At 45.0% G+C, this 125,578-nt stretch overlaps 1 protein-coding gene and 2 pseudogenes across 6 annotated transcripts; 2 read left to right on the top strand and 1 right to left on the bottom strand.

The window, feature by feature from the left end:
- Positions 1–25,702: 25,702 nt before the first annotated feature.
- Positions 25,703–93,654, bottom strand: LOC100942755 (core histone macro-H2A.1). Of its 6 annotated transcripts, none has more exons than XM_003782177.2 (9): positions 93,357–93,654; positions 83,557–83,761; positions 59,562–59,668; positions 58,940–59,137; positions 50,475–50,585; positions 43,543–43,642; positions 37,010–37,099; positions 34,416–34,590; positions 25,703–26,451 (listed from the first exon to the last, which is right to left on the bottom strand). In XM_003782177.2, the coding sequence occupies exons 2-9, from the start codon at positions 83,726–83,728 to the stop codon at positions 26,286–26,288; spliced, it is 1,119 nt and encodes a 372-aa protein (XP_003782225.1). In that variant the 5' UTR covers positions 83,729–83,761; positions 93,357–93,654; the 3' UTR covers positions 25,703–26,285. The 6 variants fall into 6 exon arrangements, with proteins under 6 accessions (XP_003782225.1, XP_003782226.1, XP_012663914.1 ...); XM_003782178.2 differs by lacking the exon at positions 43,543–43,642 and adding an exon at positions 41,723–41,813; XM_012808460.1 differs by having other exon boundaries at positions 50,475–50,582.
- On the top strand, positions 35,667–35,751 carry LOC111727233 (annotated as a pseudogene).
- On the top strand, positions 71,731–72,871 carry LOC100943284 (annotated as a pseudogene).
- Positions 93,655–125,578: the final 31,924 nt, after the last annotated feature.

Raw genomic sequence — 125,578 nt, 5'->3', positions numbered from 1 at the left:
CTGGGCTGGGGATTTGAACCCGCCACCTTAGGTGTACGTGGCTGGCGCCCTAGCCGGTTGAGCTACAGGCACCGAGCCTCAATTCTGAGTTCTAATAAAAGTTTCCGGCTGGGGGTGTTCCCCTGTATTTAGGACACAGGTTGATTCATTTAATTTCTAGCAGGGTGGGGTCAGGGGTGGCTGGTATTCTCGCTTGTGAAATGGAGTTGAAGAGGCTCAGATAGGGTAGGTGATGTCCTGGAGCCACACAGGTGAGTGAGTGGCAGGCAGTGTGGACTACTTGAGTGTTCATGGGGTGGACTGCTCTCTGCTGGTCTTACCTCTACTTGTCACAGGCTGGGCTGTGACCAGTTCATCCATCCTCTCTCCACCTGCCCTCCCCAAGCACATGAACTACAGAATGTTCCAGCCACACTTCCTTGCATCCACCCCTTGTGGGGACTGGCAGATTGTGGCCAGGATGGCTCTTCTATTCTTGACTTCATGGTCTCTATGTGTGACCAGCAGCTTTGCCCTTTCTTTGGGCATCATGCTCTTTCTGAAAGGCTATCAATGCCGGCCCCTGGGTGAAGCCTTACTTTGTTTCTTGTTAGTTCCCAAGCTTGACAGTTCAGATAAAAACAGAAGAGAATAATTTCCTTTGGTTACGACGCTGGCTGGCAGGTGTATGTGGCTTATAGAGCATGTCTGCTCCTATGGTGGTGCTGAAGACTGCTTTGCTGAGGATGTTGGCTGGTCATCTGGAACAGCAGCCAGGGCCTGTGGTGAGCCAACCGCAGCTGTGCGAACACCCAGGGGCAGAAAATGTGAGCGTGGGTAAGAGCTCAGGCCTCAGTGCAAACACACTGGTGCTGGCTCCAGACTCTGCTGCTTTCTGCTTGTGTGACCTTGAGCAGGTTGCTGCTGCTCAGTGCTTATGAAGTAGGGGTGATCAGGAGGATGATAGTCTCAGCGTGTGGCATGTGTAGGCTGAATGGGACCCTGGGTCATGGGAAGCACTCCTACATGGTGGAAGTGGTTGGGGTGTTATTACTAGTGCCCTGGTGGAAGCCCTATGCCCTGACCTCGCAGGACAGGTTCCTCTACTAGGTGGGCCCCGCGCCTGCCCAGAGCCCCTTCTGCACAGGAGACACATGGAGATTGTGTTAAAGCCTCGGCGTCCGTTGTTCAATCAATCAGGCTAATCTGCCTGCCCCTCGATAAGGGGAGGGATCAGGTTTCAGGGAGATTTTCCCTGGATTACTTCTAGTAGCCGCTCAGTCTAGACAGGCCTCTCAGTTACAGGGGTGCAGACAAAGGCGAGAAATGGGAATGCCCAGCCACGAGGCAGCCCAGATCCCCTCTGGACACCTCCTCTCCCTCCCTCCCTCCTCCTCCCTCCTCTCTCCTGACCGGGCGCCCTGGTCATTGCAGGCGAGGGGCCTGAGCCACCCTCGTGTCTCAGGCTGTACACCAGTGGTAGCGTGAGCAGCTGGCATCTGTGAGCGCTCACCCCGGCCAGACGCAATAGGGAATGTGGCATGCTTCGCCCTGCTCAGGTCCTGTGGTGCCCCATGGGGAATCTACTCTTGTGCCCATTTTAAGGATGAGGACAGTTAGGCACAGGATGGTGAAGCCCCACAGCTGGAAAGTGGCGGAACTGGGACTTGCACTGAGCCCTGTCCCTGGCACTGAGGGCACAGGCAGGGAGGGGTATGCCAACATTCTCATCTCTGGAGTCAGGGTCGGGGGAGATATGTGTGGCTCTTCAGAACACCTCTCTTGAAGCCTTGTCCCCTGTGGCCTGCCTACATACCTCAGTTCTGGGGTCTCAGCCTGGCTTTACTACTTCCTTATTACCTAACCTAGGTAAGTCACCTCTGGACATCAGTGTGCTCATCTGTCACATGGGCATGGTATTTGCCCTGTCTGGGAATAAAAGTACTGCGTAAAGCACTGGAGAGAACATGCATGAAAAAATGGCTGGGGGCTTGGAGGCTGGAGGGTTCGAACATGGCCCAGGTCTGCTAAACAGTAACAACAACAAAATATAGCCAGGCATTGTGGTGGGCACCTGTAGTCCCCGCTACTTAGGAGGCTGAGGCAAGAGAATCGCTTAGGCCCAAGGGTTTGAGGTTGCTGTGAGCTGTGACGCCCCTGCACTCTACTGAGGGTGACATAGCAACACTCTGACTCAAAAAAAAAAAAGCCTTGGAAACTGTGAAGTGCTGTGCCAGTGCCAGCCCCCAACATGCTGTCTGCCAGAGTTGGCAGTGTAGGAATGAATATGAATAACCCTCCTTTTAAAACAGAACTGGTAAGTCTCATCTACTCACTTCTGCACATCCCTTACTCCCCCACCTCTGGGGCATGGTGGGGAGCAGCCCAGGGAGCCAGGTGCTCTCAGTGGTCTCACCCTAAGGCCATAAGAGCTAGGGAGCTACAGCTATGGCCCCTCTCTCCAGTGTCTCTGCAAAATGAGCAGGACTATGTCCTGGACCTCCCTGGCATCTTGGGGACAGGCAGGTGTGGCCCTTCCCAGTCACATACTGCTGTGTCCAGTCGGGCTGTCCGTGGGGCAGGGCCTGGAATGCAGGGCTTGCCCTTTTCAGGCTTTTGGCACCAAGCCTAGACAAGAGCCCTGAGAAAGCATCCTGGAATGTAAACTGTGGTCGTGTATCTGTGTGCACGTGAGAGAGAGATGGGACAGAGACAGACAGACAAGCAGGGATCTTCATTTCCTGACTCAGCTGCTGAGGTTTAAAACAGGGGCTAATATAATTCCACAGGACTTCTGGTTCTTTGCGTCTTCCTCCAGGCCCTCTGATGAGGCTGAAGACTTGGCTCAGGAGAATGAAGTGGTGTTCATTTAATGGATTAACTTTTCCCAGAGCAGCAAACCCCCAAACCATAAGAGAACAAAAAATGGTAACAGCAAAACTGGCAATTCAGTGAGCCCCTGAGGCACTGCTCTTCTGTACAAATGGCTTCTACCTCCCAGGTAATTTCAAGGGCTTCAAATCAGAAAGTAACCTGGGGGGGGGGGGCAGAGGCTGTGTGGAGACAGCCTTGGTGGCTAAAACAGTTCTGCACACCCCTTCCCTTGTATTATACAGAGGTCCAATCTCTACACTGTACTTTTCAGATCTGAGGGAGCATAGGAAGGATTTCTGGGGGGAGTCTATATGGCAAGGCACACAGGAGAGGTGAGGGGCTCATAGAGTTTTGAGTCTCAGTGACTTGAGTCTGAGGCCTGGACCCATCATCTGCCAGCTTAAGCAAGTTAGTTAACCTCTCTGAGCCTCTGTTTACTCATCTGTGAAGTGGGGAGAATGACAGGACTGAAGGCCATTGTGAAGATTTGTCTGAGACTGTAGGCGTGATAGGCTCTGCGAGGGAGGGTTTGTCTGGGGAGCTGGGCATGGGAGCTTGTTGGCAGTGTTGTGAATCTGCTGACGAGGCCTTCACTGTGGGCTCTGTGGGTGTTCGACTTGCCCCATATAGTTGGCTTTGGGTGCTTTGACTCATTTCCATTTTGACAAATGCATTACAAATGCCACTGGGCTCCGAACAAATGCCAATTGAACCTAAGCGTGGCTTACTCTTTGTGATGGAGAGCCCTGAATTTCTACTAGGCCATGCATGGCTGCTTCCAACAAGATGAGCAGAATTGTAATAAAATCAGCACATGTTCATGGACATTGGCAGTGTCATTAGCATCTGTGGGTTTGATGAACCCTAATCTTTTCCATGTTCAGTGAGCAAATGATGTCAGTGAAAGGGGAGAGAATCATGCCATGGGTGGGAACAGTGATGTTCATTGAAGAAGAGGAAGTAGAAACAGCTTTTCCACCTCTTTCCTGTAGAGCCTTGAGTGAATCGCTTGGCAACTCTGGGCCTCAGTTTCCTCAATCTGTCAAATGGGACAACTTTTATTTATCAATTTGAAGATCCCAGGAAAGCATCAACTGAAAAGATGTCCAGTATAAAATTTTATTTCATTGCATATGGACAATCACTGGCAACAGATGATTTATATAATTCTATAGTTAAATTTTAGGTTTTTGAAATTTATGAGTGATTTGGAAAATATGCCAACTAAGACGACTGTTTATATTTCTAGGAACCCAGACCCTGTGGTTTTTGCTATTAATTATACATCCTTTTATCTTTTTAAATAGAACAGAATAGACAAAATTTAACCTATCTTCTTGACCTGACCATTAAGAACATTATCAATAATTGATAGCTATCAGAGGCCAAGTATGACAATCTGCTTCCACTGTATTATCTTATTTAATCCTCATCATAAATCTAGGAGGCAGATTCTGTGATTATTAATGCTATTTTATTGTGAGGAAACTGACACTCAGAGAAGTGAGACAATTTGCCCAAAGTCATATAGCTAAAAAAAAAAAAAGGTGGGGTCGGAGTTTGTACTCCTGAAATCTGTTGTCCTCCAGTATTGCCAATGAGTCAATAACATACACATGTGTTTACCCTTTCTTCCCTTCCTCTCTCTTCTCTTTTCTTCTTTTTTCAATAATTTAATTGAAAAGCCATCGGGATGTGAATGAAAAGCTTGGTACATCTTCTCCCCCAAACCAATGATAAAACTGATGAAATTGTCAAAAACACATTTCAGGGCTCTAGAAACTGATCAAGATCATCCATTTTTGGTAAGAATGTAAAATGTACAACCTTTCTGAAAAACAGTTTGGTTGTTTCTTAAAAAGTTAAACTTACTATCCAATATCCACTTTTACGTATCTACCTGTATTGCTTTTCTATCATTGCTGTTAACAGTGTACTACACATTTAGTGGTTTAAAACAACACAAATTTATTATCTTACAGTTTTGGAGGGAGGTTAAAGTCCAACGAGGTCTCACTGGGCTGCAACCGAGGTGTCAGCAGGGCTGCGCTTCTTTCTCGAGGCTTATGGCCTTCTGTTTTATCTTCAAAGCCAGCAACAGTGGGCCAAGGCCTTCTCACATCGTTTCACTCTGACCTCCTCTTCTGCCTCTTCCATTTTTAAGAACCCCTGTGATTACACTGAGTCTAATCCAGGTTATCTTGCTTTCTTAAGGTCAGATGATTAGCAAACTTCATTCCATTTGCAACCTTAATTCCCCTTTGCTGTGTAATATATTCACAGATTCTGGGGATTAGGACATGGACATAATATAAATAATCCAGGATAATCTTACTTTCTTTAAGTCAGCTGTTTAGCTATCTGGACATCTCTGGGAGCCTGATATTCTGACTACCACGCTACTTAAGATAAATGAAAATATGTGACTATGTAAAGATTTGTACATAAATGTTCATAGCAGCACTATCCGTAATAGCCCCCAACTTGCAGCAATCCAAATGTCCATTAATTGGCAAATGGATAAACAAACTATGACATATCCATGAAATGAAATATGGCATGGCCATACAAATAAAGGAACTACTGACCCATGTTACAACACAGATGAACTTCAAAAACATTATGCTGAGTGAAATATGTCATATGTGAAAAAGATTTAGTTCCCTTTACATGGAATTTATAGAAAGGGCAGATGTGAGGAGAAGGAAAGCAGATCGGGGTCACCAGGGGATGGGAATTAGCTGCAAATGGACACAGGCATTTGTCGGAGATGATAGAGGTGTTCTAAAACTGAATTGTGGTGAAGGTTACACCAATCTGTAAATGTACTTAAAAATCACTGAATCATACCCTTAAAGTGGGTTAATTTTATGGTAAATAATCGATAATTCACGGGAGCTATTTTCCAAAGAAAATCCCGACAGGGAAGCGTTCCTGGCAGAGATTCAAAGCCATATGAAGAAGGTGGCTGAGCGAGGCGGCAGCCTGGTGGGTTTGGAGGGTTTGGTTCCACACACAGGGATTGACCAGGTTGGGGTAACAGAGGCTAGTTTTCTCTGTTGGAAAGGGTAGTTACAGATATGGAAAGGAGAAGCTAGAATGAGTCCATGTGAATGGAGGTATTGGTGTAAACTCACGGTTTTCCATACAGATAAGTATAGAAGGGCAGCGCCCATGGCTCAAAGGAGCAGGGCACCAGCCCCATATACTGGAGGTGGTGGGTTCAAACTCGGCCCCAGCCAAAAACTGCAAAAAAAAAAAAGTATAGAAATAAGCATTGTTGTAAATGTGCGATGTATACACACAATTGTATGTTACTTAACCATAGGGAGACATTCTGAGAAATGCTTTCTTAGGCAATTTCATCTTTGTACAAACATCAAAGAGTGTACTTACACAAACCTAGAGGGTCTAGCACACTAAGGCTATATGGTATAGCCTGTACAACCTGATACTGTACTGAACACTGTAGGCAATTGTAATGCAATGTTAAGTCTTTATCTATCTAAACATAGGAAAAGTATAATAAATATGTGGCATCATAATCTGATGGGACCACCATCATATGTGTGGTCCATTTTTTTTTTCCTGGCTAGGATTTTTATTTTTAAATTTTCAATTGAAGAATAAAATTTAGGCATGATTTGTTTGAAAATTTGAGTAGAAATGGTCCTATTCATAGATTTTTTTAATTAAATTATAGCTGTGTACATTAATGCAGTCATGGGGTACAGTGTGCTGGTTTTATATACAATTTGAATACTTTCATCAAACTGGTTAACATAGCCTTCATGGCATCCTATTAGTTATTGTGTTAAGACATTTATATTCTACATTTAGAAAGATTCACATGTACCCTTGTAAGATGAACCATCGGTGTGGTCCCACCAAACACCCTCCACCCATCCTCCCCCCTCCCCTCCCCTCCCTCTCCCCTTTCCCCATATTTTTGGGCTATAATTGGGTTATAGCTTTCATATGAAAGCTATAAATTAGTTTCATATTAGGGCTCAGTACATTGAATACTTTTTCTTCCATTCTTTTTTTTTTTTTTTTTGCAGGTTTTTGGCCATGGCTGGGCTTGAACCCACCACCTCTGGCATATGGGGCCAGTGCCTTACTCCTTTGAGCCATAGAGCCATCCCTTTCTTCCATTCTTGAGATACTTTGCTAAGAAGAATATGTCCATCTCAGGGTGGGCAAGGGACTTGAAGAGAAACTTCTCTGAAGAAGACAGGCGCATGGCTTGCAGACATATGAAAAAATGCTCATTATCCTTAATCATGAGAGAAATGCAAATCAAAACTACTTTGAGATATCATCTAACTCCAGTAAGATTAGCCCACAACACAAAAGCCCAAAACCAGAGATGCTGGCGTGGATGTGGAGAAAAGGGAACGCTTCTACACCGCTGGTGGGAATGCAAACTAATACATTCCTTTTGGAAAGATGTTTGGAGAACACTTAGAGAACTAAAAATAGACCTGCCATTTGATCCGACAATTCCTCTACTAGGTATATACCCAGAAGACCAAAAATCACATTATAGCAAAGATATTTGTACCAGAATGCTTATTGCAACCCAATTCATAATTGCTGAGTCATGGAAGAAGCCCAAGTGCCTGTCGACCCACGAATGGATCAATAAATTGTGGTATATGTACACTACGGAATATGATGCAGCCTTAAAGAAAGATGGAGACTTTACCTCCTTCATGTTTATGTGGTCCATTTTGACCAAAACATCATTATTCAACATAAGACCATACATACATACATATAGACAGGCACAGAAATATTTCTGAGGTCTCTCTACTGGAAGGGCCTGGAAACAATGATACTGATGTATCAAATAGTGTGGCTGCTTGCTCAGGTAATGTTTTCTAGTACCCGCTTCCTCTGAAGGGACCAGAACTCCTGGGAGAAATGGCTGATTCCAGGGCTGGAGCAGGAAAAGTGCAAATAAGCCTGGAGCATCTCATCCTGCCAAAAAGTAAGGAAGTGTTGGGAGAAGGGTGCAGACATGTCAAAAGGGCATGGAAACCGCTTGAAGGGGCCCAATCCGAGGCATTTGAGCAGCAAAAAGTATAAGGATGGTAATGGATTAAAACCCATTACATAGCAACCCATGAGCTCACAGTGGTATAAATAAATGAGTGTGGAAGAGGGGAAAGCTCCTTGCCATAGTCAAATCTCGGCGTTTAGTGTGGAAGGAATGATGAGGTTAGAAAGATCTCTATTTGGCAGTCATTTCACTAATGATTGACTCGGGAAAACGTAATATGATTGTTGCAAGCTAAAACAAACACACACACACACACATATACATGCTATGATGTGCCAGGCTCTGTTCTGAGATGCAACTCAGAGCTTCAACTATATAGCAGTGTTTATCTCTGCCATAAATGGTGGCAGGCCACATTTTTAAGTTTCTTTTCATCTGGTTTGGCGGTTCTGCCGTGTCTTCGTTCTTGTGTCTTTGCTCTGGGTTAGTAGCTATCACCTGCTGCTGCTGTCAGTGTCCCACCTGCAAGTAGTCCTGCCTCACCTTTGAGCTCTCTGCTCCTGTCTGCACGGGCTGGGATGCCACACCAACAAACTTGCTCGGGGCAGGATCTCTGCTCTGTAAGAGGAGGAATGAGCTGTCTGGGCATAAAAGTTATGACAACTCTTTTGGCTGTTCAAAGACCTTGTGGCCTATTTATTAGCTCCTAAAACATTCTGAAGAGGTAAGATGGCCCAAGAGTTGGATTGCGTGTTATAAATTGACCGCATTTGGCTTGGGGGGGGGGGGACATCCAGTTTCTTTTCTTAGAGAAGTTTCTTCCACATTAAATTCAGTGGGTTAATGTGAATATTAGTACCCTGTGCCCAACGCAGCAACCCAGAGGCTAGTTGCCATGTGTTATTGGATTGGCCAAGTCCCTAGACAGCCATGTATCCAGGGAGGCCATCCAGGGAGACACAAACCAGATGATTCTTCTAATGAAAATAAGCAAACCCTTGCTTGTTACTGACGAGGAATTGCCACAGCAATGCTTTGGGCCGGTGGCTTCTGCTCAGGAACAAACCCAGTTTCTTCATTTGCCAGCCCACACATTCCACTTGCCTCTTCATTTGCATGTTGGCTGGCCCCCTGATAACCTTTCAGGGCCTGGGGGGAAGGTAGCTGTGGGAATAGATTCCCCAGACAGCTGCTGTCTGTGGAGACTACATTACCAGTGACACCTCTGGGTTTAGGGGATATGGGACATACAGATGGCTCCGGGTTCTGGGAAGCTCTCCCAGGAAGTTTGGTGCACCACTTAGAAATCATCTTGGAGCTGGAGATTTGGTTTCTGGGCTTATTTTGATGTGCTATTTATGTTGGCCACTCTCCTCAGAGTACCCTCGGCCAGCCAGGGAAGAAGAGGGAGATTATGCTGCTGTGGCCACTTTGAGAGGGTCATTCCGAGACAGAGGAGAGGCTGGCTGGGGACTTTTCTGATAAGTTCAGGCACATCCGTTCTTGACAGGGCTTGGTTTTGGTTTGGGCTGAGTGCTGTCTTGGGAATAGTGGTGGGGCTGTACAGTGCCAGGACAGGCCCCAGAAGCCAGCCTGCCTTGTTAGGAGGCAATTTCTTCTAAGGCACAGCCGTCATGTGCCAAGGAGGGTGTGCTTGTGTGGCCCGTGAACCAGGGCCTTTAGGCTTCTCCTTGCTGCCCTGGGTCCTGTCACACGGCCTCAGGAAGCACCTGCTCTCTGTGCCCACCTGCACTGGGCCCAGGAACATTCAGCCCTCCGTGATGGGAAACACAGGCTGAGAGTGGGTGCCCTGGCCTCAAGTCTCATGTCTGTCAAGAAAACAACATAAGCAGACATTTCCCTTTCTCCCTCTTTGAACCTAATGTCCTCAACTATTATTGAGGGGGGTAAATTAGAGATCCTCCAAGTTTTCCTCCAGATGACATGATCCCCAGAAAGCAACTTTCCTGGTAACTCTTCTCAACAGAGGAGATAAGTGGCTGTCCCCCAAGTAAACCCCAAAAGCAGCAAGCTCATGTGGGGCAGAGGGTACATTGCACCCCACCAGCAACTGTTAAGGTCTTCTCTTTGGCTCTATTTTTTTTTCTTTTTTTGAGACAGAGTCTTACTTTGCCATCTGGGCTGGAGGCAGTGACATAATTATAGCCCACTATAGCTTTAAACTCCTGGGCTCAAGTGATTCTCCTGCCTGAGCCCTCTAGGTAGCTGAGATTTCAGGTGTGCCTAGCCAATTTTATTTTCTTCTTAGAGACAAGTAATATTATTCACAACCAAAACCATTAAGTTTTATGTTTTCATCAAAATGGATTTCTTCTCTTTTGGGCTTACATGGTAGGAAATGTTCTTACACTTTTTCCTAGTCATTTTACTGTTTTTAAATCTTTTAGAAGCTTCAAATGCAATTTGTATATGTAGTTTCTTCTACATATTAGGCAGATAGGAATGAAGTAATAAAAGTGATGATTTTTTTTCCATTTCCTCTATATCCCCCCTAAGAGATATTGGGCATAAAGAATAAAGTTGGTTTCCACTTCCAGTTTTTAATTTTGTAGAGATGGGTCTCTCTGTGTTGCACAGGCTGGTCTCAAACTTCTGGGCTCAAGTGACCCTCCTGCCTTGGCCTCCCAGAGTGCGGGGATTATAGGTATGAGCCATGATACTTGGCCTTGTCTTAGAACTGTACAGTTTCACTATAATGTGTCTAAGTGTGACTTCCTTTTGTATATCCTAGTTGGGATTTGCTGGGCTTCTTAAATCTGAGTTAACACCTTTAACCAATTGTGGAAAAGTTTCTACCATTACCTCTTTAAGTACTTCTTCTCTCCCATTCTATTCTCTTCAGGAAATTTGATGAGATACATAATAAACTTCTGTGGTCTAGCTTCCATTCAACTTTTGAGAGAAATACAACAAAAGCAGTTATGTTTTGCTCACAGATCTATAGGTAGGCTCTGGTGGCTCCAATCCATGGGCCTGTCCTTCCAGGACTCAGGCTGAAGGGGCAGTGGTTACCTGGGTGCATTCTCAGGTCTAATCCCCGCCCCCTTCAGTTCAGACGGCACGGTGGCTTCAGGAACCTGGAATTGAGGGGCAGTGGAGTGGCTTCACATGTCTTCTCGAGAAGGACCTTTCCAGGGGTCAGCACTCACCCCACACATTTTCCAGAAGGTGTGGTCAGGCACTGCTAATCGAGTACAGGGTACCTCAAAATGCAAATGAAAGCTGTTTCTAGTAGAGACTATGCAATGGGTATATACAGTGCGGCAGGCCCTGTGCAAAATCTTATGATTTAAAAATAAAACAAGAAGCGCTACCACTCACCATACTGAAAGACTGACTGTCCCCCACTGCTCTGCTATCCTCCCTCCTCACTGAGGCCACAGGGGATCCGTAACACCCCCGTTCCTGGCTGAGGAAACTGTATCCCAGAGAGCTCAAGTCCAGTGCCCCTGGCGACACAGTAAACAGTGGCAGGTGTAGGAGTGGGACCCGGTGTGTGAGCTTCCAGCGTGTGCTGCCCATCAGCACACTGTGTGCTCGGGTGGGGAGTTAGGGCACACAGCACTGATTCAAGGGGCTGCCCTCGCTGCCACAGTGGGAGCCCCTCTATGGCTCTGTACCACCCATAGGTCACCCCTAGATGAATTTGCAGCATCAAGAATGGACTCAAAAAACAAACTGGAGCCCACGTTTGAGCTTTTTCAAGTGGGTGCTGGTAAAGATTGGAGTGGGCACAGCTGCCTGGCCTGGGGAGACAAGGGGGTAAGTGGTGAAGACCCCCGGTCCTGATCCCTGCCTGGCCACAGAAGAGGGGCTCTGTGCTCCCATGTCTGGCAGGTCCCTTTACAGGCACATTCATCCTTGGTGGGTGACGCTGGGTGACTAGGCACTTTGTTTGGAAAACAGTGTGTCATCTGGAGTTTCTCCCCTCTGAGAGCAGAGCACATAGATCCCATTAACCCTTCCCCACCTGGTAACAACAGTTTGTCTTTCTCTCTTGCTGAGAGAAAGCGTGAGGAGCACTTATGCCCCAGGTCTATGAGGACATTGTTGTAGGTAGAATAACGCCCCAAAGGTGTCCACATCCTAAACCTCAGAACCTGCACATATGGCCCCTTACATGGCAAGGACTTTGCAGATAGGATTAAGTTAAGGATTTTGACATGAGGCGATTATCCTGGACTATCCAGCTGGGCCCAATGTTATCACATTGGCAGGACTATCAGAATCAGAGAAGGAGATAGGATGGTGGAGCAGAGGTCGGGGGTGGGCTGGGGAGGGATTTGAAGATATTACACAGCTGGCTTTGAGGATGGTGAAAGGGCCATGAGCTGAGCCTCTGCGGGCTGGAAAAGACAAGGAAGCATCCTGTCCCCTACAGCCCCAGAAGGAGCACAGCCCTGCTGGCATCTTGATTTTTAATATGATGAGACCCACTTTGGACTTCTGACCTCTAGAATGATGAGATGATTATTGCCCTTTGAAGCCACTGATTTTGTGGAAATTTGTTACAGCAGCAGCAGGGAACTAATACAGATGCCAAGACCTGAGGTTCGGCTGAATGAGGTAATGCGTGGAGCGCCCGCATGGCCCGGAGCTCTGCCTCCCTCTGTTCCCACCACAGGCAGTGTCTTCCCTGCCATGCTCCTGTGTCTCAGCATTCATTTCCTTTGGGATTACATCTGATAGCAGATTAGGAGCAAGTGGAGGGACACTGGTCACTAGGGGGCAAACTTTGCCTCACTGATACGGGAGGGGGCCTCTTCTTTCCCATGGAGTCAGGATGGTGAGCTTTGAAGCAAGAATTTCTCTCCACTCAACTGCATTTCTGGAACAGCGTCTCACCCATGGCTCTAGAGAGCCTAGATTCCTAGCAGGGTGGATGCCAGCCAAAAGTGGGTTCTGAGGAACATCCAGAAATAACGAGGAATAGTCACTCCTCTTTCATGCTTGTGTCGAAACCCAGGACAGCAGTGAGATCTGTGCGCTTTTCTCAGAAATACCTTTTGGCTGCGGTGTACTCAGACAGTGAGCACTAAACCAACATCTTTGTCTGTGACTTCAGTAGGAGAATGCATGATTGGCAGCCGACTCTGTCCAGAGGAGCCCTGGGGCTGCGGTGATGGACAAGGGAGGGATGGCTAGGGACAGTCTGCTTCAGACTTTTGCTTTCTTAGAGGTCTCAAGAGCCTTCCTTGCTCATAGTGGGCCTCCTTCGGAACCTAAGTGCTCCTCACATCCCAGGCTTTTGAGCAAACTTAGAAAAACAAATCAACTCCTTAACCAAAGAGGAATTCAGTACAGACAATTGCCGCGGGATTTGGGCATTTCAAGGCATTTATAAAAAAGAGTGAGGCAAAGACAGAAAGACTTGCCTCCTGGTGCTGACTGGGGACTGGTTTTTAAGTCCCTCTGCACCCTGGGCCTGGGTTTCCCCACCTGCTACCCAAATGTTCTTCATGGACCCGTTCGTTTCTGATTTGTATTATACAATTGGCTGATTCCAGGCTGGAACATCATCCCAGTCATAGCTTTATATTTTAATGCTGAGGAGTTCTTCATCCATTCAGAAACAAGGAGAAGGTATTTCATGAGTGACCTCAAAAAAGTCTCCTAGAAAGTAAGAATTTCACAAAGGTGATTATCAGACAATCTTCAGAATTTGCAAAGAGATCCCAATTTCCCAGATAATTTCAGTATAGGAGGTGGCAGATGGTTCTGTGGGTTGGGGAGTGATGAAGCAGCCTTGACCTCTGCCTGGAGTACCTCCCTGCCTCCCCCTCCCTGGGTGCACAGCCATTCAGAAAACCTCCCGGTGGCCTGTCCTCTCAGGATCTGTGTCCCACTATCTGGTCATGGAGTAAGGGTTTAGTTTTATACAGCAGATAACAAATTGGTCCCATGTACTAGACTGCTCCTGTAAGCACTGAAAACATACTATCACCCCTACTACCCCACCACTGCCCACCCCAAATAAGAAGCAACACTTAAACATGATACTGAAATTAAAATAATTGCCTTATAGATTTGATGATCGCAAAGTTCTAGGTAAGTTTATTGACCCAAGCCTTTCTCACTTACTTGGGGGCCTGTTCTGCTCTCAATCCTGGAGTGTTTTTGCACTTTATCATTTGAGTTTGTTGGCTTTAGAGTCTGAAAGAATTGGGATCCACACCCAGTTTTTTGTCTCTTTCTTCCCATGTAAACTTGGGTAAGTCATTTAACCTTCTAAGCCTGAATTCCCTAATTTCCCCCAAAGGGATAATGGCCTTCTCCTTGTAGACTTTTTAGAGCTTAGCTGCCATTTACTGAGTACTTACTATATTCTGAGCACATTTGTGTATCTGCCCCTAACTCTTTGCAACAACCTCATGGTAGTTGTATGTGTGTGTGGAAGTGTTCCCATTTCATAGGTAAGTTATAGACTCAGAGACGCTAAGTGATAGACCCAAGATCACAGTTAGTAAGTGGCAGAGTTGGGACTTCAACCCAGAAACTGACTCTATTGTCCCTTTTCTGAACCACTGGGCTAACGCCCACCAAGTGCCCAGTCAGGCCCGATCAGTGTGGTGCTGCTGGCATCACTAATCTGTGCCTGGAGTACTCAGCACGAACGAGCTGTGTGCAGATGTCGATGAACCAAAGGCTGGGGAGTGTGTTGGTGCTCAGGCATAAGACTGATTCCATTACATTGGTGGGATGGTAGGCAGGCAGATGGCATCTGGAGGATGGTTCTAGGGCAAGGTAGGGCAGGGGAATGTCCTCTCAGGTGCCCTGGTGGGCTCTTCCTCTTCCTCCTGGGCAGGCAGGTCCTTCTGGAGTTTAAGCCTAGATCCTGGATCCTGGAGGCAGGCATGGGGTTGCTTAGCTTTAAGGGGTAAGTTCAAAGCAAAAAGGAAGCTCTCTTAAAAATGAAGGGTAGCATGAATGTTGGGGCCAAAGGAGGATGGTTGAGAATTCCTAGTAAAATTTTACAGCTTCCGCGTTTCCCCTCCTTCTAAATCTTCCTATGAAAATCATGCATCTGGGAGGCCGTCTCGGCTGAGTGAGGACGGGAGCCACCCATTAGCCCCACCAAGGGGGGCATTTTCTGGCTTCATTAGTGGCCTCCCATGGCCCAGGTGGATGGACAGCCTGCAACGCGGTGGCCATGCTCCAACCCATGGGTGAGAAGCGGCTGCCACAGATGCCCACTGGAGCCTGATGGTACTGATACTGCCCTGGCCCTGCTAGACTGCAAGTGGGCAGAGGAAGCTCAGCTCTTGTCCCTTTAATGCATATTGACTTAGTAGAGTGCAAACATGTTAAAAGTTCACTTTCTCCTTTATAGGAGTCTATAAAAAGGCTCTTAAACTGGAGCCCTAGGGCTTCAGCGAGACAAATGTAGGATCAGGCACTAGGGGTGCAGAGCGTCCCTCTGCCTTCGGCAGGGAGGTGTGAGCCCAGTTAAGATGCTGCTTCAGCCTGGAGACTTGGAGCCTGGGCTCGGCCAGCATGACCTCAGCAGACTCATGCCAGCGGACAGAGAGCTCTGGATGTGGGCTGGCCTCAGGCCGGCAGCTGGTTTCTGGTGAGTCCCTGTTGGGGGCTGGCTGACCTGTGATACCCTCTTGGGTCTGCAAGTGAGAGAGTTCCTTTTGCCCAAGAATATTTCCTGGGGGCTTTTGGGGTGCCTGAGGTTCTGGTTTCTAAATAAGCAGGTGTCTGTGGGGAAAGAAATGTCGTGGTCCAGTACTCCGGCCAAGTGAGCTCAGAAGTAATCCTGCCTGGGATGACCCATGGGTTGAGGGAGAGGATGGTGGGCCCAGGATGGGGAGCAGGGTACCTGGAATTATAGCTCTGGTGTCCTTGTTTGGCCTCTGGAGTCACAGAGCCCACAGTATGCTTTGCCTATGTCCTTTAATGGACAGCTGAGTGAGAGGTGATGAGCCTTGTGGGTGACCCCCAGGAGGTAGTTTGCAGGCTTTGGGAAACTGCATTTCCTTGCTAAGCCTCAGTTTCCATGTCTGTCAAGTTGGGGTGAGGTCCCTGCTCTGCCTGCCAGGCTGTCAGGGTTGTCAGGAGAATACAGTGAATTTAGAGATGGCGAGATAGGTGTTTTGTGGCCCAGAGGGACCAGCTCTGTAGAAAGCTGCTTGAGACCAGTACCTATGTTGAGACTGATGCCTAACACTCATTAGTTCAATGCACAGTGAATGAGTGGCTGCGTGAATGAGGTTGCAGGGGCTCATTCTCAGTGCCTTGCCATGGTCACCCTGTCTTGCTCTCTGTGCCTGGTGTGTGCCATACCCTGGCTTTGAGCAGGACCCTGTAGGCTGCTGCTGCTCACAGGTGCATGCACCAGGGTGTCCACCTGACACCTGCTAGCTGTTTTAGCTCTGCTGACTTTACCTCCAGGGAGCTGTGGCCCAGTAGGGGTTTGGCAGTACAGCTGAGGCCTCAGTCTATTTCTCCTGCTGTGGTATCTGACCCCAGGGGAGTTCCTCTGGGAACTGGGGGTGGCTGATGGGGCCAGGACAGCTCCATTGGCCAGGAGTGGCCCCTCACAGGCCTGTCCATGGCATGTAATTTCATACCAAGGAACTGGGTGGCTCTCAGCCTGGGCTCTGACTTATTTGAAATTTTCTGAGAGGAGAAGGTATTCAAAGCTAAATGAGAGGCCAGAAGAGACACACAGATACCTTTTGCAAAGGACAGTAACCCCTGTGCATGTAAATCTATTCAAAATACAGGAAAGGTGGGATAGGTTCTGCACCTGAGAGGTCGGCTGGTGTGAAGTCCGAGCTGGTTTTGCTACACTTCCTTAAATGTTACCAATGGCAAAGTATTTGTGAGGAATTAGATGCAGTGCTGAATATCAGGCAGGAGATGCTGACTATCCCAGGTACTATGTCTGGGACACAGAAATGTTCAATACAAAGGTTTTGCTGTTTCTGCCATCACAATTCTCTTTGTCTTTATCATTATCAGTAGCCTAAAAGCATTTGCTTATGGGAAAGTAATGGCTGTGGGTTTTGCCCCATACACGGAATCAAATGGTTTGGAACGCTTGGGGTGTCACTCTGAAGGGCTCCATGGACTCAGGGTTCTAGAACAGATCACTCAGCACAATTTTCTGCAGTGCTGGAGATGTTCTATAACCACGGCTGTCCAGTGTGGTAGCCATTAGCCACACGTGGGCACCAAGGTGTTAAAACGTAGCTAGTGTGCATGCAGAACTAAAGTCTTAATTTTATTTTAATTAGTCTAGCTATATGTGACTAGTGTTTACTGTATTGGACACTGCAGTGTTCCTTTTAAATTAGACATTGCCCCGCTCCTCTCTAAGCCATGATAGCACCACGTGGAGATGCCTCCAGCACCCTTAGCCGCTCGCAGTGATGGGACTGTATGGTGCAGGGCATTGCTAGCTGCCTGGAGACGAGCTGGCTGCTCTCACACACCACAGCCAGCATTTGGATTTTACCTCTGATGGGTACGTGGTCTCCACCTCCCATGGGAGTAAAAGTGGTAGAGATAGTTCCTATTTAAGCAGTACTTATGACTGACACTGTGCTGTCACCTCTATTTTACAAGGAAACCGTGCCCTAAAGAGGTGAGGTGACTTGCCCCAGGACCACATGGTGGCAGCCAACTCTTCCTGCCCTGGCAGATACTCAGACCACAGAAAAAAGGACCAGCCAGGTTTCCCACTGGGGAGAGCTAGGCCACGGAGGCTGAAGGTCACAGGGGAGGGAGGGAGTGGTGCTTTCCCCACCTTGCTTTTCTCTCTGCCCATCCTCCTCCACAGGGCTTGCCCAGTTATGAGACACCTGCCCCTCTGTCCTGTCCTCTGCTTGTGGCACTGCCCTTGTGGTGGGGTGGTCAGGGCAGTGAGTAGCTGTGGGAATAGGACCTCAGGGATGGAAAGACCTGCCCAAGATCTCACAGGGAATTGGCCAATCCCTGGAACAGGCTTTCTGACTCAGAGCCCACTTCTCTGTCACTCACGTCTTCTGGCCCTGCTTTGGCTTCCTGTGGCCACTTGCTGAGTGGACAGGCCACGCCCATGGGACACATCCCGGTGAACTGGATTGAAGAAGTGCTGTCCTCAGAAGCTGGGCAGGGCCCAGAGTGGGGTGGTCCTGCCCAGAGGGGCGGGGTGGGCTGGTGGGGGGCTGACAGGCCTTAATAGGCACATTGTCCCCTTGCTGCCGAGAGCGCCGCCCGGCCACTTCCTCACACGCGACGTGCTGGATGAGCTCATGTCTGAGGCTGTGGGCGGCACGGGCGGCCGGGCCGGCTGCAGGGAGGCCCGCCGGCCGGCGAAGCCTGCACGGGCTGGGGCTGGCGGAGTCGTGAAGCGGAACCTTGTAATGAGCGACGCCGGCTGGATTTATGGGGCTGTGCACGTGCGCCTGGCCTTCCTGCGAGGGCCTCCGCATGGGAACAAAAACAAGTCCTGGCCCGAGCACGGCGCGACTGAGTCTTAACAAGAGCCCACTAATTACTGGAAGGCCCCGGCCAGGACCCCAACCTGGGGAGGAGCGGAGCTTGGGGCCGCTTCCTGTGTCAGTTGGGCTCTGCCGGGATCCCCTCTCTCAGCCGGGGCGGCCCAGGAGGAGGCACAAACGCTCCGGGTCTGAGGCCTGTAGACCTTGGCCCCCTACTCAGGAGCCCTGTGGCCTTGGACAAGGTGCTTATAAATCCTCACCTCTCTTTGTCTGTAAAATGGGACGATGTTGCAATGCCAGTGGGAGGTAGTGAACCAGAGCAAGCAGGAGTCAACTGAGGGGTTACTTATGCTTGGTTGTGTCCTGGTTCTGCCTGGGGCCTGCTGTGTGGCCTGGCAGGTCCCTTCACAGCTCTAGTTCCAAGCTCCCTCCCTAGAAAGCAGCACTGCGAGGTTCACTTTGCAGGGTGGTTAGGCTATGATGAAGTGATGGTGCAGACTCCTCAGCCTACGCAGTACTCACACTGCTGCCCCTTCTCAGTGCAGATCACGTCCCTTGTGCTGTCACTGTTGCTCTTGAGCCTGACAGAGGTGGCAAGAGCCTCTGAGTCACATGAAGGGATGGTTCAGCCTCTGAGCTGTGGTGGTCTGGGTAGCAGAGGGCTGGGCACACATCCTGTCAGGCATGAGGGGACTCCCAGGGCCGCTCTGCCTGAGCTTGTGGTCCCAGGCCTCTCTTCTGGTGTGGGAGCCTAACAGCACTCGGACCTAGGCTGTGGCCTAAGCTGGCAGCAGGACCACATCCTTCTGTCCCAGGCTGTGAGAAGGTGCTTCACTTAAGCTTGTGTGCAGGGTCATCAAGACATGCTGCCAGTGACTCAAAAAGGACATGTGCCCTGTGGCCCATCCCCTGGCCTGAAAAATATGTCCACCCAAGCTAACTGGTACAGAAGCAAGGGCTGTGTGCTGCCATAAGTCACAGGTCTCTCCTGCAATCATTTCCCACTGTTTTCCCCATTTATTGCTACCATGGCTTTAGCATCTATACAGAAAAGTCCCATGTCCACTCTCTTTCCAAGTCAGGAGCCAGAGCCTAGTGCCAACATCAGACCCTACTCTGAAGCCACTGTGTGGTCATGTGAAATGAGAGGTCCAGTGTGATAGGTTACCCCTGGCTGCCACCTGGTCTGATGTCTACAGGGTGAGAGTGTCAGGAATGTCCTTAGGGATAAGGCATGAGGGGAGAACAAGCTCCCCTCACATCCCCTCTGCCTGCTGCCTGGCCTTTGAGTTCTGGCAGTGATCCATACAACCAAGAGAGAGGCCCCACCTTACTCAGGCCCTCTGGGCCAGGCACAGCAGGTGCAAGGGTCCTGTCCTTGCCACCTTGGAGGGTGGGGCCTCCTTTGCTCACTCACCATTTTATCCCCAGTGCCTGCTCCAGGGCTTGGTCTAGAGGGCTTGAGGAAGTTGTGTATGAATAGTGCTCAGAGTCTGGTGAGGAAGATGGCTGCAGTGGGCACAGTGCTAAAGCTGGTGTGTGTGCAGGTACAAGGTGCTCTGATAGAGGGCACCTGCTCAGATGGCATAGTCAGGAAAGGCTTCCTGGAGGAGGCAGAGGGACCATCAAAGAGCAGAGGCTTGCAAAGTTGAGCAATAAGTGTGGACAGTGGTATGTTCTGGCGAGGAGCTGGCATACGCAAAGTCCTGAAAGCAAACTTTGGGTGGTGTATAGCATATGTCCTGGTGGGGAGAGTGCAGGGCAGAGCGAGGCTGGAGAGGTGGCCGTTTCTTCTCCATTCCCGGGCAGCTTCTGCACTTTGGTGCCCCAGCTTCCTTAGCTATGAAATGGAGACACTGACACTACTACAGAGTGTGGGGAGGAGTTAACCGCAGTGTGTGTGTGTCTTGTGTGGGGTGAGCATGATGTGGTGATGGTTTGGGGTGCTGCCCTTTGAGAAGCCCTGAGTGAGTGGGGAAGCATGTGAGGAGGCACAGTAGAGTTCAAGTGGGGGGATTCCCTGCAAGGAGGTGTCACTCAGGTGTAACCTTAACGGAATTGTCCACATCCTCCCAATTATTTGGGTTTGCTCATGGTTACATTCAGTCCGTGACCGTGGATGAATAGTACATATAATAGTACATAATAAGCACTTTGAACTCAGAGAAAGTTCCTTACAGCTAGCCCAGCACTCTTGAGCTGGCGTTTCCCTTTAGAGGATGTGGCCATGGGGCCAAGTATATCTTCTCCCAGGGAGGCCTCCTCAGGGTGGGAACCCGTAGCCAGGACTTGCACGGGACCAAGGAGGAGCTGCTGGGTTTCAGTTATGCACTCGTCCTGGCTCTGCACCGTTTGACTGACAGCTCATTACCCTGCTGCCATTTTTGGGCAGTGGAATTTAATCTCCCAGATGGGAAGCAAATCAATTTGCCCATCCGCCGCAGCTGAGCCTACTTGAACTCAACTCTAATTTATTCTGTTAAGCTTAGGAAGCCTTGTTGTTTCCAGGTACAGAAATATCAGGTTTCCCAGCCAGTCTGGTCAGGGAGCAGACGTGCCAAGAGGGTCATGCCTGGGGCCTGACCTAAGTGAGCAGTGGTGGTCAGCAGGGGATGTGCCATCGGCCTGTGTTGGAGGAAGCTGGGGCTCTCACCCAGCACTAGGCTCATGGACGGAAAGGTTGTGCTTGGGAATGTGGGATGGCATGACACCAGGTGTGACCCGGTCCTGTCAGGATGAGTAGTGGCCTGCCCCAGGACTCAGAACACGAAGAGACTCCTACCAGCAAGGCAAATTAGATCCCTGCTTACGTGTGTTCTAGGGCTGAGTTCTTCTGCACAGTGATCATCACTCTGATTGGGAGAGTGTTGTTCTGGGACTTTGAAGTTTTGGCCATCCCTAAAGTGCAGTTATAAACCTGAAGCCAAAGTGATCCTTTAACCTGTGACACTGGGACTATTTTGCTCCTCTGTCCAGCAGGGCAGTCAGGGAGCTTCTTTGCTGGGGAACATACATGCCTTCTGGGTGTGGGTCACTGCGGTACGTGGCTGTGGAGTTCACCAACAGAGTAGGGGGGATCCCAGGTGTCCTGTTCTAAATTATCCAAGGGAGCTTTCAGCAGATCTGCAGATAGTTCCAGTTGTTGCATAGGCAAAACAGGCCTAGGAGAGCTCTGGAGGAGAAATTATGCTTTGTGGGAGACAGAGTTCTGGGTGCTTTCTGCTCAAGTTCAGAGGACATTTGCCTGCCCCTCAATTCTGCACTCTGCCAACACAGAGTGCTCTGGAATCATGTTATGTGTATGTGAGTGTGTATGTGTGTGTGGGGGAGGGGTGGAGGTCCCTGGGGGTGGGGTGGTGGTGGTGAGCAGCAAAGTGCTTCTTCTGGAACTCTTCTCTAAGACGCTCTCATTCCCTCAGTTTGACAAAGCAGTGAGCTGGGCTGGTTTCCAGAGGTCAGGGAAAGGCCAATCTATTTACACACCTTTGTGGAGGAGCTCAGAGGGCGGGGATGGGGGCCCGGGGATTAATGAGCACTGTTATTGCCTTGCCTGTCAGGAGGCTTATGTGATGTTGTTTTGATATCAGGGCCCCCAGAAGCAAACACAACAGGCTAGGTTATAGACACTAGAAAAACCAAAGAAAGGTGGCCTCACCCCTTGCCATTGAGCAGTTCCCTTTCTTCTTAGCCAGGAATGGGCTCCAGGACCCCCTCCCCACCCCAGCATTTTCAGGTGGACCTCTCAAAGGTGGCACTGAGACCAGCTCTCAGGATGACATTGGCCAGGGGCACTCAGCAGCAAAAATGATACATCACAGTTGCTAGTGAATAAATTAGTCAAGCCACCCCACAGGACAAGTTGGGGTGAGTGACAGGGTGGTCTGCATGACAAACGATGGGCCAGCCAGGGCGTCCACCTCCTGAGGAAGCCTGGCCATGGACAGCTGTGGAACCAGGGATTGGGAGGGGGAGGACCTCAGGTAAGAAAGGGAAGTTACTGCCCATGTCTGTTTTTTTTTTTTTTTTCTCTGCCTTAGTGTAAGCCAGCTTCTCGGTTAGGGCTAGGTGGAATTAGGACCAAATACACATGACCCTGAATGGGAAGGAGGGATTCTGCCACACAAACAAATCCCTGGATGAACAACTCCAAAAGCTGGGGGTGGGGTCTGGGGAGCAGAGGCCGGGGCTGGAGTGGCTGTAGGGATGGGGGAGTGTAGACCTGAGGTTCCCAACAGAGAGGCTAAGGGAACAACTTATGTTCTACCTTGCCACTTGTCACCCATCGCCTTTCCTTCTTAGCCTAGGAGATTGAGACCTTTCCTGCTAAGTCCTAGGTTGCTACTCCAAGAAGCCCTCCCTGAGCCCTGTGAGCCAGCGAGCCCAGCTACCTGCTCTGAGCTGCTGGCTGTTCAGCTGGTACTTCTCCTGGTCCCCCACTTGCTGGACAGCAGCACTGCCTCGGTTGCCTGTGTAGGAGGCCCCTAATTTGAGACCCCATTCATAGAAAGCACTCAGTAAGTCTGTGCTGACCACTAGCTTAAATACATGTTGCTGTTCATCTGTCATCCAGCAGGATTGGTCCCTGACCCCAGGGCCAGTGAATAAGCAAGAAGCCCTAATTGAAGAACAAAATACTGGGTTGGATACCAAAGCCAAATCCAGTGCCAGGGTGTTGAGAAGAGATTTGGATATAGAGTCAGATAGAGCTGCTTCCAAATCCCAGCTCCTTCCCCAAGGTCATTTCTGTGTGACCTTGGGGAACATATGTCACTTATGCCATCATTTCCTCATTTGTAAACTAGGGATATACTATCTACCTCGTAGGTCACCATGAGAAACAAATGATGTATGCAGAGTACATGTGCGCCACACACACACACACACACACACACAGTAGTTATTCCTGTCAGTTTAGTCCAGTTGGAAGCACAGTGCTGTCAGATCTCAGCTGTCACTTAAAGGGGCCATGGAGGAGCACTGAGCAAACAGTCTCCATTATGCAGGGCAGATTTCAGCTGAGGAGGGCAAGAACTATTCTTCAGGAACAAATGGGAGTGGGTATTGTCTGCCCAGTGCCACTGTCAGGTCACAGGGTTCCCTGGCCCTAAGGCAGAGGTGCAGGTGGGGGCACTTGGGCACAGTGACAGCAATGTGAGGTGGCTTGCTCCCTGCCACTCACTGTGCACCTGCCTCTGACACAGCCCATGATGGGGTAGGGTTAGGTGGGGGGAGTAGCACTTATCTCTCTAGAACAGCTGTTCTCAACCTGTGGGTTGTGACCCACAGGAACTGTATTAAAGGGCTGCAGCAATTAGGAAGGTTGAGAACCACTGCTCTAAAACCTGCAGGATTTTTTTTCCCTCACAAAATTATCTTTACTTGTAAATGTATACTTGTCTTTTGAGTAGAGGCATGTGTTCATTTCAACAGGTTCCTTATAGTTGCACCAATTTGTTTAAAGTAAGGAGCTTCCACACACTCCAGACATGAGGCTGATGTCAGAGAACAATTTTGGATCCCAGTTTTAAAAATGTACTGGGTGGTTTCAGAGCTGATGGGAATCCCAGGCACTTGGTTAGATCTTTCCCTCAGTTTTGTTGAAAAGAATTTCTTCAATGTGCCCACATTGCAGTGGCATGATACACTTTGGATTATTCAAAGTTTAGGAACATTTAGGGGATTATGGTGAATAATTCATGCAAACCCTGACAAATGCAATTTATTCTTTTGTGCAATCACAAGGGCAGAAATCCACCCTTTCTTTAGTTACTTCCCAATCCTTCTAGTGACATCTAGTGGAGAATCTTTGAAAAATAAGCATTTGCTTCTGTGAGGTTCCTCCAAGGTTAAGGAAATTCAATTTACCAAGGAGCTATTTCACCCTCAGTTCCATCTATGTCTATCTGTTTCATTCTCCAAGTTAGGAACACCAGTAAGGCCAAATGGACCCTCTTTTGTTGCTGATCTGAGCATGCTTAGCAGGGCCTCTGTATTGTGGTCAGCAGCTCTGTGCTTGCTTATTAGCTGTGTGATCACCTCTCAGCCTCAGTGCTCTGGGCTATAAAAGCTATCTAATAGGACCTGCCCTATGGGGTTACTAGAAGGACCAAATGAAATGGTGCCCATAAAGGACCAGCAGCTAGCAGGAGCCTCTCTCTTCCCATTACCTTCCCTGTACGCTGCAGGTTCCCCTGGAGAAACAATGCTCCTGGGCGGATGCTGCAGTGTGGCTTCTCCAGGTAAACAGTGTGCTAGTATCTATGAAGTATCACTTTAAGATGCATCTTCTTTAATGCTAAGCTTTTTCTTTCCCTTCCTCTCCTCCCTCTCCTAGCCTCTCTCTGCCTCTCCCTACTCCCATTTTTCAAATTCTAAGAAAGAAATGGAATACATAACCTAGATCCAGCAGAGGTCTTGGAAAAAGAAATTTAGAAGACTTAACAGCATTTGCTTATATTCAGAAGAAATTTGGAAAAATCATCTTTCAGATTTGAGTTACAAGTAGATGGCTTTTCATTGAAAAGCTGGCTGTGTGATGGTTTAGGGCCCTCTGCTTTGTCTTCATAAGCCATAGCTTGGAAAGGAAAAAGGATCCTTTATGGTCACCCATGATGCACAGTGTACTACATATTGCTTCCTGGTTAAAACAGTCTGCTTTAGAAGACTAATTTTTAAAGAGATGGAAGGTGTCTTCTGTGCACTTCAGGGAAATTTAGATTAAGGTGTATGTGCCCTTTGAAGCAAAATGTGTCCCTGTTTTGTATTTTTAGCTACCCTGGCTTGGCTAGAACTTCCTATATAATCTACATCCCTAACACCCTGGGCAGTAAGGGGGCATGTAAGAGTTGGCAGCACATCTCAGGGCCTGATGGTGGCAGCTTGCCCTTGCGAAGCTCTTGGCACCCTTCTGTCAGGGGTTCTGTCCTGAAGGGATGGTTGACCTAACACAACTCTAATAAAGTCTTTTGCAGTTTTACCTAGTAAGTGGCCCAGAGTACCCAGGCCCAGCCATGAGCCAGACTGTCAGGAGGGGACAATGGTAGGAAAGAGCTGGGCTCAGAATCTGAAGCCTTGGGCTCTGGACCAGCCTGCCACTCGCCACCTGCATGGCTTTAGGTACATTCTCATCCTCATCTGTGAAATGGGGATAACACCCCAGCCCAACGGAGTGGGGAGGGGGTGGTCACAAGATTGAAAGGACAGACTTTATGAGAATTCTCTTTACAAACCACTGGGAGAAAGCAGATGGCCCCACCTATCCGCCCAGGCTGCAATGGCTGCTGCGCAGTTCTAGGGCGGGCTGCCTTGTCTCCCACAACTTGTCACTAGAGAAGCCAACTCAGGACCCACAACTCACAGAGATGATAACTTGAAACACGCCAGTCTCAACAACAGTTTAACATTTTACTAAATCAATTCACACAAATTCCAAATTGCAAATATAATTAAGGACAACAACTTCTGCTTTATCTTTTAAATCTTTCATTTTCAAATCCATCAAGACAAAAAGTAAACAAAAATTAGGTCTGTTGCAAATTCATGATTTTTCTTCTGAGAAAACAAAGAACATTAGAGTAAAAAGAACGCCACTGGGTGTACAATAAAGCACCACGACACATGGTTACAAACTGGGGCTTCCTGGCTTCTGTGACAAGTAAAAGACTGTTCTCTCCACTGCTGTGCGTCAATCAGGATTTCATTAAAATAAAACTATAAAATCTCCTAGGTTACACTAAGTCAGACATGGTCTGGAACACAGTGCTTAACAACAGTAATGCCAACTATCAGTGCTAACGTAAAAACATTTTAGAAGGTCAAAAACAATTAAACTGGAAACCAAAACCTTATTTTCCCTAGATGAGCAAAATTGAAAATGAAAGGGTTCCTGCCTCCCAGGAGTGAAGGGGATTTTTTTTTTTTCTTTCCAATTGGAGGCAGGGGACACGCGTGGCCTGGCTCTCTAGTTCTTCAGCCTAGTTGGCATCCAGCTTGGCCATTTCCTGCACGTAGATGCCTATACTCTCACTGTCAAAAAGCACAAAGTACACCGTTTTGATTGAAGAGGACATTGTGGACACAAAGTAGCTGGAGATGGCCTTCAGGATCAGCTGAGCTGCCGTCTGCTTCGGAAAACCATTCCTGCAGGAGAGAAGACAGGCGCTCAGTACCAGGACGCCCACAGTGGCCACCTCTCTCACCATGTGCCTCATATTGGGTCACCGTGTCCACTGAGCCCTGTGGCTGCTTGTACACCAGTGTAAGAAAGCCCAATGTCAAGAGATGGGGGGACAGACAACTGGGTAGAGAGCCGTGGCCCACCCGCTGTGCTTTTTAGAAAAGAAAAGGTATCTGGGAATTTTTCTGAAAGGCAACCAGCAAGCAGATAGGACAGGTGTGTGTAAAGCCCCCAAGTGCAGCATGAACACTTGCATTTCTTTCTTTCTTTTTTTTTTCTAGCTGGGGATTCATTGAGGGTACAAGAAACCAGGTTACACTGATTGCATTTGTTAGGTATAGTCCCTCTTACAATTGTGCCTTGCCCCCAAAAGGTGTGTCACATACCAAGACCCCACCCCTCTCCCTCCTTCCCTCTCTCTGCTCTTCCTTTTCCCTCTGCATTTCTTTTTTTCCCATCATCCCTGCAACTAGCACAGAACTTAAGCCACAACCGGGACTCTCATGCTCCAGTGGGTATTAGCCCCAGAGGATGACTGCAAATTCTGAGGAAGGCACTGACCTCTGTCCTCACATGCAGAAAGGTCATGCCCTTCACACTGGTCTTTAGCTTTCATGGGTACATTCCCTGCCTGGGAATCTACCCTTGCAACATGCACCAGCTTATGCCACACCAAAGGCCAGGGAGTTGAGAGCCGCGGGGATTAGGGAAGAACTCTGGGCATAAGGAGCCCAGTGGTTGGCTCCTTAACTCAGTGATATCAAGTCTCCAAGCCAAATGTGTTGAATTCTTATACATTTCTGTTTAAAGTTAAATGTCATATGGCTGTTTCTGGAAGCAGGGACTCATAACTTAAATAGGAGTCTGAAATCCTGGCCAGGAAGACTGGTACTTGCTGCTGTGTCTGGTGTGAGGCTGCTTAGGCCATACTGCATGTGGTAGCTTGCTGGGCTAGTGGAAATAACCTGGGCAGGGAGCAGGTGGTCCTAGATTTGAATTCCTTACTCTATTACAGCTAAAGATACTGAGGGGTTAGAGTTTGGGGCTGGCTCTCATGGGGGTATCTTTGTTCACTGGCATGTCCAGTTGTCAATCTGCTTGAGCCCATGGAAGATTTTCAAAAGTGTAGGGTGGGAATTTTTTTATAACACTTGAAGCTTCACTCACTGTGTGTCTGTGTGTATTGTACCACCTGGCTGGTCCAATGGAGAGCCACATGCCAGCCACCGTTGTTGGTGCTCAGAGCATCATATCCATAGGAGAAAACCATTCTTGTGACTTACTTTTGATCAAACATGGCTTCACCTAGCTTGATTATGGTGATCAAGTGACTTCTGGGTGTCTTAGGAATGGAGCTCATTCTTACAGGATAAAGGTGTCACTCTAGGCTGTATGCCCAGCCTATGGAGAGTGAGGTGCTACCCAGGGTCCAGGTTCCTTAACATAACAGGCCCACAGCAGGGCAGCCAGCCCACAGAGCATGTTGAGAACACTTCAGAGCCCCAGGGGTATTCTGGCCAGGAGGGTGTTGTCAGAAATGCAGTTTCCCCCCAGGAGACCATGGGGGCTCTAGACCAATAGGTGAACCAGGAGAGAGAGTGGTAGGGACAGGGAGAAAGAAGGCTCTGCTGGAAGTAGGCAGGCTGCTCCCAGGCACCAATGCCATTTGCAGAGCTGAGAACTCAGCCTACAGCTGGCACAGGAGTCAAAGGTCACAGAGAATAGGTTATTTGGAAGACACATGCTAGGAATTGCTTGAGGTGGTAAACTTGATCTTCATTTTTGGGAGGCATCTTCCCAGTGCGTCAGGCTGCTTCAAGCTATGGACTGGGCTCCCAGGCCCTGCTGCAGCCTAAATGGGGGGGGGGGGGCAAAGGAACTCCAAAGGCTTCTGGGGCAAGCAGAGCTCAGTCTATGGAAGTGACTTGGAACAATATGGGTTGAGAAGGGCTGTGAGGAGTAGCTGTCGTCATGTGAAGCCCAAGACCATGCCCCACCAGCTCCCTCCAAAGGAGGGTGCCTGTCTCAGCCTTACCCCCAAACAGGTGAGCTGGGCTGCAGTGAGGACAGTCTGTCATGTGGCCTGTTGGCCACAGCCCAAGTTGTACTGTCTTTACCCTGGGGGCAGGATGTCTGTAGCTGCTCTAATCCTATGATGCAGCTGGTTCGGCCAGGCCACAGCATCCCTGATAATTAGGGATGTCCAGCCTAAACTGAGTGAGATGTGGCCTAATGCAGACTTATATATAGTGCATCGCCCTGGCCTATGCCCTGCTGACTAGGAGGCTCCACAGGGTCTCCCTGGACCACCAAAAGTTTGCCCATCACTCCTGCCTAGGACCAATGCTTTCTGATAGATACCCCACCCCCATGGCTTTCTATGGCTCTGCCTTAGACCTTGAAAAAGGGTGACTGTCAGTGAGGGAACCATGTCCTATAACTCCAGCAGTTCTCAAACTTTGTAGTCTGCATCAGAATCACGGAAGGCTTGTCAAAATACAGATTGCTGGGCTCCACTCAGAGTTTCTGATTCAGTCAGTAGGACTAGAGACCACACTTTGAGAACCTCTCTTATAGATGTAGCCAGCATGGACTTCATAATCTGAGCTGTTGGTGTGGGCCTGAGTAGGGATCAAAGGTTTTAGACCTACAGTGACCACATTATCATACCCTCCCATTAGTACAGAGTGGGCTGTTCTGCCAGAATGTGCCTTGCTGGTGGGTGAGCACGACTCTGGATTTGTTCCCAGAAAAACCCTTTGTTGACAAACCCACCTCTCTGTCCTAGGGAGCTACAGCCTAGAAGGGGGAGGTTCCACCATGGGGCTCTGGCTGCTCTGGACCATGCAGGCTTCCAGGAAGGAATGGTGAAGGTAATGGCTTTATGTTTACAAGTGGTGTCTCAAAATGTTGTCTAGTTGTCAAAGTTAGAATGTCACAAAATGGTGAAAGTAAGCAGATACTCTTGTAAGAGGGCTTTACACACAGTCCTGCACTATGGATGGAAGTGGCTGCAGCACGTGCATGGTCTAAGGTGGGCCAGTCCCAGGCTCTCTGAGGTAGAGAAGCAGAGTGGGTAACAGCTCAGGATTTCCAGGAACCACAAAGGATTTGAGACTTGACTCTTGCTCTGTCCTTAGTTTCTCCACCCAGTGAAATGGGGCAATGATAGCATTGGACAAAATACACTTTAAGCACCAGGTCATGGCACAGAGCTCTCAACCAAGAGTAGCTGTCCATAAAGCGGGTGGCTTAAAGGCTTGTATTGTGGAAAACTGCCTCCCTCGGCCCAGACCTCATGCTACTTTTGACTGGGTGACTGCAGTTGTCATTGCAGTTATACTGTGCTAACAATGTTGGCCTCAAGCCCCAGAGAGCTGCTTTCCAATCTGTAATGCCCAGTCCTCATGGAGGGCTGCTGGCCCATGGTTGTCAGCATGCATAGCAGGAGCCACACCAGTGCTGATGGTTTTCAGGAGCACTGCTTGCCTGCTGGCCATCTCATTCATCTGGCTTCTCGGCTGGGTGGCCTCACTTGCTGGTTGCATAACCATGGCCCCTAGAGATAGCCACTTCTGCCTGGCCCAGTCTCTGTGCCTTCCACCACCATCTGAGGCCTACTGCCTCTGTGACAGTCACTCTGCCTGGCAGCTGCACTGTCTGCCTTTCTGATAAGACCAGAGCCATAGAGCAAGAGGGGTTGAGGGCTTCTGTGTTAGAGTCAGATTTGGGTTTGAATTCCAGCTGTCTTTGGGCTTTAGCTTCTTCCAGGTTGTGCGTGGTGGTGGGGGTGACAGGGTTGCTGCTGTATCAGCCCTCAGGCCCCACACTCTGACAGATGGATGCATGTGTTTCCACTACTGCCCACCCCTTTGGGTTTGTTCATGGCATGTGCCTGATATACCTCTGGGGCCACCTGTTTCCCACCCCATAGGACTGGCATTTTGGCCACTCTTTCCATCTTGGGTTTTCTCTTGAAGTCACTCCAGCAGGACTGTACACCATCTCTGTCTGGGTGAGCCTGCTAGACTGTGGCTGGGGGCACATGTATTAGAGGTTTATCCCACCATCCCCTCTGGATGTGCAGGGGTTCTGGGGTTATAAGGACCATATCCCAGCAGAGGGTGAAGTTCCTCCAGCTCTGCTGAGCCCTCTCATCCCCATTGCTCTCAGGATGGGACAGGCATGCAAGGAATCCAGGCTCTGAGGGCTCATTAGGGGCCCTTGAGATTCACAAAGGGACAGGCTGTATCTAGGGATGAAGAAAGTCCAGGCTGCGAGCTTGTCACTGCTATCTGGGGAGAAGTAAGGGTAGATTACAGGTAGACTCAGTCCACCAGTCTAAAGGTCTTGGCTGCTATGAGGCAGGTGGGGCTGTGTCTTGGAAGCTTGAGTGATGCAGGGAAAACATCAGTGTGTGGATCTTCTGCCAGGCTTGGATCCCTCCCCTTGCCCTGTGTTGCTCCTGGGCCTTTGAGAAATTGCCTGTCTGAAGTTGCTGCAGCCAGAGGCCACTTGATTCAAAAGCTCAGGCCCTCAGGATCCTGAGCTAAGAGCAATGGTGTGCCGACTATGCGGAAGGGGTGCCGAAGGGCTGCTTTCTCCCCTGCAGCAGAGGGGCCAGGGTAGATGGCCGCTGCATTTCTCTGCTGAGGCCATTGTCTAGAGTGTGGGGAGCCTATGTCTCTGGAGGTCAGAGACTTCCAAGGTGGTGTTTTCAAGGTTCCCTGGAATGTTTATGCACACAGAGGGAGCAGAGATCTGTCTGAACAGTGGAGGTAAGGTTCTATGTGCCTAACATAAGCTCTGAAGGCAAGGCCGCTGATCAAGTTCTGGCTCTACCAAGTACAGTAGAACCTCCCCCATACTACCAAGTACAGTAGAACCTCCCCCATAGTATACCAAAGGGACATGCACCACATGGCAGTTCCTTATGTTGACCAGTCCTTTGTCAACTTATAGAGGTTCTACTGTACAAGCTGTGTGGCAGAGGAGTTACTAATGGTGCAGTGTTCTCTCTTAGGGCTTCTGTGAGATAATGCAGAGAAAGGGTTTAGCACAATGCCTGGAGCTCAACAATGGTAGCTTGAAAAAAATAAACTAGCTTTCCTTTTAAGCTCATAAATCTAAGCAAAGTTTAATCAAAGCCCCAAACTAGCTATTCCCTGTGTACTGCCCTCTGGAGAGGGGTCACTCCCTAATGTCAAACAGAGCCGAGAGAGTGAGGGTATCTATAAATACTGTGACGAGACTGGCCAAGGACAGAATGCCCAGATCCTAGGAGTAGTTTTCCAGGGGTAGGGTCACACAGTGAGGGCTCCAGCCGGGCTGATGAGCACCACCATATAGACAGGCTGGTGGACATTCTCCATCCAGCCTACACCACTGGGCTGCAGCTGAGAGAAAGTGATCCTATGGCACTTTACCAACGTTTGCATTTTTATTATTTTAATTCCAACATGACTTTCATGCTGGAGACACTGGATGCCACAAACAAGCTGTTTTATTTCCCCTCCTAAAACCCACTGTGATTTACTGGCCGGCTCTGGTGTAATCCCATTTTTTACTCATGAAAGAGAGGGCAGCTGTTTACACAGCTCTGAGGGGTGAGGTCTGCCTGACAGATGTGCCTGGGTAGCCATGCACATGTGCTGCCTTCGGCATTTCACCCCCTTAAAAGCTTTCAATTGATTATTTTTTTAAACTTTTTCCTCCATGAAAAATGTAAATAAGTTTGTAATAACAGATGCTGTTTTAGAGGAATTACTTTTATGCTTCAATTAAAAATTTCCCAATAGTCATATGAAAGGGTGTGAAATTATTACCTCCAATAAAGTCTCCTATTGCTTCCCTCTTCGGAAGCACCTTTCATCAGAGTAGATCAAAGTGCATCCGAAGTACTAATTAACTGAGCCTCGGAGCCATCTGTGAGGAAAAGGGCAGTCCTTACAGCCTTGCTTGCTGATAAGGCAGGCCAGGGACAGAGAGGCTGCTTCATTTACAAAAGGTCACACAGCAGAGTGCCAAAGAATAGACCTTTTATAAGAAAGCAGGAGAAACAGGTACTATGGCTACTTAAATTCTGATCCAAAACCACTTTGTGATTGGCCTTGGCATCTAAAAATCTCCATAGCTACAGGAAAAATTGAGCCTGCTGGGTGCATGTTGATCACCAGGTGAAGCCTGCTTACCTTTGTAGGTCCTCTTAGAGCCAACTGATGTTCTATGTATGTTAGCATTCAATGTGCATTTAAACAGTGTTAACTTTTAGAATGGCATTCCACATATGCTCTTTGCCAGAGACTAGAATGAAGTATATCAGCTGAAAATGTCGATGACGCTCTAAAACACCACGGATGTGATCCAGAATCTGTACTGTGGGGATGTGGTAGTTTTAGTAGGCCAGAGAAAACAGCCAGCTTGAACAGGACTGAGGGACCCCACTCATAGCACCCCGGTCCATGACTCCAGACCTGCCCTAAGCTTACTGAATAGGGAGGGCTTGCTGGAGAAATGCGCATTTCTTGATGGAGGTGGACAGCGACAGAGGACAAAGTTCAGGCATAATCAGAGGTCTTTTCCCACAGTCAGGTCTTCTGGTGGGTCCTGCCAGCCACACATGACAGCTTTGGGGTATGGTGACAGTGCCTATCCGTAAGTCCTTTTGCTAGGAAGCCACCATCATTTGAGGTGTGAGACCTTGGCGATGGCAGCATTCAGGGGGCAGAATTACAAGGCCTAAGCTGACAGTGGAAAAACCCATTCTCTATCCTCCTTGTGAGTCTGGAAGGGAAGTACTTTGGAGAGAGCAGCTTTCTATAAATATAAGGCATGGTTCTGAGGACTGTTGTGGGGTCAAGGGCCATCTGTGATGCTGCAGAGTCCTGCCTTCCTTGTGATGGGCAGAAATGCCGGAAAGCTCACGAGTTGGGATGGGAAGCCCTAGGAGTGTCCAAACCAAGCCACCTGTCTGCAGAGAATCTCATCGTGTAGCCCCTTTTGGGCCCCAGATGCTAACAGCTGTAGCCTCTGAAGGCCAGTTTGCCTTTGCTTCAGTGGCTAATCCAGATCCTGAACCTTCTAGAAGTCTCTAACTCTGTCCCTAGGGAGGAACCTGGTGATGAGGTGGGTGGGCAGTGGAGCACAGTCTTGGGGCAGTACCCACAGTACTCTGCCTTCTAAGGGTTCTCTTAATTTCCAGAGCAACACTGAGATAACTCAGATGGTTAACGGCCAAGTCAAACTTGACTGCAGGCCTAATCCCTACAGTGCTGCTCCAATGGACAGGAAACTGCTGGGTTATTACAGGAATTTGGAGGAGCCTGAGGTTGAGACCTACCTGCACCATCAGCTGTCAGAGGACTCTACACCTCTGGTGGTGGTCTTAGGGTCAATTGTGCTACTCCCGAAGACCTTGGTGACTCTACCTGGTGATATTTCAGGGATGGGAAATGGGACAGGGCCTAGCCCTGTCTCATTATTACACCAGTAGGGTCACCTACGGCAGCATGCAGGTTTTGGGGAGATGAAGGATGCCCAAAGAATTCTGTGGTCTGGGATAAAACTGTAACACAGTTATAGGCTTATTCTGGGGTGGCCATGTTCTTCATCAGTATTTTTGCATCCTCAACATATTCTCTACCCATCTAAGTCTTAATGCTCTTCAAAATGCATTGAGGGATCATCTGTGGTCCCAGGACATCACTTTCTGGGATGACATCTGTCACAACTGATGTTTTATATCGGCCTTGGGCCTCACTGTCTCTTGCACCGCCCTTTACCATTGTTTAATGTTTGTATTCTTCCTTATGGCTGAGGCCATTGCTTGTAGGCAGCCATAGGTAGCCTTACAGAGTGATAGCTCCACAATTATGATCCATGTACATAAACAGCCATGACGAACACGATGATAAGTGCATGCCCTTACCTGCCACTGCCAATGGATGGAAATGCGATGGATTTCAGCTTCTTATCATCGGCCAGGGCCAAACAATTTTTCACTGTCTTTTCCAGAAGTTCCTCACACTTGTCCGCACCCCAGACTGGGCTATTACAGTGGATCACAAACTTGGCGGGCAGGCCATGGCCAGCACTGACAGCAGCTGGAGGGAACAAGACAGAACAGCTCCATTCCTCAGCAAAGCACATGTCACAAAAGGCCAAACACACCCACACCTGCTACAGCACACCTTCCTGGGCCTGTGTCCAAGGAGGAACACAGCTTCCTGCTGTGCTATGATTCAAATGTAACCTTATGTGGAAACTGTTCCTTATCCAGGGGGACAGCCAGGCCAAACGTCAATGAAACTTTAACCAGGACTGTAGTGAGCTCTCTTTCTGCCCTCAAGAAGCAGGCAAGGTGACCCCAGAGGCAGAGCCTTACCACATAATGTGACTGAATATGTCAGAATGTTTATGGCATCACAGTTATTGCCTTTTTGGGGTCTCCAACCCCCTTTCCTCAAGTGGATTTGTGCACAAATAACAATGAAGTTATCTCCGACTCTCCCAGATGCAATTCAGGATGAACCTATTAGGGAAAGCAACCCCTTTAAGTGAGCACCTAAGCAGGCTGGCCAGCCATCTTCTCCCTGCAAGGATGGTCTCACTGTGTGGCTGATACTGTTTACCATGGCAGAAAGACTCTGGTTCTTTAGGGTAAAACTCTTCCCTTTTCCAGCTATGTGCTGCCACAGAGGATCTGCCTTTCCTTTTTCAAATATGACATCATGGCTCAGATTTGCCACATACCAGGGAATGGATGCACATGCCCCACATTTCCCAGAGCAGGTTCCAGAATCCCTGTCCGTAAGATGCTCTGCAGTGAAGAAGGTTCTGGACTGCAGGTTTAGTGGGTGCTGCATGCTGTACTTCTCCACAGAAGCACATTCAAGTTGCCACACCACTGCTGCAGTAAGACACACAAACCTTTTTGTTTGGCAGAGTATTTCTGAAATTCACTTTTTAAGGAACATGTATCAACACTGTCCCAGTGATATGGGCTGTTAAATTAGTGTCACTAGTAGATGTTGGAGGAGGAGTAACTCATGGATCATGTTTTGGATATGGTAGAAGTAGCTCTGAACCAAGAGTCACAGGATCTGAGCTGGGGCTCTGCTTAGTGACTGTTTGAGAACTCTAGGCTGAAGCAGTGATCGATAGAAACCCAAGATTAGAGACCCTTTTGTAGTTCATAAGCATGATGATTGGGTTTTCACGCTCATGTGTGAAACCTTGTTATGACATTGGCACACTGCCTGACATGGAAAAGAAACCTGAGACTGGGGAGTTGAATCCATTGGTTTGTCCATGAGAAGTTATTACTAAACTATGTGTGGAAAAAGACTGGAAAGAAATGTGTTAACAGTGATTATCTGTGGGCAGGAGAACAGGGGTATGTTTTACTCTACACTTTTAAATATCTTAGAACATTTTCTAAAATAGTTCTTAAGAAAAAAACATGTTATTAAAACAAGCAAAAATGTTAAATTTAATGGGTTGCATTAGTTGTGGCTCAGGTTCCCCAAACAGAGTTTGGTGGGACCAGACCACCTCCCATGTGGCTCCATGCTGAGGGTCACCAAGGGGCTGAGGCTGGGGCACTGATGGGAAAAAACCTGTGGGCTGGTCAAACAGGTGCTGGGGAAAGGCCTGCTATATTGGCTGGGTAGTCAATGCAGTGTGTGTGTGTGCCCTCTTTATACGCCCTCTTTATACAATGTGGGAGAACTTATTAGTGCCCTGCCTGTCATGCCCTTGCAGGAAAAACTGAAGTGGAGAATGGAGGTCAAAGACAGGTCAGCAAAGGGAACTGCTACTGGGCTGAGGCTCATGTCTACCTCCCACTAATCAATCAGTGGTAATTACTGATATACACATGTAGTTAAGACTTATTTTTAAAAGAGAAACAGGATTTGAAAGACAGAATGGGGACCAGGGACCATGTAGTAGGAAGAGAAAACCAGAGCTCCAAGTGAGGGGGGTTGGGCTCCTCCTACTGCTCAGACTCCCCAGTCCTCACTGCTTGCAGCAGCAAGAAGTACCCTAACTCCAGATCTGAGCAATAATTCTCCTCACATTAGACTCCAAGTTGTAGTCTTCTACTCAAACCAGAAAAGGTGTAATTGGCAAATGAGAAATGTATAGTTTTATGTTTCCCATTAAAAACGCAGATGGCTGAAGATTTTTAATTTGCATTGCTCACCAGCAGTTTTGCAGGTGGTTTAGTATCACTGTAATTCTCAGCTCTTAGATTTGTTAAACTCAGTTTATGTAATTCCTTAAAATCTGAGGTCTAGACATCAAAATAAAGTAATAAAATCACAAAGGTGATTTTCATGACTCTTGAGCGCCCCTGACATGTTATAAAACCCTAAGTCATACTACAGGCATCCCCGTGCCTCTATCTTGGGGATGCATATGCACTGCTCTCCAACTCTGAATTCTAAACTGTCCCATGGAATGGTTTCCCTAATCCTGCACCGCCATACCCATATAAGCACAGTGGCTTCCCCACCTCACCTCCAGCTACTTCCAAGGGCCCATTTTTTTTCCGGAGTTCCAGAACAGCTTCCACAAACTCCTTGCCACCTTTCTTCTCCAGCGTGTTTCCTAGACAAGACAGGGAGCAGTCAGATTGCCATTCTGCATCTCTAGCACACAGACACTTAGCATGTCAGGTGATTACATATGATCTGACCAGCTAAATTTCCATAAGGCTGCAAAATAGGAACTAGGCCCTGGCTGAGTCAGTAGAGTGAGATTTAGAAGGGCCATTGTCCACCCCAGCACCGCTGCTTCACCTGTCTTCACTGCCCCTCCTTTGGCTCTGGCTCAGGGTGACCCTGGATGTGCCAGAGATGTGAAGAAGACAGGAGACACCTGTTCTTTGCAAACACAGCTGTCTTGCATGCTTTTTGTTGGCGTGAGAAACCAGCTGGTACTTGCTTCCAAGGCGAATTGCCTGCCCTGGGTTTTCTTCTCTGGGGAGAACCCCCAAATAAGGAGGTTTTAGAAGAAGCATACCATGCTCCCTCCTGAAGCCAGCTCTCTCCTCTTGGCAGCAGGCCCAGAAGAAGTGTCTGTATTTGGCCCCCTTTGGACCAGTACTATTACCATGCTTAGTTCCTATTTTGCAGCTTTGGGGTCATATGCAAATAGAAAAAAATGGCCTCAGACAGTTTTGTCTTAAGAATACTAATGATTCAGAATCATTTTAGGTAAAGGAGGGCAACATCAGAAACAGAGCTTAAAGATTAACTTGTAGTCTATAAAAACTTGGGAAGAAAGATGTCTAACTGCCCAGGATCAGATCTTTAAAAAATCCAATGGCAGGCAAAGCACTGTGTTTTCCCAAATTAGGGTACTTGCCAAGTGATCGATTCCTGCTACGCAAGCCAAGCTCCCAAACAAGATCACCAGCACCTATAAGGATTTTTGGTTAAATCTCATGTGGGATAGCAAGCATGTGTGATAGTATCATCCTAATGTGGCCAAAATAGGGTCTGATTCTTCCTTAAGCTCTGATTCTTCAGTTTTGTACATTTTAAAGTACTTTTCCTCACAACAAAATAAAATACTCCCCTTAAGATTCACCATTTGTCTTGGAAAATTCAAGATGCACCTAGCACAATTCTGATCAGGATAGTCAGGGTGTATTAGAATGCACTAGCCCAAATTCTCTTTGGATTCACCCTGTAACGACTAGGACTGATTAAAACCTGCCTCATTCACAGGTCTGTTTTGCAGGGGTGAACTAACCCCAGGAAGTGTCTGGAAGGAAAAGTAAACAGCCTGGGCATTGTCCCAAATAAGAGATAACCAGGGCTAAAGGCAGGGACTGGGCCTGTAACCACCCATTTCAGGAAGGCTTGGGTATGTGAATCAATGTGATGAGCAGCCTGTCTCACAGGGGGATCCTGGGCTGTCTGCAAGCCAGGCTTTCAAAGTAATACAAACTTAGAATCCCTGAGGTGGGACCCTGTGTCACTCCACAAGCTCAGACTGCCCTCTGCCTTTTACCTGTAGCACAAACTATAAATGGCAGAGGATGCAGAGTTTCACTTTTAGCAACATTCACCTGTTGCCATTGCATGTTTCTGAGAGAGACGGCAGCTGAGTGAGCCAAGTACTAGAGAGAGCAGGCTTGGAGTCTTGGAGCCCAACTCCCCCACCAAAAAATGGATACAACCCAGTGAGGGAGGCCACAGTAGAGATTCGCCTGAAATATCTATGCAGCTGAGAAAAAGGAATCTGGATTCTGAATCAGCTAGATTCTATACACTTCCACCCCTACAGCCCTGGTCTAGCCTTTCCTCTAAACCCATTCTCAAGTTTCAGGGGGAGAAACAAACATGCCAGAGGCTGGACTAGTTATTCAGGTTCTCATCCTTTGTCAAATTAACTCCTTGATGAGAACTTGGAAATTTGGAAGGTAAAATAAAAATACTGTATTAATTAAGACTACAAACTCCTTTCTAAAATATTAAATATTTAAGAAAATGGGCTGATTTATAATAAAAGGTGTTTTATCTTAGGAAGAGTGTTTAGTTTAAAATTTTTTACTTTTAATTAAATGTTCCTTTAATTAGAAGTGAAACTTGCAAGTTAAAAATACACTTAATGCATTTCCCAAACTTAAAAACTGAACCCTAGATTGCAGGCAATCAACCCAGTCAGGACTTGACTCCTACACACACATATGTATGCACATGTTCATGTAGACACACGTGTACTTTTTAACAAGAAACAGGCCCATTTTCAACCATATTGTCAACACTCTTAATGTAAGACTCTTGCTTTTCAGGCTTAACTTCAGGGTTAATCATAAAGCAATTGGCTTACTTGCCCCCCAGCATAAACATGTGTTACTCCCATGAGAACAAGAACATTATTTCATGCTTAGAAAGCAGGCATAAGTATCAGTGTTCAAAACAGCCTAAGCGAAAATTTAGGCTTGGACAAATGTCAGGCTAAGCCTGTGGTCTATTTCACTGTTAGAAAGAACTTTTGATGGGTAAAAGTTAATCACTGGGGCTAAGCATTCCTGCACTCGGATTCCTTCTTCCAGCAGTCTCAGGACTCAGGAATTCACACCAAATATGAGAAATGGAGTGATTACTAGCTTCCTCTTTTCCCCTCTCTCACATCAAAGTGGGAGCTGGAATCAATTGAGCCCATGTAGGAAACTGGTTTATCATTGTTTGCAATTGTAAAAGACATCTGGGGTCAGTACTGGTTTGGACTGGTCCACTGGGCAGAAAAGCACTGAGGGGCTTCGGAAGACTGAGTTCTGGACTGGCACAGTCTCTGCTCCTTGGCCAGTTGTGGTGTCTGGACCTGCTGAGATTTTTTTCCCAGCTGTGATAGGATCAGTAAGTGATGTGTGGTGTTGGCCAAGCTCTGGGGCCCAGGCTCCTTACTCAGCATGGAGGCTAATAACCCCTGCCATATAGCTTGTGGCAAGCAGGGCAGAAGAAAAGCATTAGCACCACCCTTATTCCAACAGCAACAGTACCATTCACCATTCAGGTGGGACTGGGCTCTGCTGGGTAGCACAGCTGTTTCTGCAGGCTACCCCCTGGTTGCAGCTCTGCCTCACAGCCTCCAGCTCTACAGCCTGGTGTGTCTAATTTTGCTGAGCAGGAGAACTTTCAAGGGCTTAGGCAGGTGGGCCAACTTCCTTCTCTCCTCTGACCTGGGAGAGATACTTCTGCCCAGGAAGTTTCATAATTTTCATTTCGCCAAATATCCTGGATGGCAGGATGGACCCAGGCCTTAGTTACTCCCAGCTAATAAAAAGACGAGCCGTTAGCTCTTCTTTATTTTTTCTCTAAATGAGAATTTCCCTCCCAGCCAGTTTTCATTTGGTTAAAAAGGGAAGCATCTTTCTCTTAAGCTGCCTGACTTAGGAGCTCTTAAACTCCTCCAAATTCTTGTGAAAGGGGAGTTTATTTTAATTGCCTACAGCCTGATTTCATTTTGGCCCAGCAGACTTGGCGAACCCTGACTTTCCATCCAGTTTGTCTTTCCATCCATGTCCAAAATCCAAAATGCCCAGGAGGGTAATTAGTACAAATCACAGTGGCTAGGGAGGACTGAGCAGCAGTCTTTGTTGGTGATGCTAACCAGGTACAGACTGTGAGCTATCACACATCCAGTGTCTAGGCCCCTTGTGAAAATCCTAATCCCTCATCCTACAAGATGAATTCATGGTATGCTTACTGGGAATGTAACCATCACATCTCCTGTGAAAATGGCATATACACATGAGAATGAGACCATACAGTAGGCACCAAACATGAGTTGGGCCTCTCAAAATAAGGTGCTTTGCTCACATTTTATGTAACTATCATTTTATAGATAGGAACACCAAGGCATTGAGGAATTAAGTGACTTGCCCAGGACCCATAGCCAGTAAATGGTAAGGCTAGAATTCAAGTTCTCCTACCTAGCTCCAAAGCTCTTCTTTCTTCTAAGACACATAGGTGTCTCCCCACTGGATAAGGAGGTGTACTCAGTGTACTCTTAGAGCAGAACATGTCTGATACTCATGCTGCAAAGCCACAGCCTTGGCCACTCAGCACATCAGGGCTCAATCACCAGTGCCTTGGCAGCTGCCAGGGGAGAGCATGGTGCCTTTTGGGTCTAGGATAGTGTTACTCAAGAGTGGCCTAAGGACACCACATCAGAATGAGGTGATTTTCATGCACCTCGGGCTGAGAACCCTGAGTGTGGGAGAGCATCTGCAAAGGGTTCCCATGTGTACCTGAGGCTTTAAGGCCATTTTCAGGAACAAGTGTGCTTCTGACAGGAGACAGATGTGTATGTATATGGGGAGACCTATGTGAAAGCATTTGTGTCTGTTCTTCAGAGGACACAAAAGTGGTTTTGGGTGCCACTCGGCCCACCTGACTATCATCCCTGCAGCTGAAGGCACCTGTGAGCCCAGTCTTCAACGAAGCTGTGCCTTATGAAGCAAGAAGTGAAGAAATGATGCTACTGAACCAGTTTCCAAACCAGAAGTTCCCATCTGTGAGCTGCATAGCACAGCCTGCCTGACAGCTAGCTTTATTTCTTGGGTTTACAACCCAGGGACAGGAGACCTCGGGAAGGTCAGGACAGCTGGAAGTGTGAAATGAATGCAGCCCTGCATAGCTGTCAAAGGATCAAGCTGTCTGCGGCGGCCGACTGACCATGCACACACACACTCGGCAGCACCCGGCTAGGCATTACCTACTTCACCACCGATGTAGAAGTCAGTGTTTGTCGGGTGAACGACAGCATCACTGTCGATCGAGGCAATGTCAGCCTGTACAACTTGCAACTATAACAGGTAAACAAATGTATATCAACTGTGTTGGACCGAGACCCACGCACAGGCACATTTACTAATGCCCCAATGGCAGGGCTGGCCTACCTGGTCGATTCCAACATATGAGCCAAAGGGGCAACCAGTCCACGCAGTGTGCGCACATGTGGATGGGGGTGAGGACCGGAGGAGGAGGAGGAGGAGGAGGAGGAATATCAAATGTGACATGTTTAAATTAAACATTTGAATGACAAGTCCAAAAAAAGAAAAACACACATGAGATCATTTCCAAAGGTTAAAAGAAATAACAAAACGAATGCCCCGTTTCACTTTGCAAAAGCCTATAAATCTGGCATCCCACTGAGAAGGCTACTAAAACATGGCATCTGTTTAAAAAAAAAAAAGTGGACGATCAGGCCAACCAAAACAACAAGTTTCTCCATTTTTTCTGCAGCAACTTGTAGGCTTTGATTTTTATACTTGTGACATTCACCATTTGGTCTGCCTTCAAGAGATATCTCTTGAAAACCCAGAAAACAGTATACAGATATACGTAGAAGATTGCTTTCATCATTCCCATTAATGTGTGGAAATATTTTTCCAGGCCTATTTCTTACCCTAGTCAATCTTAAATTTTTATGTTTTTTAATACAAAATGTACTTTGGATAGCACCCTTGTTTTTTCTAGCTTATAGCCTTTTTTTTTTTTAAAGAGTGTTATCTATACAAGGCAAGTGACATGCTCAAGTAGGACATTCTTGAGTCCCAGTCCCCTTGTCTTCAGCCCACTGTTGTCAGTTTGTGTGGGACAGACCTGGGCTCTGGAATGAGCATCTCTTACGATAAATCTGCCATCTTTCAAAATCAGCCTAAATTGGGTGCTAAAGGCACACAAAGTATGCTGTGGTCAGATAAGGGAAAAGGCTGCTTTGGTGGGTACCTGCATAGCCTATTTCCCCTGGCAAGGCTCTATACCTAAGAGAACAGGAACCTTTATCATACCCTGGGGTGACAGTTCCTCATATGCAAAGATAAAGCCAGAGAGGTAGGACCCTTGAGGGGTACCTCTCAGTTTGCCCTGAACTATCCTACCCTCCTCAGCAGGCAGACACCATGGCTCTGGGACAATTTTCCTCCTTAAGAACTTGAGTAGACAGTGATATTGCCCTTCTGTTTAATATCATCTGCTAGCCAAATAATTCATGAAAGTGGCCATATACTGTTTTCAGTTCTAGAAAAAGTTGAAGCAGGGACATTAGAGATAAATCTGGGGACACCAAATTGCTTATGCAATAAAGACAACTTAATGGCATACTGAGGTGACTCATTTTCCTTTTTATGCTTTGAGTGTCATTTCTAATTAAGGCTTAAATGGAGAAACTATCATTTTGTAGTTACCTGAGATTTTTTCTGTTCTAAAAAATAACCAACAAAAACAAAAACAAAACACGTGTTTAAAAATCCCCCCCAAGTAACCAGCAGTCAGTTTGATCATTATGGAAGAGAATTTAGATGGCAATATATTTGTAATTGAGGAGAAAAAGTAGCCAATCACGCTTGGTGAAACCTACCCGGCCATTGCCATGTGGAACGGCTTAGAGTAAATAGATATGCAATGCTACACTCAATCTTAGGTTTGGGAATTTGGTTTGCCCATTCTAAAGTTTAAGACGAAAAGCCTAAATTCTGGGTTCCATAACTTTTCATCTGACAGCTGGTGATGCCGAACCCCATCCCCAATTACCTAGGTCATCTTTAAGGTCAATGTCAGCATTGGTAGGATTGATTATGGCCTCCACCTCAAAGCCGGCTAAATTACTGATTTCACTGTGAATAAGGTTCAGCTGAAAAGAAAAGCATGGGGTGGGAAATAACAGGAGAGCCGGGAAATCTCAGAGAAAGGAGCCTTGGGATACAGGTGAAGGGCAGTGGACACTCCAAGTGCACTGGGCACAAAGAGAGAGAGGGAGTTGCTGGCTATAATGCATCCACTTCAAACGTAAGTCTCAATGCTGCCCAGGATGCCAGAAGGAAGCAAACCAGGCTCAATGTACAGAACCAGTGAATGGTGCGTGGGGCAAAAAGGAAGTACAGCCATAGTGTGCTGGAAGTGGGTGGGGGGTAGTAATCAGTTTTCCTTTAGGAAAAGGAAACTGTGATCTGGGGCACAGAGTGAAGCAGCTGTCAGGACCCAGAGTCAGAGTACTCACTGATGTGGAAGGGAGTTTGCATATGTGACTGTCCTCATCTCTGAGTGTCAGGGTGAAATAGAAGTCCTACCTGACTTGGGTAAACCCCTAAGGTAGCTCTGCCACTGTCCTCCAAGTGACTATAGGTATTTAAGGCTGTCCTTATCATCATGACTTCCGGCTGGCTCCCCTGCCCTGTTCAGGGGTTTCTAGGAGCAAGAATAGTCTAAGTTACATGGCCATTAATCATGTAATGAAGTTCTAGTGAAACCCAGGGAAATTAAAACAGTTCTCTAGCAAGACAATGTATCTTTTAAACGGTTTTCACATTGTTGGCCAGAGATCCAACAGGTGACTTATCCAGAATTTTCCCTGAGTTTTATGTGTATCCACCAACTTGGTCTTTCTGAAAAGCCACGGAAATGTCCTCCCTCCCCACTGTTACTCTGTTGCCATGGCAACCATGAGTATCTGACTGTGAGAGAAATCCTGAACTCTAGATTCTGCCGTCAGAAGGGCAAAATTACTTGCCCTAGGACTGCTGTTCTGGATCCTACTCTCCCTCTCCTTTTCTCTAGGTACCAGTGCCTGCAGTAAAGCTTGCTCTCACATGCATGCACTGCTCACTCCAAGGAGGTGCTCATTTTTCGGTGACATGAATTCTTAACAGTGGCAGCAAACTGCAATGCCTAAGTAGCCCCCAGAGGAGCTGGTGCCCAAGGCCAACTATGATCTAGGTCAGGTAAGTGGCTGTGGCCCATAGGGCCCAGCAAGGCAGGAGCCTTTTTCTAGGAACTCATTTGGGATAGTGCTGTGCTCAGACACTTGGCAGAGAAGTGCCTGGCAACTGAGCCCCAAGTCGCTAAATTTCCGGGGCCAAAAATTGTGTTGCAAACAAAACCAAACAAGAAACCTGACACTCTAGAAGTGTCAGAAAGATAAACTCATTTTTGATTCCCAGAAGCTGACAGATTCTGAAAAAGGGACCTGCTTTAGACTAACTGGCATCTATAAGAATCCTTTTATGTTTAAGAACAATATATGTTCAATCCTTAAAATTTATGCTATTTTTTCCCAATTGCATAGATGCTGCTGGTTTTATATTCAGATATGCCTCATTGGAAAATTAACTGTTTTCATGGGCTCTGTGTAATTCAACTAACCAGGAAGACCCCAGGGGCCTAACTCTGACTCTGTCCTGGGGAACACTGCCTCCTGTGTCTTGGGGAATGGAACTACCTGGGGAAACTGGCCTTCTTGAAGTGAGGGAGCACTTGCAAAGAGAACTGAAGTTCCCTGAAAAGTTCTGAGGGACTCACTGCCTTTCCTTCTGACCAGAGGCAGCACTCCCCCACCCCACTTGGAAGCACAGACTAGGCTACCCCAGGGAGCCACTAGTACTCAGCATTGAGAATTTCCAGCCAACCAAGTGCCATTTCACTCTGGATGAGGGTAGAATTACGGTTTTCCAACTATGTTCTGCTGTGTGCCCAGGGCTCAGTAGAAGTCCTCAGGGTATGGGGCTGAGCCACAAAATAGCTTTGCTGCTATAAAGTATGTACAAATGTATATTTTTAAAGAGTCTTCTAAACAGGGATATATTGGTGGGGGTAACAGGGAAGGGAGAAGACAAATTACTTCAGGCACTTTGGAAAGACAAATGGGTGAGCCACTTGGCTTGGGAAGGCTGGGCCAGTAGGCAGTAGCCAACAGTGAGATGACCATGAACAAGACGACACAAGCCTGCCCATGAACACAGCATTCAAATGCACATGTATTCCAAATATATGCACATGTCTAGAAAGGATCTTGCTGCCCAGTCAGTCCCGTGAATAGGCATGGGTGGGCCAAGACAGATGCCCGGGCCAAGGAGGTCCCAGGGTCCCTTCCCACTAGCCAGGATCAAATTCAACTGGGCTGCTTAACCAAAGGGGCACATGACCAACATCTGAGGCACATGGAGAGGGTGGTAACTTGTAGGCTGGGAAATCAGAGTTCAGGGAAACTGAAAATTCCCAAGATTAATGTGATTTGCCAGGAGAGATGAGGATTGTTGATAGTTTCAGACTTTGAATAAGGTGATTATTTGTCTCATAATTGGGAAAGATGAAAAACTAAGTTTTATACCATAGCACAGGGAACTTAAAGCAGCTGTGAAGCTGTCACTGGAGAAAGTGACCACAGGTACTGCTGTTACAAAGCAGGTGGGAGGGGTCCCTCTTAGCCCTGGAGTTGGGAGAAAAAACTTGGCCATGTGACATTCCAAGATTCCTTCCACTGCTAGGGGATCTGATGCTCCTAATCTTGGCTGGCTCTGCAGGAGCTAATCTCATATCCACTGTACCCAAGTCTCCCCTATTGTGGTTATATCCACATGAGCTCTGTGATCTGCTCGTGGTGTGAGCACATTAGAGGATAAGCCCCTTGGAGGCACTGCCTCCTGAGTGCTACACAATGCTTAAGACAGTACCAGGGTTTCTGTGGGCACATCAAGTTGGAACTGAACGTCAAACATCCTCAGACAAAACTGAGATGAAAGAAACCTCCCCACTTCTCCTAAGGCAAAGTTAATGGAAATGCCAAAGCTCAGGAACTGGCCTGGCTTGGATCTTAGAGGGCTCAGAATGAGCCTGACCTCGGCTGGATGAGAGGCCAACACCTGCCACTTAGGACAGGGCAAGAAGTAGTCTGTTGATAGGGAAGAAGCTGGCGGCACGGAGCTTCTAAATAGACATGCAGATTGCATGCAGATCTATAGGCAATATTTCCTGTAGTCTATTTCCTATGGTTACAGGAAATAGGATGATTCATTCTGTTTTTTAATATAATGATTAGAAATTTACTTTGGGGAAACAAAAGTGATTTGTTAAAAACAGCAACTGACATGTTGAATCTAGTCTGTAACTATCAAATTTTGGTTTCTTATTCTCTTTTAGTGAACAAGGAAGGTAGCTCGGCTGGTCTCATTTCCTTGTGGGGCCATGTAAAATACAATTATTCTCCTGTCCATTAAGTCTATTTCAACTAAGGGGGATGGGCAGGGCACTGTCTCCCATTGGATCCCTTTCCAAACACCTCATGAGAACCATGTCTCCCCAGGGCCGGCTCCTGCCCTTGTGTCATAGTGTGAGCTCATTAGAGGATAAGCCCCTTGAAGGCAGAGAGGTGCTGCCCTCCGCCCCGGCCTGGGTTTCTCCAGAGGCCTTAGGCCTGGCACTAAGTGCTAAGAGCACGTGTGGGCACTGCTAGAGGGACAGTAGCTGAGCCACTCTTCACAGCTTCAGCAGTTCCTACACTCTCTCCCCAGCTGTGAGCTGTAGTGGTGGAAAGGGGTGAATGCTCTTTCTCCCCTATTGCTGTCCCAAGTGTTTTCTCTTTCCTTACAGTTTTCCTGCCCCCCCCCCCAGAAGGGTGTACTGATCAGAGAAAGACAATTCATGGTACCTCATATGTCTGCCTTGAATGGCTTGAACACTGAGGTCACAATCCTGATTACTAAGGAGGTACAGAGACCCACTCACACCCTCCAAAGACTGGTTTCCCAAAAGCTTCATATAATCTTGACTGTACCAAGGAAACCTAAATTATTTGCTACCATTGACACAGACTAATACACATTAGAAATGTTTTTTTGAAAAGAAAACCATTAGGTTTTAAAACCCTTGGAAAGAGGCTGCAAATCTTGGTTGAACCACAAAGCAAAAACATTTAGTTGATTCAGATTTACAGCACTGTTTTCTTTTTTTAAAACAATTCAGCAACGTGTGTGAATACTGGGGTAAAATCATAGAGTAATGAGAGTGGTTACTCCTGAGACTTCAGTATGTGAAATACATCATTAACAACAACAATTAGATCCCAGGGTCCTAAGCCCTGGGCCGTTTCCTCCTGTGAGTAGCTTAGCAACCAGGCCTTTGGGCTACAGCAAGCACAATATCACCTTTCTCTACCCCAGCTTGCTTGCAATATTTAAGCATTGCTTTCATTGCCACAGATGGAAAAACAAGATTCACAGCACACAGAGTACACAGAGTCATCATTCTAAAGTACCCCTTTTGAAATATTCCCTAAACTCCAATTTTAAATGTGCTTTGTATAAAAATTTGTATGTGTCAGTTTTATTACTCTGGCCCTTTCTGTACTGTATGGCATGATTTTCACCTGACAATAATAGCCAATAAAGGGCCAGAAAGCAGTGCTCCAAAAGAATGCCCTAAAATACACACAAATGCTCACTCCATCTCATGCTGCAGGGGTGTGGGGTTTCAGAAAGAATAGCTGGCATCCTAGTTCTAACAATGGTGCCCAGGCTGACTTGAGGTGCTGCTTTATTCTTTGAAGCCACATTTGGGAAGGTGAAGCTTACTTTGCTAAAATGCATCTGTCGTGCTAGGTTTGGGGTCACCTCGTCCTGGGCATGTGAACTTTGGTGATAAAGGTGCAAGCATGTTAACATGAAGGGCAGCCTCACAGGAGTGTGGTGTTTTGTTTTCAGCACTCAAGGACTGACATGTGTGATATGGGAAGAAGGCTTGGTGGTCCTTTGGGATCTGCATTCAGCATCCCCTCTTACGGCTACCATTTTGCACTGGGTTCCAGCTCAACCAATCCTCTAGCTTCTCCCTCCAAAAGTCAAGGTATTGAGTAGGCACAGTTTCATGTCAACTCGTTGCTTTCATTCTCTTTCATCTCTTAAGCATCAGATGCTATATCCATAAATTATAGAGTAAGAGGTTTTTTGGACCCTCCTCTCCAAACCCTGAGTGGGGAACAGTCAGGATAAGTTAGGTTTGTAGTTTAATTTTATTCTTATGACAGCTTGACCAGGTGTACCCCAAAACAGAATCACTGAGAACTGATATGTGTCCAGCTCTTCAGAAGAGCCAACAAGGTGTCTGCACCCTGTGCCCACCTCCCTTCCAGGGCTCACATGCACAGAGCCCAGAGGGGGTCTGGTCCTGTTTCTTTTTGAAGAACACAGCAACAGATGTGGACATTTGCACAACCACATTTGCTGCTACTCTAGAAATATTTTAGTTCATCTGGCAAGAGGGGCAGCACTGTGAGGAGTTCTGATTTGAGGCTGGGCAGCAGGAGGCAGCAGGGAAGGAGAGGACAAGGGCAGCTTGGGGAAGAGAGTGAGAGAAGAGACTGAATGTTCTATGTACTCAAAGGCCTCCGTGTCCTGGCTAATGGTCTACAGTTGGGATCTAGAACACACTGGGCCTAGTCTCAAGTAGCAGGGGTTTTCACACTTTAGTTCAAACTGAAGCAATTTGGATGACAGTTCATATTAACTTTTGATATATTGCCCAAAGGACATGTTAAAGGGTATGAAAGTAGACCCGGGTGGTTGCCTTCACTGCTGAGTTGAAATAAACAAATAAAAAATATTTTAAGCAACAACTTTCAAAGTCCCAGACCTTAAGATGACAACTAGTGCTGCTTGTTTTTTTTCTTTTGAAAAAATGCATACGAAATACAGATAATGGTTAAAAATGTAAACAGGAATGGTTATATTCTGGAACACAGAGTAAGTCCACCACAGGAATTGCATCATGAGAGACTGAGTGCAATTAGTGACAGGAAGAGAGGAAGGGGGAGGAGAATTGCCACTCCGTGAGCGAGAGCACTGCGTCGCTGTGATGCCAGAGAAACTGACGGTGAGGGTTTAAAAATGATGCAGCTTCAGAACCAAGTTGTTACCACGTTCAAACTAAATGCAAATTTACATGGAAGGTCAAATTCATTCCTTTAATTTTTTAAAAGTTAAGCAGAGCTTCATTTCCTCTCTTCCCACCCCTTTTTTGGTGTTAATAGAGAAATATTAATTCTCATTCTCAGGTCTTAAAAGCCTTTGCATCATTTTTATTGTTGATAAAAGTGAATTATCTTTTTACAAAACCGTGGTATCTTGGCAAAGTTGCATCACTGGGGCAGCTGAAAATATATTGCCCATGATTAAAACACACAATTGGCTTGAAGACTCTTCTGGTGGTTCAGCGAAGAAACCCCTGTACACCCACCAGAATGCCTGAAAACAGTCCCCTGTGAACCCCTGGATCAGATCTGGGGCTCTACCCTCAGTGCCCACCAGAACAAGCAGGCTGTCTGCTAGACCGTTCACTCTCCACACCAGGGTTTGACTTCTGCCTAGTTTCTGGCTTGTGCTGATGACCAGCTTATCTCACAGGAGTGGCTCCTCCTCTAGGCTGACCCCAAGGGTCCTGATCCCCCCCCACCCAGGAGCCTCTTGCCCTCTTCCTTACCACCTTCTCCCCCCTTCCCCACCCGCCAGAGTCCCCCCTCAGCTCTGTGCTCTGCTCAGCACTCAAGCCCTCCCGAAGGCCACTCCAAGCCCCCTGCCCTCTCTCTCTGCCCACTCAGCTGGGAGTGGCCCTGAGAACCCCCAGGCCTTCTACTGGAGGTGTGCTGTGCCCATCTGTCCCGGGGCCCTGAAGTAGACCGAAGCTGTGCATCCGCCTACCTTCTGGCCAAGGAAGAGGCTCTTAGTGGAAAGCACGGTGAAGCCGTCGGCCGGCGTGCCCTCGGTGGTGCTGTCAGCGCTGGCTGCCTTGCTGGCTTCGCCCTGCTTCTTCTTGCACAGACAGAAGGGTCAGAGTGGGGCTGCACGGCCGGGCAGAAAGCAAGTCTGGGCTTTCTAACCAGAGGCCACATACATAATACCCAAGATAAACGGGAAACTACAACAGCCAGCTCTTAGCATTTTCTCAACATGGGGACTGATTTTAAGGTATAAGAGTTCTGTGAGGTATGTAAAATTGAATACTTTCATCACCTTATAATCTTAAAAAAAGCTACTAAAGTAAAACTTCACTTTACAGTGATTGTTTAGAATAGAATCATTTTCATAAATTCAGACCAAGTAAATGGCTCTTAATTAATGACCTTCAAGTGTCTTTCCTTTCTAGATGTCTTTCACACCATTCAAGCTTAAGAAGAAAAAACTTCTAGGTCACTAGTTCTCGAAAAAGCAGACCAAGGACCATACCCTCCAACCTTCTCCCCTCCCAAGAAGGTGGGACTCACGTCTACACTCCTTCATTTAAACCAGCCCTAAAGAAGGACACATGTGGGGCTATTGTAAACCCACTGGTCCCCCTGGAGTCCCCACAGTGGGCATGGGTCTCAGCCTGCTCTTAGACCTCTTCCTCAGCATGATTCAGGCTGATGTACATGGACTCTGTGGAGTTCCCAGGGGTCTTCCAAGAGGCACGTGCATCAAGAGTTTTAAATTAAGAAATTTCCAGATCTTCAACTTTCTAATATACTTTTTCCTACAACTGATCTGCCCTGAGTGGAATCTAAAGTCTATGGTCGAGGTTCCACCCTCAGGTTCCCTTCATAATTGTGCTTCTCCCACTTCCCGGAGTGAATATCAATCAGTATGGTATACTATCCTGGGAGGAGGGATGCACACTTTTTGCAGATTTCTGTTAAAGACAAAGTGTGTATTAGAAATGGCTATTTTGGCTAATTTGGGGATTTTCCACTTTCAGATATACAGAATGAGGACAGTGGGAACAATGGCACATTTATTTAGACACTTCACCTTTCCTTTTCCCCAAATTATTATCAAAACATATATCACTCTTGAGGGAGGGCCGAGTGGGAGAAAATTAAGAAAGAAGGAGAAATAGTACAAAGGGGTATGCCTTCATGAAGGAAGAATATAAACAATTAACTCAGAAGGGCAAGGCCTGTGCCTTATTCATTCACCTGTTAAAAATTCAAATTCATTAATATATTAACATTCTTATTTACATTAAAAAATAAGGTCTAATTTTGCTGACTGCTTTAACAATAAGGACTGCTTTGGCAATTAGGTAATATGGCTGACATTTGCCGTAAATTAAATGTGCTAAATCTGAAGTTCCAAGGTTTTGATATAACTGAAAAGACAAAGAGCATTTTATCAAAAAAACACAATACTGCTGAAGATACTTTAAAGATACCATGATCTTGATTTTCCTAATACTTTGAGTGAGTCAGCAAATGAGAAACAGGTATAATCAACAATTACATAGTAAATCTTAGTAAAGCCTTTTTTGATGTACTTTCCAGGACCAAGAAAGGGAAAGGCTGGGTAACAAGGCCTTCCACAAATCAGATGTTTTAAATTCTCTGCTTTCATGGGGACAGGACACTATTATTAGAGGGACTTTACCTAGCAAATACAAACAGTGTAACCTGGCTCTTTGTATCTTCAATGATTCCCCAACAATGGAAAAAAAAAATTCTGTGCTTTCAACAAAACTGAAGAAATACCTGATTGAGTTAATAGCTGATCAATGAAAAGCAGACTGATGTAGTTTAGCTAATAGTAATGAACCAGGTTGGTGTTTCAGTTATGGCCCCACGCACCACTGTCACCTGAGATGTTAACAACAGGGAGACTGGGTGAGGCATACTCAAGAACTCTCTGTACTACTTCTGTAACCATTCTCTACATCTAGAGCTAAAGTAAAATGTTGATTAAAACAGTGATGAGAGATTGCTCCATGACTGTTTGCACACATCAGAAAAGGGTTCAGAGGACTGAAGGATGCTGCTGTAACAAAACCCCTTCTATTCCCATTATTTTAGCAAAAAAGACTTTCAAGGAACTTATATCAGCAAGTATATAAAAACAAGATGCTGAACCCTGTTCTCATTTTAATAAATAATGCTCATCTTGAATATTAGAACTGGAGAGGGAAAAAAATCTATTTACACCCATTTCATTACAAGATGCTTTTCCAATAAAAGTTCACTTAATTGTGAAAATTTATAATGCATTGTCAGTCTGATCAATTATGTATTATTAATACATGTGATAACTATCTAATCTTATAAAATCTGTATCATTTAGTGCTTTTATAAGGTCACAAGTTTTTCAAAATAAATTTGTATGCCTTATTTTTGTTGCAGAGATCAACGAAACTTAAGCATAAATGTGTGTCCCATTAGGATGAAAGTTGTGGAACAAATGAAAGGGAAATAAGGGGAAAGGAAATAATGTAAATTTTCTAACTTAAAAAAGCTTGTTTATTTTTTAAATGGATGGTGTATCAAATCATTACAGTATTTAGACTGCATTGATTACACTTACATGAGGAAATAATTTTTAAATGTATTTATAGTATACCAAAAAGGATACCCTCTGCAGCTATTTAAATTAAAAATGAAAAGTTTAGCTATCAAATTTTAAATGTGTATGATACAAAGATTTTAAAAATTCTTTTTAGGAGTTATCCACCCAGAAAGTTTGAAAATCACTGTCATATACTCCCCAGTGCAACACCACACATACAGGTGGTGGTGCTCAGTAGATTCTTGGGAATGGGATAAAGGTTCTCATACCAAGGGAAAGTAGGCAAGGATTTAGCACTTCCTGCTAGGATACCTGTATTTTGAGAGCTGAGAGAGCCCTAGCTGACAGGATTTCAGGCACCTGGGAATTGGTGTTGGTTTTATTGGGAGGAGGGAGGCACTAGAGCTTCCCTGTGCCCCTGATACAAGTCAGCAGCCACCTACACAGCCAGGTTCTAAGGCTTAACCTGTGACAATACTGGTGATTTTGGGCAATGACTCATTAAGGGTGTAGCCCCCCTCCCCCCAACTCTTCCTGCAATGGTCAGCTGTGCAGCCCTCCCATCAGAAGAGGAGCTTCCACCAAGGGAAGTAGTTCATAGTCACAGGGCATAAAAGTGGTACTACACTTGAACTCCGAAATTTTGTATTTGAGTATCTGTATTTTGAGTGCTGCTAGCTGGGAAAACTGCTTACCTTCTCCATGCCTTATTCAGAAAATGAGACTAAGGCTACAGAACTCATTAAATACATTGCTATAGAGAGAAGGCAGCACTGGAGAGAAGGCAGCAAAGTGCTGCACAGAGACAAGCCATTCCTTTCCTGGTTCTCTGCAGCCCATCTGCTTGGCAGGGAACTTCTGCCTCTTCTCTTCGAGATTCCTAGCCCGTGGAACATCAAGGGTGCTTAAAGTCAGCATAGTTGTCTCATAAGATGTTACTGCATTCAGATCATAAATGTGCCTAAATTTTTCATAAGCCTGCTGTCTGAAATTCCGTCCCTCTTTTAACTTTTTGGTATTAAAATGCCCTCTCTTTTATGAAGTAGTAATCTTAGGTGGTAAAATCTTTTCATATTCCAGCTTGGGGAAAAAGAGTTGGCAAGCATTCCTATTTGTCAATCTCCAAAATGATTGAGCTTTCAGAATTTTATACTTTTCTACAAACCCTAAGGTTCCTTTTTGGTGGACAGGCACCCTGCTCTGTTATGAGCAGTAGAAAATCTATTAGGCTGGAGTCAGCTGGAAGACACATTTAAGAATCTTAGATGGCCAGGCATGGTGGCTCACACTTACAATCCTACCACTCTGGAAGGCCAAGGCAGGTGGATAGCTTAAGCTCAGGAGTTTGAAACCAGCCTGAACAAAAGCGAGACCCAGTTTCTAAAATTAGCTGGGCATTGTGGCAGGTGCCTGTAGTAACTAGCACACACACTCAGCTCCTACTCTGGGAGCTGAGACCAGAGCATCACTTGAGCCTAAGAGTTTGAGGTTGCTCTACACCGAGGGCAGCAGAATGACTCTGTCTCAAAAAAAAAAAAAAAAAATCTTATGACTGAGTATCCAAAAAGATTTATGTGAACCCATCAACTCAAGTGTACCTATCCCTAGTCTCTTTTATTCTGGTGGCCGAATTGCCTAAAATAGCATTAAAAGGCCAGAAAAAATTCTGTAAGGGTATCAGCTTCTTAAAAAACCAATTCCTTTCTTTGGTACCCTGTACCAGAACTTTAATCACTGAATTTGCAGTGTAAATATTTACTTCTCATTAAAGAGGCACTCTATTGGAATTATCTTGGGCTTTGACCAGGAGCAAGCCTACCTTCATGATCTGGGAGGGTAGTTTTCACATGGGGATGGAGAGGGATTTGGGTACTGGTATAGGTTTATGTCACAAAAATTCTAGGTGATCTAATACTTCATCCAAATTTTTGGTAAAATCTGTCTTAGAGATCCCTGTAAGATTATCCTGTGATACTAGTAAATGCTCTGATGGAGGTCTTAACCTATTAAAATTAGGCATAATTTCCTTAATCTTAGATATTTCATTTTATACACTTGAAAACTTATCTTGAGAAGAGCCTCTAGCCTTTCCCCTGGCCAAAGGTGGCCATCTTATGAAAACATGAGGGAACCTCACAGACAAGTCCTGTCAAGTTCTCCTGGGAGGAGCCCAGTGGTCCAACCTCAAGGTATGCTTACTATTCCTCTGCCAGCAGCTCTCTGCTCTCACTCCCTTGAATGACTGTCTTACTCTATCAGGTCTCTGCTCAAGTGCCAATTTAGGACCTAACTACCTCTGACATCACACCCCTTATTTTTGCCACAGTGCTGACTCCCTCCTACCTTCTATAATGAACTGCACCCTTCCCTGAGCATCAGGGAGGGCAGGGACTTTGTGTGTTCACTGATGTCATCTCCTATTCTGAGGATAGTAACTAGCACACACACTGGATAAATACTGTGAATTTATTAAAAAATTAATATTCATTCTTTAACTCAGAATTAAATCTTAAAAGGATGAGGCTGCTTTTGAAATTTCTTAATGGGGTTAAAATGCTTTATGAGTTACAGCCATTGAAGTTAAAAATATACTCAACTCTCTGCCACAGCAAGTTCACTTTGAAGACTTTATCCTATAGATTTACTTGCACATGAGCACAGAGATTCACATACAATGGCAGCCACTGGCACTATCAGAATGAATGTTACAATAATCCCTAAGTCCCTTGCTCCACAGGTTCTGCGTATAAGCCACTGCAGCCATCCCATGTGATGTGAAAGCAGCTCCACACACCTGGACAAGGAAGAGCTGCTGAGAGGACGACAGCAACAGCCAGTGTGAATGCTTTCTCTGAACTCTGCAGAGCTGTACAACACCTTGCATATCTTTGTTTTACAGATCAGGAAGCTGAACACCAGGGAATAAACTTGCCAAGGTCATGCAGCTAGAAATGGCAGAACTGGGATACAAAGCCCACTGGCTGACCCCAGAGCTTGCACTCTTAACTATTACACAACACTGACAAAACAGTGCATCACGTGATTTATATGTTAAAAAAAAAAAAAAAGGTAGGATAGGGAGGGATTTATGTCTTTGTATGCTTATGCACAGACTTTCCAAAAGGAGACTTAAACGCTCATTATGGAGACTGCCCTGGGTAAGAGAAATGGGAGACTGTGATGGGAGTAAGATTTCCTTGCTACATCCTCTTTCATACTGTCCAAATTCTTACACATAGCACCTACTTGAAAAGAGTAGGACTGTAATGGACTATCTTTTTATGGGGTGAGGGTAAACCAAGGCACAGAGAGGGAAAGACTTACCTGAGGCCACCCAAGTAGGAAGGAGGAGCCCTGGGACACAGCCAGGGCTCTGATTCCCAGCCCCTGGGGTGGGGTGGGGGAGTGGGTGGGGAGGGCAGTGTTGGATTCTCTAACCATTTCCACTATAGCTGACTCAGCTGTCATAACTGGAGATTTTCAAAACTTTCAAATTACATAGAATTGGGGGGAAAATTATGATTTGGAATTCAAGTATTGACACTTGAAAAATACCAACTCCCTTTCACTACAAGTGCTTTAGCATGTTACTAAGGCTTTCTCTGCAAGTCCCTAGAAAGGTTATTTTCAGAATGTTCCACTGAAATCTGGAGATGCAGGGTTCTCTATGGTTTCTGGGAGCTGACACCACAATTTACATTAAACAAATGTTTTGAAAATTAGCTGTTCACGGTTCCAATTTCAGCTTCCCCCAGGGTTTAATGTTAGCCAAATACTGGTACAGTAAGCAGACAATGTGTTTTATTGTGTGGAAGAAAAACAGACCACCATAACAGACTTCCTGCTTTTGTAATCAAGGGAGAACTAAGTGGTTGGGTGATTATTGGCACATGGTTATTAGAAACACTGTGTTCCAAATATAGCTACTAGGAACTGAAGACACACACATACATACCCTATATTTCAACTCCAAAAAGAGAAAGAATTCGTAGTGTTTGGTAAATTGTAAAGTTTAGAAAGTCACGGGGCACAAACTATGAGGAAAGACTCAGGGAGTAGGGGAACAAGGTTCAGTCCAGGTTTGTCTGCAGACACTCAACAGCATGTGCTTAAGAGAGGTGATGGCCTGGGACATAGTCAGAGCTGGGGCTATGCCTTGGACATGGTCCGGCCCCTGCTGGTTCTCAGCATGAAGTGCCATGGGCCCTGCTCTCTGGGCAGCCAGGTCCCTGGGGCCCATTTTTAAGAGAAGCCAAATCTGGCATCCTTGGTACCTTTGTAACATTTAAAAAGGGTTGCCCAGTCACTATCTTCTACCTTCCTGCCATGTTCCTCCTCCCAACTGCAAATGTTGAAAGAGAAAAAAGAAACAACTCAATCTGCTAATTTTACAGTTAACAGGAATGAGTAAGGAAGCATTCTGTGAAATCCCTGCCTGGCCTCGAGCCTCCTCTAGGACTTGTGAGCTAGGTGGAATGCAAATGTCTGGAAATAACTTAGAAGACACTTTTCACTATCAAGTTTCTCTCTTGAAGAGCTGCGGGTTATTCTGAGCATGGAATGAGTGGCATGTTAGCAAGAATTTATATTTTCTGTACTCAAAGAAACAGCCTCTTCTCTACCAACAGTGCAATGGGAGAAGATGATCAGGGGTCAAAGAAGATGCCCCCATAGGTGGATGATAGCCTGAGGCACAGGCAGGCTCAGAAGAGGGGACATATAGGCAGGATGGGAGGAGCACTGCTCACCTGGCCACAGCTCTTTGAGCCTAACCCAGGAAGTGTCCTCAGTGTCTCATTCAGGGGAGAGGATCCTCATGTAGGGAGAATTTCATAACACTGCTTCATTAGGTCTCACAAGGCATTTCCAAGCACTTATTATCGAGGGTCTTAGAAAACAGGTCGCTTTCTGCCAGAGGTGACTTCCTCCCACTCTGGTTGGAGGCTAGATGGAGGACTTCTGAAGGAGCAACTCAGGCTAGGGCAGCCTCAAGATACCATTTTAATAAAGCCCAAGCTTTGACTGCACTGTTCCATGTTTGTTGGCCCTGGAGGTGTGACAACAACTGACAGGCCAGGGCCCAGTGAGGATGGAATGAAAAATATGTGTTCCAGGTGCCTTGTAGTCTGCTGTTGATGCAGACAGTGGGAACTCCACTCATAGGCCTAGGCCTCCTGAGGGCATCCCCTATACTGTGAGGACTGTGGCTTGGAATGTGCTGGCCTTCGCCATCCAAGACAGCAGCAGATCACACCAATAGCAGGGGCATCCTCACCACAAAAAGATCAGCACCTGGTCCCTGGCCAACCCAAATTCGGCCCAGCAGGAAGCACTTGCATAACACCTCCATCTTTTTCTTTTACAGAGGCATCTATTCTAAAGAGCAAATCGTCCAGACTGTCCCTAGTGAAATGTGGTCAGGGGAGGAAGATATGCAGCCATGGCAACACAATGAGAGTTCTACAACAGTCAAGGCACAGGGGCAGCTGGCCTCTCTGGGCAGAACTAGATTGTAGCTGTCCCCTAGCATGGTGTGTATACCTCCCTGGAAGGCCAGGCACAAGGGTCTTTCCAGCCCGAGGTTATCCATCCCCAACACTCCCTGAAAGCTTGTCATCCATCCCCCTTTCCCACAGGGGTTCTGTCCTCCAACTGTGTCCAGACTGTAGGAGAGACTGTCCTGACTCTGGCCACTTGAGTTGGACTAACCCCTGTGTAATCAGCTCTTCCATGGTCTTCCCCATCTGGGGGAGGAGCCAATGGGGAAGTGGGACCCATGGGGGAAGGGAACCTCTCATTGCCCCATTTATCAGCACCCCACCCTGCCCCATTCCGCATGTCCCTGCCAAATCACGTACCTTGGATTTCCGGGCGCCTTTCTTGCCTCCTGTTTTTTTAGACACGGGTTTCTTCTGAGATGGAGACTTGGCCTTTTTGGCTGGGGGTGGTGTGATGATGGCTTCCAACTTCCCTTTGGATCCTCGTTTCTTCGCTAGCAACTCAGGGTGAATGTTCGGTAACACCCCACCACTGGCTATGGTGACTCCTTTTAGCAGCTTGCAGGAAAACCAAAGTAGCAGATGGTGAGCCAGAGTACCCTGTTCCTGACTGTCAGGAAGTCAGCCCTGCCCATGCACACTCTTGCCTTTGGGTGGTAGTTGCTCCTTCCCATATGGTATGTCAAGGGATGCCAGTGGGACTCAGGCTTGCTATACAGGGATCAAGTCCCAGAGTCCCTCGCCCGGATGGAGTTAGACACTATCTGTTATTCAAAGATAGCCAAATACCTTGTTTCTTCCCACCTCCCCCATTTTCCCAATAAGGCCCCAAGGAAAACCTGCCATGAGAGGTATGGAAGCTACAAATTAACCTAAATGTAGTCTACACCTTTGATAACCAGCCAGTGAAGCCTCTCAGCTCTGTCTCTCGGTAGTATGACCACCTGCTCAAGAGTCTGGAATGGGTGGGAGAGCCTCGTACCTGATTTAGTTCTTCATCATTGGCCACAGCCAGCAGGATATGCCGGGGTGTGACCCGTCCCTTCTTGTTGTCTCTTGCTGCATTGCCAGCCAGCTCCAGAATCTCCGCTGTGGGGAAGGAAAAGAACATCAGAGGATCATGCATGTACCTCTGGACCCCCCATTCACAGTGCCAGGAACAGAGGCAGGTATGTACTTCAATAAGCAGCTACCCCAAGGTGAGAAGCTGTAGGTGAGTCTTCCTAGCAATACTCTGGGCAGAGTCACAGAGGTGCTGAACCATAAAGCTAAGTGGACCTAGGACGCCCCTAGTCCATCCCTTTGTTCTGGACATGAAGGAGCTGAGGCTGGAGAGAGAAGGGTTCAGCTGAAGGCCACTTAGTAAGTGAACAGTAGGGCTGAGATCTATACTCAGTTCTAGCTCCTATTTCTCAGAAAGGGCTACCTGTAGTCAGCCTTCTAGATGTCACCAGGACCAACCTCTTGACTCAACAGCATGGCCTGTACTGTGCCTGCTTCTTGAACGACAGGTCATGGGTTTATAGGGTTTCAAGGAGAGGGTGGCTTGATATTGTGGGAATGTGTTTAATCCTTGCCAAATGAATCAATGTGGAATGCCTGTGCATTTAGATTAAAAAAAAAAAAAATCAAAAGGTATACTGGATTTTTTACAAAGTCAGTGTCAGAAAAACATAAAACATGGTGGGGGTGTGCAGATTTTAAATCCTAAAGAGATACAACCAAATACAACTGTGTCGATCCTTGATGGGATCCTAACTTTTCTGAAAAGGTGTAAGTCATTTTGAACTAGATTATCAGACCCTCAGGAATCATTCACTTTCTAGTGTGATGATGGTGTTACCTTTCAACAGACTCTCAGGAGACACACACTGAAGTATCTAGGAGTAAAGCATCTCGAGGTCTGCAACTTATCCCAAAATATTCTGAAAAGAGCCTGTAGAGCGGTGGTTCTCAATCTGTGGGTCGTGACCCACAGGAACTATATTAAAGGATTGTGGCATTAGGAAGGTCGAGAACCACTGCTATAGAGGGAAGCAAATGAGGCGAAATGTTAACGGTCGTTACATCTAAGTATATGGTATGAATGTTCCTCTTTCTGTCACTTGCAACAACATGGATGAATCCAGAGGACATTATGCTAAGTGAAGTCAGGTACATAGACAAATACGGTGTCATCTCACTTCCACATGGAATCTGAAGATGTCTAACATAGAACCAGAGCAGAATGGCAGTTACCTGGGACTGGGGGAGGGGGAGAAGGAGGGTGATGTTGGTCAAAGGGTAGCAAGTTTCAGGATGAGTATGTTTTGGTAATCAAAAAGAATGGGTAGCTATAGTTAGTAATAAGGTATCTTTCAAAATTGCTATGAGAAGATTTTAAATGTTCTCAACACCAAGAAGTATGTGACGTGATGCATATATTAAATTTGCTCATTCTACAAATACACATATCCAAACACCACAATGTATCCTATAAATATACACAAGTGTTGTCAATTGAAAACAAGTAACAAAAGTAAAAAGAGTAAGAGTGCTCTTTTAGCATTCTGTATGTTTGAAAATTTCAAAATAAAATGTATGAGGAAAAAAAAACCCTAGAAGGCTATGAGTGTGACTAAGTTTAACTGCCTTTTGGGAAAGAGTCTCACAGGACAAGACGACACATCTTCCATGGCAAAAGATGGTGGGAATTAGAAAAAGAGCCCTTTGGCAAGAAAATTTTTTTTCTTCTTGGCAACACAGTTCTCTTGGTAACTTATCAACCTCATGACCACCACCTCATTTTCTTAATGAGGTATACAGACTGTCCCAGACATATGTTATGCTCCCCATTCTGCCCATACTATGTTCTGCCTGTGATGTCCTTCTAGACTCAACCCAACTCTGACCTCCTCTCAGTACTAAAGAATTTCTAATATTTGGTAATATTGTAAACAGTAGATTTCTCCAGCAAAGTCAGCGCTCTGAATCATTACAAAATAATTAGAAACAAAATTCCAGCTGCATGAAAATCATGCATTTAAAATGTACAACATTGTATGGTATACAACGGTTTTCAAGAGCTACCAACAGCTGAGCCCAATGCAAAGAACTGCTGTCTGTATACAAAGCTGAAAAGTTGCTTGGCTACTCATGGAAACTCTCATATGGTGGGGGTGGTGGGGTGGGGAATCAGTCACACTTGAAATAGCAGGTTTCCCTCTAAATATAAGGCAGGAATTCATTTGTTCAATAATCACATTGATGACACACAGCCCTGTGCTTGGCAGGAGAGACACAGGCCCCATGAAGCCTTGCCTTTTCCGTGTTCCCAGGCCAGCAGGGAGGTCACTGCAGGGTTGCACACGTCAGTGCTACAGAGTGTGCCAAAGGGACCCCTACACCTGGGCATCATGCATGTGAAATTGAGGAGGGGAGGAAGGCAAGGTGGTGGTACGTAAAGGGAAATGCCAGTGGAAGGGATCACATTTCCCACTTTCACACATTCATCTCAGCAGGGTTGGCTCCCCCATAGCCTCAGGACAGTCCAGTTTACCAGTGGTGAGGGGAGACAGCCCCCCTAGCAGTTTCTTCCCTATGATCATGGCAGTATGTCCCAATGCCCAGCTGAAATAGGCCCACCTCAGCTAAGCGGAAAAGGTGCTTGTGATGCCTATGTGACCTAAGGCCCCAGATGCCCTGAATGCAGAGACGACTGCCTGACCAGCCCAGCTCAGCCTCTGTTCTGCCACACTGATGGAACAGGTGGCATATTTGCAGTGCTACCATCGTGCCCACAGCCTGAGAGCAAAACAAAGCAGGACTCTGATGCCAACAAGAACACAGAACCTAGAAACAAGGGAGCAGGAAGGAGAGCCAGCCACAGCATCCCCAGGCTGGAACCCCTGCCACAGGAAGACCTTCAAGGGGCATCTGGCACCACAGAGCTGTAGCCCACTTTGTGGACTTCCTGGCTTCTCCCCACCTCCTTCCTGAGGCCACAGAGAAGTGCTGGGCCTTGAGTATCTGCACAGCCAGAATACATACACTGGAGGGCTGGTGGATAACCATCCTATGACCATAATGTGCTAAGAATGCTTCACCTGCCCCTCATTAAAAGCAGAGAGAGGGGGCGGTGCCTGTAGCTCAGTGGGTAGGGCGCCAGCCATATACACCAAGGCTGGTCGGTTGGAACCTGGCCTGGGCCACCTAAAATCAACAATGACAACTGCAACAACAACAACAAAAAAAATAGCCGGGTGTTATGGCAGGTGATGTAGTACCAACTACTTGGGAGGCTGAGGCAAGAGAATCACTAAATCTAAGAGCTTGAGGTTGCTATGAGCTGTGACACCAGGGTACGGTGACATAGTGAGAGTCTGTCTCAAAAAAAAAAAAAAGAGAGAGAGAGAGAGAGGGAGAGACAGAATATGAATGAGAAATGAGAATGCCCACAGTGGTGACCTTTTGTTACCTAAGCTCACCCCTTTGGTAAGACAATCATCTAAAGTACAGTTTCTCAGGAAAGTGGAGGTGGCCTGTTTCCTCTTCCTGCCCAGAGTGGAAGGCCCTCCCCAACAGATGGCGCAGTGGCCGTTGGTGGTGGGGAAGGGAGGGAGAGATGTGGTTTTTTTATTTTCTGCAGTGCTGCCCTAACTTTTTTTGTTCAGGGAAAAGGATCATGAGTGAAAAGACCTGGGAAAAGTGGAGACTCTGAGGGTATGGCTGAGGCCCTATTTGGGTGAAGGCAGGCAGTATGTAAAACAAGAAAGCAATGGAATGACCCAGAAGCATACACAGAGGGCAGAAAGAAAGGGACCTGGAGATCAACCCTTCAAGAGTGGAGGGATATTCTCCCTGGCTTTTGCAAGCTTTGCAAGCTTTTCCCCCCTTATTCTTTTATTTTTCAATGGCCTCAGTTTCCCCACTTGTGAAATTGCTAATTCAACTTTGCTTCAGGGGGTACCAGACTGGCTTCACCTAGAAGTGACAGTGGATCTTAGGTGGATGAGAAGGGACAGTGATGGGAAGCATCTCAGCCTCTTAGAAGAGCTGAGCAGCGGTGTCATTGCACTGTCTTCTTTGCCAAGGAGCCCCAAATCCAAGACTCCTCCTTTTTGCAAAACCCCAGCTCATATTCAATCTGTGCAAACCAAGCTAACTGCCCTCCATAAGCCTATCAACAGAGCTCCCCCCCCCCCCACCGCCGGCCCTGTAAGGAAGAGGGAGCTGTGTCAGGTAGGAGTAACAAAGGAGGTCATAGGTTCACACTCCAGCTAGCTGAGCCAGAGTTTTACCTTTTGTTTACTCTTGCATTTTTTTAGATGATAGTTGTCATAGTAACTCTATCATCATGGGACACACAAGACAGAGGCACACCTCAGAAACACACCTTTTATGAGAAGCATGTTCCCTGCCCCACCCCTGCACTGCATTTTATAATAGCCAAGAAAGATGCAGAATGCCCCTAACTGCTAACAAAAGCAGTAACCAAGAACACTCACGCCTTGCCAAGTTTCAGTAATACCCACCCTTTGAGCCTTAGTCTAGTCTTAGAAACAGCAATCATAAAGAGCCTTCTTGGCTAAGAGAGGGCTGCCTGCTGCAGGAAGAGAGAAAAGGTGCAAAATGCCGGCAAGTGGACAAGATGGGACAGTTCCCATCTGCTCTCCAGGGTGTGTTCCTGTTCAAGGGAAGGAGAGGGAAACTGACTGCTGAAGAATTAGGGCAGGGCACATGTCACCTAGTAAGTGATCCTCTGCTTTGCAAATGCTACAAAATCACAGAGCAGGCGCAGAGCTGTATGATTCTTGCCTGTACCCCCTGGGCCCAACCCCCACCCACAAGGAGAGCTGCCTCCCGAGAGCCAGCTTCAGCCTCTGCCGAGCCTTCCTATAAGGGAAGTACTGTACTCAATTCATTTACTATTTGAAGGAGTTTATACATCTCTAAATTTTTTGCCTGTGGCAGGTCTAAAAGAAACTGGATTCTGAGAAAGAGAACTAGGAAGACACCAGATCTATAGGTGCAAATTCTTTTCACCACAGTTTCCAAAGTTCAACTCTTGGATCTTTCCTTGTAGAGGGAATTTTTAGGAGCTACAGCCCTACAGGCTATAACCAAAACAAATGGAATCCACAAGAAACCACAGAAGCAAACTAGGAAAAGAGAATTCGAAGGAAAAGAAACAAAACCCCCTTAGTAGATTCTCCACCTCCTCAAGTCAAGCCTTCCTGGCCAGTGATAATCTAAATACTAGACTGGTTTGGGGACCAAGGCACTTGGGGTCAGCTCTGGAGAGGACTGTGAGATAAGGTTCCCCAATTATATACGTTGCAAAGGGAACAAGTTGAACAATGAGCAAACTGGCCCGCTCATTAGCTATTAAGATTTTTATTTGCTGGAGATCTAATTGGCAGAACACCTAAAGATCTCTAGCTCCCACTCCTGGGCCAGGACCAGGCTCTGGCAACTAGTGAGCAGCTGGCGCCATCCTCTGTAGTCGCCTAGACCAGCTGTGCAGCTTTCTTTTCTCTCCTTCAAGCTGCGAGGCTCTGGTGGTGCCCTTGGGTCAATCCTTCCCCAGCCTCATTGAACATGATGGTTTTAAGGCCACTTGACAAAATTCCCACAGCTTTGGATAACAGCATGATTTGGCAGCCTTTTCAACCGCAGACCAGCTGTCTGAACCTGAATACCTTTGACAGGTCTACTTTCCAAGTTCACCCAGAGACCAAAGGCTTAGGGTGTCCCTCCCTCCTTCTTTCCCAAATGTCTTGAACTAAACCATATCTGTTGTATTGAGGCATTCTGTCTATCTTCCTTTAGGGAGATGAAGTCATGGTTTGCAGAATTAGACTCCTAACAGCTAACAGGTGATGTGTTGAGGCTGAGCCAAACACTAAACACAAGTCCTGCAAGAGGGAAGAGTCAGGAGCTTTTACAGAGCTGTTTGAAGCTCTCTAAGAGAGTGCTCATCTAACAAAAGAAATATTGAAAATAACAACCAGAAATCAAAGGAAAGCAAATGTTCATGTAATCCCAAGGAGAAAACAGATATTTGCTACAAAGCCAACAACATGACAAGGAATCTGTTTATTGTATTTCTTTTGATTCATCATCCTTCCATCAGTTCTCTGAGTTCAGAACTGTTCTACACCATTCCAGAAGGCCTTAACCCAATCAACCCCAATTGGAGAGTGACTGCTAAGAGCTTCCTGCATTCTGACCACACCACAGCCTCCTCCAATTCCCTCAGTGGCCCCAAGTGTTTGCAGCAGGATCCCAGAACCCACTACCCCAAATCCCACCCTTTCTGGAGGTGAGCGGCAGGTCTGAAGCCTGTTGAACAATCAACCCAGGCTCCAAAGCTTTCCATTCAGCTGTATCTCGGGCCTCAAAGCAACCAGGGACTGCACAGAGAAAATAAAACCTACAGTAGTAAGTGAAGGTAGTATTCCAAAGAAGGTTCTGAGTCCAACACAAACTCATCCATTACTGTAAAGCCTACATTTACAGATTCCTCAGAAGCACCTATGAGTAAAGGGGCTCAGAGGACAGCATCTGGTCCAGGCTCTGCCTTCCACAAAGTCTCTCAGTAAGACAGAAATGCAGCTTAATTTGGAATCTCTTAAGTTTCACTGGCTGTTTTTCATATTTCAAAGTAAAAAATAATTTTACATTCATATTAACAAAAGGGAGATATTATGATTCTTGGCAAACATTAAAGTAGCCTACCAACCCAGCTCAGTACCTGAATATTTTCCTTGTGAGGGAAGTCTCCTCTACATTCCCCAGATGTCAAGTGCTTCTGTTGAAACTACATCCTGCCTGTCTGCAGCAGAGGACAGTAACTACAAACAGCACCAAGGCTAGAGCTCAGGGTCTGCTGTCTAATCACATGGGTTTGGATCCCAGCTCCTGTACTCAGCTGTAAGATGTAGCCAAACACATCTAAGCCTGTTTCCTATTCTTTAAAGGGGGAATGAAAACTGAGGTCACCTCTTAGGCTTGTGAGAATGAGATACCAAGTAAAATGATCAGTATGTTTGGTAAATACAAGCTACTATTATTGAGGCTATAATCATACTATTTTTAAAAAGCATAGCAGGCTTGATCACTAGGGGAAGAAAACTATAAATTTTTTGCCTCAGTTTCCTTTGTCTAAAGAACTAGATGATCATATGGATAGATGTGAGACAAAAGGAGTAAAATCGACACAAAACCTGGTGTTTTTCTCCCCCAATAGTTTACTCTTTGCTGTTACACTTAACAGTTTACATATGTTTGAAAAATGCACTTGAACTTGATTAACCTCGGTGCTGCCAGACCTGTCTTGATGGAACACAGCACCCAGGGCAACCCCAAAGGCATCTCTGCCTTGGGATGGGGGTCTAGACCTTTTGTCTGACCCCAGCAGGGTGTGCCATGGCCAGCTGCTAGGCAGAAGTCAAGGCCCTAGGTGGGGGGGAGGGGGGGAAGGAGGCAGCAGTGCCTGGGAAAGCCCAGAGAAACCTGTTCCAACCCAAGGCCTGGCTGGCAGCTAGGCAGGGCCCTCTGCCCTACCAATCACTTGCTTTCAAGGACTCTAAATTAATTTACAAGAAAATGTGTAATATGAATGTTTGTTTTAATATGGAAAAACCACAGCCATTTGTTCTTAATTCATCTCAGGAAGGGGTGAACAATTAGAGATGTCTGCTGAAATTAAATGATTTTAAGAGTATAATGTGAAGAGGAAACTCATTTAAGGACCCCTGTCATGGTACCATTTCCCAGATGGACTTTTGGAGCAGGGGGAATAAGGAGAAGAGAAGTGAGTTTCGCAGGCTGCCATGCTGCCTGCCATCATGCTCATATGTGCACCCATGGAGATGTGGGAGCAGCTTTGCCTGCTGAGAATAAGAGTCAGGAACTTGGTTACAGGGAGATCTTTTACTCTACCTTCTTTTGTGCTGTTTGAATTTATCTTCTAGACATTTTATCAAAATGCAAAGTGAAATAAAACAGAGTAAACGAGAAGTTGCAGGCAATTCTACCATATGCTGTCCCAGCTAACCTTTGCTACCACACGTTGCAAACACCCTCTAGCTCTGAGATATTCTGTCCCAGCCTGCTTTATCTTGTTTCTCACAAAACAAAAAACAAAAAACCAAACGTTGAGCACATGCAACCGACTTAGGTTATTTTTCCCAGTTGTTTGTTTTTAGAGCAATATGAGCTTGTGGTGGGGGTGCGGGGGGCTACGGCTCCTGGGATCCAGCCAGCTTCTGTCCTGTCTGCACAAGTGGATTTCTCATGCTGAGGTTCATTTGTCTAAGGAATCCCTAAACCCTTCACTTAGGCTTCCACCTCCTCTTCACTAAAAGGACATTGGCCCAAAAGCTTCTTCCCCTCCAGGCCCTTCTCAGCACCACTAAATGATACAGCCGCCCCTCACCTGCTGGGCACTGCCCTCCCTTCCCCAAGTCCTGTTGGGGTTAACAAGGCAGTCACTGCTGCTGCCTTTCTGTGGTTCCTCGCTTGCTGTGCTGCCACACCAGCCAGCAACTCTGACTAGGCTGTCCTTCCCTATCGCCTAGTGCCCATCACCCCAGGGACCATGGCCTCTCTGTGCTCTTTGGCAATCACCCATGACTTGAAGTCTGCCCCTCAGGCTGCGTCTTTAACTGCTGAGGTTTCAGCTCTGGTTGATGGCTTGTGGAAAATGCTCTTCTAGAGAAGTGTTACTCCAGAGTACCTAAAGTATGAGCCTCAATTTCCCTCCTATGCAAAATAGGTGGTCTGAGGATTTAGTGAGTTATCAAATGTAAAGCATTTAACCAGCACCCAGAACACAATAACTGCACAATTTATGGCAGATATTTTAGAACAGGTGTCCTCAAACTACGGCCCGCGGGACACATGCGGCCTGCCTAGGACATTTATCTGGCCCGCCAGGTGTTTTTGCCACTGCTGCCTGTCCTGCTTAGCAGCCGACTCATCCCGGGGCCTGCAGTCTGACCCTCCAATGGTCTGAGGGACAGTGAACTGGCCCCCTGTTTAAAAAGTTTGAGGACCCCTGTTTTAGAACTTACAAACTGCTCCACCTTGACTTAGGCTCCCCGCCCCCCGCCAAAAATAACATTACAACAAGCCACACAGTGTGAATATGGGGCTTTAGGGTGGGAGGGCAGGTAAAACAATGCTACTCAAGTTAAGTACCCTCACTTTCTAAATGAACAGCAGATAATGACTTTTAGCCATCAATATCCAGATTTTTAGAGGCAACTGATAAGTGTTAACCAAAGACTACCTTACTACCCATTACCATAAGGGGCATCAATCAGGATATTGCTGGCAAGGGAAGCAGATAGAATAGCCTTTTCCAGAGGCTCTGGGTTGTCACACAGCTCCCACATCTCTGCAGGCAAGAAATATGAGCTCTGCAGGGAATGAGTCTTCTATAAAGATCTAGGACGTCCCCTGTAGACAGATGGGGTGATATCAACCCTGTGAGAGGGCACCTCAGCATCGGGTGCCACTACAGGCATCTAAAGAAACCAGTGCTAGGCTGTGCCCTATGGCTCATGCCTATAATCCTAGCACTCTGGGAGGCCGAGGTGGGCGGACTGCCTGAGTTCACAGGTTCTCGACCAGCCTGAGTTAGAGTGAGACCTTCTCTCTAAAAACAGCCGGGAGTTGTGGCAGGCACCTGTAGTCCCAGCTACTCGGGAGGCTGAGGCAAGAGAATCTCTTGAGCCCAGGAGTCTGAGGTTGCTATGAGCAATGATGCCACGGCACTCTACTGAGGGTGACAAAATGAAACTCTGTCTCGAAAAAAAAAAAAAAAAAAAAAAAAGAAACCAGCTCAATATTTTCTGAACACTAAATAGAAGAGACATTTGCCTAGTAAGGAAGGAAGTGGGGGGGGAAGAGGAGGAAGAAAGAGAGGAAGGAAAGCAGGAGCCAGGGCTGAGCAGCCTGGCAAATCCAAGCATAGTTTATGGTATGGCAACCAGAACTGGAAAGCGGCAGTGGGGAGAGAGAGAGACTATGATCAAAACCCTTTGGGTTTATCTTCTTGCTAGAATTTATTTATAGCTCTGAGGAGTGGCTTTTTGCTTTCATGATATTTTACTTAGGGTTGACTAGACATAGAAGACCTCAGGCAGGGGAAAGAAAGCCAAAGAACAGTAAATATGTTCTATCATTGCTGATACTTTAACAGGAAGACGTTGGGAGAGAAAATATTTGCAGAATCCTTACCCACTTCCTTTCCTTTCAGTAAGAAAGAGCTTTTATAAGCCATTCTTGATGGCCATCCACAGAGGGGACCTTGGGGTGCTCTAGTGCTATTCCTAGGACACTGCTGTATTCAGCCAGGTGGGCAGCTCCTGACTTCCTCTGCTTTCTTGGGCATTGCTGAGATCGCCTCCGTGGCTTTTTTGGCAGAAGTGAGAGATCAGCCCTTGCAACACTTCTAATGTCCTCCTATGTGCCAGCAACAGCTGCCTTGCCACGTGCCTCTCCCCACAAAGGTGTGGCCTATGCTGCTCTTTCCATCCTAATTATGCATCATTAAAAAATCCAGGGATCTAGTTTAACTCTCATCTTCATCAGTTTCCTGGCAGCACCTGACATTACCACTATTCTCACCTCCTGAAACCCATTATTCCTCCAACTGGTCTTCTTTGTCTTTAGTTAAAAACAAGCACACAAAAAGAATTATTCACTGTGCAGCTGCAGAATATTGGGCCTTGTGCTAAAAGCTGAGTATACAATGGTGAGGAAGGGGTGAGGAATGCACAGTCCCAGGCCTGAACCCACCAATACGGCCTCCGACAAGTCTGGCACATCACTGGCACTCAATACAATCCTATGGAAATCAACAATGATCTGGCTCTAGCACCCAGCTTGGCATCATGCACCTGGTCAGTGCTTCGTAACTCTTTCACAAAGAAGTCATTCCAGATGAATTACTAAACAAGTGAGATAAGCATTGCAATGTTCCGGCAGTGAGTAAGAAAGGGACTACAGAGATGTTCTTCAAGGCACTGGTTTTATGTATTAAAACAACCAGGATCCATGGCAGGCAGTAACTTGTAAAAGTGACACCCCAGACTTGGTCAACAATCCAGACAAAAACCTCACTTCACAGGTCCAAGGTGAGCTCTGAGGTTAGCTAAAGAGACCAGGGGTGCTGAGGAGAGATTAGGGGTAGATCAAAGATCCTCAGGTTTTTCCAACCAAGATCTTGGCCCAAATATAAATAAGTCAGCCTCTATATACTACATGTTCCCATCATCCTTCTGATACCCAATTTTGTGGTATCTCATTTTCTACATTTATTTTTTAAAAAAGGGAAAAGAAGAATATCTTTAGAAGATACATAATGTGTATAACTAGTTAACACTGTCTCTTGGGAGGAGAACTGGGTGTGCAGAAAAGCTGGGAGGGTGATGCATGCCTCACTGCACATCCTTTGATATAAGAATTTCACCATGGGTATTGTTAATTATTAGAGAAAATAATAAAATTTAGCAAAAGTAAAAAGACCTGTACTTGTGAGAAATATATATTTATAATACATTATGGAACATAAGACAAATAGACCAATGAAACAAAAAGTACAGAAAGCATTCCAATTGTATCTACAAATCTCATGTATGATGAAGGTGGTATCTCAGATCACCAGGAAAAAGAAGGAATATTCAATTGTGTCAGGACACATAGGTAACCATATGAAACAAAATTAATTTGATTACTATCACACATTATATAATAGGATAATTTCCTAGAGGATAAAAGTAAAAATATGAAAATTAAAACCACAGAAATACTAGGCAAAAGCCTGAAGAATTTCTTTATAACTTTGGAAAGAGGCAGGCTTTTCTAACAATGATAAAACCACCAGAAATAAATCATAAAGATTTCATATATTAGAATTATTCAGATAAAGACTATCAAATAACTATGTGAAATACATTCAAAGAAAAAGAAAATGAAAACGAATACAAAACAAGAGATAAAGAATAACCAGGCAGATTTTAAAAAAAGCAAAACAAACAAACAAACAAACAAAAACCCAGGACTTCTAGAGCTGGAAGATAGTTCTAGAAGACAGATCAAAAGTAATTATCCAGCGTCCCATATTGAACTGAGTTGCAAGAGGCGAGTCCGGTCTCAAAATGGAGGGCCATGATCCAAAGGGACCAGAGCAGCTGAGAAAACTGTTTATTGGTGGTCTGAGCTTTGAAACTACAGATGATAGTTTAAGAGAACATTCTGAGAAATGAGGCACACTCACAGATTGTGTGGTAATGAGAGATTCCCCAAACAAAACGTTCTAGGGACTTGGTTTTGTGGCTTACTCTTGGGTGGAAGAGGTGGATGTAGCAATGTGTGCTCAACCACACAAGGTTGATGGGCGTGTTGTGGAACCAAAGAGAACAGTTTCTAGAGAGGATTCTGTAAAGCCTGGTGCCCATCACAGTGAAGAAAATTTTTGTTGGTGGTATTAAAGAAGATACAGAAGAATATAATTTGAGAGACTACTTTGAAAAGTTTGGCAAGATTGAAACCACAGAAGTTATGGAAGACAGGCAGAGTGGAAAAAAGAGAGGATTTGCTTTTGTAACTTTTGATAATCATGATACTGTAGATAAAATTGTTGTTCAGAAATACCACACTATTAATGGGCATAATTGTGAAGTGAAAAAGGCCCTTTCTAAACAAGAGATGCAGCCTGCTAGATCATGAAGAAGATCCTAGATCCTCATGGAGATGGATCTGGCAACTTTATGGGTTGGGGAAGAAACTTTGGAGGTGGTGGAGCTAATTAATTTTGGTCATGGTGGAAAATTTGGTGGAAGAGGAGGATATGGTGGTGGAGGTGGTAGCAGCAGAGGTAGTTCTGGAGGAGGTGATGGTGGATACAATGGATTTGGAGGTGATGATGGGAACTATGGCGGTGGTCCTGGTTATAGTAGTAGAGGGGCCTATGGCGGTGGTGGACCAGGATATGGAAACCAAGGTAGCAGATATATTGGTTAAGGGGAATATGATGGTTGCAATGAAGGAGGAAATTTTGGAGGTAACTATGGTGGTGGTGGGAACTATAATGATTTGGCAAATTATAGCGCGCCACAACAATCAAATTATGGACCCATGAAAGGGGGCAGTTTTGGTGGAAGAAGCTCGGGCAGTCCATATGACGATGGTTATGGATCTGGTGGTGGAAGTGGTAGATATGGTAGCAGAAGGTTCTAATAACAACAGAAAAGGGCTACAGTTCTTAGCAGGAGAGCGAGCGAGGAGTTGTCAGGAAAGCTGCAGGTTACTTTGAGACAGTTGTCCCAAATGCATTAGAGGAACTGTAAAAATCTGCCACAGAAGGAGTGAGGCTCCATAGTCAGAAAAGTTATTGCAGCTTAAATAGGAAACCCTTCTTGTTCAGGACTGTCATAGCCACAGTTTGCAAAAAGTGCAGTTATTGATTAATGCAATGTAGTGTCAATCAGATGTACATTCCTGAGGTCTTTTATCTGTTGTAGCTTTGTCTTTTTCTTTTCATTACATCAGGTATATTGCCCTGTAAATTGTGGTAGTGGTACCAAGAATAAAAAATTAAGGAATTTTTAACTAAAAAAAAAAAAGTAATTATCCATAAAGACATGAATAAAAAACAACATAACGGATTTTAAGAGATGAAAGATAGAGTAAAACACTAACATATTTAATTTGTGTTCCATAAGAAAAAGCTAGAATAGAGACACTGTTCAAAGAAATACTGTCTGAAAACTTTATGGATGAATAAGATACATTTAAAAACAGCACCTAAGAACATTTCTCACCAAAAGACCCTGACTAAATGAAATTCAAAAGGATGTACTTCAATCAGAAGTAAAATCATCCCAAGTGGGTAGGATAGATGAAAAATGGTACATTTAGTCTTTTTTTTTTTTTTTTGAGAAAGAGTCTCACTTTGTTACTCTTGGTAGATTGCCATGGCGCCAGAGTTCACAGCAACCTCAAACTCTTGGGCTCAAGTGATTCTCTTGTGTCAGCCTCCCCAGTAGCTGGGACTACAGGCATTGGCCACAATGCCCGGCTATCTTTTAAAGATGGGATCTCACACTTGCTCAGGCTAGTCTCAAACCTGTGAGTTCAGGCAATCCACCTGTCCACACCTCCCAGAATGCTAGGATTACAGGTGTGAGCCATGCCTGGCCTGGCACAGTTGGGTTTTGTTTGTACACGCTCCCTTGCCGAATCCCAAAAAGAGGTTTGATGGTGCTCTGTGCCTGTCCATTGGCCCACACAAAAACAGAACCCTTAATATCAAACTTGTCCATTTATCTGTAAACCATGATGGTCAAAATAAAAATTGCATATTGCCCTTCCAGGGTGATCATGAGACAACAGTGAAAATCCTTTGACCTTTGAGGATTTCTTGGCAACAGCCTTATCCTCAAGAAAGCAATGAGGTTTTCAAAAAATGGTGCTGGAACAACTGGACAGCCAAAGGCAAAAAAAAGTCTAGATACAGACATCATCACAAAAATTAACTCAAAATAGACCACAGATTTAAATACAGAAAACAAAACTATATAATTCCTAGAAGACAGATGACATAGAAGAAAGTCTAGATGACTTTAGATTTGGCAATGACTTTCTAGGTACAAAACCAAAGGCATGATCCATTAAAAAAGTAATTATAAGCAGAACTCATTAAAATTAAACATTTCTACTCTGCAAAAGACACTGTTAAAAGAATGAGAAGACAAGCCAAAAGCTAGAACAAAATATTTGCAAAAAGAAATGCTGAGGCCTTTCTCCTCTCTGATCCAAGTGTTGTACTCTGACCTGGACCCTAGGAGAGCAAGGGACATGGGGCTACTGCTTAATGAAGCAAGCCCAGGTCACACTTACATTCTCCTGAACAACTTCATGGACTCTTCAGGAGTAATGATGAAGGGCTAGATAAACACTCAATTTTCTTAGCTCTTCAGCAGACTCATGTGCCTGGAAGAGGCATGTCATCGCACTGTGCTACACCTCCGCATACTGGGTGAGGTAGTGAAGTAATGGTGAAAGCCCATGGTGGCTTCCAGGCTCTGGCCTCAGGCCTTGAGGTTGACCCACTGTTAACATGCTGGTTATGTGACAACACATCATCAGGGAAATGTCACAAGCATACAGTGCTGAACTAATTCTATTTAAAGTACTCCTTGAACATTTATCTACCATGGAATGATCTACTCTTCTGGAAGACTGAAGGGGGATTGACAATGTAGTACATGAGGAATGACTCCTTAATTACACACAGTTTGTAAGATGTGCTTGGTAAGAGTACATGCAGTGGCAATTTCCATGATTGGTTATCAGTGAAGTATGTGTTAATGAAATAACTAGACTAAAATCTGTCTTTCACACACATACAACAGGCATTCAGTGCCAGTTGTTATCTCTGGGTAATGTGATTATGAATGAGTTTTAGCTTCTTAAATTTTCAAGCATAAATTACTCACATAACCAGAAAAGAAAACATGCATTTAATAAGCAGTCTGCATCACTTCTGTAATCCAAGCACTCTGTGGGGTTGAGGTAGGCAGGTCAGATCGCCTAGGCTCAGGAGTTCGAGATCAGCTTGAGCAAGAGCAAGACCCTGTCTCTATTAAAAACAGAAACACCAGTGTGGCATTGTAGCATATGCCTATAGTCCCAGCTACTTGGGAAGCTAAGCAACAAGACTGCTTGAGCCCAAGAGTTTGAGGTTGTTGTGAGCTATGGCACCATGACACTCTACCCAGGGCGACTGAGTAAGACTGTCCCCCCTAAAAAATAATAAATACACACACACACATATATATATGTATACATAAATAAATATATATGTATACATACACACACATTTACATACATAGTCCGCAGACACTGGGTACCTAGCACCTACACCCTGCAGTTTCAACTTGAGTGTTTTTCTTCCTAGTTACAACTCCCTGGCTCTTTAAAATTCTTAGTCTTCCTTCTCCTGTGGTTTTTTCAACTTAAGGAAAATAAGGCTAGGGATAAGCTTTGCAGAACAAAGTAAACTATACTAGGCAGCATGTGTGCCCAAGAAGGTAATAGCAAGCATCAGCTGGGTCCTGGCCTAAAGTCAGTCTAAGAGGGGAGTCATGCAAACCAGCAAGGCTGTAAGAGTTCCAAGGACCTTGGAGCATCAAAGAGCTGACCCTGACTGCTGTCTTCCTGCTCTATTTTTAGCTACATGAGTCCAGGACACAATGACTGGACCAGACAAGAAAGTGGTTAAGAGGCTTGAGGCTTATTTTTGAGGTAAGTGATAAGAGCCAACTGTAGGTTCTGCCTATCCCAATCTATCAAGCTTATAGGATTCTCTTTTTTCCCATACCAGAAATGTCAAGTATGATGGACTTTGGCTGAAATGAATATCTATGTAATAGGACGTGCTATTGACAGGAGAGAGCTCGCTCTACTTCCCTTCCAGGAGATGAGGGCAGTCATTGGAATGGATTACAGTCCGACAACTAATACCAAAGGGATATGCAGCATCTGACCTGAGTTAGAGATCGGAAGCCAAACAAGCTGAAACCTGGGATAAGGACAATCATTTTGTTAGCCAAAACCAGATGGCAAGATGTATTTCTAACTCTTTTCCTTGAGGTTTTATTGAAGGATTCACAAAGCCCAAAGGCTGGGCTTCATCCAGTCTATAAAATGGCCCTAAAATCACCCAGTTCTTCGCAGGTTAGAAGCTAGCTCTGTAAACTCCACAAGGATTAGCCAAGTCCATGCATGCAGCTTCAGACTGGACCATCTTCTGTCTGAGAAGGCAGGTGTCTGTTGGAGGAGTATGGAGCCTTGGTCACTGACAAGAGACAAAAGAAGGAAGACTAAGGCCTGACACATGGGGGATAGGGAGAAGCAGAGGTTGGGAAAATGGAAGAGGAGGAGTATGGAATTAGGAATATCCAGATGTCTTCCCTATTTCATACATTAGACCCAGTCAAGACAAAAAAAAAAAAAATTCTGGTTTCTAGCCATACTCTTATCCTACAAAAGCAGCAGTTCTCAACCTGTGGGTTGTGACCCACAGGAACTGTATTAAAGGGTTGTGGCCTTAGGAAGGTTGAGAACCACTGTACAAAAGGTAGAAATACAATACTATGACACTAGGTTTTTAAATGAACTAGAGCTTAGCTGTCCAAATCATTGGTTGCTTGGCAGAGTCTATGCTTATTATGAAGGTGACAGTATTCTATCTTGAGACCTAGAAATCAATGCTTCCCATCATCCTTAATGTTAAGAAATCATTTATGTCGGATTTGATTTTGTAAACAGGCTTAAATCAAAGCCTGGAAGGTTTGGTAGAATAAGGTATGTGACCAGAGTATGTAAAAGGGTTTGTGGATTTAAGAAAAAGAAAAAAAAGGCTGGGTACAGTGGCTCATGCCTGTAATTCTAGCACTCTGGGAGGCTAAGGTGGGTGGATTGTCTGAGCTCAGAGTTTGAAATCATTCTGAGCAAAGTGAGACCCTGTCTCTACTAAAAATTGAAAAACTAGTAAGGCATTGCAGTGGGTGCCTGTAGTCCCAGTTATCCAGGAGGCTGAAGCAAGAGGATCACTTGAGCCAAGAGTTTGAGGTTGTTGTGAGCTGTGACACCACAGCACTCTACCAAGGGCAATAGAATCTTTCTCAAAAAAAAAAAAGAGAAAAGAAAAATGTCATCATGAAGGAACCAGACCAGGGGTTGGGGCAATTGGCTCCAAAGACATGGCAAGTTCCTTGAAGGCAGCAACTGTTGTCTTGAATCTCAGTGTCTAGCATGTTAGTGTCGAGGCCCTGTAACTTGGTGCACAAGTGACTCAACTTAGAAGTACCTCCTATGTTTTGGGCCCTATATGGAGGAAGACCTTGTTCTTCTTACCTGTTTTAGTAAGATTTGTGCATCAATGCCATGATAAACCAGACCTGAGTTCACACTTTTAAGGCAAGCGTCCTCAAACTACGGCCCGCGGGACACATGCAGCTAGCCTAGGACATTTATCCGGCCCACCTGGTGTTTTTGCCCTCGCTGCCTGTCCTGCTGAGCAGCCGACTTGTCCTGGGGCCCGCAGTCCGGCCCTCCAACAGTCTAAGGGACAGTGAACTGGCCCCCTGTTTAAAAAGTTTGAGGACCCCTGCTTTAACATGACTTTTTAATTTTGTTTCCTCACTTAGTCATACTGTCTTTTCTCTTGGGCTGAACCTACAATAATATCCCTTAAACTACTGCATTCCAAGTATTTATATAGGTGTTCCCTGAAAGGCTTTTGTGATAAAAGTTTGGAAGCCACTACTTATCACATTTCCTTTCCTTGGAGATTCACAATGATACCAGTATGTCAAAGGCTCTGAAAAGTCCTATAGTAAAGAAAGGTAATTAACTCAGTGGTTCCAAAACTAAAACAAGTTCCTAAAGTTATTCATATTCTCATCTTAAAAGAAAGAATGTGAATCTAGTCATCCCCTGATTTCAGCCATAGAACCCTGTTTTTAAATGTCTCTGAACACCTGAGTTCTGTTGAACACAATTTGAGCCATGCTTACGCAGAGCACCCTGGCTCCACAATTTAAGGCCATCACTCATTGGTATGCTTGCTCTTTGCTCCTCACACACTTCTGTATCCTTGACTCCCTGGGCCTTGGGTACTTCTAATGTATTCCTTAGTTTGCCCTGCTTTCTTCCTGCTCCATGGGCTTGTACATTCCTAACACCAGTGGAAATTCTAGCAGGGTGAAAGCCATGTCATATATTCTGCATGCTGTATTTCCTACACACACAGCACTGTCAACACTATGCTAGTTTCAGGGACGAGGCTCCACAGAAGCTTTCCAAACTGAACTAAAATCAAAAAACACCACAATGTGACAGGGACAAAGATAATGACTGGGAAGAGGCTATTCCTGCCTACTTCAATTTCCCCCATAATACTTATTTTTATCTGCCATTTGTTATTTACTATGAAGTTGGCTACATGCTTTAGATTTATGATCGATCCTTTAAGTAACTCCAAGGGGGGACTACTATAATCCTCTAAGCTAGACAGCAAAGGCCCAGAGGCAGGAGAACAGAGTAGGGCCCAGACAATCCTACTGCATATAGACACGAGCAGACAGCACCACATTCCTTGGAAGAGCTCTGGGGAAGAGTCCAACAGGGCTCCAGAGATTTGGGGAAGGAAGTGTCTGGTCACCAGACACAGGCTTATTCCAGAGATTGCCTTTTCCTTTTAAGTGTAGTAAATGATTGGGCGGTGCACTCAAGAGGAAAAACAGAGGCTAGCTTCAAGTTTTAGAGCAAGACACATGCCACAATCCCCTCCCTACATCCCTCCAGCCTTGAGCAGACCCTAAGGAGGAGCACTGATGTGTTCCCTGATCCTGAGAACATGCTCTCACAGGAGATGGTGTGACTGGGCTCTGATGGCCCTGGACCGCAGGGCTGCTGCTGGTTTACACACTCTCAGGCTGGTGTAGCCTCAGCTCTGACCTAACACAGGCCCAGGGCTGGGCACGCTCAGCTCCTGACTACTCTAGAAAATCCTTCATGGTTTCCACAAATATGCCAGGAACTCAGGATGGAGGGAAGAAACCTTCAACACCAGACAGAGGAGTCTGGCAAAAGGGCATCTTGTGGTGTAGAAGTGATTGAGTTTTAGGACAAAGGTCAAGCAGCCACTTGAAACAGCCCACAGGGAGTTAGGCCTGAAGCTGCCAAGAAATTTTGCAGGTGCTTGGGGAGGCCCAATGGCTTTGGACCACTTGCCAGGACAACATTCATGAGTGGACAACAACAACTTCCATCAACATCCCTAAAGAAAGTGGCCAACTCTCAGTCACCTCAGCAGCCAGAACAGGATTACTGATAATGTCCTTTCCTCTCTGTACTTTAACCCTAATGTTAACAGTTATATTTGGGCACTTACAATGTGCAGGGCTGGAATAAGTACTTCACATGCACGCTCTTACTTCAGCCTGGTAATAACTCTGTCAGACAGTGACTATGGCCCTCATCTTACAGATGATAGAATCACAGCATGGAGATGTGAGTGACTTGCCTGAGGCTACAAGTAAGAAATGGCAGCTCTGGCACCAAGGCCTACACTCTTAACTACCCATCTCTAAGACATGATGGACCCTAAGTAGCATCCAGGGCTGGTCAGTAAGGAGATGCCAGCTCCCTGCTTCACAAGCACCTGCTCCTAGGTGGGCCCCCAGCTCAGCAGTCCTCTGAGCTACCTCTGAGCATCCACACCCCTCTCAGTTCTCTCCTGGAGCCTTCTGAAGGCAGGAGGCCTGGCTTAGCTACTGAGAATGGGCTTTTATGTGGCACACTTTATCACCATGCCCACAATTGTTGATGCCATGTGTAGGAGTCTGGGCCGCACAGAGAAAACAATCTCTTCATGAGGACTCTGGATGACAGACAAACAGGGCAGGTCTGATAACTGGTTAAAAAGCATCTTTCAGGAAGTGTTTCCTGATACCTGCTTGCAGTCCCTTTCCTCCCCTCACAGCACAGGTGGTCCTGCATCATCATGGCCTGTACCTGTCTCTGGATAGGAAGCTCTTTGGGTGGGGACAGGCTAGTATGTAGCAGTACTAAGAACACAATGGCTCTCACTGAGAACCTGCTGAATGGATGGGTCTTCTCTCAGACAGCTAGGTGGAGTGTGACACTGCGTCATATTCTTGACTAGACCCTACACTGCTTGAGGGCTGGGACTCCAGGTTCTACTTTTCTGTAGCTTCCCCCTTTCCATAGCCTCCCTGCACTCTGAGAAGAGGCTGGCGCCTAGCAGGTACATCAAGCACAGATGAGTGAAGAGCAAAGCCCCTCCCCCAGCTCTCGCAGGGCTGGCTGGTACCATCTTCCTTTCCAGGTCTCACCTACTGTCTTTTCCTCAGAGAAGCCTTCTTGGGCCAGCTCATCTCCAGGCACCCCAGCTCCTGTGCCTTCCTTTAGCTTGCTTCTGCCCTCTTGTCTCTCTCCCAGACTAGACTGTGAATTCCATGGAGCAGAGACCTTTCTGCCTTGATCACCCCTGTGCTCTCACACAGACCTAGCCTGGCAGACACTGTGTGGAATGAATGAGAAAAGGCTTTTAGCGGAACAAAAGCAAAAGGCAGAGCACAAAAAAGGCTTAGACACCTTTTCGTCTTATTCAGGGTCAAAAACAAAGTTCTGAGTGGGCAGATCAGAGCATCCAAATATCCATATGCTCCCACATCCCAGCAGGACAGACTGAGGGCTCCTGAGAGTAGGCAGTAAGGGTGTGCAGCACTGCTCCAGGGTGGAATAGGGAGGGAGGTGTTCTCATAGACATGGACCCAGAGTCCAGCTCCTCTCCCATCAGGAAACAAGGCACAAGTGACCACAGCAGCGACTGGGCACAGCACTAAACACTCAGGACATTCTTGTGAGGTCACTTGGGCCAGGCTCCATGTTGGGAACAAGCATGGTTGTACCAATAACTCAGCACTGAATGCAGGCAGAGGAAATGGCTCAGATTCAGCTAACTATAGTCCTGCCACGAAGACCTTACAAAACTCAATCATTCTAATACCCAAGTGTCAATATGGCAGATGCCACAGCAAGGATTTGCCTTGTGCTTCTTTCCCAGATTTAGTGACAGGTTGTCCTGAGCAGTCCCACTCCTCTTGTGAGCACAATAGTTGGCGAAAGGGATGACGGTGTGGATATAACTGAGTCAAGGCCTCCAGCCCCCATGAGAATAGATCTCTGACCTTGACCTCATGAATACTGGGCTCAGATTCAAAACCAGCTGGGCTCAGACAAGGGGTATATGACGGAGCACTGGCATTCTTAGTGCATGTTTGCCATGTAAACAAGAAAGAGAAAGCTAGATGGAAGAAATGAAATGGATGCTGTACTTCATTTAATGGTACAGTTTACAAGCACCCCCATACCAGGCATAACAGGGTTCAGCAGCCAGAAAACACAGGCTAGCTGGGTTCGCAAGCATGTCAACTGTCTCGTTATATGTGAACATTTCCCCTTTGGCTCTCGAGACAGCCTAAAGTTGGTGGAATAGAATAGTTATCTCTATATGAGTTTTAGGTAAATCGGGGCCTAGAGAAGTTAAGGGACTCAGCCTGGTCACACAGCATGTAAACTGTGAGGTTAAAAACAAGAACATCCTCAGCTTTCTATCTAGCAACGTCCCCTCCCCCTCCTGGTTTCCTTGGCTGACTGCCCATGCTATGCATAGCTTTCCTGGGTGTGTCACCATATTCTGGGCCTCTGTTTCCTCATCTACAGAGTGAGAAGATGCATACTTAATTCACACTACCAGGCATGCCATCTGTACAAGTCTCTGCCAAGGAGAAAGTCAAAAGTCCCAAAACATGTACAGACATCTCATAAATCTAGCACGATTACTTTTCATGCCTCAATACTTCCAGTATGACCTCCCTGATGACTGTGTTCACTATGGGGGAACCCTTGGCCTTGCCTAATTGAGAGGTCTGGGAGAACAGGACGTGACCCAGCTCTCTGCTGTCTGGTTATATCACTCCAGAAGAGGCATTGCTGAGCCTCCCCTTTCTGGCTTAGAAGAGATGGCTGCTAGAATCAGGAAACTCTCTCCTGGAGCCTGCAGATCCACCTGATCACATCTCAGGTAGTAAGTGGTGCTACAGATCCCAGGACAGCAGGATCTGGGTCCTTCACAGCCCCAAAGAGGTTGTGTGCAACCCCAGGCAAGTAGACTTCAGGCCTGGTTTTCCCTACACCAAAAATGCAGATCATATCCATCCCTGCCCAACTGGCTGCCCACAATTGGTATGGAGACACAGATAAGATTATATCTATGAAAAGACCGAGAGCCCCTTCCAGAGATGGTTGATTCTGAGTCCGGGGCAAGGAAAATCCAAGGTGAGGCTGAAACATCTCATTGTGCTAGAAAGCAAGGCAATGTACAGAAATAGATGGAGACATGACAAAAGCACCTAAGGACCAGTTTAAATGTCAAATTTGAGATAATTTGAGCATTAAAATGAGTAATGACATGAATAGTAGTATAACTTACTAAATTAAAAAAATCCATGAGCCAACACTGATGGTACAAAAAGTAAGGAGGGAAGGACAGAGGGAAAGCTCCTATTTACAGAAGAAGGCCAACTAAGAAATGTAGAGATGAAAGAAATGGAAAAAGTCATTCTATAACCACTACAGTAATAACAGATTCAGTTAAGATCCAGAGTAGCTAAAATCACTAGGTGAAAGATTGTGATGCAAGATGTGCAGAAATCCAGCAAGCGCCACCTTAACTGAATGAGCGAATGCAATACCACCAGGGATGGGACAAACTCACATCAGGTGCCACCCAATGTGATGCACAGAGGATTCAGCATTCCTGATGCAATTCTCCTGCCAAAATCTGTGACTTGAATCTAATTCTAAATCCAACCCAGAATGAAGGGCACTCTCCAAAACAGCTGGCCTAGATGCTACAAAAACGTCAATGTCATGAAAATATTCTTTAAAAAGCTGGGGAATTGTTCAAGATTAAGTAAGACTAATGAAACCTGGCATTGAAGGCAATGAATGTATGAGTCTGAAACAATGGATCCGGACTGGGGAAAAAAAAATTAAACAAAATTATAACAGACTTTATTGAGACAACTGAGGAAATTTCAAAATGGACTATATAACAGCCAAAAGTAAAAACAGGAACAGTCACACGTATGTGCATGCATACAGATATACACACACACACACTCACACAGGGTAAAGGGAGATAAAGCAAATGGGGAAAATGTTAACTGGTAAATCTAGGTGAAAATGTTCACTGGACTATGTTTGCAACTTTTCTGTAAGTTTTAAATGTTTCAAAATTAAAAAAAACAAAAGTGGTCCTTGGAAAGCTATTAAAACTGCTGCAGCTGAGCCAGTGGCATCTGAATTGACTTGGGCACACTCACCTGTCAGGTATTCCAGGACTGCAGCCATGTACACGGGTGCCCCCACTCCAATCCTGTACTTGGGGTGGCCTTTCTTGATGTACCGCAGCATCCTCCCCACAGGGAAGATGACTCCTGCCTTGGCAGACCGGGAGGTCTTGGTGGATTTCTTTTTCCCACCTCGGCTCGACATGGCAGTGGCCCTGGAGGCAGATTAGTAAGCACTCTGTGAATGCAAGAGGAACACCTGTCAGGCTCACTCAGGACAGTACATGCTCCCTTTCCAGGTACACTCTGGTCCCCTAGAAGGCATGGGTCCTACCAGCTTTCCATGGCTGTCATGATTCCCAAGACAGATCCTGGACTTGTGGGTTGCCATGCAATGCCCTAAAAATCTAGGCCTGGCACCCCTGAACAGATTAGCCTTGGGCCACCTGGGGTCTAAACCTGGACACAGGAAGCCCCACCAAGGTTCCCCCCAAATATCCTTCAACTTCTTTTCTCCCTGCCTTTTCAGTGGCTGTTCACTTGCCCTCTGCCCACCCTCTGAGTGTTTGGATCTGGGTGCGCCTTCCTCTGAGCTCCATGCACTGCACTTCACAGCAATGACATGCAGGTACCCACCTCTCCTGGGGAACAGCTGGAGGGTCGCCTCAATTGTATTCCTTGCATAGTGCCATAGTAAGGTCTTGAATGTTTACTAAACACATTCAGTTCATTCAGGTATTCACTTCAGGGATCTATGCTAGGTACATCGGGTACTGTCATTTAAATAATAATCATGATGAATACTTCAAAGGGCCAGTGCAGGGTGCTGAGAGAAGGGATGTCAAGGGACTCAGCTTATTCTGGAGCCCCGTAGGGATCTTCCCTGTGGAACATCTATGCTCAGAGACTGAACCAAATGAGTAGATTTCCAATTTACTGATAAACTGAGGTCTGGCTCCATGGTGCAGACCCCTTCAACTGTAACAATCCATGCCTCTGTGACTGGTGGAGACCACAGGGCTGAGTTCTTGCTACTCTATGCCAACCCCTATACCCACACCTAACATTTCTTTGACCCCAAGAGCATTTCAAATCATATGTCTGCCAGAGATGGCTGCAAGGGCAACAGACAGCAGAATTCTGGGCACTCTGGGGCTGCTGTGCTAACAGGCCCAACGGAGTTAGGGTGGCTGAAGATCTGGCTCCAGAGAGAGTTAGAGGCAGGTAATAACCTTGCTCACAGGTTGGAGACCAGCAAGAGTGAGACCCCCATCTCTAAAAATAGCCAGGCATTGTGACAGGTGCCTGTAGTCCCAGGCAAGAGAACTGCTTAAGCCCAAGAGTTTGAGGTTGCTGTGAGCTATGACACCATTGCACTCTACGGAGGGCGAAAGTGAAACTGTCTCCCCCCCTAAAAAAAGCCTCTGTGATGAAAACCCTGCATTGCACCCTTTTAGGGGCACCAAGTCTTAATTGCTCACAGAGTGCTAGAAGAGAGAGGCCCAGAGTGGTCTGAGTTTTCCTAAAACAATTAGTTGGATCCATTCCTTATTGTAATGACTTCATTTTAAAAACATTCCCCGTGAACAGGTTCTCATGCTCACTCTGAGCAGGGGAGTGTATGTGCCTGTGTTTCCAGGATAAGCTACCCCTGGGTTTCCTAGCAGTCTTACTTTATTACAAATGCATCTCACAGACCAAGAGCCAACTCCGTTGGACTAAGAGCCTTTCAATATGAACATATCCCCTCTTTCAGCTAGGGAGGCCTTGATCAGAGATGATTAACAGCAGCTTAGCCCCTTTCCTACGGAGCATAGACTTCACTTGTTCCCCAGCACACCTGCTGGGCCTGTTTGGGGCTGTCACTGTGGGAACTAGACAGTACTCTCCTCCAGAGAGCACTCAGGAGCCTGGCAGGTCCAGTGACACTGATTCCTTAAAAGTGATGCTCCCTGTTTTGACTCTTCTGACACTAAGCAATGGTCCTTATGTCAATATGCCAGTGTATACTGGCTGCTGGACCACAAAACTCTGTTCTGACCCTACGGCAAAGGCACACTTACAAGTCCCATGGGTAGCCTGTACTCCGAGGCTCTCTGCCCCATCAGTGGCAACATTATGTACCAAGCCACCGACTTGGAGTAGGAGTCAGCCAGGCCCCTACTTTCCTGTGTACCCCACAGCACCCAAGCATTAGCCAAGTTCTGCTAAACCTGCTTGCAGAAACTCTCAACCCTCTTCTCTTCACCCTCCCTGCCTTGGTTTTCCCCCATTTTCCCAGCCCCAGTCTTTCTCAACAGACACCAGAAGCACCTCTGAGCCTACTCTGATGGTTCTACACCAGCCTGAGCTCCTGAGTTAGCCACATACAGCATCCTTTGACTATTTCCAGAATACTGCTTCCCACCACCCCTGCCTGGGCTCAGATGCCTCAGGCCACCCTAACTTCCTGAGCCTGTCATGCTGCATTAAGGACATCTGTGACTATGCTGTCTCTCTTGCCTAGAATACCTTTCATCCTTTTGTCAACCTGCTGAACTGATCTATCCATGGAGCCTTCTTGGACCTGACCACAGCCTGGAATTGATCACTGCTGTATGTTCTCAGAGCACAGATCCCAGTATGTGTCTGTGTGCCTGTCTCCCTGCATACTACTTAAAGCCAAGCTCTGTATTCAACTTATCCCTAGGTCCCTGGGTCCCAGGAAAGGTCCCAGGAAAGCTGCCCCCACTGCCACCCTGCTGACAGAAGCATGTCTTCACTTCTCAGTGAGTCATACTCCTCTCCAATAAAGCAGTCTCAAATCTGTATCCTCACCAAGGGGGTTTTCTTGCAGAGATTCTATTCTTTACCCCTCCTCATGTTCTTTCAGCATTCTAACTATAGTTCCCAAGCTACAGCCTTAGCTAGGAAAGAATTCTGACTAAGCCATGCAGCCTCATGACACCCAGCAATGTGTGCTGGTTTTTAAAACACCCTTTGGAAAATCACCTCATAACTGTGAAATCTCCAGAGAAACCCATGAGTGTGCCAGTCTACCCTCTATGCAGAGGTCTGTGGAGGTGTGTGGGAAGCTCCAGCCAAACACTAATGGTGGAGAGAGAGTGGCTGACAGGCAGGTGACAATTGGGCATCATGATTAGTATCCAGAAGCAAAAGACTCATCTGATGCTAATCATGGCTCTGCCACCTACTGGCTATATGTCCTTGGGCACATCTGTCACATGGAGATGACAGAAAGGACCTGAAAGAACTGGTGGCAGAATTGAGTCAAAGCATGTGTGTAAGGTAGGTAACAAAAATGTATATAACAACAATGTGTATAAGGTGAAAAAAGGTCACTTTGATGCATAACAGATCTGGGACATTTGTACAATGAAGATGTTGCTAGCTGCTATAACAGATAAGTCCTTGCTACTTATTTCTCATTCATGAAAATTCCAAATGGATTTCCATGATGGGCTGGTGCTTCTCTGCCACACAGTGAGTCACGGATCCAGACCCCCACCCCCAATCTTGTGACTTTGACATATACAACGTACAACTCCCACAGCTGCCTTGGAAGGAAAAAGACCATGGAGAACACAAGAAGATTTTAAAGGGCCAGGCCTGATAGTGGAACACATCTCTTCTAACCATGAGCCATAAACTAGAACTTGGCCACATCTAATTGCAAGAGAGGTTGGGCTATTTGCTCAGAAAAAAAGCAGAAGCTGTTAGTCTCTGCCACATGATAAACCAATTGAAAGCTGACCCTTAGGCCAGTGACTGAGTGACTAGCCAAAGCCTGCTGGGCCCTGTTTGACCCATGTCCTGCACCCAGCCTAACCTGAGGAATGGACAGTCCTATATCACAGACAAAGCAGCTCCTTAACCACCAGCTTCCTTGCAGGGCACTGAAGTTGGTCACAGAAGAAGAGCTAAATCATCTGGTGAAACTGATAAAGGTATGTCCTTCCCTCCTCACCCATCCTGATGATGTGAGCCATCTGAGACAGTGACAGGTCTTTAGGTAACACTGTATCCACTCATCAATGCACATTAGCTTGGCTGCCCTTTTGGCTGTTATCAGTTTAAGAAATGAAGATTCTGTAGCTAACCCTGTAAGGATCTCTGTGGTCCTTATCTCTGCAACTCTGTCAACTGTAAGCCATTCACAATAAACATTATTAACATTGTTTGCAAAACCTCAAAGCTTACCTAGAAACAAAATATTGAAGAGAAGCTATGTGGAGAGATAAGCCAGGCTTGAGTGAGAAGCAAAGTCTTCTGACTACAGGCCCCTCAACAATCAAGACATTACTGGAACAACACAACCTGTTCTCAGAGCACTGGACTCATTAGAGGAATACCTATGAAGACTCTGTGAAAGAGACAGACATGGGAACAGTAAGCTTCTACTATTTAGCGGGGGGTGAGAAATGAAAGTGCCCTAGAGGCCCTCCCACACCTAGCGGGCACCATAACAGTTGGCTTGTCGCGCTGCAAACCACCTTCACTCCCACCTGCACCTGTCAGGGGTGGTCAGCCTTTTTTTTTCCTGCCACACACTGGAAGAATAAAAGAGTTGTAGTGGTCCACACATTAAATACACAAACACTAATGAAAGCTGATTAGCAGGGAAAAAAAAGACCGTTCATACTTTTTGTACTATCTGATACCACAATAAAGCAAAAAAGTCCTCACAAAATCAGCATGCAGCCCACAGGCCACAGGTTAAGCCACTTCTGCTTAGCATACACAGCTTGCTCAGTGTGGAGCACCTCCCCAGCCCTCTGTCTGGAGTGGTGCCAATGCCTTCTCTGGTAATGCAGATCCATCAAGGAGCTCCCTCCTCTGCATTCTTGCTGAGGCTGTGCCTCTGTCCCCAAGTCACAGTCTAATTTGTGGCAGTCCCATGCCTACCTAGACTCTGGTCCTGTGCATGAGGCCCACCTGACCTCCAACCCCTCTCTCCCTATTTCCAGCTACCAGAGTTTTACTAAGCTAAATCCCTACTGGTTCCCTCAATGGGTATGCCTGCTATGGCCCCTGGGGCCCAGCTGAAGATGCCCAGCTCAGTCAACCCCTATCCTTTAACACATTCAATTACTTACCTCAATATTACATGAACTATTCTGCAAATGCAATTTCCAGCCTTTCCTACCAACCAGACTGCCACTCTAGATCCAACTTACACATAAATGCTACCCCATCCTTAGCACTCATTACACTGTGTCATCATTGCCTGTTCACTTGTTGGTCTTGATGAGATGGACCAATTTGCTCCGTTCACCACTGTATCTCCAAGCACCCACATCCTGCCTGATACTGCTGGATAGGAGGTGATTAGTCAGTATTTACAGTGGATGAGGTTCTCTTGACAAAGAAGGGGGGCTGCATTTCCAAAGGTTCCAGGACTCAAAGCTAGAGACATCAGACAGGGACTTCCCCTGATACCATTCATGTACATATGCCTGACCAAATCCCTGTGGGACACCAGACTCTCAAATTTCAGGGAGCTTGTGGAGCCATCTTGGGAATCCCCAAAAAGTGAATATCTCAATTGCTCTGATAACTGGCAATGGGTCACACAGAGGCCTTACAACTCTGTGAAAATTCTATGGCTACAATATCTCTGCTTTTGCCTTCAGCTCAGTAATATAGGCCAGAAGAAAATATTTACCTTTCTCACAACTGTAGTAGACCGACCCCTGTTCAAGCTATGGCAGAAAATCTTTAAACAATCAAATACTCATGAAACCACAGGGATGGTCATTCATGAAGTCTTGTATTATCTAACCAATGAATATGTGCATATTGATCCTGAACAAAATACTGATTGGAACTAATGGGCAGATCCTAGTTAGAGAGCCCTACCTTCAGGCTCTGAGGATAAGGGAATCTGAGGTACCAATGCTCAGAACACTATTGATGTGGGAGGACTGCCCCATCCATTCCCTATAACTGGATACACATCCCCATATCCACATGCATTTGTCACCATCCTACCAACTCCAATCATGAAGGCAAACCTGAGACATTTAATTCTGAAGGGCAGGACACTAATCCTGTTTACAGCATTCTCTTTCCTTTACTCCTATCAAAGCAAATGATTAACGGTGTTACTGCTGTCAGGTCCCCAGAGGCAAGTGGCACACAACCACCACTCACAGAGGCGAAGGTTCAGAAGCTGCACTCTGATTGGCTTGGAACACAGAAGTGCTCTTGTACTCTAGCCAATCAGAAAAACATTTCTCTCCATTCATAAAACACAACATCATAAAGTAAGCAAGATGATTAAAGAACTTATGGTCCACCCTCAGTAAAACAGAGGACTGCAAACAGAAGAGACAAACTAACTGAGATAGCAAATAAATCCTAAACCATGTATTTTGTTTTAGCAGATGTATCTCATTTCATGTGTTAGGGGGATTTGGTGGGGGGTGGGCAGATAGGGCCAAATCCCTGTGGGACATCAGATACCCAATACCCTGTGGGTAGTATTGGAAGAGGAGCAAACCCCAAGCACAGTGACATTAACCACAAGTGGAGAACAGTTTGAGGGAAGCCAGTCTGGGACTGAAATTTCATCTCTGCAAACCCACTCCATGGTGTGCTTCCTGAGCAGCACTGAAGGAGCTGGCCCTATCTTTTAATACATAGCAAGTCACTGTCTGCCTGCTATACAAGGAAACTTTCCTACATAATTCCCTTCTTTTAAAGATTGTACCAAAGTCTAAAATAACCATTCCAATAAAGGTCATCAAGAGAAAAGTCCAAAGGTAAGCTTCAGCAGACAGGCTTAGTATTTAGAAGCCACTTGGTATCTGTTGACTAGATGTAGCCTTTCCAGTAAGAACAGAGGAACACCTGATTGGGCATCTCTCCTGCTCACAGCCCTTTAGTGGCTCTCACTTCTCTTACAGCAGGGGTCCTCAAACTTTTTAAACAGGGGGCCAGTTCACTGTCCCTCAGACTGATGGAGGGCTAGACTGCAGGCCCCAGGACAAGTCGGCTGCTAAGCAGGACAGGCAGCGGTCGCAAAAACACCTGGCAGACTGGATAAATGTTCTAGGCAGGCTGCATGTGGCCCGCGGGCTGTAGTTTGAGGATGCCTGTCTTAGAGTAAAGTGTGGTTCTGAGCAGGGGCCTTTGTGATTAGTCCCTCTGCTGTGCAGCTTCACCTGGTTCTCTACAGTCCTTCACATGACTGCTATCCTTTTCCTCTGAGGTCTGCACATGTGGTTCCACAGGCCTCAAATATTTGTCCCCATCTGCCCCTCTTTGCCTGGTCAACTCCTATTTACCTTTTCCAAGCCAGGTTACGTTTATGGTTCCTGTCTAGGTCACTGTCTGCTGGGGGTTACTGTGGCCTCCTGTGCTGACTTCATAACTGCCACTTGCCTGTCTTGTTCTCCTAATGTCAGCTTCCCCCAGGGCAGGGACTATTTCTCAATCATGGCTGTCACCCCAGTGTCTGAGCCAGAAATGATTCTCAGGAAAGACCAATATAAAGACTACAAGACACTGACCTGGCAGGTCTGATCTAAGAAAAAGCTATACAACTCTTTGGAACAAAGAGCTGAACTACTCAGGATCAGAGCTGAGGCAGGGCCCCAAGTACCTCTAAACCTACAGAATGTGGGAAGGACTCACCATAGGACAGGTCTAGGCCCACTCACTCAGGTCTGTTCCCAAAATGGGACTCTGCAAGGCCTATCACAAATCCTTGGAGACACTCAAGAACTAGAGGCTGCTGCAATTCTGATGAACACTAGATATAGATTTTTGTTGAGTTCTTTAGCTTGATGTTTTCCATTTATGACATTTTAAAAAATAAAATCTCTGGGGGCAGCGACTGTGGCTCAAAGGAGTAAGACGCCAGCCCCATATGCCAGAGGTGGTGGGTTCAAACCCAGCCCCGGCCAATAAATAAATAAAATCTCCTGTCAGTGACCTGGGGCAGCATTAGCTCTCCAAGTATTAGAGGGAGAATCTAGAATGCATGTACTCTCAGTCTATAAATGGGGAGGGAAGGAAGGGCTCACCTCAAGTTCTGCTCTTTCCATGACCAAAAGACACAGCAGACAGAGATATGTCATTCCCTGGTCCTGGCCCATTTGGTAAAAACCAAGCCAGTGACTATGGTTTGGAAGAACATTAGAATATCGCATGTAAAGTTCCAGAGAATTCTCAAAGCTTAATAAAATGTGAGCTATCCTTACTTCAATTTGCACAATTTTTACTTATGTATCACCCTATGCCTTACCTAGGAATCAGCATTAACAATGGTAACAGATGAAAACAAAAGAACAGACTGGACAGATTTCCCTCTCTCCTTGTAAAACTAAAGTGGATTAGAATTTGGAGTCTTAAGAGTTTTGCTCTTAAGAGTTTTTGCTCTTCTTTTAAGAAAAAAATTAGTTTAAAAATATATTTGTCCTCGTCAGAGTCTCTTGTGCAAGACTGGATCCTAGTGCCCAACTGAGGTTAACTGCATACAGGGGTATTAATTCTGGTGGCAGGCATGCAGTGTCCATTTTAGAGTTAGTAACACATCTGACAACAGGTTAGTAGCCTAATGGTGGACTGCAGTAGGTGGATTCCACCTAATTTACAACTTGAGTCTGGCACCCAAACCTAAGGCAGTTCAAAAATTCCCAACTCCCTGGAGCAGGAGCCTTGGAACAAAGCACTCTCCACCCCCACCCCCACCTTTAAGAGTAAAACCTCAAACCACTAAGGTGGAAAAAAGAGGGACGCTAGCTAGAGTGCCTCTCTAATCGTCCATTCTTATATGCTGTTTATTGGATCGTTAAGATCTTATAAGGACTTTACAATAATTTTTGAATTCAAGGTTTGTTTCAGCTTTATTGTACAGGAGTCTCTCACTTTCAAACTCGGAAACATTTTTCTCCAAAATCTTGTCCAAAAAGAGCCTTTCAAACAATCTACTGACCAACCCCTTGAATGATTTGCGGTCCCTGCAGGAGTGGAAGTATTAAGTATCATCTCACACACCTGTTGTCAGGTGACACAGCTAGCAGCATCCCGCGCACGCACTCACCTCCCTACTCCTCCCCACCCCGGGCGAGTCTCCTCACCGCCAGCCTCCACTAGGGAGCCTACCGCCTTCCGTAGTTACCTTTTAAAAAACCAAACCACAAAAGACAAAACCCCTTCCAACCACAAAGCAAACAAAAGACCTACACTGAGACAATCAGGAACAGCAGGGGTTCCGTGGCCCCTCTCCAGCCCATCCCTGGACACCCCCACCCCCAGCCTGGCTTCAGTCCCGCGAACAGACCCCACCCCCAGCTCTACCCTCCCAGCAGATGCGAAGCCAGACGCCTAAACCTCGGCCCCCTGGGGCCCGACTTATTGTGCCCGGGCCGGCCACTCAGGGGGCGGCGGGCGCCTCACCAAGTATAACTCCGCACACAACAGCTCCCGAGCACCCGGGCCCAGGCTGGCCAGCCGGCGCCGCGGGGCCTCTGGCGTCCTCGGGCCCAGCCCGCGCGCCCGCCTCAGGAAGGGTCGCCGGGGGAGGTACCAGAACTGTCTCCTTCCCACAAAAGCTCCCAGGCGAAGGGAAAGGATGCTTTTCGAAGAGAAGTTGGTTTCCGGGTTTGCTTTTTGAACAAAACCGAAGGGAATTCCGCGCGGCCGAGCAGGGCCTGAGAGGGCGCCGTGCGCGCGCAAGGCCACGGCGTGGGCCGCGCGGAGTCGAGGGAACGAGCCCAGCCCAGCGCCGCCCCGGTGCGCGGCAGGCCCCGTCGCTCCCGTGTACCGTGGCGAGACCCGAGCGGCGGGGACAGGGCGCGCGGCCAGAGGGCCCGCCAGGCACTTACGGGGCGGCTTGGCGGCGGCGGCGGCGGCGGCAGCAGCAAGGTGTCTCGGCCGGAGCCCTCTCGGCCGCTCGCGCCTTTTCTCTCCGCGCTCCTCGCTGGCCCGCCCGCCCGCCTCCTCGCTTCCCGCCCGCACGCCCCGCGCTCGCCCCCTCCGCCGGGCTCCGCTGCCGAGTGAACTGGAACCACTCGCCGCGGCCCGGGATTCCCACAATGCACAGCGCGCCGCTCGTCACATCCCATCTCGTCCCCGCGCGTCCGGCCACCCCTCCCTTCGCCGCCGGGCGCCCGGCCTTGACCCCAGTCCCGCACTCCTCAACGCCGGCTGCAACCAGGCGTCCACCTGCGTGAGGGACGCAAGGTCCGACCCACGATCCCGCGGAGCGCCCACAGCTAAGTCCTTGGAAAGGGTCAGGCCTGCAGGAGAGGCGCTTCTCCAGGGTGCGTCCCAGTCTCTGCGTCTCGAGTGAGCGCCTATGGTGTGCCTGGCGGTGAGCTCGGGGCTTTCGCCACCACATCCCTAATAACTTGCCATTAATCCAGGGAAGAGGCATAATTGTTATTACTAGTGATCACTTTTCTCTCCCCGTCAGTGCAACCCCACGCCTTGGAATCCCCGCTGCCTTTACGTGCACGCCAACCCCAAGCCCCTGTCTGCCCCCAAGATCACCTTCTGCACACTTCACTCCCCGGGGAGTTGTGCATAGTCAAACCCCCCTCACCCCGAACCTGCTTTGCCTGTGCAAGAGGTTAGCTACTTCAGCAAACTTTCGCTTTTGGACCCAAACAGTGATTCCTTATCGTCACACGCATTTTTGAGAACTGCTGACAAGCTGCAAGAGGAGGGGCCGTCTCAAAGCCCATCCTTATTTGCTTAAACTGGTTTTTCGGCTAAAGGCATTAGTGCCCTATCCCGGGTACTTAAATAAGGACCTTGGCAGTGCTCCCCTCTCTGAGAAGTGTGAAAATGAAAGCTACCTCTCTACAGCTGTGAACTCAATTTGAATAGTAATACACAACCCTCGGGGTTTAGGTGAGGTGAAGTTTGCGGTGAAGCTGCTGGGGTTTATGGAGGTAATTAAAAACTGCCCCCAGCCCTCAGGATACATTTGAATAGTAGGGACCTAAAGGCTTCCACCTCACCATGGTGCATTACACCTCATTTTCAAAGTTTGCAGAGCAGTGTTCCGATACGTGTCATCTATGCATTCATTAATTCAATTAAGTGCTGCGGACATACTCTGTGCCTTGCACCGGTTTGGGTGCTGGATATGAAGCAGTGGACAGGACAGGCAAAATCTAGGCCTGCCTGGAGTTTGTAGTTTACTGGGTGGACATGCAGTGGGAAAATAAGGCCGGAAGGGCAATAGGGTGTGTGAGAAAGGAAAGAGGTTTCAAATTTTAGAGAAGGCCCCAGGAGAAGGTGACACTTAAGGAAAGACCTGAAGAATGAGGGAGCAAGCCCTGTGAGTATCTGGGGGAAGGAGTGTTCCAGGAACCAGGAATAGCAAGTACAAAGGCCCTGGAAAGGAGTGTGTCCAAAATAGTCTAGACCCAAAGAGTCAGCTGGGTGTGGTGGCTCACGCCCCATAATCCTAGCACGCTGGGAGGGCGCCCTGGGCGGATAGTTTGAGCTCCGGAGTTGGAGACCAACCTGAGCAAGAGTGAGAACCCAGCTCGACTAAAAACGGAAAAACTGAGGCAAAAGGATCGTTTGAGCCCGAGAATTTGAGGTTGCTGTGAGCTATGATGATGCCATAGCACTCTACCCAGGGGAACAGAATGAGACTGTCTCAAAAAAAAAAAAAAATGGATTTCAGATTCTATATTGCAATTAACATTTAAGAAACTATTACTTCTTGAGTTTTGATATAGGGTCAAAGAACATCTGTAGTTATCTGAAAAGCCTATTAAAGTTCTCAATTCTTTCCCAAATACATACCTTCCTAAGGGCAGATTTTCTTCATGTGCTTCACACAAAACAACACACACCAACTGACTGAATGCAGGAAAATGGGTGAAGGGATGAAGGGGTGAAGGGGAAAAAACAGGAAATGGAGCTGAAGAAATGATGGGTCCCCAAGCAAAGCATTAAGGATATAGGAGGATCCCTCAGGGAATGGGTGTCAGGGAAAGGGCAGGCACACACACACACCTTTATTAGTGTGTTTTATGCTGGGTCCTTGGGTAAACGCTCTCAGTTCTACAGAGACCACTGGGTGAGGTGAGAGTCTGCACTCCTCCAACAGCTGATCTTGGTGCCACCTCCACGCTCCTGTGAAGTGTGCCATTCTCATAGAACACACTAGAAATATTGTGAGCTGTTCAATGCCCGCTGAAGCCCTGTCCCCACCTCCCTTCAGAAGACTCCACCTTCTCTCTCTCCTCTCTCCGCCTGTGCCCTGCTTTTCCACTTCACTGACCTGCCTCTTTCAACAATCAGACTCAGGAAGGAACACCGGCTCCTCCTCCTTCTCCGTCTCCTCCATCTCCTCCTTCTCTTCTGTTTACGATTTTATTTCCAAATTGCAAAATAAAGGCATGGTCCTCATGGAAAACAGAAAAGAAAAAAAAAAAAAAAGATTACCCTAGCACATTGCTAGGAGAGAATGCCTACTCCTCTTCCAGACTTTATATCTGTATCTACTTAGTATTAATCATATAGGGTTCTTACTCTGAGTCTATTTAATGCTTGTCACCTGCTTTTTATTTTATTTACTTTGTATTATTTGTTTCAGGTTAATTTGAGGGTACAGAGAATTAGGTTACAATGTTTTCATTTGTTGAGTCCCTTTTATAATTGTGTCCCGCCCCCAAGAGGTGTGCCACACACCCCAATGTCTGCCCATTAAGTGAGAGCACACCCAACCCCCTCCCTCCTACCCTCTTCCCCACTCCTTCGTTCCCTGCCCTCTACCTTGAATTAATTTGAGTTTTTCTCTTAGGTAGGGATGTATTAGATCATCCATTGGCTTCACATTAGTGTTGAGTACATTGGATTCTTGCTTTTTCATTCTTGAGTTACTTTACTAAGAAGAATGTGTCATCTGCTTTTTAAATGTAATGGTCCTTTGCTATGCGTGAGCATTTTACCAGGTAGTTACTCTACAGATTACAGTTCTCAAACTATTTGGATTTAGAGACCCTTGATCCTCTAAAAAATTATTGAGGATTCTGAAAAACGCTTGTTTATGTGGGCAATATCTATCAATATTTGCTTTATTAAAAATTAAAACTAAGAAAAATTAAAGTTTCATTTTAAAATCTTAACATGTAAACATCCTTATGTTAACATAAGGATGTATTTTATGGCTCGGCGCCTGTGGTTCAAATGGCTAAGTATTGCAAAGTTGCCAAACTCATGGTGACAGACACGAGTTTCCCAAAATTGTAATTTCTGCTTGAAAGTTCAAATTTATCACTGACAACATAAAGTCACAGTAGTTTTCCTTGAAGTGACAGGTTTGGTTCATTCACTTTCAAGAAAACATCTGCCACACACATAGGACCAAATTACAACTTTCATGAGCCTTAGGCATTGTCTCCACGGGACCCTTCCTCCATTAAAAAAAAAAAAAGCCAAAGGTCTACATTGGTATAAGGACGAATACCAGTGCTATCTTTTTTTCTTTTTCTTTCATTCTTTTTTTTTTGCAGTGTTTGGCCAGGACTGGGTTTGAACCTACGACCTCCTACCACCTATGGGGCCAGCGCCCTTCTCCAGCATATCTTGTGTCTTATATCTCTTGTAATTGCAGCAGTCAAATGTGACTTGAGTGTTGCAATTTTATTACATTTTTTCTTTCTTAGATTGTGTATACATTTTTTGGCACCCCTCTATATTACCAGACGGTAAAACTGTGCCTCATGGAGAATTCAGCCTGCACACTGCACACGCCCAATTCTGAATAACCAAAGTTTGTTATTCAGCCCCAAATTCTCCATTAAAAACAGTGCCACGGCCCACTGGAGCTTATAGACCCATGAAAATGTCTTAATTTCTTTTAAAATCAGAAGAAAACAAAAGTTATTTTAGATTAAAAAAATTGTAATATGTAATACATATTTCTGTCTTTTTACAGAGAAAGGGGTCCAAATATGTCTCGAGCCCGTGCAAGTACGGTGCAGTCCTGCTGTTAGTCGTTCTTTCAAGTAAAACTGGTGGTCCATGAAGAAAAGCTGTAGTTCAGTTCACAGCTCATTCACGCAAGCACTTTTCCTCAAGGTAACCATGTTGGTTACATGGCAGAAGTGCTTTATTCATACTCCCCATTCGGTCACGTAGCCTATTTTAAAACGTATCTTAAAGAGTTGATTTAATAAAATTAATACTTTTTACTGCTTTATTAAGAACATTCTAATGTGAAACCGGCTCCCTTTTGGTTTTTGGCTGGTGCTTGGCAATAAATAATAAGTTGATTTTAAGTACAGTTTGATTTCATTGCTGATGCTTGGTAAGTCACCAGCAGTTTTACCCACTATTATTTTTGCACCATTTTTGCAAAGGTCAGCACAATTAAAAGCTAAATAATGTCTTAATGTTATGATGAAAATAGTGGGTCTCCAGTTAGTTCTTCGACTTTGATTAACACACATGAAACCAAGAGGGGCGTGTGCACATGCAAGGGGCTGGAGTCCCCAGGAAAGAAAGCTTCCAGTAAACCTCCAGTGCTTCTCCCTCACCATCCTCCACCCCTACTAACAAACTGATGTGCTTCCATCCACTGAACAGATGCACTTATCAACTTTCCAAACTGAAGCCTTTTTTCCTCAATGGATTACTTCAAGAGGATATCTTTTTCTTCCGTCTGCAATTGGTAGCAAAATCTGACACTTGCCCTGGTCTTCGCCAACCCACACCTCCTCCTGTCTTTGTGAAGTAGTTAATGCCCTTCTTTAAGAGAAGTGCAGGTGAATACTTAATCTTAATGAGGAATAACAAAGAGGTCAAGGAAATCCATGGAGTTTCTTTTCTAGATTTGCTTTTCTAGCTTCAAATATCCTCTTCATCCTGTTGCTGCCCCCGCCCCCATAGCTGGGTTGAAAATACAATTTGAAAGACAGAGCAGTGGTACTCAAAGTCTGTCCCTGAAAACTTTTTATGGGATTAGTGGCTCAAAAATACTATCATTATAATATGAAAGCCTATTTACCTTGTTCACTGTGTTGACATTTGCACTAAGGACACAAAAGCACTGTGGGTAAACTGTTGGCACCTTAGCCTCAGTCAAGGCAATGGCCCCAAACTGTATTCATGGTCAAGGGATTCTATTCTTCACCCATCACTCACACACAGCGCTAGTTTCACTTAAGAACTAAGAATGTTCTCAATGAAACTAACTTAAAAAATGTTTAAATCTTATATTGCCAACATGAACTTGACAGCTTCCCAATTCTTAAAACCTTTTCTGATGAGATAGATGAAAAGTATTAACCCATAGGACTTTTTGATGTTGTATAACAAAATCTGTCAACATTTGGAAGATCTGTATAAGTTAGTAAACCAGTGTTTACCAGATGACCAATGTGTAGTGGCACAAATCCTGAAAAAATCCAAAATGCAAAATAAACCAATAGACTTAATATCTCAGAGTATGAAAAGTTAGTGATATGTTTTTGGATTCTACATAACTACTAATCTGTAAGAACTGACCACTGGTTGAATTTTGGTTTAGAATCAGAGAACAAAATTACCTTGAGCACATTAAAAACAAAAACAAAACTTTTACATAGAAGGAAAAACACTGTAAGAAAGTCAAAATTTGGATGACAAACTGGAATGAAATATTGGCAAAACTATAGCACGGATAGAGGCAATTATCCCTGTCATAGTCTTCTTGGACTGCCATAACAAAATACTGTAGAGTGGGTGACTTAATCAATAAAAAATTAGTTTTCCCACACTTCTGGAGGCTGAAAAGTCCAAGTTCAAGATCAAGATTCCAACAGAGTTTCATTCCTGGCAAGAGTTTTCTTCCTGGCTTGTAGATAGCCTCTTTGCTCTCAAATAGCATTTTCTCCTTGGGTGTGTGCTGGAGGCAGGGAGGAGGAGAAAGAATACTTTTCTTATAAAGACACTAATTCTGTCGGATTAGAATCTCACCCTTATGGCTGGGTGCAGTGGCTCACACCTATAATCCTAGCATTCTGGGAGGCCAAGGTGAGTGGATTGCCCTGAGCTCACAGGTTCGAGACCAGCCTAAGCCAGAGTGAAACCCCATCTCTAAAAATAGCCAGGCATTGTGGAAGGAGCCTGTAATCCCAGCTACTTGGGAGGATGAGGCAAGAGGATCTCTTGAGCCCAAGACTTCGAAGTTACTGTGAGCTATGACAAGGCACTCTACCAAGGGTGCCAAAGTAGGGCTCTGGCTCAAAAGAAAAAAAAAAGAATCTCACTCTTATTCAACCTTAATTCTCTCTAAAGGCCCCATCTCAAAATACAGTAACAGTGGGTGTTAGGGCTTTAAAATAGGAGTTTTGGGTGAGACAGAATTCAGTTCATAGCAGTCCTTAATGTGTAGTAAAAAACAAAAACCAAAATATCCCAAAACAAATGAACAAAAACTTTTCAAAAATTTGGGGGGAAAGATAAAAAGTCTTGTTGAGAGATGCACAGAAGATCTAACCAATTAACAGGAAGAGATATAAAAATAGTACTTGAAATATGAAAAGATGTTCCATTTCACTCACAAGAGAAGTACAAATAAAACCACACACAAAAACCTCTTCTTACATACCAGACTGGCAAAAGTTCAAAAGCTGGGGGCAGCACCTGTGGCTCAAACAAGTAGGGCGCCGGCCCCATATGCTGGAGGTGGCAGGTTTAAACCCAGCCCTGGTCAAAAACTCTAAAAAAAAAAAAAAAAAGTTCAAAAGCTTGAAAGGACACTGTTGGCAAAGCTGTAGGAATCAGACTCTCTAATACATTTCTGATAGGAAAACACACTGCTTCAAGTCTATGGAGGGAAATTTGATACATTTCCCCTTAATTAAGCAATTATGCTTTTAGAATTTAACCATAAAATACATCTCTAATGATAAGAAAATATAATATGCATGAGGTTATTCATTGCCTCATTATTGGTAATTGCAAAATATTGGCAACTATGTAAGTGTACAAGCATAGCAGATTTGTTGAATAAGTTGTGATACATACACACAATGGAGGCTATGTGTTTAGAAAAGAATGAAGAAGATGCCTATAAGCTGATATGAAGGAAATTCCAAGAGGTATTGATAAGTGGCAAAAGCAAAGTGCAGATGAGGATACAGTACATTACATTTTATGTAAGAATAAGGGGAAATCAATACATATCTGCTTAGAAATACAACTAGAAGTAACAAGACGGATAAACTATGAAACAATGAAGATAGTTACCTGTAAGGAGCAAGATGCAAAATCCGATGCAGGACTCTTATCCAAAATAAGAAATAACTCTTAAAACTCAACAATAAGAAAATAAACAATCAGATTAAATAAGGGCCAAAGACCTTAAGCGACACCTCACCAAAGCATATAGGCAGATAGAAAATAAGCATGTGAAAAGATACTCCACATTATATGTCATCAGAGAAATGCAAGTTAAAACAATGAGATGCCACAACAAATCTATTAAAACAGCCTAAATCCAAGGCACTGACTACACCAAATGCTGGCAAAGATGTGAGCAACAGGAACATTCATTCATTGCTAGTGGGAATGCAAAATGGTCCAGCCACTTTGAAGACAGCTTGCCAGTTCCTTACAAAACTCTTGCCACGTAATCCAGCAATCCTGCTCCTTGGCATTTACCCAAAGGAGTTGAAAGTTTATGTCCTCATAAAAACCTGCACACAGATATTTACAGTAGCTTTATTCGTAGTTGCCAAAAATTGAAAGGAATCAAGATGTTCTTCAGTAGGTGGATGGATAAACTATGGTACATACGGACAATGAAATATTATTCAGTATTAAAAAGAAACAAGTTATCAAGCCATGAGAAGATCTGGAGGAACCCAAAATGCATATTAGCAAGTGAAAGAAGCCAATCTAAAAAGCTACCTGCTGTATGATTTCAACACACGACATTCTGGAAAAAGCGCAACTATGGGAACAATAAAAAGATCAGTGGTTGCCAGGGGCTGGGGGGAGGGAGGGACATAGAGGTAGAGTACAGAGGACTTTTAGGGCACTGAAACTACTTTACGAAACTATAATGGTAGATGCACGTTTGTCCAAACCCAGTGAATGTGCAACACCACGAATGAGCCCGATGCATACTATGGTCTTTGAGTGATATGATGTCAGTCTAGGTCCGTCATTTGGTACATCTGTACCACTTTGGTGGGGGATGTTGACAGTGTGAGAAGTTATGCATGAGTGAAGGCAGGAGCACGGGACATCTCAATTTTATTTCCTCTCAATTTTGCTTTGAACCTAAAATTGCTCTAAAACATAAACTACTCTTAAAAATGAAGGAGTAGGTATATTTTAACTCATTTTACAAGCTAGCATAAGCTTGATACTAAAACCTGAAAAGGATATTACAAAAAAAGAGAAAATTATAAGCCAGTATCTCTCGTGAAGATACTATAGATCTATAAAATGAATAATGTATGATACCAGATTGATTTAACAATTCAAAATGAGTGTAATTCACTATATTAACAGAACAAAAGAGAAAAATCGTACAACCATGTAGCAGTAATTCATTCTCTTTTTCATTGCAAAGTAATATTTTATCAGATTCTATTCTAGTCTCTATCTAGCATATATACATACATATATATAATCTGTTAATTCATTCTTTTCTGCTAATGGGCATTTGAATAGTTTCCAGTTTAGGGCTATTATGAAGAATGCTGCTATGAACATTCTTCTACATGTCTTTTGAGAATATACATATGTATATATACACACACATTTTTTTTTTTTTTTTTTTTTTTGCAGTTTTTGGCTGGGGCTGGGTTTGAACCCACTACCTCCAGTATATGGGGCCAGCGCTCTATTCCTTTGAGCCACAGATGCTGCCCCTACACACACATTTCAAATGCAGTGGAATTACTAGGTCACAGGGTATAAAAGTCACCCATAAAGTCACCATACTTAAGGAATATGGGAAATTGTAGCTAAATGTACCCCTGTTTACAAAATATTCATTACAAAAAAATTTTTTTTTTCTTTTGAGAGAGTCTTACTTTGTTGCCCTTGGTAGAATGTCATGGAGTCACAGGCCACAGCAACATCTAACTCTTGGGCTTAAGCAATCCTTTTGCCTCATCCTCCTGAGTAGCTGGCACTATAGGCGTCCGCCACAATGTCCGGCTATTTTTTTGTTGCAGCTGTCATTGTTGTTTAGCAGGCCAGGGCTGGGTTCGAACCCGTCTGTCTTGGTGTACGTGGCCGGTGCCCTACCCACTGAGCCGCTAGTTAAAAAATTTTTTGAAATATTCTCTACACATTGGCCTCCTCTTTATAAATTTTGTAATGAATATTTTGTAAATAAAGGTACATATTTGGGTACAATTTCCATTTTCCCTATGTATGGTGACTTCATGGGAGACTTTTGGAACACATGTCCATTGATTACCAAAACAGCTTCAGTTTATCGATTCTTCTTGTATCAAATGCCCTCCACACTATAACTCTGTGATTTCTTCCATCAAGAGGAAGAGTCTATTCCCTACTCCTCCCAGATTCTGGGCTGGCCTTGTGACTTGCTTTTCCTGATAGAGTCTGACAGAAGTTCTGCTGTTCCAGTTCTGAGTGCAGGCCTTAAGAGGTATTTTATACTTCTGTTTCCTCTCTTTCTAGTTTCTTTCTTTGCTACTGCCGTGAAAACCTGCCCACCTAGATAGAGAAAAAACCTGAGCCAGCATGCTGAAGAATGAGACTCCACAAAGAGCAGAATAAGGTCATCTCAGTGGAGACCTCGGAATTCTGAGAGTACAACTATGATGAGCAAAATTGATTGGCTGATCAGAAGAAATGCCCACATGGGCCTATACATTTGTAAGCCAAAATAGATGTTTACTGCTGTATACCTCTGAAGTTTTGTCATTGCTTGCTATAGAACATAATTGGGCAATAGATAATTTATAGAAAGCACATGTATATTTAACTGTAGTACATTCTGCCAATGTTACAAAGTGGATTCGCCACTTTACACTCCTGCTCGCAGTATAAACGAGTTGCTCTTTGTCAGCCACAATATTTGACATTGTCTGTTTCATTTTAGCCATTCTGGTGGGGTACGTAGGGACCATCATATTGTGGCTTTAATTTGCATTTTCTCAGTGACTAATGAGGTTGAGCACCTTTTCATATGCTTGTCAGTCACTCGAACATTCCATTTTGTGAAGTGCCTAGTCAAGACGATCGCCGTATTTTCTTTTGGGTTAGTTGTCTGTTGCTCACAGAAGTTGTATATTCTAGACACAAGTCCTTTGTATGTGCTGAGGTAGCTCCTCCCACTCTTTGGCTTGGCACTGCTTGTTCTGCCTCTTGTCTTTTTTTTTTTAATTTTTATTGAAATACTTGTAGATTTATATGTAGTCATAGAAAAAAAATAGAGTGATCCTTTGTGACTTTCCTCATTTCTCCACAGTGGTAACATTTCGTAAAACTATAGTGTAATAGCACAACTATATAATATCAATGTCAATATTGCATCATTATTGAGACAAATCGATCATTAATGTAGTGCAATATTGATACAAATACAATGCTATTTAGATTTCTCCAGTTCAAACATTTTAGCTGTACACTTTTGACCAATGGTTCTTTAATTTCTCTTCTATAATACGGAACATTTTCATTACCTCAGAAAGTTCCCTTGAGTCCCTTCCCAGATCTTTCTCCACCTTCAGGGTCAACTGTTGTTTTGATGTTTTTCACCTCCGACTGGTTTTAGAACTTTGTGTAGGTGAAATTATACAGCATGTCTCTTGTGGTCAGCTGTTTTTTTCCCAGCATAAGGTTTGCGAGGTCAATCCATGTTGCTGTATATGTTAACAGTGCATTTCTTTTCTTTGTTTGTTATTACATTGTGTTAATACACCATGATTTGTTTGTCCATTCTCCTGTTGATGGATATTTGGGTTTGGGTTTTTTCCCAACTTTTTGGTTATTGTGAATAAAGATGAGATGAATGTTCTTGTACATGTTGGTTTGTGGACCTGTGTTTTTATGTCTTGGATAAGTACCTGAATTAGAATTGCTGGGTCAAAGTAGACATTGCATATTTAACTTAGTAAGAAATTGCCAAAGAGTTTTCCAAAAAGGTTGCCCTGTATTATGTTCCTATTTGCCGTAAGAGAGTTTTGGTCACTCCATGTCCTTGCCACTTTACTGATGCCTTATACCGTTGAGCACGTTCTCATGAGCTTGTTGGCCATTTGGGTCTCTTCTTTTACAAAGTGTCTACCAGATCTTTTGCTCATTTTATGGGATTGTTTGACCCTTTTATTATTCAGTGGTAGAAGTTTTTATGTGTTCTTTACATAAGCTTTTTCTCAGTTATATATCTTGCAAATGTTTTCTTGCAGTCTGTGGGTTACTTACTTATTTTCTTTATGCTGTCTTTTGATAAATGTAAGTTTTAAATAAATTCAATTTTATCAATTATTTCCTTTATCATTATATCTTTCTGGTTTTACCTAAGAAATCTTTGCTTTGCTTCAGGTCATGTAGATACTATATTTTATGTTTTCCTTAATATAGTTATACCTTTAGCTTTTACATTTAGGTCCATGATCCATCTCACATTTAATCTTATATATAGTGTGAAGTAGGGAGGCTGAGCTTCATTTTATCCCCACATGGATATACAGTCTCAATACCATTTCAGAAAAAGACGTCTCTTTTCCTGTGGGCTTGATTTGATACCTTTATTGACAGTAAATTGATCAAATAAATGTGATTCTATTTATGAACTTTTTCAATTGCCATTGCTGTATCTATTCTTGTACAAACACCAAAACTCTGTTGATTGCTATAACTTTTCACTAAATCTTGAAGTCAAGTATTGTAAGTCCTTCAATTTTATTCATCTTTTCAAGGTTATTTTGGTTTTTTACACTTTACATACATTGAAAAGTCAGCTGCTAATTTCTCTTAAAAATAGCCTGGTATTATAATTAGGGTTGTGTTGAATTTATCAACCAATTTGAGGAGATCCGATAACTTAACAAAATTGAATCGACTAATCCATAGATACAGCACACCTAGCTATCATAGTATTGAGGTCTTTTATTTCTCACTGCAGTGTTTTGTAGTTTCCGTGGCTAAGATTTTGAACATCTTTTGTCAAATGTATTTCTATGTATTTTAAGTCTTTGACACTTTTAATGCCATTAATTTTCATTTTGTAATTACTTGTTGCTGATATATAGACCTACAATTGAACTGTTTGATACGCACATATTGGCCTTTGGTTTTAAAACCTTGTGAAACTCCCATATTGTATTTAGGGATTTTATTGCTGTACATTTGTTAGATTTTTCTATGATAAAAATAATGTCTGAGAATAGAAGCAGTTTTACTTTTGTCTTTCTATTACGAATGTTATTTATTTATTTAGTTAGTTATTTTGCTTGCCATGGTGTTCTGACTAGGTCTTCCAATATAACTTTAAATCACACTGGTGATAGAAATCATCTTTAGGCGGCACTGTAGCTCAGTGGGCAGGGCGCCAGCCACATGCACCGAAGCTGGCAGGTTTGAACCCAGCTAAAACAGCAATGACAACTGCAACAACAACAACAAAATAGCTGGGCATTGTGGCAGGCACCTGTAGTCCCAGCTACTCAGGAGGCTGAGGCAAGAGAATGGCTTAAGTCTGAGTGTTTGAGGTTGCTGTAGCTGTGATGCCACAGCACTCTACCCAGGGTGACAGCTTGAGACTCTGTCTCAAAAAAAGAAAAAAAAAAAAGGAAATCATCTTTACCTTTTCCTGATAAGAGAGGGAAAATGTTTAGTATGATGTTAGCTATAGGTTTTTCATAGATGTCCTTTATCAAATAAAGGAAATTCCCTTCTCCTCCAAATTTTCTAAGAATTTTTGCCATTTTGATGAATGGGCATTGACATTCGTCAAATGTTTTTCTGTATTTATGTTACTATATGATCTTATTCCTTTATTCGATTAGCACAGTGGAATTTATTCGCTGATTGTTAAATATTAAATCAACCTTTTATTCCAGGAAGAAACTTTAGTTTGTCATGATGTATTATCCTTTTTATATATTGCTGGATTTTACTTACCAATGTTATGTTAAGGCTTTTTCCGTGTCATTTGTTATGAGAGATGTTGGTTTATAATTTTTTTAAGTTTTTGCTAATACTTTGGTCTGGCTTTGTTACCAAGATTATTCTTGTCTCATAAAATGGGTTAAGAAGTTTATCTTCTATCTCTATTTTGTGAAGGAGTTTATGTGAGACTTGCATTAAATCTTCCTTAAATGTTTGGTGGAATTCACCAGTGAAATCACCTCATTCTAGACTCTAGAGGGATGTATATATGCATGTAAAGGGTTTTGTTAAAAATTCAATATCTTTGACAGGTATAGTGTAGTAAAATTTAAAATTTGGTATTATGTCAGTTTTTTAAAATGTTTTTTAAATTGTAGAAAAATGCACATAACATAAAAGTTACCATTTCAACAATTTAAAGTGTTTTAATTAGTAACTTTAATTGCATTTACATTATTGAGCAATCATCATTACTGTCTAATTCCAGAAATTTTTAATTTTTCAAACTGAAATTCCATACCTATTAAACAGTAATTTCTCACTCACCTCTCCCTCCGCCCCCTGGAGACTACCATTCTACTTTCTAGCTCTATGAAAGTTTGAATACAAAGTTGGGGTATTTTAAAAAAGAATATGTCTATTTCATCTGTTATCAATCTTTTTCATAAAGTTATCCACAGCGTCTTCTTTCTTCCTTTGGATGACTACAAGAACTGTATTAATATTCCCCCCCTTTCATTCCTGGTAGTGATAATTGTGCTTTCTATTCTTTTTTCTTCTTATGTCTGGCTAGGGACTTAATCATTTTATAAACATTTCAAAGATCCAACTTTTGGCTTTGTTAATTTTCTCTACTCGCTGTTTTCTATTCTATTGATCTTTTATTCTTATATTTATTATCTTTGGGTTTTATTTGCTTTTCTTTTTTCTGTTTTCCAAGGTAGACACTTGGAGCATTTATTTTATGTTCTTCTTAATGTTTACACATAGTCAACTAAAGTGTCCTCTCCCTCTGAGACTCCAATTACATATTACCTGTGTGTTAAACCACTTGATATTTTATTACAATGTCTCTGAATTTCTGTTCATTTTCTTTGTTTATCTTTTTTTTTTGATTGGATAAATTCACTTACTATGCACTGAATTTCACTGACCCTCATTTCTGCCATTTCCAATCTGCTGTCAAGCAGATCTGATGAGTTTTTTTCATTTGGGCTATTGTACTATCAAGATACAAAATATTAACTTAGTTTTAAATCTTTTTTTAAAGTTTCAGTCTGTTGAGATTCTCCATTCACATGTTCATCATCTTCTTTAAAATCTTAAATTTATTTATAATTAAAGACTTTGCTATTTGCAACATCAGTCATGTCAGGGTCAGTTTCTGTAAACTAATATTTTGTTTTCAAAGTGGGTCAGATTTTTCTATATCTTTTGATTTTTAATTGAATAGTAGGCAATTTGAATTGTGTTTTGTAGAAATTCTGAATTCCATTATATTCCTCTGTAGAATAACTTTTCTTTTTCTTTTTTTTGCAGTTTTTGGCCAGACTTGGGTTTGAACCCATCACCCCACCTCCGGCATATGGGGCTGGCGCCTTACTCCTTTGAGCTACAGGCACCGCCCTGTAGAATAATTTTTATTCTAGAAAGCAGTTAAATTAGCTGGACTCAGACTCCAAGTTCTTTCTCTCTTGTGCTAGACAGCAGCTGGAATCTCTTTTTACTTCTTTCAGATTCCACCTGCTGCTTTTTTCTTTGGGTCCACTCTGGATTCCCTGCCCATGGGTAGATTGCCAGTCAACCAAGGACTTTATTTGATTTGGGGTTAATTTTATTTACAGACTTTGTATTGTTCTCTATCTTGGAGTTTCTGCTTTTAACTTTCTGAGTATTTTGACAGCCTTGAACTCTGTGTGGGATGACTAACTGTCCTTGTTTGCCCGGAGCTGTGCCTGTTTTATCTATGATAGACTGTCCTGGGAAAACTGAGAATATGGGTCACTCTAGTTATCTAATTATACAAGCTGGTAGGGCCATGGCACTGACTGGCACTGACATATGCATTGACTATGCGAAGTTTGAGTGAACTCATGTTTCACTTTTTATAGTTCATCTTTCAAGGGTAGATGTCTTTCTACTTTCTGTCTGGTTTAATTTCTTTCCAACATGGTCAAATTATTATATTTTAAAATCAGATTGGGGTGGTGCCTGTGGCTCAAAGGAGTAGGGTGCTGGCCCCATATGCTGGAGGTGGTGGGTTCAAATCCAGGCCCGGCCAAAAACTGCAAAAAAACAAAAAAATCAGATTGGATTTAAAAGACTGTTATCTTCAAAAAGGTTAGTCTGACAAGAAGCCAGAACCCCTCATAATATTTTTTTCCGGAATATTTTCATTGATTATAGTATTTGCAAATCTTGTCTAACTTAGACTTATAGTTGGAGCATTTTCTTCATTTATATTTAATGTTGTAACTGATATTTGGGTTTGAGTACTACAACCTAGTATTTATTTTCCATTCGTTTTACCTTTTATACTCCCTTTCCTTTCTCACCCCATTTTGTATTGTGTTTTCACTATTCTATTTTTCTTCTCCATTGGTTGTTACACATTCACTTACTATTGTGTTGGTGGTAAACCTAGAGACTACAACATTCATTCGGGATTTATTATAATGTAATATAAATGAATATATATATATATATTATTTTTTCCTTTTGAAATAGGATTTCTCTGTAGACACCTAGGCTACAGAGAGGTGGCCCAATCATTGCTCACTGCAGCCTTGAACTCCTGGCCTCAAGTCGTCTTCCTGCCTCGGCCTCCCAAGGTGCTGAGGTTACAGTTGTGAGCTCTTGTGCCTGAACTAAATGAATATTTTTACAATTTCCCAGATAATAGAGGGATGTTAGAATATCTTGACTGTATCTATCCCCCTTTTAGTGCTATTATTGTTGTACATTTTAATTATATACATAAAATAGTGTGATTGTAGTGTTCATATTCAGTATTTAATTAATTATAAATAATATCAAACATATTTTTAATCCCAAAAGACATTATTATGAATGTATTCAACAGTAAATATTTATTTGGATTCACCTACTTATTCACACTTTTTATAAAATAAAAATTTTATTTTAGAACAGTTCTACATTTACAGAAAAGTTGCAAATATAGTACAGAGAGTTCTAAATATCCCATATATAATTTCTCCTATTATTAATAATTTACATTATAATGTACATTTGTAACGGCTAAGGAACCAACATTGTATATCACTATTAACTACCTCCATATTTTCTTTGGATATCATTAGTTTTCTTCAATGTTCTTTTTCTCTTGCAGTACCCCACATCATATTCAGTCCTCAGGTCTCTGTAGCCTTCTCTGGTCTGTGACATTCTCAGGTTTTGTTTCTCAAAATTCTCAGACTCAGAGAACTTTGAAAAGTCCTGGTAGTGGCAAGGCTTCCCATTGTCTCCACTGCTTTTTAACACTGTAATGGAAGTCTTAGCCATAGCAATTAGGCAAGAAAAGGTAATCAAGAGTATCCACATAGGGTCAGAAGAGATAAAACTTGCACTCTTCACAAATGATAAGATTGTATATCTTGAAACACTAGGGATTCTACTACAAAACTCTTAGAAGTGATCAAGGGATACAGCAGTATCTCAGGCTACAAAATCAACACTCATAAATCAGTAGCCCTTATATATACCAACAATAGTCATGCTGAAAAAACAGTCACAGACTCTATTCTGTTCACAAAGTAGTGCCAAAGAAGATGAAATATTTGGGTGTTTACCTGACAAAGGATGTGAAAGATCTCTATAAAGAGAACTATGAAACTCTAAGAAAAGAAATAGCTGAAGATGTTAACAAATGGAAAAACATACCATGCTCATGGCTGGGAAGAATCAACATTGTTAAAATGTCCATACTACCCAAAGCAATATACAATTTTAATGCAATCCCTATTAAAGCTCCATTGTCATACTTTAAAGATCTTGAAAATAATACTTTATTTTATATGGAATCAGAAAAAACCTCCAATAACCAAGACATTACTCAGAAATAAAAACAAAGCAGAAGAACTCACACTACCAGACCTCAGACTATACGGTTTATACTATAAATCGATAGTGATCAAAACAGCATGGTACTGGCACAAAAACAGAGAAGTAGATGTATGGAACAGAATAGAGAACCAAGAGATGAACCCAGCTACTTACTGTTATTTGATCTTTGACAAGCCAATTAAAAACATTCAATAGGGAAAAGATTCCCTATTTAACAAATGGTGCTGGGTGAACTGGCTGGTGACCTGTAGAAGACTGAAACTGGACCCACACCTTTCACCATTAACTAAGATAGACTCTCATTGGATTAAAGATTTAAACTTAAGACATGAAACTATAAAAATAATAGAAGAAAGTACAGGGAAAACACTTGAAGAAATCAGCCTGGGTGAATGTTTTATGAGGAGGACCCCCTGGGCAATTGAAGCAACACCAAACATGCATTACTGGGACCTGATCAAGCTAAAAAGTTTTTGTGCAGCCAAGAACACAGTAAGTAAAGCAAGCAGACAGCCCTCAGAATGGGAGAAGATATTTGCAGGTTATGTCTCTGACAAAGGTTTAATAACCAGAATCCACAGAGAACTCAAATGTATTAGCAAGAAAAGAACAAGTGATCCCATCTCAGGGTGGGCAAGGGACTTGAAGAGAAACTTCTCTGAAGAAGACAGGCACACAGCATACAGACATATGTAAAAATGCTCACCATCCTTAATCATCAGAGAAATGCAAATCAAAACTACTTTGAGATATCATCTAATTCCAGTAAGATTAGCCTACATCACAAAATGTACATCACAAAACCAGAGATGTTGGCATGGATGTGGAGAAAAGGGAACATGTTTACACTGCTGCTGGGAATGCAAACTAATATGTTCCTTTTGGAAAGACGTTTGGAGAACACTTAGGGATCTAAAAATGGACCTGCCATTTGATCTCACAATTCCTCTATTAGGTATATATTTGGAAGACCAAAAATCACATTATAGTGAAGTTATTTGTACCAGAATGTTTATTGCAGCCCAATTCATAATTGCTAAGTCATGGAAGAAGCCCAAGTGCCCACTGACTCATGAATGGATTAATAAATTGTGGTGTATGTACACCATGGAATATTATGCAGCCTTAAAGAAAGATGGAGACTTTACCTCTTTCATGTTTACATGGATGGAGCTGGAACATATTCTTCATAGCAAAGTATCTCAAGAATGGAAGAAAAAGTATCCAATGTACTCAGCCCTACTATGAAGCCAATTTATAGCTTTCATATGAATGCTATAACCCAATTATAGCCCAAGAAGAAGGGGAAAGGGGAGAAGGAGGGAAGGGGAGGGGGAAGGATGGGTGGAGGGAGGGCAATTGGTGGGACCACACCTATGGTGCATCTTACAAGGGTACATGTGAAATTTACTAAATGTAGAATATAAATGTCTCAACACAATAACTAAGAAAATGCCATGAAGCCTATGTTAACCAGTTTGATGAAAATATTTCAAATTGTATATAAAACCAGCACATTGTACCCCATAATTGCATTAATGTACACAGCTGTGATTTAATTTAAAAAAAAGTAAGTAAATAAATAAAAAGAAAGGTCCTGGTATTTTATAGAATGGCCTTCAACTTGGATTTGTCTGATGTTTTTCTCATGGTTGGGAGAAGAAGACCACAGAGGTGAAGTGTCAGTTTCACTACATCACATTAAGGGTACATGCTATCAACATGTCCTTACTAACATGATTTATCACTGATAATTACCACTTAGGTGAACTTTGATCTCCTGGCAGAGGCTGTGTGGGCCAAGTATTTCCACTTTCCCATACTCTACCTTTTGGAAGCAACTCACTAAGCACAACTTACATTCAAGATGGAAGGGAAAGTACCTGGAGAGAGGAGTAGCTACTTAAATTATTTAGTTATTTGATTTATTCATTCATTCAGTAATTTACTTATATAAACATGGATTCATGGATATATATTTTATAATCTGGGTTATAATCTGATACTATGATTTGTTGTTGTTGCTCAAATTGTTTCAGATTTAGCTCTCTCTTTGCAGTTTTGGCTGGGGCCGGGTTTGAACCCACCACCCTCGGTATATTGAACTGGCGCCCTACTCTCTGAGCCATAGGCACCACCCCAGATTTAGCTCTTGAGGGCTCTTTCAAGGTGGCTCCTGTGTCATGTCTGCACAATTTTGTTTTTTTGAGCACCTCCTTATTTTTTGGTACTGTAAAGTGAACTTTAAATTTTTTCCTGTCCCAGCCCCAGAATCAGCCATTTCTCTAAGGATCTCTGGTTCCTTTTACTAGAAACCAAAATCCGAGCACTGGGTATCCTTCTTGCCAACAAGATGTCATTGCTTCCTGGTGCTCCCGGTAGACAGAGCTGGGAAAAATGTGTGCAAAATAACTTATATGTAGAGACATGCCCACAATCATTTCTGTAACTCTCTGTCTCTCTCTATCTTAAACTACTCAAACGTCTTTACACTAACTTAACACCACATGCTTCTTTCCGGCCTTTCTCCCTTGTTTATCCATAACTTCACAGTCTAAGAGTGAGACACCTGGCTCCCACTAGCTTTCACCCATTCCATTTACTTATTTGCTTGATCTCATCAAACATGTGCAACAGTTTCAGACGTGTTAGCCCTGCCCCCGTGAGAGATGACTTTACAAACTGTGTTTCTGTGCAGTTCCTCTTGTCTTAACAATTTCCAATCCAAACAACTTTTTCCAAACATTCTAATATTTCTTCATCATGGATATTTTGCATAATCTTAAAATATATATATTATTTATACTGATTGTTGAGTTTCTTGGTACCTCCTTGTATTTTGTGCCCAGCGGGAGTTTCTCACTGGGCTTTTCCTTTGTTTTGCCTGTCCAGGAGCAGATCTTTGTAGTCCAATCAGGGATTGAAATGAAGCTAGAGCTGGCTAAAGCTGCCCTATTTCTGGTCCATTCATTGTATCAAATATCTCTTAGGTGAGCTTCACCTGTCTCTAAGGCTACTAGTCACTTGGTCAGCCCTGGCCACTGCAAGGGTTACTGACTTCCAAAAAGACACATTTACATCAGTGATGTTCAGACCTATCAGGCTTCGGTGAAGTGTCTCTAATTTCTCCTACAACTTCCACATATAGATGATGTACAAGGTGTGGGATCTGTCTGCTGTAGGTCTGCTGAAAGGATTAGGGTTCAATCTGGATACATGGGAGTTAATTCTGCATGGAGTGATCTTTTCATAGGGGACAAGAACTGGAAAGGCACTGGCAGGGAAATTCTCAGCCTGCGTGCCCTGGGAAGGACTGCCCAGAAGCACGATAGCATTTCCCATGAAACTGAGCTGCCAGCTGCACATGTAAAGCTCAGGGCTACACTCCCTTATGTTTGCTATTCCTTTTCTGCCTCACCCCTTCTTCCTCATGCCAACTTCCCTGCAATTGTCTTTCCTAGTAAAGTGTCAACCTCTGTCTTGGATTCTGCCTTCTAGGAAAGCTTGGCTGAGACTCTCATCTTATTCCTAGGTGGTAGATATTTGAGATCCTAGCTGAAAACCTGAGCTGCTTATCATGTCTTCTCCTGTTCGGCATGTCTTAAACTCCAATTTTTGCACCTGCAGTCTGGAAAGGGATTGTCAAAAGTTCTGTTCAGTTTCCTGGCTGCAGATTTGTGAGCAGGTTCACAACCAACACAATTCAAATTGGCAAATATCCTAAGGAGAAAGGGAGTGCTAACTATTCGGCTTGGGTGGCTGGGCTCTCCTCCTCTGGATCTCCCTTCTGTGAGTCATTGGTTGCTCTTAGATGCCATCACACAGATTAAATAAGATATTTTTTTCCTCCTTTTCTAGTTATTTTCAGCTAGAAGCTTGGTCTTGAAAAATGCTAGCTTCCCATTCTAGGATGCAGAACTCACAACCTTTGGTTTTAATAGGAAACCACAGACTAATGGGGGAGAGACAGAGGTTTTCTTATAGGCCCTGGCAGGCCCCAGGCCCAACAAAGAACAAAATGGATCTCTCCCATATGCACCTCACTTTTTTTACCTCCATTTTTCCTATGTCCTTTTTCTTTTTTTTAGACATAGTCTTGCTTTGTCACCCTCGATAGAGTGCCATAGTGTCACAGCTTACAGCAACCTCAAACTCTTGGGCTCAAGAGATCCTCTTGCCTAAGCCTCCTGAGTAGCTGCCTGCCACAATGCCCAGCTATTTTTTGAGACAGGGTATCGTCTTGCTCGGGCTGGTCTGGAACTCCTGAGCTCAAGGGATTCACTTATCTTGGCCTTCCAGGGTGCTAAGATTACAGGTGTAAACCACCCCCCCCAGCCCTGTGTGTCTTTATTTTCTAACAGCTCTACACATTTAGTTGTGTGGCAGAAGGTAGCTTCAACACAATTTTTCCTTGCCTGTGCAGCTGGAGAATTTTTATACATGCAAGAAAAATACAGGCAGAGTTAGTTGTTAGAACAACTGCAAGTGAGATGGTGGGGGGAGGAGGACAGAAATGAAAGAAGGTTCCCATGTTGTCCCCTACCCTATTACCAAGGGAACAGTCCACAGTTCTGGTGTCTGCCTCGGATGCTTGCCATAACTGTTGACTCCCTTTCTCCCTGTCATGATGATTCAGTTGTTATGAGCATCAGCCATAACATATTATTGCCCTCTGGTGGTATAGAACTGTGAGTCCCTGTTTTAAATATGTCCAGAATAATGCTGTCCTAAGCACTTTGTTAACAAGGGAGGAGACAGATCTAAAAAAAAAAAAAAAAAAAGGACTGCCCACTTCCATCTATAACAAGTCTTCCCCTCTGTCTGCTGCTCTGATGACTTGGGGAACCTCTGAATTGCACTTGGTAGAACTGTTTCTGATTTGAGTCAATACATAATAGGTAAGAGGCCACTGTAGCTTCTCAGATTTTAAAATATACTTTGGGGCTGACTTGAGGTTGCAGAAATGGGGGTGATTTGGAGAATGTGATTTTCCTGATTTCAAAGTGGCTCTTGTATTATTCAGAGTAGGCTAACTGCTGCAGAAAATGACCTATGCATTTCAGTGCTTTGACACAATAAAAATTTATGTCTTGCTTGTGCGATGACCCATCATAGAATCATAGGTCTTCTTGGTTAGGTGACCTTCTTCCACAGCTCTCCTTCACATGATGTCACAGGGACCCAGGCTCCTTCCATCTTATGGTTCCACCCCCATCTAGCACCTCAGAGAACTTTTCATTTATGTAGCAGATTGAAAAAGACAATCAAGGGTTGTGCATGCGAGTGTTTATGGGTCACACTTGAAATATGCATCCATCACTTCTGCCCACTTTGGGCATTCTGTTGTCCAGAATTCAGTCATATGGCTGTACCTACCTGCAAGGGAGCCTAGGAGATTCAGTCTAGCTGATTGCCTAGGGGGAAGAGAAAGGTAAATAGCTCATGCGGAGCTGTCAGGTCTCTGTCATAGGTATCATATGTGTGTGTGTTTCTGCCTTCTGAGAGGAAAGTAAAAGGAATGTCTCAGCTTCTGCCAAAGACCCCCCCCCAAACCTCTTAGTCCTTTTATCTCCTGTGTTGACTTAAACCCCGAGCCAGCAGCACTGGATAAGGTTTTTTTAAGCCTCTTAAGACTATAGGAAGATACTTTTCAGTTAAAACATGGAGTATTATCTGGTCCTGGGAGAGTTCTATAGAGCCAGAATTATTTTTAGTAGGCTTTTATTAAAGCTACATAATATAGAAAAATACAAAAAAAAATAAGTGTCCAGCTCACTGAATTCTCTCCAGGTCACTGTAGCCAGGTAACCATCACCTGCTCAAGAAAAAGAACATTACCATTGTCTCAGAAGCTGCCAGCAAGTAAGGATGGGTGGAGGAGTTCTTAGAGATGAGGGGGACCCAAGGAGCACTAAGTTCCTGGAACATCATTTGGGCTATCATGCCTCTTCTTCTAAGTACCAGGACCAAAATTGCAAAGAAGATGAAGAGGCCTGGGTCCTGCCATCCTCTCCTTCCAGTCAGTGGAATTACCTTTGGTGGGTTACTTTCTCCTTTAGAATCTCTGCTTCTCCATTTGTGCAATGGGAAGGTTGGGCTAGAAGGCCATTAAGTTTTCTCAAGCTGGAGCACTGTGATTTTAGGGCTTGCCCCAGGTCTCACAGGATAGGGTGCAATCAGGGACTGCATGATGGACCCAGAAGGGATTATTGGTATAGAAAGATGACCTTGTCCCATGTGGGTCCCAGGCCAGCTGGAGTCATGCCACCAAATTCTTCAGCCTGGGTTCTGGAGAGTCAGTCACCACTGCTGTGACACAAGCTGTTTCCACTCAGCGGGCGGTCAGTCTGTTGGGGGGTTAATTTAGCTCTTTGTGTGCTGTGAGAAGCTGCCAGAACTTGTAAGGTCAGGGAGGTATAAGCATGGCCAGAGGTTAAGAATTTCAGAATATGGGCCAGGCCCAGTGGATCATGCCTGTAATCCTAGTACTCTGGGAGGCCAAGATGGGAGGATCACTTGAGCTCAGGAGTTTAAGACCAGCCTGAGCAAGAGCAAGACCCCATTTCTACTAAAAATAGAAAAACTAGCCAGGCTTTATGGTGAGAGTCTATAGTCCCAGCTACTGGGAGGCTGAGGCAGAAGGATTGCTTGAGCCCAGGAGTTTGAGGTTGTTTTGAGTTTGATGACACCATGGCACTCTACCCAGGGCGACAGAGTGAGACTCTGTGTCAAAAAATTAAAGGAATTTCAGAATATGAACTGAGACAGACTTGCATGCCAACTCTGGCTTTGCCATAGATTGGGCAAGTCATTTAACCTCTGAGACTCAATCTCCTATCTGTGAAATTTGAAGGTGACAGTTGCCTCCTTCATAAGTTGTGTGAATGAAGAGCACTAACCCGTGGGATCCACCCAGCATGGTGCTGGCACATGAGTGCCAGTAAGAGTCACCTGTGATCATTGCTCTTCTGTGCTTAGCTTCAGCAATGGCACTGCAAGGCTCCCCGGGCTGCCTGTGGACAGGTGTCAGGGACTTGGAGCCTGAAATGTGGATTGGGGGTGGGCAAGTTTGTGCTATAACTAAATTCAAACTTACTACATTTATTTTCTCTCACCACTCCCCTCTCTACCTTCTCTCTTAATACTGGAACAAGTCATTTTTCATAATCTCCAGAGTAGTCACAATCTCTGTGAAGTTCAGAGTAATCTCTTGGCAATTTAATCTGAGATCAAATAATGACCACTCAGTGTAAATATAATTAAAGGAATGTTTAGAATATAAAGAGGGCTTTTTTCCCCCTTAAATTCTCCAGAAAGCAATGAGGAAGAGCAGGTGTCAGAGTCCTGCAAACTTGGGCTCAAGTAATGGCTCTACTACTGACTATATGCAGAGTCCTGCAAACTTGGGCTCAAGTAATGGCTCTACTACTGACTATATGACCTTGATTTAACCCCTCTGGCCTCAACTGATAAATAGGATTCAATTCTACTCTCCTTCCTTAGAAAGCTTGGAAAGCTTCCCAGACTCCCTTGCAGCTAGGGTTCTGGCTGGAAGTAAATTCCACTAGCTGATGGTTCTTGTGAGAAGTCTGGAAGGCAGAGCTGAGGGCAGCCTTCTTCCTCCCTCTGAAGTTGCTGGTAAGTGTGGCTGTGGTGAGTTTAGAGGCAGCTAAGGAAGAGGTCACCAGCTGCAAGGGTGGGAGAAGTAGTGACAGTAGCTATTTGGTGACAGCGATAGCAGCCTCCTGATGTCTCAACTATGAGACGTGTCTTCACATTTAACAGCTCATTGTTACCCTCTTGCATATACTCCTCCAGTCCTTCCTACAGTCTTGCAAGTCTTTGATTCCATATCTGAAAATCCCCTTTTGCTTGAAATACCTAAAATGACTTCTGTTTCTTGGACTGGACCTGACTGACATGGGGTGATAATACTACTAACTTTTTTAGGATCATGAGGATTAGGAAAGCTATTAAATGTAAAATACTTATTGCAGAAGCAGCGCTCAGTCAATGGTAGTCACTAGTAATTGCAATGAGACTAACTGTTTAGCTGTTAAAATTTGGGAAAACAGTCCTGTAAATCGCATCTTTTTGCCCACCAGTGTTAGCAGAATTTCTTCCCACTTCAGTTTTTCCAAGCAGTCAGCAGTTACCTATAACAAGAAAATGATCCTTGGCTAATGTTGCTTTTCCCTTATGTTCTCACCAACAATTCATGTTGCCTTAAGAGATTAGGCCTTTTTATTGCTTGCCTCATTGCCCTGCTGTCTGCACTAAAGTTACTTCTCGGCTTGCTGGGCGTGTCCTTCTGATGGAGTCCAGGCCTGTTGCACAGAGAGCGAAGGGGTTATTCAATCTCTTGGCTATGGCTCTCACAAGTCCCAGTGAGAATGTTCTTACCCACAGAGCTCTGCTATGCTAATTGTCCCAGTGTAGCCGAATAAGCACAATCACATCTAAAGCAATGAGTATTTCTCCTGGCAGGAATTGGCATGTGAGAGAGGGCAGCCTCTAAGGGGGATCAGGGTCAGCTCTGGGTACCCCCCCAACCCTTCCCAGACACCCAGAACACCCATGGCTAATGAGAAGCAGCGTCTTGGTCAGGCCCTGAGGGGCATCTCCCTGCTTCTAAAGACAGATTTTTACATAGCCTAGACAAAAGTCCCAGAATACAAGAAAAACCCCTGATTTTATGTCTGTCAAGATGGAGCCGGAGCCTAGTCTTGCCCACTGCATCCTGTTGCACAGACATTGCTGGTGGGAGGCAGAGAAGTCACTCTCTCATTCCTGACTCACATGACTTTTTATTAAAAAGCTAGCTGGCTCTTTTCCTACTGTGTATTCTCATTATAGCTCTTCCAAAAAAGCAAAGATATCCCACAAAGCTGACTCATAAAATCATTAAACCCTGGAGAAATGCTCAAATTCAATCCCCTCCACCGGCAAAAGCTTAATGAGAGTGGAGCTCCGACTGTCAGCTGCTGCAGCCCCCATCACCCACCCATGCTGGCCCCAGCCCCACCGGCTCCAGCTCATCTGCATTTCACAGACATACACACAGTCCTTACAGCCCCCAAGTGCTTCAAATTTGCTTTAGGACTATGCATTGGCAACCAGTGTTTGGCTTAAAAAATAAAGAGGAGGAGGAGGGGGAAGAAGAGAAGGAGAAGGAGAAAATTCGCTCTTTGAAAAGCAGCGAAAATCCCCTTCCCTGTACCCTGAGTCAGTGTCTCACTCTGTGAATGTTCTGTCTCACATATAAACAGCAGAGTTCTCCAACTTTAGCGTGCATGAGAATCACCTGCGGAAAGCCACAGTGAGGTTTTATTTCACACCTAGTAAGATGGCTACACAGCACATTCTCAAATAATGTCATTTCATTCAACGTTGTTTCTTTACATTGTTAATGAGAAAAAAGTTGATTCCGGGTGGACCACTCACTGTTGGCGTGGGGTTTGCAGGTTCTTCCCATGCCCGCGTGGGTTTCCTCTGGGTGTTTGGGTTCTCTCTCGCATCCCAAAGATGCACCTGTTAGGTGAATTAGCGTGTCTGCATGGTCCAGTCTGCGTGAGTGTGTCTGGGGGGTGTGTATGTGCCCTGCCATGGATGGTGTCCTGTCCAGGGCTGGTGCCTGGCTTGATCCCTGAGCCCCTGGGATGAGCTCTGGTCACCAGCAACCCTGAACTGGAATAATTGGGTTAATCATCATATTACTTGTTTTTATGAATCCTTCTTTTTTAATTTATGATTCTTTCTTGTATGTATAGAACACATTGATTTCAATGTTTAATGTTGTAAGTGTTTGGGGTCTTCATTTGGAAGTTTGGCGATGATCCTGTGCCCAGAAAATACCATAGGAACTTAACTTTTGTTTCTATCAATGAGCCTATGGTAAAATTGCTTTTGTTGCGTGTTGTTTCTCATAAAGTTGCAGCTTCCAAGAACTTATCGATGATGTTAAGTGAGGACTTACTGTAATTTTTAAAAAAAGAAAGTAACAAGTATTGGGGGTGAGGATGTTTGAAACGGGAACACTCGTGCATTGTGGGTAGAATGTAAACTGGTGCACTAGCTGCAGAATACAGCCCGGCACTTCCTCAAAAAGTGAAGCATAGAATTACCATTTCATCTAGAAATTTCACTTCCAGGTGTATACACACAAAAACTGAAAGCAGAGACTCAACAGATATTTGTATGCTGCTGCTTATAGTTGCCTTATGCCTAATAGCCAAAGGGCAGCAACATCCTGAGTATCTATAGATAAATGGATAAATAAAATGTGCTGTGTGTGTGTATAAACGAGATGTTATTCAGCTACAAAGAAAAGAATGACATCCTGATACACGCAATTACCATGGGTAAACCTCGAAAATGTGTTGACCGAAATAACCAGACACAAAAGGACATTTGCTGTATGATTCCACCTATCTGAAATATCGAGGGTGAAATCAGAGAGATGGAAAGTAGATTCAGGGGTTGCCAGGGTTGGGGGAAGGGGAGAATGTGTAGTTATTGCTTAATGGGTCCAGAGTTTCTCTTTGGGGTGATGACAAATTTTGGAACAGATAGTAGTAATGCTTGTACAACAATGTGAATGCAATTACACTGAATCGGGCATTTAAAAATGGTCATAATGACATACTTTATATGATATACATTTTAACACAATTAAAAAAATAGAATTCCCTGAAGAGCATGTTGAAATGCCAATTCCTGGAACTTGCTCCCAGATTAGTTGAGTCGGTGAGTCCATGGTGTGGCTGGCCCCAGGTTGTGCCTTTTAAACAAGCATCTCAAGTGTCTCTGCTGTGGGTAATCCATTGGCCTACTTTAGAAATGCAGATATACTAAATATATATACATATACATATACATATACACATCTATGTATAAACATATAGATAGTCTATGCTAAATGGCTTTCTTACACATCTTTTGTGTTTAGCTGGATGGAGTTGAAAGACATTATTCTTAATAAAGTATCATAAGAATGGAGAAAAGTATCCAATGTACTCAATACTAATATGAATCCAATATATAAACAACCACACACCCACATGAAAGACAAACACAAGTATATTCTAGTGAGGGGGAGGGTAAAGAGCGGCTAAGGGAAAGGGGAGGAGGGAGGGCGATTGGCAGGTTCTCACCTAACCAGCACAATGTGAGGGTGTTCAGCACACCCCCAGATGACGGGCTTAACTCCAACTTGAACTTTACCTTACAAACAAAAACAGTGTAACCTAAATAGTTGTGCCCTCATATTAATCAGAAATTTAAAAAAACGATTTTGCCTTAAATATTAAAAGTCACTTAACATTTGAATTTGGTAAATGATGATTATTTTAAAATAATTTGAGGGCATATGTCTGTTCATATTTGAAATCATGAGTAATAAAAGAGAAGTTAGAATGATGAAACAAAGATGTGTGAAAAATCCAATATAATATTGAGGAAAAAAGCTACACGTAGAACTTTACTTACAGAAACAATACTAAATTTATCGCATACACACACACCATGCATAGAAAAAGGTGGGAAGGAAATATACTAAAACATTAAAGGAATTAGCTTTGGGTGGTGGGATAAGTGATGTGTTTCCAATTTTCTACTTCAAAAACATACCTTCTCACCAAGCATGAAGATTTTATAATCGTTTATTGTACACAAAACGTTGCTATGGACCTGACCATTTATTTTAAGGAGATTTATTATTGAATAGAGCAAACATACAGAAAGGTGCACATGTCATAAGCAGAGGGCTCAGCATGTGTCATTTTTAAAATCATGAAGCTATTTCTAAAAGATGGCAAATTTTGTAAACCTGGACACTTCCACCTCTGGGAGGAGCAGGATCCAGTCCTTCTGCTGGGAAGGCCCCCAGCTCTAGCCCTGTCCACTGCCCTGGGGTGTCTCTTGCCCAGTTGCTTTTCTAGGGAGGGTTCGTGCTGGTCCCCAATGGGGACACTGTTTGTGTTCAAGCAGACCAACCAGATGGGATAGAGAGGGGGAATGTGTGCATCTCACTTTGGTGAGATGGACACAGGCTGACAGGAAGTGGGGCCGTGGGTGTCCAGCATGGGGCAGGGCCTCCTTCTCCCATGGTGACCATTCTGCTATGCCAGTAGCAGAGAAGCCTTCCTCTCGATGTCACCTCATCCAGTAGTCCCTTGGTGGTCACATTCCCCTCCAGAAACTAACCCATGTGCATGTATTCCTTGCAACAGCCTCCTGAGGGAGGGGCTATCATGATTGCCATTTTGTGGACCATGAGTCTGAGACTGGGGACAGTTAACTTGCATAAGGGCACAACTGGGATTTGAGTCCAGGTCTGTGTGACTCCTGAAGGCCACCTCCCTGCCCTTCCACGACTGGCTTAGATGGTGGGGAGATGGGGGGTCACAGCTCAGTCTCCAGGGATAGACTCAGTCTGGCGACCTGCACACAGCCAGCCGTGGTCAGGCAAGGCATTCTCCAAGTAAGCTTCAGTTTCTTTGACCATAAAATGGGCAGCTCGATACCTCCTTTCTCTCTCCAAGTCCCTCCTCCCCTCAGCCTGCAGGAATCTCTGGAAAAATGTTCTGGAAAACCGGAGGTGTTTTTATGATTCTCTCCTCACCTAAACCTGCTGAGCCAGGACAGAGCCCAGACCCTTGGGGTCTGACCGTTATCCTATACTTTGGACCCGGGCAGCTCCTGGCTTTGATGTTGTCTTGCTAAATGTCCCCGAGTCACCCGGCGGGCTGTGATCTCTCCAGCACCTAATAATTCAAACAGCCTGAAGTAGTGAGCAGCTAATCAGCTGGGCAACCCTTGCAGCTGCACAATGAGGTTGAAGGGAAAGGGGATCCCTTTCATTCTCAGGGGCTCATTCTACAATCCAATGGCCTAGGCAGACACCACTGTCCGCTGGCCCGGGAGTGGGGTTAATTCCTGCAAGGACCCGGGTGGGGTTCTGCCTGGCCGAAGTGGCCAGTTGCATGGTTTGAATCATGGCCGTCCCAGCCAGGCCATCGGGTGGGAATTAAAATTTAATTTAGAAAGTCCTGTCTCTGCGGCCCTGGTGGCCGTCGTCTAGGTGATTGACTGGCTGGTTTCTTTCACCTTTGCACGTCTTGGGTTTTTACTGGCAGAGGAAATGAAGGCTGAACTGGGGCAGGAAATTCCATGTACACAGGTGTTTCTGATTAGCCCCGCGCACCTCACCCAGGGGCACAACCGGGGGCTGGGATGCCTGTTTGAGACCTGAGTCCCCTTCTGGCCTGGCAACTGTGGAGGCTTTGCATCTAGGGAAGGCAGGGAAGGATACTCCAGCCACTGCAGGGCAGACAGAGGTCTGCCATTGGTCATCTGCCTGGCCTTGGGGGCCCAGTGACCTCTTGCCACTGACTGTGATCACACAGTTAACTTGACCAGAGCCAACCCAAGCCTCTGTGTCTGCAGTGGGTGGCTGGCACAGGGCTGACCTAGGAGATTAGCATGGCCCTGAGGTGTGTTTACACATTGTAGCCAGCGCTTCATGTGGCTGACCTGGCCCCATTTTCACATCTTCAGAAAGGCTTAAAGATCCAAAAATCACCTTCTCCTTCACTTTAAGGGTCTCTAGAAGGATTGGGGAGGGTAGCCTCGGGCTTGGTCCAAGATGGCCATCTGCAGGGGTGACTTTAGAGGCTGAAGAAGCAGCTTTTCTCATCCCATAATATCTCCATGCTACCAGAGAAGCTTCCATCGTGAGTCATTCACTGCCTTAGGAGAAGGCTCTTGAGGCTTTCATCAACCCAGAGCGTACCTGGAGGAAGGAGGCACCCTGAGACATGGCCTGCAGAGACACACTAGGTGGCTCTGGACAAACATCCACTCTCATCCCACCCCCTCAGTTTTCCCATCTGTAAAATGGCCATCATAGAAACACACTCTGCTGTATCAGTACATGAATTAGTGAGATACCATCTGTAAAGTGTCAGGGACACAATCTGTGACCAGCACACAGGGAACCTAGACAGCACACCGCTTCTGGGAACATTTCCAAGGGGATTGTTTTAAAGAAAAATTATTTTGTGAATAGTTTGAAGTACTACTTTTTTTTTTTTTTTTTAGAGACAGAGTCTCACTTTGTCACCCTTGGTAGAGTGCCGTGGTGCAGCAACCTCCAGCTCTTGAGCTTAGCCAATTCTCTTGCCTCAGCCTCCAGAGTAGCTGGGACTACAGGCGCCCACCAGAATGCCTGGCTATTTTTTTGTTGCAGTTTGGCCCGGGCTGGGTTTGAACTTACCACCCTCCATATATGGGGCTGGGGCCCTACTCACTGAGCCACAGGTACCTTCCTAGTTTGAAATATCACTTTAAACATAGCACAGAAATGTCTACCCAATTAAAATGCTCATTAATTAGTTATAGACTAAGGTGTATTGTGATGCAATAACATATAACCAGTAAGATCAGGGTAACTTGAATAGAGCCATATGAAGTGTCCAAGTAGTCGAAGAAAACAGACTGTGTACCCTTATAACTGTGGGAAAGTGTGCCCTGAGGAAGGTTGGAGGGACACATAAGTTATTACTGTTTGTTTAAATATATTTAAGTAGGGGCAGCACCTATGACTCAAAGGAGTAGGGCACTGGCCACATATGCCAGAGGTGGCAGGTTCAAACCCAGCCCCGGCCAAAAAAAAAGAAAACTGCAAATAAATAAATATATTTAAGTAATTTAATAGCTAAATGCCAAATAAAAAATTAAAACTTAATTAAAATAAAACAGAGATAGATACATATGTGTCTAAGGTATTAGACTACTTTAGATGGGGATATGTCTAAGGCAGTGTTTTTCAACATTTTTTATCTCCTGGCACATTTGAACCTGCAGTTAAACTTCTGTGGTAAACTTAGATTATGTTGATTAAAAAAAAAAA

Source organism: Otolemur garnettii, unplaced genomic scaffold, assembly GCF_000181295.1.
Source record: "Otolemur garnettii isolate 467f Iridium unplaced genomic scaffold, OtoGar3 scaffold00003, whole genome shotgun sequence".
In the NCBI taxonomy this organism is placed as follows: Eukaryota; Metazoa; Chordata; class Mammalia; order Primates; family Galagidae; genus Otolemur; species Otolemur garnettii.
This window is presented reverse-complemented; position numbering and strand designations above follow the sequence as displayed.

Bases quoted from the DNA above. Each gene is read 5' to 3' on its own strand.
- LOC100942755 (XM_003782177.2), bottom strand. From the start codon at position 83,728: ATGTCGAGCCGAGGTGGGAAAAAGAAATCCACCAAGACCTCCCGGTCT. The intron at 59,669-83,556 runs GTGAGTGTGCCC...CCTTCCCCACAG, and splicing joins AGTCCTGGAATACCTGACAG to CGGAGATTCTGGAGCTGGCT. The intron at 34,591-37,009 runs GTGAGGTGGGGA...TGTTCCCTCCAG, and splicing joins GCCCTTGGAAGTAGCTGGAG to CTGCTGTCAGTGCTGGCCAT.